Source organism: Fundulus heteroclitus, chromosome 9 (assembly GCF_011125445.2).
Source record: "Fundulus heteroclitus isolate FHET01 chromosome 9, MU-UCD_Fhet_4.1, whole genome shotgun sequence".
Lineage (NCBI taxonomy): Eukaryota > Metazoa > Chordata > Actinopteri > Cyprinodontiformes > Fundulidae > Fundulus > Fundulus heteroclitus.
The window spans coordinates 30635880-30780058 of record NC_046369.1 but is presented as its reverse complement, the minus strand read 5'-3'; the positions used below and the strand labels follow the sequence as shown (position 1 = coordinate 30780058).

At 39.8% G+C, this 144179-nt stretch overlaps 3 protein-coding genes across 8 annotated transcripts; 1 reads left to right on the top strand and 2 right to left on the bottom strand.

Annotated features, from left to right (window-relative positions):
* Nucleotides 1-35231: 35231 nt before the first annotated feature.
* On the bottom strand, nt 35232-43965 carry LOC105928845 (histamine H3 receptor). Its single transcript, XM_012866361.3, has 3 exons — nt 43392-43965; nt 42711-42877; nt 35232-38749 (listed from the first exon to the last, which is right to left on the bottom strand). Exons 1-3 carry the CDS (start codon nt 43627-43629, stop codon nt 37889-37891), a joined length of 1266 nt encoding a protein of 421 aa, XP_012721815.2. The 5' UTR covers nt 43630-43965; the 3' UTR covers nt 35232-37888.
* A 4993-nt stretch (nt 43966-48958) lies between these two features.
* impact (impact RWD domain protein) lies at nt 48959-88215 on the bottom strand. Of its 5 annotated transcripts, XM_036141463.1 has the most exons (12): nt 88031-88212; nt 83089-83217; nt 82952-83004; nt 82764-82826; nt 82520-82605; nt 72112-72231; nt 71938-72032; nt 68347-68420; nt 64449-64539; nt 55503-55637; nt 49819-50444; nt 48959-49618 (listed from the first exon to the last, which is right to left on the bottom strand). In XM_036141463.1, the coding sequence occupies exons 1-11, from the start codon at nt 88076-88078 to the stop codon at nt 50385-50387; spliced, it is 954 nt and encodes a 317-aa protein (XP_035997356.1). In that variant the 5' UTR covers nt 88079-88212; the 3' UTR covers nt 48959-49618; nt 49819-50384. The 5 variants fall into 5 exon arrangements, with proteins under 5 accessions (XP_035997356.1, XP_035997357.1, XP_035997358.1 ...); XM_036141464.1 differs by lacking the exon at nt 68347-68420 and having other exon boundaries at nt 64453-64539; nt 88031-88215; XM_036141465.1 differs by lacking the exon at nt 68347-68420 and having other exon boundaries at nt 88031-88213.
* Nucleotides 88216-88424: 209 nt separating this feature from the next.
* Nucleotides 88425-134642, top strand: osbpl1a (oxysterol binding protein-like 1A). Of its 2 annotated transcripts, XM_012866351.3 has the most exons (29): nt 88425-88699; nt 93677-93809; nt 93893-93978; nt 94070-94144; nt 94305-94416; nt 94567-94652; nt 97763-97907; nt 98438-98505; nt 98596-98640; nt 102694-102767; nt 103014-103077; nt 103183-103284; nt 108381-108512; nt 108660-108741; nt 109485-109591; nt 115549-115711; nt 118236-118425; nt 119129-119204; nt 125551-125685; nt 125829-125926; nt 127208-127390; nt 127485-127592; nt 128903-128992; nt 129809-129935; nt 132283-132396; nt 132482-132605; nt 132693-132783; nt 133055-133075; nt 133477-134642. In XM_012866351.3, exons 2-29 carry the CDS (start codon nt 93683-93685, stop codon nt 133577-133579), a joined length of 2928 nt encoding a protein of 975 aa, XP_012721805.2. In that variant the 5' UTR covers nt 88425-88699; nt 93677-93682; the 3' UTR covers nt 133580-134642. The 2 variants fall into 2 exon arrangements, with proteins under 2 accessions (XP_012721805.2, XP_012721806.2); XM_012866352.3 differs by lacking the exon at nt 133055-133075.
* The last annotated feature ends 9537 nt before the right edge of the window (nt 134643-144179 follow it).

Genomic DNA, 144179 nt, shown 5'->3' with positions numbered 1-144179 from the left:
AAACTGCCGTTACAAATCCTCATGGCTTACTTGGGGTATATATTTATTATTTTTGCATTATCTTCTGAATAAAGTGAATGTGTACTACAGCCTGGATCATAGACAGATACGCTTATTAATGATGTCAACACCAATGTTATGAGGAATGAAATAGGGAGCCAAAGACCTGGTTGTCTAGATGTATATCTGTATGATAAAAAAAAAACTCTCTTTTCATTATTTTCAAACTACAAGCCGCATTAAATATTGTCTGAAATCCAACTGGATTCCCTTTATTAACATGGATTGGGAATATGTTAGTGCTGACAGCCAGGCAGTCTGTGGGCAACATACCTTACAAGGGCTTCAAAGAGAAAGGCAATCTCCATATCATTAAGCTAAAAGCATGACTGCCGTCTGGAGGATGCAGATGCCTCCCTGTGATTTAAATGTTAGATGTTTGAAACATACAAGAACATAAAACAACTGAGTAAGAGCTATTAACAATCAGCTCAGTGCTGTGCCACCCACAGCTCAGATGAATAAACATCACAGGATTACTCAGAAATAATCTGTCTGAATGAGTCTAATGAACGTGGCTGCAGCTGCCACATTTGTGTTGTTTATCATATAAGCCATACAATCTTTAATCTCGGCCACAATTACACATTGTAAAAATAAGTAAACTCTTTATTGAGATTGAATCAAAAGCAAATTTGGCTGCAAAAAGTTAACTCACGTCAAATGCTCTTTGAAATGACACATGGGGGCGCTATCAACGGCAGAATCTGTGAGCACCGACTCGGCCCTCTTCCTAATCTCCCTGGAAGAGTCGGTGAAGTCTGTGGAGTAGCTCTTGAGACGGGCCTTTTATCCTAAGCTCTCTGGTCTGACACACATAGCTGTCTTGTGTGTCTGGGAGTCGGGCTGATGGGCCACGCGCTGATTATTGTGAGTGGCCTCTCCTGCGGTGATGCACAATCCAGTTTGGTGTTTTACATAATGAAGCACAATTCTTATAACTTGTTACTGGAATTTAATGGAGCCTAGATTTTGGTGTGCTGACAAGAGTTGTCTAATTTTGTTGTGAGGGTAATAAGGCTTCGCTTTGTGTTTTGCATTTTTCTGTTTTGCAGCTGATTATTTTTTGCTCAATTTTAAATCTCCTGATTTTTCAAAAGCAGTCGGGGATTCCAAAAAAACACGCATGAAATAGAAAATGTTTCAGAAGCTGAAGCTTTTTAAAAGCCAAATTTTATCATTTTTGCAGCTTAAGAAAAAAGGCTTGGCAGAAACATAGTGAGCATGAGGCAGCTGAGAACACAGGCAAAGTTTTCCAAAGAGTGAAGCGATGAACTGTGACATCAGTGCACGACACAATGGCCACTCAAGGTGAAGATAATGAAACAAAAGTCCCCAGATTGAATGTGAGTTCTGAAGGTTAAAATGGATATAGAGATTAATTCAGTGATGAAGAGGAAGTAGGAAGAAATGTTGCAGGGGATGAAGTAAATTGATGATCTGTCAAACTAGCACTGCATACAGGTGATTTTAAAGTGCTCTGTGTCAAAACTGATTGGCTTAATCCCTACAAAGAGTTACAGCACTGTTTCTTTGAAGCGCACAAGCCCTTGAGTGTTTTATTGTACTATATACTAATGTTGGAATAGTATTTCAAAACACATTTTGCCCTCTAATGTTTTCTCACAACACTTTGATTTTGGCAGAGAACGAAATGGCTCTGTGTGATGTCACAACAATTTTAAAGCAGCACTAAGTGATTTTTTGAGTGGGGCTCCCTCTACAGGACCTTTTAAATATAGCAGTGTCGTAAACACTGGCTGCCGTCCACGAGCCCCAGCAGGTGTATTTATAAGTCGTGTAGTCGCTTCTTCAGTAGCCCCAAATAAGCAACTTCACAATCAAAAACAAGCCACAACCTGCGACTCAAGCCAAACAAACCAAAACTTGCTTATAATAAGCTGACTTGGTAAAACTGCTATAGGTGCTAATGGCCTTACATTGGGCTGCTGTAAAGCCATTCGTCTTACCACAACAACGAGAACAGAGCTGAGAGACTGCCAACAGGTCGGAGCATAGAAAGTTGCAAGTGTGTTTTTTAAGCCAGAGACACAAGGGGGAGATGACAGAACCCTCAACCGTCTCATAAACACTTAGATTACCATCACAGGGACTTACAAGAGCATACATTATGGTAAAGAAAATGTATTTAGTGCCGCTTTAAGTAGACCTTGTGAGTCTCAAATTATTATTTCAAGGACATGTTTTACCACTAATATTTTCTCAAGTCACTTTTTGCCTAAGAGTTACTTTGACCCAATACTACACCTTTAATGGATAGGAGTCAATAAATGGATAGAATAATATCTAGTCAGTGTAATGCACTGACAAGGCAGAGAACCTGTGTGTTTAGAAAGGTTTATTTAAGGTAAATAAACCAAAATTCTAGTGAAGGCAAACACTGACGGATATGAGCAGATGCTCTCTGGCAGCTCTGTGCAGGGTCCATGGCGTGCTTGAAAGCAGATCTGAAGAACTTGGCTATGATTGTGGTCCAGAAAACAGTCCAAGAAAACAGGAAGCCAACGAAGTGTCCGATATTGGCAAGACGAAACGAGAAAATCCAAAGAACAAGAATTTTGTCATGAACTAGGCAAGACAGGCAAAGGACGCTGGACGTTTACTCACTCAAGCTTTTCAATAATATGGCAATTGCTGTCTGTGAAGCCTCGGAAAGGTGCAGAAATAAAAGTAGATGTTTCGTATTTGTATCCTCTCAAAGGCAAAGACGAAACATCTGATGAAGGAAACTTTGGTCCTTCATCACAACTCCTGACACTTGTAGTGTTTCTGGTGGATTAGTTTGTGGAGATAACAGCTTTGTCATTATGTCACAAGCATTTGTCTAAGTATTGCTGGATTTTAATTGCGTTTGCCAGCTTTTAGACAGTAAACTTATGGGACAAGTTGTCAAAAGCAAGAGGTAATAAGGGTAGGAAAAATGTCACAATACTGACACTGAGTCGAGTCGGCACAAATTGGTTCTGCCACTCCCCTTGTGGAAAAATGTTCCCCGGTTCTGGTAGAATGAGGGCTCAGCGTGGTGTCACAGCTGTTTTAAGTAGACTTTGTGCGTCACAAATTGTTACTTGCAATGACAAGAACACCACCTGCTGTAGTGAATATACAGGGACTGTTTTTGACCCTTTTTTGTTTTGTTTTTTGATAATGTCTCACTCTATCTGGGTAAGTATACGCTGGGCGAATGCTAATGACACAGATACAGTTTGAGCCTCTGTTTGGTTTTGGCTGTAGTGAGTCAGTAGTGTATTAATCTTTTGTGTGTTGGTTGATCGTGTGTGCATCCACGGTGAGAAGACGGCTCGGATTGCAGCAGGATACAAAAAGACAGATGCTCTCACTTTGATCGAGATGTGTTTTCGTTTTTTTTTACTCAACAGGGCAAATCTGTTTTCTGATGTTTCTCTCGTGCAATAAACCAATTTAGTTTTGACATACTTATTCTGTTTGCTCTAACGGGGTCACTTTGTTTGTTAACTCTACTTTATCCTATCCCCTGTGGTTTGGGAGGATTTGGATTTCCACATTTGCACTGACAGTATTGACCTTGTTTTTTATCTATGATGTTTATCAAACCAATTTCAGATAAAAGATTGGCTCCGAGCTTTGGCATAAATAGTTTGGTGCTGTTAATGAGCTGTCTGATGGTTCTCTCTGTGCTTACACGTCCAGCACACAGCCCTCCTGGAAAGTTTGGCGATTGTTTATAATTGTGAGATTTACACCAAGACATTTGATTTCAAAGTTAGCCATTCAAGTTTTCCTCGCAAAACATAGTTTATTTTATTCTTAGTTCGTATTAGAAACTGTTTGAGAATCTTTGTCACAGCGATATAGGCTCATGGCAAAACATTTTAGCCACAGCAACACATATTGCATTTTCACTGTAAGAGCTCAGAACTGTATACGTTGATCCTTGTTTGCCTTCTAGCTGAATCTAGTTCTCTAACCATAACCTCCAGTGACGTGCAGAGTAATCAGGAGGACCGGGCCATATGTGGGCCGGTATGGGGGCGGGGCAATATGCACACACACATTATTTGTTTTCTAAAGACTACAATTAAGTTATGTTTTCTTTTGTATTCACTTTAAATGCATAGATGATCTCTTATAATACCCTTTAACCTGTAGTTCTTTTTCCTAGGAAGGACAGAAAAAGGCCAGGTGGGGCTGAAAAGGCCAGAATAAAAAAGAGAAACGCCTTGGAAGAAGATGCTGCAATGTGTGCAAAGCTCACAAACGTTTTCCAGGCGACAGACAGACGTGACAAACAGTAAATGACTAGCGCTGGTGGTGCAGCTTGTTTGGGGCTAATAAACTAATATCAGACTCTGCTCTGAATTGGCAATGTGATATTTCACCGCTGTGTTGTAAGAAATAACTGTATAATTTTGGGGGGAAAAATAAATCAATATAGCTCACAGAGCACAATTTAGATTATACAGTAACCTACTAATGATGTATTTGCAGGATTGGGACTACTAGTGCATGTTTTGGGGAAATTTTTTATTGAATGAAAAGTAATTAGTCAACCTACTAACCTATCAGTTGCATAATTTTTGTAGCACCTGAGCAGTGTCAAACTCCAAATGAAATCAGACCTGCTGGTGCCATCACCACAGACGAAACAGATGTTGGGCAGAGTACTTCTGAAAGTGGTAGGTGAAGTTGTGTGCACACGTTAACTGCATACAGTTAAATGTGCATGCATCAGTAATTATTCATGCTGTGATTCATTGTATAGATGCCTGCTGACCAGCTAATCCGTTCATCATTGCACGGTTTTTGTAGCATCCGAGCAGCAGCATCAAAGCCCTATTAAAATCAGACCTGCAGATGCAACTGATGTTAGGGAGGGAACAAGTACTTCCGAAAGTGGTTGGTGAAGTTGTGTGCACAAGTTACATGTGCATGCATCAGAAATGATTAATTTTGGGATTAATTGTATAGATGATGCTTACCAACTAACCAATCAATTGCATGTTTTTTGTAGCATCCCAGCAGCATCAAAGTCAGAAATCAGACCTACAGTGGAAATAGAAGTTAGGAAGGAAATAAGTACTTCTGAGACTGGTTGGTAAGCCCGTGTTTACAATTGAAGGCTGTGTTTACCAATGGACCCCCTAGGCGCACATTGATGCTGTAGTTAGTACTGAGATCTGTTTATGGTTCTGTTTTCTGCCTGGTATAAATTACTGGAAAATTTTACTAAATTAAGTACTAGTTACTTGGTGTGATTTTGATGGCAATTTAGATCAGTCCTTTATACATAAACTATATTATAAACTCTAGAGACAGCACATAATTGATATTTTAGATAAGTTATCTCGGTTCTGGGGGCCGGTTGGATTTGAAACTCCCGGGCTGAAAGATGGTCCCTGCACGCCACTGCTAACCTCTAACCTTTTGCCTTAATTAAAAACCTAAAACAGAAAGCATATCCTAACATTATGGTTCACAAAGCATATAGCAGTATTCATACAGTGGTCCATCCCCCATCCAGTTCAGCAACTTTGAGCAGTTTGCTCTGCCTGCGACAGACTGGCGACCCGTCCAGGGTGAACCCCGCCTCTCGCCAGGTGAACGCTAGAGATGGGCACCAGCAACCCCCGTGACTCCATGAGGGATTAAGCAGGTCAGAAAATGGATGTATAGATGCTCTTCCTTTGCATCTGCTTGCTGTTAAGAATCTCAATAGGATATTGCATTATGATAGAGAAGGAATGAAATGTTACCTCACAGTGAGCAGTCTTTAAAAGAACGTCTGACTTTGAGAAGCAAATCTTTAAGAACCTTTCTCCAAGGACTGTGGATTAGATTATACTATTTTACACAGTTATTGTACATGACAGATGTGGTCCTTTAGTGAACCAATTTTCCAGATGACTAATTACATTTAAGTTTTGTTTCTTTTTCCCTTTAATTGGTTAGGATTAAATTCATGAATGTGGTAATACTAAGCCAACAACTGGGCATAAGGAACAGTTTTTTAAGACTTCTTCACAGCATCCAGAACCCTCCAGTTAATGTTCTTGGATTAGGAAAGGATGATCCCACTCTTTATTCATGGCAGTGCTCATGGGCGGAATGGTATATATGCCCACTCCTTTAAAACTAGAGTCTGCAATTCTTCCAGAAGTTTCCCCAAGTCCCATTTTGAATAACTGCGCATAGACAAGACCGTCTTATCTTGCTCTTGAAAAAAAAAAATCTTCCAAATCCACTCTGGTCTTATTTCTTTCCACTGAGGCCTTCCTCTTCTTCTCAAAAACATGAATGCGGTTCACTTCTTGCGACTCTCAGCCACGTTCAAAATATGCAATGAGAGCAGCGGAGCTACAATGAACGGTTAAACACTAACCTAGCTGCTAACATAACCGCTAACCTAACCGGATACATAAACACTAGAAGTGCGCATGTACAGCCAGCAAGCGGAAACTAGGAAGGAACGAGCACGCGCACTGAGTGCGTCAGAATGATTGGCATGAGGGACAACCAATAGATAAGGCGATTACCCCAGAATTTGAGGGACAGAGGGGGGAGAGTATATAAAGTCTATGGGTGAGAGCAGGAACAAAACTCTGACAAATCCATGCCCATCGGATTAGAGTTTTTTCAGGCCTGCAGCTCCCACATAGATAGATCTTTTTTAGCCTCCTTTTTCTGAATACATAATGTATTAACTAGTTTTAGGATGGAAGGACTATTTTACCCTGTATAACAAAAAGGGCTTCTGAACAGGATTGCCAACTATAGCTTTAATTGAGAAGCAGCCCACATCATGATGCTTTTTTTTTCCCCTAGATTTTCCAAATAATCAGAGGAAGGATTCAGTGGGGAAAACAACTTGAAATCAGTCTTCTGTTGTTAATCCGCAGAAAACCTCTTTAAGAATTTCAGTGTTTGGTGCTTGGACAGATGTGTCTTCTTGGCTTTCCTTCTTTTTTAAAGTTGATGTCCAAGTCTTGTGCCTGTGTATAATATATTAACTCTTCTTGCCAAAAATGTCATTATGGTTACATAATGACAACAAAGACTCTTAATTCTTGAGTCTTATGCAGAATCACAACCCCCTGCAGTTAGAGGATTTCTCAGGCATAAAAAGTCTTAGTATGTCCTGGATTCTTCCAGAGATTGTGTATACTGCAACTGAGCCACACATTGAACTTTTTTCATATTGGAGAAAGCTGTTCTTTCAGGTGCAATGTTCTTAGCAGCAATCTTCCTTTATATGAGGCTATTTTTGAAGAAAATCAGTCACTACTTTTGTAGGCAATCAGTGCTGACACAAGACACTGATTTCAGGCACATCTGTCTGCAATACAGGCAGCTAATTAGATTGATAGAATTATTTCCATTGAACTCTGTTAGGTATTCACCAGTGATATAATATGCTGAAGTAACAAATGCATATAATGCTGTACCAGGGTAAAAAGACAGGGGATTGTTTTTTTTCTTTTACAAAGAAAAAAAATATAAGCAAGAACATCAATTTCCAAATAGATTATGCACATCTGATTACTCTGATGTGATAAGAATGGGAAATATTAACATCAAAAAGTAAGCTTAATGTTTTAAAAAAGCACAATATTTTAGCCCCTGCCAAAAACTTTTGTCAAGGTTGTAAAATCATATCCTTGCCTTGTATGTTACATTTTTTTCTGAAGTGCTGACAGAGAACTGAACTTTCACTCGGTAGTACCTGTTGCTCAGGGATTTAATGATATGAATAACAGTGGTAAAGATTTGCAGTAAATCAGTTGCAGATTTTATGTTTTATTGCTTCGACTTCAAGCTGCTTTCAAATCTAATGAAATAAAAACCCACAATGGCAAACAACCAAAGTGATACTAACAAAAAAAAAAGCTGTCATTAACTATTCTCTTTATTCCTCCTCATTCTAAACTCCCATTGGGCAGCAGCCTCTATGAGTAATTGAAGAGGGATGCTTGCATGCTTGCCTACTGTTATAAACAAATGTGAAGGTATTAAAGTATTTCTTTACATATATTTTTATTTTTATTTTGTTTAACCCTTGTACAGGTTTTCTTATTAATATCCAGATTCTCATTTACAAAACAGACCTGTTTTGATCATATAAAACAATAACAAAAAAAAGTTACTCATACAGAGACAATACCAATATTAAAACGTTTAATTCAGATAAATAAGGTAATAAAATATGACCTGAAGAGGAAGAGTTCTCTCTTTTCTACTGATATCTGTCATAATGTGCTTTAGCCAGGAATTTCCTGTAAGAAAAAAAATAATCGTTTCCTGTTTTCATGGCAACTGAAACTGGATCATTTTTGACTCATTACTCTCCGGAACGCATTCTGAAATGTTGCTGCTGTCACTGAAAATATTTGCCATTGTCATGTAAATGAACAATACACATGTGTGTGTATTGTTTTAGTTCTTTTGTGGATTAGTTAGTGGATTTTTTTTTCTTACTTCAATCTGTGTAAATTTAGCTATACCCCTTGTTAGATGCCTCCATATGTTTAATTTCATGGCACTCCTCTTCTCAGTTCATCTGTTTTATTAGTTTCAGCTGTTTCTCATTTGACTTGATTGCACTCCCTTCACTCAGTCCTAGTTGTTCCTCATTTCTCCTAATTAGCTTTTCTCTTTGCCTATCATTTCTCCACTGTGCCTCTCTATATATTGTCCATGGTTCTGTTTGTTGCTCTGTCAACTTACCATCAGTTTATGCTCTTTAATTCTCTGTTAGAATTCCTGTTCCCTGTCACTTAATGCATTCTCCCTCATTTGCACTTTTTGTCCAGCAACAACCTTACATAGCATGACATAAAACTTACCAACGCATGAGTCTACGGATTGATTATGATGGCCAGTTGGTCTGAGAATATAAAGTACAGTGATGCTTGAGATATTTATACACTGTTTATGCACCGTAATCCTCGATGAGAGACAGCATCCAACATCTGCAGAAAGGTAGCAGATGTGTTCATAGAAACAACATCATAGTAGAAGGAAGGTCATTAAAACAAGATGCTCCCTTGGACTCAAAGAAAAGAGTGGTATACATTGGAAGAAAAACCCTAGTTAGATATTTGAACTCTTTACAACATGCTCAGTAAATTACTTAGATTAAAGTTTGTCAGTTCGTTTGCCAAAGTCCCAACAAGCTCTATTTGTGTATCGGCCATTGTTTGTATTAGAGAGTTTGTGGAACCTTCTTTTAGTTAGCAAACAGTGTGGCCTTTGTCTTATCAGTATTTAGACAAAGCATGTCAGATTGAATTAAGTCAAATGCAGACTGCAGACACCTAAGCACAGCACTATAAAGTTTTGCATGACAGTAAATTACAATGTCATCAACATTAAATATATCTAAGCATCAGTAACATTTTAACAAACGTTGTTTACATGAATTAAAAACAGGGTTGGGCCGACAATTGAACCCTGTGGAACACCTTTTTGTGATGTTAAGGCATTCTGATAACAGACCACTATGTTGAACACATTGTTGAACGCAATTTCACAGATATTTGGAAAAGCAAGATACAATGTTGTCTGATAAACCAATATGTGACAGCCTTTGACAAAGGATGGTATGATCTGCAGCTTCGAATGCTTTAGAAAAGCCAAGGCTTCAATTATGTCATTTGTGACTTTTATGGTGCGTTTAAGTTCACTATGCTGTTTCCTGAAACCAAACAGATGACATAAAAAGATGTTGACTTCACATAAATATTCTTTAAGCTGATCATTAACCAGTTTTTCCAAAAACTTTTGGCTAAAGCACAGTTATTGAATATGATGACACACTAGGATCACCACTACTTAATATGGAGAGAACAAAAGCAGCCTTCCACAATATCTGGAATGACGTTAGTGTGCACAGATTAAAAATATGAGTGCTGGTTAAGCTATATCTGCTGCCAAAAGCAGATTTATTAGGATCAAGGCTCTTCAACATCTTGGAAACTTCACAGACAGATACATGTGAAAACAAGAAAGTGTTTCTGTTAAGGGGGTAATTCATAGAGGAATATGTTGACCACCAGAGACTGCATCAGATAAGGATCCAGAGGCAATCTCTGTTAAAACAATTAAGTGTATCAGGCTTATTTTATATCACATTGGAGTTTATAGATAGAAAGTTTATCTGTAGAGATTTTAGTGTGGGGAAGTGTTTATCTTGACTCAATCTTTCTGATTTTTCACAAACATAACATGTTTTTGTCACAGTTTTTTTTTTTTAAGCTTCAAATGATAAATATCTTTGCGTGGAACTTGTAGTGTCGTGTTAGGGACGCCTCTTGTGTTTTTTGTAGCACTTTTTGTCATTAATTTCACAGTTTAGCTGACAGTAAAAATGATAGAGAAACAAATGGAAGTCATACAGTAATAGCTGACAGTCAGGCTGACAGTCAAATCTAGGAAAGCTGTGTTGAGAAGTATTACCCTCTGTTCATGGGGGACTGCTATACCCACTGCACCATACTGTACCTTGAAATCTAAAGCAGAATAGTAAATTACATTGTGAATAAAAGAAGATCACATCCATCTCCCGGCTCTGGATCCCCCACTCATAACCTTGCTTTTGGGAAACAGAATGAAAAAAATGTTACAGTAATAATGTAATGATTTGTGTATTTCTCACAAAAAGCCTTTTAACAGTAAAACTTATAAAAATGTTGCAAAATAGAGTAGATAAATGGTTTCATATCCCTCGGAAGATCTTGGTAGTGCAGACATATAAGCGATAAACATCCACCCTGTGCTTTATGGATGCAATTTTTTCACAGCTAAACATCATCATTCAAGTTGCTAAATGATTCATAATCAATACAGATCCTCCTGGGATGCAGGCTTTCCTCTCTACAGCTCTACAGCTCTATAAATGCTTTCTTTTGTTTGACATTCTCTGCTATTCAGGATTAACTATATCAGGAGCAGAGGTGGGAAGTAATTAATTACATTTACTTGAGTAACTTTTCAATTAAGTAAATTTTGGTACACCATATTTTTTAAGTTTAATTGAGTAATATTATTTTAATGTTGTTCTGCTTATCTTAGTTTAATACTTGAGTTACTTCACTGAATAAGGTACGTATTGTACATGTTTTCACCAAAATTGCACAAAACACAGTTTATGTTAAGGTCAGACTTCTTTTTTTTTTATACAAGCTTCATTGTTCCAATGGCATTTTCTATCTCCTGAGTCTGCTTCTAGTTTAAAGGTATAGTCACATAGATACATAGTTTAGATGTTATTTTATTATATACCATTATTTGCAAATAATTTTAGATTTTTGTGTCTGCTTACATGCTTTTGTACAAATTAAATCAGATGTTATCAGATGAGCATATATGCTGCTCATTACTTGTGTAGTCTTTTAGAAAATATTTTTTTTTACTCTTAGTTGTGTTATTTTTTGGGATTTTGGATTTTTTACTTCCACTTCAGTAAAAATATACCAAAGCAGTACTACTTTTACTTGCAAGTACAAGAATGCTCAAACATATCCTTGTTTAAAAGACAAAGTGAGGACCAGGCCATGGCATTCATAGCCTTCCATTCCTTTTCAAGCCTTTCTATGACCTAATCCTGACCCTACCACTGACCCTAATCTAAATCTAATTTACACTTTAGTCCTAAATCTATCCCCTAGCCCAGGAAAAAAGTAAGGACCAAAAAAAAAAATGGCCCTCACTTTAAATTAAAGTTCTCACTTTACTAGTTTAAATGAGCAAAAATGTTTTTTCTTTCTAATATATATACATATAATTACCCACAGTTTACACACACATATATGTGTGTGTGTGTGTGTGTGTAAACCGTATCTCCTCTTCGGACACAATGTGCTCGCTCCATCACTTCTAGGCAAGACACAGCAGCTGACACAACAGGAGTTTTTTTGTATTCAGGATGCTGTGCACAACATTTCCCCCTGGGTGGTTTTCCAGCAGAGTTTTTTTCTGCGAGCACACAGAGATTTGTTTGATGAGCTCACTGAACACAGTTGGAACAAAAAGCATCCTAGAGCCACTTGTTGTGGTGCCTTATTGAATTTTTATCAGATAGGAAGCCTTGGTTGATGCTGCATATGTTTTGACACGTAGGGAAGCACAAGTGTAGCTGACACAAACAGTGCTGGAACGTTGAACAAGATGGCAGAGGACTGAGGGGTTGCAATCAGTAGGGGAACCAGCTGCTCGAGAAAATCAGGTCAGAAGAGTCAGGGACTTCTTTTAAATCCGCTCTTAAAGTATATGTTTATTGAGGACTGAGCAAACAGCTGCGCCTCCAACCGTGCACCGCTTTTATCCACTTGCCCTTCTTTCCAGAAGTCAAGAGGATGTCCTAGATATTAACTAGAGTTTTGAAAAACCAAATCGGCAGAGCAGACACCTTTTTAACTTTTAGCTTTTATTCTAGAAGCAGTGATGGGACTCAGTTTAGGGTCTGTAATATTCGGATCAGGTTTACCCGTGCTTGCTGCAAAGCCAAGCCCAATCAGAGAAACATAAAGCAATTTGAAAATATGTCAAAATACAATCACAACTATTGTATTCCTACTGAAAACAGCCTTTTTCTTACAGAACATCATTATATTTTCCAATATAATCCAGTTTAGGTGAGATAAAGTCAAAGATCAGGTGCAGGAGGGAAAGCCAATACTTTCTAGGTCTAGTCAAAAAAATTTAAAGTAAGACATTCAGAAGTATCTATGCTGTATCCTTACAACTTTGAGAATGAAACAACCACACGCACAGATAGACACGCAATACTTTAAGTTAGAGAATAGAAACAGTAATCAAAGAGGAGAAGACGGGAGAGAAGACGAGAAGCCATGGAGCAAATGTCCCAAGGTTAGGAGTCAGACTGCAGATGCCTGCGGTGAGAGCCAAAGGCCTCTGCACATGGGTAGCCCACTACAGTCAGGTCATACACCACCCCCTGGTTGAAGTTATGAAAGCTGAAAATGCAAATAAAGATCCTGTTGTATTCTGCATGTGACTTAGTCTGGTGAGCTGCAGTTAAGGCTGCAGTTAAGAAACTATTCCTACCCCTGGCAGATTTAGATGTAAAATTATTTTCACTCAAACAACTTTAAAAGTGGGATAATGGATCCCACTTCTATTAAGAAACAGCACGTTGTACATTACATTACTTTTACCCACCTCAACAATAAATCTTAATCGATTCTTAATCGTTGATATTACTTCCAGCCAGAAAAAAAAAGTTAAACATAAAAAAATCGTCCAGTGAGAAATAACCTACTATTTCATTTTTTTTTTCTATTTGTCTGGACTGCCTTTGTTCGTCTCTATGTTCAAATACTTAGATCTGAACCGGATGATTCTGAGCAGACCTGTTAAAACACTGTTTGGGATTGGTGAAACCGTTTTGGGGGGGTTCCACCAACGTTAGGACAACCTTTGGAAATGCATTAAAACCAGAATGTAAGGACTTCAAATCTGGATTGTAATATTCTAGAGATCAGAGGTTCTATAAAACACAGTTTGTCAGAACTTCACGCACATCATCTACTGATGCTCTTCCGAATTGCAGTTTCCATTTGCATTCTGCATACAGTAATTCTCTCACTGAATTATAGTTTTGTGAAGAAAAAAACTGTGGATTTTTCTTTGTTTGAATAACGAAATAAATTAATAAACGTGTTTAAGGGTGCCTCAAGGAAGCATTAAAGTAGAGAAATGTTTCAAAATGTCTGTTAAAGCACAGTTTTATTTGGAAACGTTTAATGTTGCATGTAAGGTGCCTTGTATCTTTTCATTTTCAGTAAGCAGCCTCAGCACGACCAAGGCAGTGTCTGTGGAAAGGTTGTGTTTATTAGTGGTAGACACTCATCACACAGCAGTCAATAAGACCAAAGCCCGGTTCTCAGTTTGTAATGATTCAGAACCCTTCAGGCAGAGAGCCTCAGCCGGCAGAAAGCTGTATCATATAACACCGTGTGATGTGAAGCCGGAGACTCGCTGTGATGAAATTTCAGAGAATTATCAGCTGAATCTGCAACTACCCCCCCCCCCCCCCCTCCCCCTCCTCCTCCTGCTTTACGGAGCTTTAGCAGCGAGGCTCACAATTTTGATTGATTGGTTCACTCACTGGTTGCAACACTAGCGTGCCTGAATACCCCAATCGATTTGCACATGAACTAACATTCACTTCTTCTTAGGCTGGAAAGTTCTCCATTTATTCTTGCAACAAAGGCTCCACAGGACTGAGACAAGTGCTGGGGAAGGCAGCAGCAGGAAGGCAAACTGTCAATGGCTCTACAGCAGCAACTGAGACCATCATGACTTATATTTGACAAAAACCAATGTGCAGTTTTATAATTTAATGAGATTATTGTGCGTACTACAAATGGAAACTGCAATCCAAAAGAGTATGAGTACAAGATCAACCTTTTTACTCATATTATACCTCATGTTTTTGCGATTAATTATTTAAAACTGTGCAACCCTCACCAGAGTTACTTTTAAAGAATCCCCCTTGTCCAGCTGAGTTTGATTGACAGCAGCAGCCCTGTTCAGGGCATTATTGCTTAGAGAAACTAAAAGCCTATTCAGTTCTTTCATGATAACATTTTATAACATGAATCCACTGAAACACTACAACTGCAAATTTTATAAGGAATTATGACAGATGTTGATGAGGATACATTCGGCAAAACCAAACCTTCAAACTACAATATTTATACTCAGCCTTTTTTTTTTCCTCCATTGGTTCAACCATATTTGACTGCAGCCTATAATCTAGACAGAAAACCCATAGCTATTTGTGAAATGCACATTCACAGTCTGCCTGGTTCACTAGTGAAAATATAGCAAGCGCAATCAGGAGGAGCGGGCGGCTCTCTGGTCATACACTCTACAAAAATTACAGGTTGTCAAGTCACTGTGAAATATTGCTGTTCTGTTTTGTCGGAATAAAAGAAACCCTGAAAATGAAAATCGATCAAATAAATATTGTTTGAGCTGGACTTTCAGAAAGAGGCTTTGGATGAAAAAATTTACCACAGAGAAAAATTATATCTCACACCCTATTTTTGTTTTTATACGAGTGCCTCCGGATGCTTTAAAGCATCGCATCTGAGGGTTGCCATCTACAGCTCTCGTATGAAATGATCTATTTGACTTTACAACCTTGAATTGTCCTGTGACTGGAAAAATTAATTCCAATAAAGTGAAAAATCCTCATGGCTGCAACCCAGTTGATTTCATTGGACCCGAGTGGTAATAAAACTGTAAATGTCAGAATCAGATGACTCAAGGTGCATCTCATTATTGTGGAAGGAGATAGAATGGCCTTTTATCGCCCTACAACTGTTGTCTTACACCGTCTTTTATAGCTCTCTTTGTATTCTACTTTAGGTACGATTACCATGATGGGTATGTCATGACATTCTTTAATTATTCAGTGTCACTCACAACTCATTTGGCACTGAAACTGTTAAGTTTCATTAACCCTTGTAATGAAGAAAATTTAAACTATGTGAAATTGTGCTACTGTTTAACAAAAATCTGTTCCATATTTTTGGTCAATCAATCGATATAGTTGTCTATTTATTAGTCTAAAGTGTCTCTGCTCACTACTTCCTTGCAGGGTGTGACTGGCAGGAGTGGCTCCGCAGCTGCAGCTCATTCGGATCAATCAGGAGGAGCATAAAGAGGAACAGACACCCTGTAACAGTCACCAGATTTTTTATCTGACCTACCCTGGTAATCGAGACTACATTCTTTGTGGTGCTCATCAAGCTATGGTCCTCCACTGCCTGCCAAACTCAGCATCTGTGGTTGTGCTTACCTCCTCCTGGATTCCAACCTCTGTTGCCAACAGTTAGGGTCCGTCTCTACCACACAATCCATTATACATCGTCTCGTAATCAGAATAAATGGCCGATCAGAATATAAATGCATCATGTAAATCAGAATGAAATTGTAAGCCGAATGAGAGGGGTGGTTTATGCCCATTGAGAATCTGATCAACGTGCATATGCTTGTGAGGATCAAGTTATTCCGAATGTGGCAAACTGACCCAACTGCGCATGTGCACCTGATGTAAACATGACGTATTTTTGCGTTGTTAAGTGGCGGAAATACGTCGGGAAGCAAAACTGTCGTGGCTCCCGATCAACCTTTCTGTTCAAAAAAATAAAAGAACTCAAAATTGTTGCTTACTCAGTAAAGTTTCAGTAATTAGAACATTGTGCAACTCCAGCCTGGGCCCTCAGAAGACAAACAAACTTGTACAATGCTACTTGGTTCACTATTTTTTGTTGTTTAGCAAACACGGAAGTTCTTCTTATTGTTTTTTTTTTTTTTTAGGGGAATTTGATAACTGCGTATGTCAGAGTGGTTCAATTCTGAATAATGCTAGGTGCATATATACGCACATTATGATCGGATTAATTGATTGTGTGTCCATAAAACTGTACAATCCGATTATTTAATCCAAACACATTTTTATCCGATCATGATATTTTGTGCATATAAGCATAGCTATTGTCAAGTCAGTAATGCTAACCTCTCCTTTTCTGTGTCTGACCAGAATCCACTAGAGTCAAACCTGAAACAAACATGACAGATTATTAGAGATTACATTAATCTTGAGATTATGGGGAAATCACCATAAACCACTAATGCAGAGTGTTTTTTCTATTAATAATTAACCCAATTTGTATTTTAACATATTATCTGATTAATTAAATAAGTTATAAACTGGCTAACAAGAGACTAAATAACGTGTTTGAAGCTATCTCTTTTACATATGTAGCCCTTAGAATACTTCTCAGTGACTCTCATAAAGAAGAAGAGGACAACACGGTTCTGGCTGAGATTTTGGTGTTTGGTTGGTTGAGCCTCTGGGTCTTGCAGATAAAAAAAAGAGGTGATTGCTGCAAGACTTTCCCAGTAGAATTATACAGAAACATAGAAAAAGTATCTTCTTAGGCATTTGCAGACATGTACAAACATGTTCAACTTGGTGACAACCAAATAAAAGGTTTTCCAACAACAGTCTGACGGGGCTCAGGTGACCAATATGTGTCCGTAGATGGTACATCTGGCTTGGTTGGGAGTGGATCCTAATCTTAAAGTGTTGTTTGATGACCAAGTGGGAAAATGTCTCTCCCTCGCCCAGAAATCGGGAAAGAGATGTTGGTCCAATCAGGAGAAGACATGAGGAGAGGGTTAGCAGTCCGGTCAAATTAACCTAAAGTGACATTACTGAATGAAACTTGAACGAGGAGGGAACACTTTTCCACAAGGCCACAGAAAATCCTAAACCACAAAAACAGCACTTCAGAGGTAAATTTAAACCTAGATATTTTATTACTGTAGTAGGAGATTTCAAAATTTCTTTCATTTATGGAACGGGTTCACATGTCACATAAAATAACAAAAATTGTTATAGGTACATTTAATCAGAAAATTATTCAAACTGACTGGATTTAGAAAGAGCAGTGTCTGTGTCCATGACACGCAGATGTGGATGACCTGAGGAGGAAATAAACTAGATGCAACATCGCATCTTGAGGGTATATAGAAACATTAGGATCCCTTAGAGGAAAAACAATCAGGGTATTTTTTGATCATTTGTTCCTTTTCCATTGCAGAATAAAAAGGAAATTTTATTTCAAGGGTATTGTTAAAATATTAAAGAAACAAGTTTAAATACCAATTCACTATAAAAAAATATATATTGACAACCTACTAGAAGTTTTAGTGGAATGCAAAATGGATTGTGGTCTTGCAGATTTTGCTTGCATTGGGATGACCTACCTGTTCACCAAGAGGGTGCTACCATTGGACGTTTGTTTGCTAAATGGGAAAGAATTCACTTGTTATTAAATCATTTCAGTTATAAATATAAAATTAAGTTCTCATTCACACCAGGCATCACTGTTACTGAACTGTTGCACCAGTATTTGTTTGGTTTTATGATTACAATTTAATCTCAACATAAATACTTTAGCATTTTCATTTCAACAAGTTTCTTTTTGCCAGTTTAACAGTTTTTCTTGCCATTTTGACTTTAGCCTTAACATGATCCAGCAACAAAATAATTTTTTTCTCCAACCAAGCCTAACACTCTGTCGTAGTAGGATCATGTAGCCTGATATGCAAATTCATTGATCGTGCAAAGAATGTCTTTACACTATCATGTCCAAAGGCTGAATGCCTAAAAAATCAACAGGATTTTTTTTCAGTTAAACATTTAATTGTTTTCATAGAACAAATGTAAGATATGTTGCAATTTCTTTTTAATTTATTCACTTAAAATTATATCACACATAAGCTACCAACAAAAAAAAACATAATTTTGATTACCAGCGATGTAGTTCTAGACATCTAATACAGTTAGAAAAGTGACACTTTAAAATAAAAAGTATTAAACCAACACATCCTTTCAGCACGTTGCTGCTGATATGATGTATGCAATGTGTTTAAACTATGTGCTGCTAACTTCCTTGTCTGACTGACAAGTGAATAAGGTGCATAAGCACTAAAAGCACATCCATCTAACTGTGTAATCTAACTGTCAGGCCATGTTTTTTCTTTTTTTTTCTTTTTTTCTTTTTGCTATTGCTGTCTCTTTTAGAAAGGTGAGCGAGAAAAAAGCCTGGGAAATTTTCCTTTGCAAGCCAATTGGGGTGCAGGAGGTTTTGTCAGGTTGGTATGGAGGGTAGCGGCATTTGGAGGACCTGTAAAAAGCAACTAACATTCTTCTTTTAGATATAAAAACATTTTAACAAAAACACTCACAAATATGTGGTTACAATATTTACTGTTATGTCATGAAAATATTAATTTTTCTCTGACTTTCTTAATAATCAGTAAGAAGAAGTTGGCTTAATGCAAGGTTACCTTATAAAGGCACAACCAAGACATGACTTTCCACCTAAACTGGCAGGCTGAGTAAGGAGAGCAAGAGGCCCATAACTTTAGAGCCACAGCTCAGGGCAAGGAATCTGTTGAAGGGACAACTACTTGTACTGCACTCCACTAATCTGGGCTTTGTGACAGAGAGGCAGGAAGAAGGCCATTGTTGAAATAATGTCAAAATAGGTCCCGTTTCAGTTTGCCACAAGCCATGTGGGAGACACAGCCGTGTTGACCAAACAATAGTTTGGTTTGGCTATGCATAACAAATGCCGATGGCAATTATCAACCAAGTTAGTATTTTTTTTATAAAAGTCTGTGGTATTACAGAACAATAGATGGAGTGAATTTGTGCAGTAACGTCTTCAAACAGAAAGCACTGCACACATATACAGAATAAATCGAACAAGCTCTTTCCGAACTTCCAGAATTTATTAACAAAATACTTCAACTTCCAGTTAAATTACTTTAGTCAACAAACTCACTAAGCTAGCAACCTTCAGTTAAACTACTATATAGAGAAAAAAAATGAATAACCTGTGGCAAATGATAAAATTATGCAGTGCCGTAAAGTTCAGTTCAGTTGCAAAATCACTATTTAAGAACAATGGTTTGTTTTGATGAATTTGCTTTAGAACCAGTGGGATTAGGGTTGCTATTCTATGGCAGAACAGGGAAACTGAAAAATATTGATGGGATTAGGACTATAATTCAATAATAATATATATTGATCGAAAGAACTGTGGTGCAGTATTAAAAAGGGTAAATAAAAAATTAAATAGAACAGTTTTCCTTCCAATATCATTTAGGTTAATACTACAGCCATTACATCCTCCCAACCAATCCAACTCAGACCCAAAAAGCCCCGCCCCCTTTCTTCTTTTAAAACTTGCAGTTTTGGTAAAAAGTTGGTTGGATAAAGGGATTAGTTTGAATTTGGTGTTTGTGTGCTCTTTTTCTAAAAAAAAAAAATAGTTCATTAAGCAACAGCATAATATGGCTAGTGCTGCACTTAAAATATAAGTTTTGATAATTATTGATATCAATCAATATGATTTCTATTTTATTACTATGTTTTTTTATATATTGTCCAGTCTTAGATAGTATACAAAGAGTTAAATACCAGGAACTCCTAAAAGAAAATGCAGAGTGCAAAAGAATGGACCTAAACATTCAGCAGGAGTTATTTAGATTATGATGTTTTAGATCAAAGCCTTAACAAAATGGTCCAGTCAATGTCCAGACTGCAATTGGATTGCAGTTCAATGGAGAATCGATGACAGGGCTTGAAAATCAATATTCACAGATGTTCCCCAGCCAATATGACTGCTTGAGCTATCTTGCAAAAAAAAAAAAAATAAAACCAAAAATAAAATGGAATGCAGTGGTTGCAGCATGAAAAACCCTGGTTGTCATTTCAACCTTCAACTAGAGTTTGAGTATTTCTGCAAAAAACATTATAAACTGCTGCTTTTAAGATTGAACACCCATATTCGTTTTTTTTTTTCTTGGACAGATTGTGGTGTTGTCTGGCGGCACATTTGTAAAGGAACCTCCAATGCTGAGTCAATTTTCATTTTTAACATCATCTTTAAAAATAGACTATTTAGCATCTAGTAGCTAAAAATGTATCCACTCTATCTTAACATAGAAATCTGCGTCATGATCTAGCATCCTGAGGTTCCAGTTTTGGACTTTGTTTTATAAATCTCTTCAACAAAGCCAAGAGGGAAAATGGAGGAGGGTTACTCAAGCCCTTCATCCATCTCGAAGGGATGTGCCTTAAATCTTACTGAGCAGTAAACAGAAACACAAGGCTTAAGAGCTACAGAAGCAGAAAATGTCACTATCACCCATTAGTGATTGGTGAAAACCGTGAATTAAACCCTATGTTAATCTATTTCCTCAGATCTGTGTATTTTCCTTCATCCAACATTTATAATCCCTTTTTTTTTTTCAAATAATACGTAAATTCATTTTAAAAAGCAAAGGAAAACAGTAGATGAACAGCATCTTCTCTGTAGTAATGGTGGCACAGTTGGTTTGGAAATAACCATTATTTCAGGAAGTTGTTTACAGAGGAAACCATTATCCTCATAAATGGTTAATAAAATAGACTCCATCAATGATACATGAGCAAAGCCAGTTACCTTATAATAAAATCAGATTTTAAGAGGTACACACTGCTCTGTGTCCAGGAGACTCTCAAATTGGTTAGAAGCATTTTCATCTGAGCAAACACAGTTAGACTTTGTTTAATAGCAGAGCACGGCCCACTGAGTTAAATAAAAAGAAAAGGACAGTCATGTGAAAGTGAATAATTTCGCCTTAACTAAATCTAAAGCAGCATCAGCACTATTTCCAAGCCTCATTGGTGTACTATGTACCTGTTACTCTTGTTAGTCATCAGTAGTGAGAAGTATAATTGCTTAAGCACCCACCTTACTCATTCTTCATGCTCCTGTATGTTTCCAACTGTCCCCATTCGACTACATATAAATGTGCTGGTTGATGCCATCATCCCATTTATCTTTGCTCCATCCTTGTGTATCTTCTCTGTTCAGAGCTGACCCGGTGAAGACATCAGCCTGCAGCGCATATAGTCATGAAATTAAACCTGAATAGACAACACTATGATGTGATCTAATCTAGACAAAATAATAACATGTAAAACAACCCTAGGAAATACATATATTTATGCATAGTGTATGCCTCATATTTAAAGATTAAAAACTGACCTCAACCTAGGTGATTCCATCATTTAATCTCATGTTTCTGGCAGAATTCGAGGGCTCGTTTGTTTTCCTCAGGTTCAGCCTGTTGCGAATGTCTGAGTTTGGTTGATCATTGTAGGATTAGGGTTGGTGAAGCTCAGCTGAAGAACAGGAGAGTCCACATCGTAAGGGTCTTATATGCAAAGCCTTGAAGAATGATTGGTTGAGGTAAGAAGTGGACTTGGAACAGATTGGCTGGATGAATAACGAGACTGTCAAGGAACAGGTGAGTTTTCCTGTCTGAATTTTCTTCTAGGTAATTGGGGTTTAATTGGCAAAAAGACATGAAGAAAAGGAAGCCAGTGCAAACATGACTAAAAAGACAAATACAAGTATTTAATTATATAGATAATAAAGAGGGGGGGGGGGGTGTATTTGGGGTTTTGTGCATTTAAAAAAAAAAAAAAGGGGCCAAAACTTCATTAGAAAAAATACTGGATGAAAAACAAAGAGGTTTCTGAAAACATTTAGAAGCTGGCGTACAGAAACATGAATAATAAACCAAAAATAGATTATAAAGCCACATTTGATCTAATGCAAATGCCTCTCAGACTGCAAACTAACAACTAATAATGAAGGACTCTATGAACCACATTATTTTCAAAAATGTCTGACTTATCCCAAAAACGTGAGAGCAGGAAATAGAATCATTACACCATCTTAAACAAAGAATACCTGAAAAGTAAAGATCCAAGGAAGGTCTGAAAAAATAAATAAATAAATAATATATATATATATATATATATATATATATATATATATATATATATATATATATATATATATATATATATATATATATATATATATGTGTGTGTGTGTGTGTGTGTGTGTGTGTATATGTTAGTCATAAAATAGATAACTATCTTTATGACAAACCGTTAGTTAGTAATAGTGTAGTTATTTAGAAAGTAGTTTACTAATGGGTTAATGATATGGAGAAGAGTCAAATATGATTGACCTCTTCTGGTGAGAGTACTCTGGAGTTTTTTATTTTTCTCCTCCAAGTAAATTAGCTTGAGCACAGCACGAGTGTTAATTAGGTACTCAGGATGATCAGGGTTTTTTTTTTTTTTCCTACATTGAGCCAGAGCTGGAGCTTTTATCTCCACCTACACCACATTAATAGTTATCTGTGAGTCCAGGAGAGAGTTACATCCTATCATCAGCAACCGCGGCCAGAGTAACGGCTATAAATGGAAAATCAGTTCCTTACAGAGTGATTATTTAATCAGTCTCTTGTCCATTTGCAATCTCCGCTGTAATATGCCGCCAGTTTGGGTCTCCAAAAGAGGGACTTCTAATATTCATGGAGAGATGGGGTTGGGACATAATGCTTTGAAAGTGAAACACATGCTTCCTTTGTGTTCTGTAAATGACTTGCTTGTACGTGCTGCTTATCATCTCGGAAACACATGTGGTTTTGTCTGGTGTGCGACAGCTACAATTTAGGATCCCTGCGCGAACATCCCTCTCTTTTAATCATGTTCTCACAAAAAACGAAGCAGAGCAAAAAAAACGGCCAGAGGTCGCTGCATTCACTCCGCAGCCCTCAAGGATCTCTTTTGTGTTGTGGCTCTGTCAGACCTTTGTTTTATTAGCGGATCTGAATCGCAGAGTTATCCGAGCGCGATGCGCGAGAACGTTGAACCGCTTCAAATTTCCCTTTTTGAAAGCTTGTGAATTTTACTCCCCGCTGTGCACGGAAACAATGTCAACACTTTTGCTGAGCAATTTGTTTTCTATTTGCAAGTCCACCTGCGTCTCTGCACAGGTCTCCAGCGCGGCAGCCTATTCGTCTCATTCTCCGCTGACCTTTGACTAATGTGTCCTAACTGACTTTGTCACCCATTTTTCTGTTTGGCGGAGCCATTTGTGCTCCTCATCTGGTCAATTTCCCCCCACCGATGAATGGTGGATGATTTTTTTCTGAAGAACGCGTGACAATCGCGTCTCCTGTGCCTCGGGCTTTTGGGAGGCTTTGTGGGTGCGAAAGCATTTTTCACTTTTCGTCGGATGTTTTCACAAGCACAGAATGTGTATCCACGCACCGCAAGCCATGCATTCAAATTACTGTTATTAAAGGGGGTCAGTGGGAGAGCAACACCACCACAATCTACTTATCCTCGAGAGCTGCCGTCACAGAGGGCAGCTAGGACAGTCCTTTTTTTTTTTACTCTGCATGCTGGTTTAAATGAAAAAAAAAAATTAAACAAAACAGTCCTTCGGGGCATTATAATCACAAAATGAATTCATGGTGGAGAGAGTCTGCAGATGGGAGCTATTCCAAAGTTTATCACACATGTTTATTAACAGACAGAGACAGAAATAGTACACACTTGCAATCTAAACAACTTACTCATGCTGCGTTTCCAGCTGAATATACAATATTCAGCTGGAATATATAAAACCATGTTGCCCCCTTTTCAGGTCTCTTCTGTTTTTGCTTTCTTCTCAAGCTTACAGGTTCCAGATCATCAGACACATTCCAATATCTGACAAAGATAACTTGAATAAATGAATAATTTTGAATAATTGCTGCGGATACATTTTTCTCCCTCTTCTTTGGCGAAGGGTTTTAATTTGAGCATGTTTATGGCCATGGCTTGGTATTTAAGTCCATGCTTGGACCAGGCCACTTCAGGAACATCAGAATGGTTTGGTTTATTTATGTATTTTGCTTATTTGGTTATTTATATGTGTGGTTTGGCATGAATGACTGCCAATCAAAAAGAGCACAATAGTGGAACATTTTAGACAGTGCGTGTCCCGCTACATCTGACGTAAAACTTAAGGCAGCATTGATAAAAGGACACCATATGACAGTCAAACAGGCTGGAGATGGTGTGATGGCCTGGGGTTGCTTTGCTTCTTCAGGAATGACTCACTGTAACTGATGAAATCTTCTTTCTATGAAATTTTGATGGGGAACGTCTTGCCATCAGTTCATCACTGCAAGCTCAGGTACACTTGTGCAACAGGACAATGATCCACTTCTGAGTGGCTCAAAGACAAGTCAAAATTAAGCTTTTGGAATGGTCTAGATCAGGGGTGTCAAACTCCAGTCACCGAGGTCCAGTGTGCTGCAACTTTTATATGTATCCTTGGTCCAACACATGTGAGTCAAATAATCTGTGTCATCAGCAGAACTCTGGAGAACCTGACTGCATACTGAGGAAGTAATTCAGTTTGATTCAGGCATGATGGACCAGCAACACACCTAAAAGTTGCAGGACAAGGGCCCTCAAGGACAGGAATTTGACACCCTGGGTCTAGATAATGTCTCAAACTAAGATGCGCTGGTATGACATTAAAAAAGCACTTCATGATCAAAAAACCTCCAATGTGCCAGTAAAGAAGGGCAAAGAAGACAGTGCTGAAATCCCTTCATCTCTTGACAGCGGTTGTTGCCAGAGAGGGTGCCACAGTGATTAGGTTCAGGGGGCAATTACTTCTTCACATAGGGTTAGGTTGTTTTGGAAAGCTTTTTTTCCCTTAATACGTGAAATCACCGTTTGAAAACTGCAGCTTCTGTTAATGCAGTTCATGATGTAAATACGTGTTTGCAATCTAAAACATTTAGGTGTGACACGAAAGAAAAAAGGAGATCCGTCAGGGGACCAGTACCTTTTCACGCCTTTCCACATGTACCTTTCCACAGGTGTACCTGAAACATTTTGTTGAATTTATGTCGAACAGAAAAATACGTTCAACAGCAGCAAAAAAATCTTTTCCTTTGCCGGTACCACGGAATGTACTTTTCCCTCGACTCAGCTATCCCTGAACATTTTTCCTCGCAAGGGAAATATCCCGCTTACTGTTCTTCCCGCAGGTGGGATGACACCATAGTTTTTCTTGCTGTTTTGAATCTCCAAGGATGGTCTTTTGGAGACATTTCGATTCTGTCACTCTTTGCTGGAAATATGAAATGAAGCCACGTCTGAGATCTCTCAGTAGTGATATCAGATGAAAGTTTCACAGCATGCTTCAGAACCAAAACCTTCAGTGAGTTGGGCTTTTCAGGATGTGTGTGTGTGTGGGTGTTTTTAAACAACATTCGTTTTTTTTTTGTAAAACTTCCTCCTCTTTTGGAGGCCTGCCTGCTGGATAGGTTTTTTGTCTTCTTTTGTTAAAGAAACCAGAAAATGTGTAAATCTAAGCAGAAGGATTAGGTGATGTGCATAAACCTGGCCAGGATTAAATGAAAGGGTGAGTCAGTATGTTTCATTGCTTAGCAGCCAGTTGAATAATCTGCTAGGAAAATGAACTGGATAATTGTCTCCTTTCATGCGAACACCCAACATTAATTGGAGGATGTTTTTAACCATGTCGACATTGTTTTTAATTCATCATTAAAAAGTACAAAGCACTACATCAACTACATCTGCTGTAGGTTTTATTGGGGGGGGGGGGGGGGGGGAGTTCCACAAAATTACCCAGAAAATGTAACATTTGTAACACATTATTAAAACTGTAAAGAAAACAATAATTGTATCTAAAAAAAAAAAAACATTTGCAAGTTTTTTTCTCCAATCTGCCAACTTGCCTTTTTCTTTCATTTTGCATCACACCCATCTGACTTATCAAAAACTGCCTGACAAAGATCCATATTTCTTGTTTGTCTGAGAAGAATAGAAAGTAACACATAGAATCCTAATACTGAAAACTCTTAATGAACAAATACATTGGATGTTTGATCAACAATGGCTGATCTGGTGTGCTACTTAATTATAATATTCAGCTCCGCTTGTTAAGTATTTTACAGTTGTGTTTCTGATTTGAGTTTTTTTAACATCATGTTTCATTTTGTGAACTTATTTCCTATCTTATTGGGTAAGGACTCTTTAGCCAAAGCAAAAATGCGTCAATGGTCGCCATAAGTGCTGTCCGAATAGTGCAGTCAGCAAAAGCCTCCTTTGGACTGGTGTTGAAAATTAGCACATGTGCTAACGGCCTCAAGCATTGGATCTGGTTTGTCCAATGTATATGTGATGTCTATATTAAATCAATAATTTTTTTTTAAAGAAAAAAGGAGGTAGGAAAAGGAGCCTGTATACTTCCTCTCGTAGCTAATTTAGCATAGGAGGTTTGCAATATCCCTCACTGGTGCTAAGCATTTCCGTCACGTGATGACATCCGAGTTAAAGAGTGTCCGAAGCTCATTTCCTACCCAAAATATAATTCTTACTGTTGACTTCATAAAAGGCCAAGGAACAGGAGCAAGGAGCAGGAGCTAGGAGCTATAATTAGATAGATTCGGATGGAGCCTTAGCTTCAGAGTTTTTAGCTTTAATCAGCCTCTGACATACCCCAATAGTATCCACCTGTGTCTCATTTTTGTCCTTTGTTTGTTCTTCTATTCATAGCTCACCCTGTGCACCTTTACCTCTTCAGTTTATCTTGGTCTCTTGTGTCAAATGTTCCAGTCTAAACTCTTGTCCTACTGAGGTGCCTTTTGGGCACCTCAACAGGGGGGTTTGTTAAGGCTATTTAAATTGGGAAACTTTTTTGCAAAAATTTAAAGCTAGTCTAATTAGAAACAGGCTGTTTGGAGTTATTGCTGGAGCAGCTCTCCTTGTGTATTAGCACGTGTGCTAACAGCCTCAAGCATTGGATCTGGTGTGTGGATCTGGTGTGTGATGAGAATCAAAATGCATTGGATCAATTGTTTACATAAATCGCTGCTGCATCTGTATCTTGAAAGTTGCTGCAATTAACTGATTTTTTTCAAGCTGTATGCCAATGAAATTTCGTTCTGTATACACTTTGTGCATACAAAATGACAATAAAGTTGTCTAAATCTAAGTCTGAGTCTAAGTATTAGATGCATGCCTACACTTGAGCTGCTTACAGGAAATATTTGACCTGGAGGGGATGATAATGCATCTGCACATGGTGTGAGTGTGTGCTGAACACTACCTACCAGTGATTTTGGCCCTGCTTGTAGTTTTTGGTCCTGCCTCTGGTTGGCTTGGATGTTTGTCTGCTGTCCTTGGACTGTATTACAGGACTGTTGACTTTTTTTGCCACTGTGTTGGGCCTTGCATTAGAATCCTTTATTCTTGTGCCTCATGCTTACTAACTAATGCTAATAGTCGGAGCAAACAGGCTTAAATCGGAGGCAACCAGACTTTTGTTCAGTTCTTTCTGAAAATGTTTTGAACACCTATCCAGGAGTCTCCTCCTCATCGCATTCTAAGTCAGATGCAAATCAGTGACCCACCCGCCACTGTCATGGGTCATTTGAAGCTATTGCTTGGTGTAAGTGGAGTATTTGGTCACCTGCATCATGATGAGATGCTGATGTAATCTCTTTGGGATATGTTGGAGGACTGGCCGGTAAACACTGGGGAGCTGGAAACACAGTCCTCTCCCTCCGTTTAGTGATGATTTTTATCTTGTTCTTGAGGTGCAGGTGGACAGCTGAAACTCTGAGCTGCTTGTCGTCTTGTGCCGTACCATTCGTTTATGTAGCTGTTGATTAGTTTCTCCAGTATAGGCGTCTGAGCAGTCCTCGCTGCATTGGACCGCTTCTGGTAAATGTCAGTTTAGAGAGTCCCATCTTCTGAGGTTTGCCGGAAGCCCCCACACACAGACCAATGTCTGCATTTTGATTCACATCACCCACTGGAGCACAAACTCACTGTTATCAGGACTCTGAGTTACTGGGCTGAGAACCCTCCTAGACAGGGCTGGGAGAACAACATTATGTCATTTGCTGCTGGAGCAAGACAAATTGTCTCAGTTCTCTTGGAGTATGTAGCAGCCTTTACACTTCTTACACATTACAAGAAACCAGTGGCACCTTGTCAGTAGGGGGCGCTAGGGTTGAAAATTACAGGAAAAAGTATAGACACAGTAAACATAAATTACAAAATAAAAAGTAATTATCATTTCTGTTCAACCCTAAAATGTGGCCGACGTTTGACTTTTCAGCATTCCCATTCTATTTTGGGTTTATATAATCTACATATGTTTCAATGGGGCACCAGACCAATGAGTGTGTAGGTTATATGTAACCTTTTGGCTTACATTTTACTTAATGCTGGTCTCTAATTGGCAGCGGAACCTTTACTTGTAGTTGAGTAAGATTTAGGTTCTTTACTTATTTACATTTTTAATCACATGATACTAAGTAAAAATTATAATAAAAGAAACAAACAAAAAATGCTATTGTTGCTGCGCAGCCACTTTTATGCCCCTGTTCTGAGGTTTGGCCATATTTGTAGTATGCTGGGGGACAGTGTATTTTCACTTATCCACTTGTAGCTTTGACATCCTTGAGCTTGGACTACAAAATCGTGGTAGAAGAATAATTCAATATTAAACAAATAAATAAATAATTTTGCAGATTTGTGAAACTAATGAGCTGGAAGTCCGTGACCTTGTTTAGCAGTTCTGTAGCAAATACTGTTACATAATTGTTTAATAAACGTAATGAGGAATAGAGAAAATCAAACGAACTTGAAAAATGTGACCCAGACAGAATATAAAGACATATACAGAGCTCATGGACATACTACATTCAACTTTTCAGGATTCATAGAGACTCCTAGTACATAACAGAATGTATTTGAAGGCTAATAAAGTGGATTTTGCATATTTCCCCTTTAAAAATACAGAAGCAAGCAAGTGGAGGGATTTATTTTTTAGTTGAGTTTATGTCATAATCAACATCTGTGTCTTCAGATGAATAATGTAGGCCTATGTGCTAATACAATAAATTACACTGGATGAGGCTGCAGGCTCTGTCAATCCTGATCAACTGTGACAGTTTCGCAACAACAATGTATGTGTTGAATATCTGAGAACATACCTTTTCTTTTCCAGGTATGAACATTTCAGTTTAAGATCTTTTAAAATGAGAAAATTAGCTTAAACCAAGGATGTCGTGTCATGTTCCATGTTTCCATGCAGTGTTTGCCTCACCTCCTCTTTCCTCAGGGTGTGACAGGCAGGTTTGATCCCCAGCTGTGCCGCATCAGATCATTGGAGAGGGTTTAAAAGAAGAGTCGGATCCTGAAGCAGACGCCAGATAGTTAAATCACATCCTGTGGTAATCAGGCCCCAACGTTTGTTCTCTGGTCGAGAATCAAGCTGCTCTAAGAACTAACCTTCTGACTCTGTCCTCCTCTCACAGTTCTTCCTTGTGGATCCTACCCAGGCCCGTGGCTTTTCCTGGACCGCACCTGGACCGCACGCTGGAACAAGCGGATTGCTCCGTCTTCCCTCCTCCGTCTGCCCCGCTCGCTGATGTTTACCTGAAGGCTCCTCGGACCCGTCACCTGTCTGTCTACCCTCCAACGTTTTTTCTCACTACCGAAACCGTAAGCAGCCGCACCTGAACCACCTATCATCCGATCCTGCTGTGCACTAACAACTCTTCCCTCTCCTAGTGCGGAACTGGACTCTCTTTCCCTGTGATCGCCCGCTTATTATTGTTTTCAATAAATCCCCTTTTGAACCCACACTGGTCTGTAACTGCTGCCTGAATCTGAGTCTCAGCACAAATCATGGACTAGCCTGCCACAACTCTAAAGATTTCTTCACTTTTCTAAAAGCTCATTGCAGAATGACATCTTCCTACTACAAGCAAGGGAACTACTGCTGTTTAGAACATCACAGAACACGGTTTTAAAATAAATCTGAATCATGAATAGGATATATGATCATACTATAAATCATGAACTTATTTCAAAGGGTTTGGCCAAGTGGCATAAAGCTGTTCTAAAAGAAAATTTGATTAGTTTATACTAGTTTTGGTTTTGCATTTAATTATTTTAGAGTTTTCAGTTTTCTAATTCAGTTTCTTCAATCTGCAATGAGTGTTTGTGCAGCCAAACCGACAATCTGAACAGAGATTTGGCTAACAGTAAGGCTGAGTTTGTATGTTAAATAACATTTCTGTGAAGCCTTTTTTTTTCCTCCGTGGGTTTTGGCAGCAATGAAGAAGCACAGGTGTAGCACAAATATTTGGTTTGCATACGTAGATTTGTCTTTGTTTGAGAGAGCTAATGCAACATCCTGTCTGGTCTTTCCATTTCTTTTATATTCTTCCTCTATGTGAACAAATTTTATTTGCTTAGTTTTTTATTTCTCCTTTTTAAGTAGCTCAGCTTTTTGTTCTTTTTGAGACAAAGTAAACAAGTTAATGTGCATATTCAGGCATCGTGACAATCCATGCTGAGCTTTTAGCTTTTTAAGTGCTATGCTGACAAAGTTGTCTCAGATTTTGTAATCAACTATACAATTCAAAATGCATCTTAAATATACTTCTTCTGCCCCATGTTTTACTTCAAATACATGCAAATATCCTTTTCTTGCCTATTTATACCGGCACAACTCCTAATCCAAATTCAGACAAGTAAAAAAAAGAGTATTTTTCATACAAGCATGCAGAAACTTGGATGTCTCTCTGGCCATTTCCCTAATATTTAGTAGATCTCTCCATTGCAGTACAAACAGTTGTGACAGGTATGTGCTGCAAACATCCGGAGTGGTCCTAGAGTGTCTAGCACCACAACATTAACATTACATCCTTTGGTCCCCAGGAATTTATTTATTTATTTATTTTTATTTTTATTTATTTTTTATTTTTTATTTTTTATTAGATTGTACCTCCATCACACATATACTATCTCATCCAATCAAGACTGTATCTGCAGAGTTTGGGGGCCAAAAGTTCCTTCAGCCACTTCTCACCAATTTATGTGATTTTTCACTGCTGTCCTGCTGGGTGGTGTGAGCTGCCACTGTCACGTCGCCATGTGGGGATTTGGTTGGTCTACAAATATTTTTAGGACATAAGTGTGAGAGCAACAATGAGACCTGTATCTTGTAAATGTCATGGAAAAGATTGTGCTGTATGTAGACCAGCAGCATTATGTCAGTGATCATAAAGTTATGGCTGTCTGGTGTATGGCAGACACAGGGATATGGCTCTGTGCGTCTGCCATGTGTGGGCAGAGATTTTTTTTTATTTTTGTTAAAAGATTTAAAAATACTTTAAACATTTAATATTAAAAGAAATAGGAATAAGATAATAATCTAGACATAATATTTCAACCCCCACCTAAACTCAGTTCTTTGTGGCTTTGGGTAGTCTCTATGAGCTCGCCACATTTGCCTCTTGGATTTTTGCCCATTCCTCAGGGAGAAACTGCTCCAGTTCCTTCGTGTTGGATGGTTTTCTCTTGTGAACAGCGATCTGCCAGCCAGTGGCGGCTGGTGAAAAAAAATCTTGGTGGGGCTGGCCAATAGATTTCCCTGCCTAACCCAGTACATGCATTTAAATTAAAAGTCGGAAAATTACTACGATTCCACAATAAGCATTTAGTTAATAAAAAACATTGTTCACAAAGGATTATTTTGGTGGTTTTGTCTTATTAATCAATTTTACAGACTAATGCTAGAGGGTTTGCATACATTGTACATGTACGTATATTATTACAAAACGAACGTTTACGTCTTGACTTAAATATATATCCTATTTTTTTATTTATATAATGATTTAAATAGAACAATGACTAGTGCAAAATTAAGTTGTATTTACCGGAGATGAAGAGTAGACTGCAAATTCTGTTATGGTATGAGGGCTCCCACAGTCAATTTGGGATTGTCTGCCTGCATCCTCTTCACTGAAATTATCCATTTCTTTCTCCTTTCTTCGTCCTTCGGTAAACGACAGAAACGTACATCCGACGATTTGGAATGCCTCTGTGTGCAACCGGGAGCACAACAAGTCGTAGGCATTGTTTAGATTCCAAAAATAAACTAAAAGTACGCTGTAATTCACCCGTTTTGTCACGGTGGTCAGCGAAAACAGTACTGTTTTTGCTGACCACCGTGACCCGGATGTAGCGCGGATGTAGCTCGTGACGTCACGCGTGAAGTGCACCTATCACTGTGCAGCTAGGGCTACGACTCCAGGAGCCCCAAACCCATTCATTTTGGCGATGCTGATTGGCCAAATATTTATAAATCTTCCCTAGCAACAGTATACGATTGGTTATTTCGCTACACTTGTAGGGCTCCTTGAGTCACAGCCCCACAAGTGTAGAAGAAGAGAAATGATACGTTCTGTTGGTGGAAATGCACTGTTAAATGATAGAGTCAGTCAGTAGAAGTGTTTTAATAATTCTTATTACATGTAGCCACGTACTATAAAGTAAAAACTGACATTGATAATACTTTTAAAATCTATATTTATTTTGACTTTTCCCCTCCACATCTAGGGAGGGCAGCGCCCGAGCGCCCCCTATGGGCCAGCCGCCACTGCTGCCAGCCTAGCCACAGATTCTCAATTGGACTGAGGTCTGGACTTTGACTAGTCCACTCTGGCACATTTAAATGTCCCCCCTTAAACCTCTTGAGTGTTGTTTTAGCAGTATGCTCTGGGTCATTGTCCTGCTGGAAGGTGAACGTCCGTCCCAGCCTCAAATCACAGACAGACAGGTTCTGCTCAAGAATATTGCTGTATTTAGCCCTTTTTATCTTTACCGTGACTGAAATCAGTTTCTCATTCCCTGCTGCTCAAAATCACCCCCACAACATGATGCTGGCGCCACCATGATTCACAGTGGGGATGGTGTTCTTAGGGTGATGTGATGTATTGGGCTTGCAGAGGACATAGTGCTTTCCTTGGCCCCGAAAGTGTCAGTGATAATCTGATCTGACCAGAGCACCTTTCTTCATTCATTTGGGGAGTTGCCCAAAACGCGCCTTCTCAAAAAGCACCTTCTTTGGTTTAACACTTTTGTTATGTACATTTTCTGGCAGCTCTTTCATGAAGCCCAGCTCCATGGAGTGTACAGCTTATTTGGGGCCTATGGACAGATCTTCTAGTCTCTGCTGTGGAGCTCCTTCAGGGTTACCTCTGGTCTCTGTGCTGCCTCTCTGATTAATGCCCTCCTTGCCCGGTGTGTGAGTTCTGGTAGGCAGCCCTCTCTGGGCAGGTTTGTTGTGGTACCATGTGCTTTCCATTTGAAGATGATGGATCTGATGATGCTCTGGGGAAACATCAAAGATTTGGATTTTAATATCCCCATCCTGATTTGTACTTCTCAACAACTAAGTCCCTGACTTGTTTGGAAAGCTCCTTGGTCTTCATAGAGTGATGCTTCTTGCTCAGTGGTGCTGCAGCCTCCGAGGTTTTTCAGAAAAGGTGTGTTTATACTGACAGATCATGTGGAACTGTAATACTTCTGCAGCCATGTGCTTTCGTGTCTTGTTTCACTGGCTGTCAGCTGCCCTCCTGTGCTCTGCTCAACTGATTAATCAAGCAGCTCCACCTGCACTGAGCTCATTACCTCTGTATGAGTTTCACCTGCCATGCTGACTATTTAAGCCTGTTGTTAATAGTCAGTCCTCACCAGATTCTTGAAAGTTATAGTCTGAGTAAACCATCCTGTGGTTTCTTGATTGGTAGAAACAGGTGTAGAGCCAAATCCACACGTTGTCAATGGGTTTGCTGTCTGGACAGTGAAAAAGCCATCGTAAAGTTTAATATCAGCCTAGTTTACCCATTCTAAAACTAGATGTAGAGTATATTTAGGATCATTGTCCTGTTGGAATGTCTAAATGTGTCCAAGTTTAAACCAAAATGTGATCATCAGATAAAATAGATTGTAAAAACTATGAGAAAAGGTTAGGGCACCACAAAGCTTCAAGTCTGCCATAATATGGAAACACGTGAAAGACGACAAGCGTGAAGCAAGTTCTATGTTACAATTGGCTGAGAAGGTATTGACCAAAAACGAACCCCCTGCTCAAAAGCTTGATGGAAAGGTTCTTCTGTGGAAAAGTTTTATGAGCAGACAGACAAAAGCTCAACTACTGGCCATAGGAGTGAATGCTGCTTGTCGGGACTTTGATGCAATGAACTGGTTCCCTTTTATAGGAAATTTTTGACCAATCTGTATAATTTGATTGATTCTGACTTTGTAAAGTGCCTCGAGATGACATGTTTCATGAATTGGCGCTATATAAATAAAATCGAATTGAATTGAAGAAAAAATAGCAACACCTGCAGGACTCAATTTGAGGTTTGTCCTAACACGTCACTAATGGTCAAGCACAACGCAGGCAGCATCATGTTGTTAAAACTTTGTTTGAAATCAAGACTAGATATTAGAAACTTGGACAAAGTAGGGTGTTCCAATAGCACAATGATCCCAAACAGACATCACAATTGGTTTAGGAATAGATAAAACAGGTCACCTTAACTAACTCTAAAGCTCGTACCTGAGCCTGTGGGAAATTTGAATAAATAAAAGCTCAGGGAAGCAACTCGATTATAGAATTGCTACCATAAATGCAAAAAGCCACGGTCAGATATCCAGTCAGAACCATAAAAGTAGTTTGTTGATGACTATAAAAAGCATGTGGATGAGGTGCAGCTTCCTAAGGGAAAGTTAACCAAATATTACTGGGAGTGAATGTAACTACATTCAACTCCAAATTATTCCAAATTATTTGTACCCATGGACAAGCTGGATTAAGATTTTTTTATTCAAGATGTTTGTTTATGATGGAATATGATGGACAGCTCTAAAAAGATAAAACAATGTTAGCGTATCACAAAAATATCTGCTTTATGTCGCATGTAATTAAAAATGTTGTATAGTCTTCTCAATACTCGATGGAAAAATCTTTATAGGCACTCAGCCCCTTCTGATAGATGCTGAGAAGCTTTCTGAATGTTTCCACTCATATGTTGACCGTTTATCTTTGGCAGTGAGTTGCAAGTGTCTGTGATTGGAAGGCCTCCTTGCCATCACCCTAATATTTAATTCCCTCCAAAGATTCTGTATGAGATTGAAGTTTGAAGTCCTCCTGGGTCGTTCCAAAATTCAAAATTTGCTTCCAGAAAGAAGACATATTGGTCATATTAAAAGATTAACTTGAACCTAAATCGGGTTTGGTGTAAAAAAAAAAAAAAAAAATTGCAGACTTGACTGTATGAATAAATTTGACCGTGTGTGGATCAGATATCCCTTCTTGTTTTTAAGAAATTATCAAAGTTCTGTGTCGTTATATTCAGTCCAGCCTGAGAAACAGAATAGTTTCAATGAATTGCTAAAAGCTCAGAATTAAGATATTTACACCCGTCATGATTGTCTGTAAACTTCAAAACAGGTCACACCTCCAGATGAGTCCTGGCCTAGCAGGCAGAGAGACCCACATGTCTGGGTGCTCGTCCTATCAGTGCTAAACCCCCCCGCACTCCCCACACACAAGTCACCAAGCTGTATTTGACATTTAGCTTTTTGTATTTGCTGTATGAAGAGGCAAAGTCTTGTTTTGTTCAGATATGAGTGAACAGAGGTTTTAATCTTGTTTTTCATTTCATGACATTAACATCAACAACAGCGCCACTTAAATATAAACTCTGTGTAGGCAACATAAGATGATTGATAAAAAGACAGCCAGTAGTCGGTTCTTCTTGTGCTTTGATGTTTGAGGACTTAGCATCATTAATTCTATTGCTGCATGATGAAAAGCTTCAATTGACTTTTTGAAGGCATATGCAAGGGGTTTTCTTCTCCTCAGATTAAGAGCGATGGATTTGAAAAGGTAAAGCAAAAGGACTTCTTGTGCAGAGAGAATTTGAAATGATTAAAAAGCCATTAAATCCTTATTTCTTATTAGACTGACGTAAATGGGATTTAAGAGGGTTTTCATCTTGAAAAAAAAACTGAATGTTGTTTTCAATGGGCTTCTATTCGGACAGAGACTAATGTATAATTTTTATATGCTGTACAGGAGGCCTAATACAATAACCTGGACTAAATTATGATATTCACTCACCTTCAGCACATTAAGACCTCAAAGTCTAAACCACATTAATCCATCTTGATCTAGTTACAGTGAAGGTTTACATACATTTTCAAACCAACGGTAACAGCATTTAAAGAAATAAAAAAAATCTGAAACTGGCTCTTGATGGCATTTTCCTCAAGAGAAATTAGACCTACTGATACAAATTCAGCGGGACTCCACTGCACTACTCTATTGTTACGAACACTTTCAAGACTATTTTGCATTGTTGTATTGCTGTCAAAATGCCTCCTGACAATTCTCACTTAAAGGGATAGCTTGGGTGTCTTGAAGCGCAGGTAGGATCTGTAACAGTTTATTTCCTTGTTGAACTAAGACGTGTCACAGTGACTTTGTAGGGACATTAGGAAATGCTCAGAGCGGTGAGAGGCTAAGCGATAGACAAACCTGCTCGCTCAGCGGATTTTTAGTGACAATTTTAAAAAACGTGGCAACTAAAAAAATGTTTTACATGCAAACTGAAGACGGTTACATGTGAAATACTCTATCATGGCAGATACGACTGGTGTAGCAGTTTCAGAAGAAAAGCCAGGAATTATACTCATACAAATGAGATCAAAATCACAATAAAGCAGTCATGTCACCACGACTTTAAAAGAACACAATTAAAACTAGTTCTATCTGTGGAAAATAGCACATTAGCCGATACTAACTATACTGTTTTCTCAGCCATCTAATGTTGTTGTTACTTGGGAGAAGTGAAATAAGGTTGAGGCTGTTGTGATATGAATCCACCAGATCCCCCTGGGATATTTTTCAAACAAAAGTGAGATACTGAATAGCCCAGGTATGTACCATCTTAAATGAAGTTGCACAAAACATCCTGTGAGAAAATCCAACAGTTTCTCCATCCTTGGTAGAAAACAAAGCAAACGGACAACAGGCAGCTGGCGAGGTGGCGTGATTTCTGCCACTGAAGCTGCTCCGCTGACAGCAACCATGTGTACAAAAGCATACATATATATCCCCTTGATATGACATTTTTGGTTTGAGTTGTTTTAAATTGGTAATGACAGCTTAAATGGGAAGGCAGTCACATTAGCTGTTAGCCTACCTTTGCTCTGAGGGTTTGTTCACTTTTCTACAAACCTACTGGGACATGACGTCTACCTTCCCAATGGTAACCAACTGTCAATGATAACGACCTCACAGAGCCTCCCTTTGGAATATCCAAGCTATCCCTTTAAATGCAAACACCTCTAGGTTTGAAACCTTTTGTTTTTCATGGAAGAACATTGTATGGGTTTTTACAGCGTATGACCATCAACACTTACTGCATTCATAAAATATGGCTGTGCAGCTGAGTTCATCTAGCAGGACTGAACCTCAATTTGAGGCTGCACCGACTGTCTCTTAGGACACAGTATCTTTGAGAAAGCTCTTCGGAAGCTGCTGTGACACAAAGGGTACAGGAATGGGTTAATGGCCGAGTTCAGCCACAGAAGCCAGAATGTGATCTCATACCAGTAGTTCGCCACACATTCGCCGCCACAGGCGGCGCGGATGATCATAAGCAGAGTGTACGGAGCCCAGCATATCCCAAAAATACAGACGATAATAGCCAGCGATTTGGCTATCTTTTTGTCCCGGGAAAGGCGCGATCCAGGAGTTCTCCGGCCGGGCGCCATGCAGGAAGCTGTGTGCTGAAAGAGCCGGGAGTTTTTTCTGTGCGGAGAGAACCTCTCTCGCTGCACGAAAATCTGACTGGTGTCAGGGCACCCGCTAGAGGAGGGGGACAGAATGTCATCGTCCTCTATGACCGCCGAGATAGCGGCGGGCTCGCTGGAGGTAACCTTCCGGGTCTTCACGAAAAACACAGACCACGCCCCTCCGCCGTCCCTGTGGTTCTTAGGCTTCCTCTGCGGCTTAGCCTCGTCCTCCCCACCGGCGTTCCCGCTCTTGTTCCTCCGATGGATGTTAAGGTAGATGCTGAGGTTGAAGAAGGCCACCGACACGAACGGGGTGAAGAACTCAAAGGTCGACGCGCTGAGCAGAAAATACCAGGTGAAATAAAACTCTGCGTAGCACTCGTGGGCCGGGACTATGCTCTGGCCCACAATCGTTTCCCAGAAGATGATGGCGGGGCCGTAGAGGAGGAAGGCCAGCACCCACACCGCCACCATCTTCAGCATCGCCTGGCGGGTGATGTTCCTTTGAGCTCTGTATTTAACCTGCAAAGGGAAAAGGGAAATGCACGAGTGTGACTCAGAGCGGGGCTCTCTGAACATAAACTCTGCTCCACAACGCATCTGTTTGTGACTAACAAACAGGCACAGCTGCTTTAGCACAAACAGTTTGAAAAACCCACTGGTGTCTTCTCGAGACGAAGCCCTTATTGTGTTCTATCACCGCGGCGGGGAGACGCTGCGAATAAAACCCACTCATGACGCACTCACTCCACGGTGTGTCACTGAAGCCAAAGAGAGCAGGGGAATGTTGGGCTGAGAGCCACATTCACTGATGCAACACGGCTTTGAAAGAGACATCTGGTTTCCCCCTCGCTCCTTCTCTCTGCATTTAACTTCACCTCCTCTCAGTCTGCGCTATCGTTTAGAAGGGTTCCTCTATTCACTATTCTTTGCGGGTTGTTTTTTTTTGTCGTTGTTGTTGTTGTTCCCCTGTCCTTTCTCTTCTTAAATCAAAGTGCCTCTGCGCATTGCCGCAGCTGGGCATGTTGCTGATGCCGCCGTTGCCGCCGCCGCCGCCGCTGTGGCTAAAGACCAAGTGGAGAAAAAGACAAGAGAAAAAAGTGATAATGACATGGCGCCTCTTTGTGATCGCCCCCCTAATTGGAGCTGGCCTCGATCTTGAGTGTTGCCAGCAAAAGCAAAGACACTTCAGAGGTAAATGAAAGAGATAATGCTCCCCGCAGATTTGAAATGAACACTGAGGAGATACGATTTCATCGCGGCCTATTGAGAACTGTCAGTCAACACGAGATCAAAATAGCTGAAGCAAGAGGCAGGGTTTAATTATTTATCTCCAAGCACAGCAGCGGTTAAACTAAGAAATAATAGATTGTGGAAATATGTATATTATAGGACCAGATTCAAACATCAAAACGTTCTCTTCATTCTGAAAAACACCACCAATAATTGGGTCATTTAACAGCCTCCTTGATAGCAATGTGTTATTTTGCTTCAATTAACCTTACAAGAGGCAGGTTTTTAAAAGAGCGAACGAGCAGGGAGAACCAGCCGACATCATGGACTTTCATTTGTTTTGGTTCCAGATCACACCGTTTTTCTACCGGCCCCGGAAAACTGACTTCCACCATCCCTCTCTGCTTCCTCTCCTACGAAGTTTCACACCCACTAACGATCAACGAAATGCTTCCTGACCCCTGCATTACATACCTGCAGCATCTGGATTACCGAATGCTGCGTTCAGAATACCAGTGAACCGGTGGGTCTGAAATCACATCTATGTCACTTTCTCACAGAGAGTGCGAAACACACATTGTGTCGTTTCAAAGGTTTTACTGTATCAAAAATCGTTGAGGGCAATCCAAGAGTCGGAGATGGGAAATCAAACCCAGGTTCCAGAAAAGAGAATCTGACTTTTTGTCATGTTTTTTTTTTTTTTACTTTGATTGATTGGTTACTAGTGTTCTCAAGGCTAAATGAACCACTTAAAGATTCAGGAATTTTGAGTTGAGTTTCTGGTGAAATGTTGATAAGCAGGAAACATTCCTAGCCGGAGTAGATAGCTCTCTTGGTGTTTTCATATGGGAGAAATCTACATAGGGTAGTTCAAAATGGCCGAAGCTAACAACTAGTCTGAGAAGGGCCAACAATGAAAATCCGTCCAACAGCGCCTGTGTTTTAATTCTTAAATCGTTACTGTTGTAAATGTTAAATTGTAACCGTAAACCGTAAACTCCTACATTTTATTTGTCAAATTGCTCGTAGCTCATATACTTTTTACAGTTGTTTTGTTACGGCCGCCTTTCTTGGCCTTATGAAAGAGGTCCTGATCTCAATGGGTCTTTTATCTGCTTAAATAAAGGTTTTATGAAAAGACTAATGTGGACCATTTTAAACAACTCCAATATCAAAACATCACAGCGGTTTATGAACATTATCTGAATTACCATTTAAGCCCTTTGACATCTTCGCGTTGGCCTGTAATTTGTAGAGAAAATAGTAGATTACTCATGAAATGGGGGTAGGAGGCGACGTGCCACTATTCATCTTCCTGTTTCAAACTCTTACTGAGAAGGGAAGGTAAAACATTTCTGATCCTGTCATGAAAGTAAAGCAGAGTAAAAAGCTAAAACATTACAGCTGTTTAAATAAACTAATCTTTGTAGACTCTTACGCTGTTTCACTTTCTATGACCTGGTTATTCTGACCGGAAACACGTTTTCCTTCCCCGGGATGTGTTTCACACAGGAAGATCATTGATTGGGCACCACCCCCGTCTCCATTTCATGTGCAAATAACACATAATATTCAGTTAAATGCAATCAATGCCAATGCAACAACAATTTAAGCAAATAATAAAATAGCATTCTTATCAACTACTGTGATGTTTTTCATATTGGAGTTGGTTTAAGTTGCTGTACAACGCTAAAGTCTTTGGTCTGTGATCCACTTGGATTAGCCAAAGGTTCATCCTTCCAAACCAGCAAATCTGGATTTATAAAAAAAAAATTAAAAAGAGAGTAATCCAATCCAGGAAGGAAATTGACTGCTTACAACATTTTGACAGACCCTTACTTCAGAATCACTAACAAGTCTTTAATGTGTCACCACTTCTAACACATCCACAGACATAAAGATACGTCTAATTACACAGGCTTTGTAGCGCTGCTAAGTGGCAAGCAAGACAAACTTCATCGGCAAAAACATATTTAAGTGGTACATATTCATGAGTCATAAACTGGTCAGAAAATATGGAAATTCAAATGGTGGATGCCTACCGATACAGGATTCCTTGTGCATACAATTCAAATATTGATAATCATGAAAAATATGTTGCTTTTTACTCCCTCTGGGGAAAAAAAAGGCATTTACATATATAGGCATTTTAGGGATTTTAGGGACAGTCCCTAGGAAGCTAAGGGAGCTGAAAAAAGTGTTTTATTTCTTTCCTAGTAAAGTGGAAAACCTATTTTGAACCTGCATTTTCAAAACCTTAATATAAGTCAACCTTTCCTGCAGACCATTGTGCATTTTTTTTGTTTTACAGAATGAGAAATGTTATAAGATTCTTTAGTAGCAGTCCAGTGAATTTACCTAAGGGATATTGGCTGCTACAAGTTATTTTCTGCTGTGATAGGTTTAGGTAAAACAAAAACACAATTTCAGTATTTACACCAAGGTTTTAAAATAAAAACTATTATTCATATGAGAGTAATGGGTAATATTCATATAGTTTCTATAAAATGACTGTTACTGTTTACCACAGCTAGAAATACTCCTAAATAGTCAAATTTATTCACTCCTACAAGTAGAAAGCAGGAGCCAGTGCCGGCCGAGCATCCGTGTGGAGCAACAGATGTCGAAGGTGCAGAGCTATTTAATGCGCCAAACTGATTATTCTTTCTTGTAAGCTTGGGAAAAGTGTAGAAGGCTCCTTTAAGCCATCTGACCAGCGGTCCACAGCAACAGGTGGGTTAACTGCAACGCCACTTAATGCTCACAATCAGCCAAAGGAATATCTGATCCTTCCGGTATGATAATGAAAACCCTTTGAGTCTAGAAGCCGGCATCTTGGAGAGATTTCGCCGTTTTGAAACAATTATGTTTTCAAACAATTACGTTTTCAAACCTTGGTATACTTTGGCACCAGCAACCAGCCCGTGCCTACATGTCTGTCTTCAGTACAGGTGTAAGCCTAACACTCATTATGCTTTGTTAAAAGGTCACTGAAATGAGTTGATCGACGACGTTTAATTATCAATCTGATTAATCCGATTATTACAGAGCTAATATGTGCCCTGATAATGAGACATGATATCATCCCGAAAGAAAAAAAAAAAAAAACTTGAGAGAAACTGTGGAAGTCAGCGACGTCTCCTTGCACCAAAATCTGCCATGGGGTGTGACACCTTCTTTGAAGTGACTGGGCTCCTATATGTGCCTCTCGTGTGTGCGTGTATGTGCGGTAATGAGCATCTTCACTCACTGCCCTAGTGACTGACAGGAAGCGGTCATAACTAATGAGGACAATGTTGAAGACAGAGGCGGAGCAGAGCAGGTAGTCCATGACCAGCCAGACTTTGCAGAGCCCCTTCCCCAGCATCCACCTGCCGGTCAGATTGTAGGGGATGTACACTGGGATGCAGAAGGCACCTGGGACACACACACATGGACAGAGAGAGAGAGAGAGAGAGAGATAAAGAGCAAGAGAGAGAGAGTGAGAGAGAGAGAAAGAGAGATACTGCATGATGATTCAACACCTCCAAATCATTAATATTCACACCTCTCCACAGTCTGAATGCCAGCCCTTCACATGTGACAAACCCAATTTTAAAAAGATTATCTTGGCTCAAAAAGAGTATATATATATTTAGGAAACAGTTTTTCTTTTTCATTAAATTTATTTTAATTACCCTCAGCTAAAGTAACGACGTAAAGGGGCGCGACTGCCCAGCTACTATAATTTAAAAATGTTACAATATTGAGCTCATTAGTGCGTAAATTGCACAAAATGCTGAAGAACAGATTTAGACGAGAACACTGCCAATCAACAGCTTACATGTTAGTATCTGTATTGGATCGTGCGTAATAAGCACTCCTACGGATAAATTAAATAAGTAACACCTTAGGAGAAAAAAAAGATAAGCTCATGTGAACACCAACTTACCCACGAGAAAATCGGAGATGGCGAGGTTCAGAAAGAAGTAGTTGCTCTGATTCCTCAGGGTTTTATCCACGATAAAAGCCATGATGACCAGCGCGTTCCCTGCCACCACCACGATCACCAGAGTCACCATGAGGACCGATAAGATCACCCCCAGGTAGACCGGGAGCACGATCCCAGCCTCGGACACGGCAGGCGTCAGGTTGGCGCTGGAGTTGGACTCCAGGATGTGCGCGCCCATAGTTAAAGCGGAGCCGCTATCATTGTAGGCTTGATAACGTGTCACTGGGCGCACGGAGACGCAGCAAAGGTCCGGCAGCGCGTCCGAGAGTTCCGCCCCACTTTAATAATATGGAGCTGACTGGAGACCAGAGGCTGGATAAATTCCCCAAATGTCCCATTTTCCCCCCTCAGTGGAATACAAAACTCTCCTTTCCTAAAAGGTCTTTTTCCTTTCTTTTTCAATTAAACTATATTTTAACGACTGTATATCCACAGGCTGTTCTCTCCCTCCTTGACTTCCAGTTAACAATGGGATGTGCTGCTGGATGTGCTGGTGCCACAGAGCGCGCACAGCTGATTTTGTCACTAGTGTCAAGTCAGACAGCAAGAGAAGCCAGCATCCGCTCACATTGTTCAAATAAAGCTCCCACGGGCGTAATGGCGTTAAACCGACCATGGTGAGACCAAATTAATGTGGAAAGCTACCACAAGCCTTCTATTACACACGACTATATGGGTTATAAAAAGACAGAGATACATTCATGTGGATAGAGGTGGTGCGAGAAAGCTGGGCCTTTATTTTGAAGACAAGGCAACTTCCGGTGTTTCTCTGTCCACCTCCATTAGTCTAGTGCGATTAAAAACACTTGTTCCTTCGGGTTTCTTTGGAGCGCGAAAATTGTCACAATTCCCAGAATACAAACACATTAAATCAACATTTATTTGTATTTAAATCATTTTATGGAGTAAATCTCAATAAACTTTTATTTGCGCAAAATGTTAATAACGATTTTAAGGGTGAGACAGCCCTCCTCATCTTGGCATTAAGTTATCAAACTAGCAAATCTTTATATAATGCTGCTAAGCAGCACAAATTAACCTTTTTAGAAATTTAGATTGTACCGTGTTGCCCAACCAGTAACCATTTAGACTGGAGACAAATGTTGAAATGCTCGTTCTTGAATGTTACGGAGTTTTCAAAGACATTATTTTAGTTGTCAGCCTTTAACAACCTTGGATTTATTAAATGGGTTTTAGAACTCCCGAGCATAACAGACACAGGTTGAACTTGATCATATCAACAGAGTCTATAGTTTCATTTAAATGAATTTCTAATGTTTTACTTGGAGAAAAGGTAATTTTATATTTTTTGGATTTTAATTCAATAGACCAATTTACAAGGGTGCACGACTGCCTGTGTTGAAAGAAAGTTACAAGAAATTCTAATTGCAATAGGAAACACAACAAACAGAGTAGGCGAAAAATGCTACTTTTTGGCTTCATCAGACGGTAGCACATTTTTCCTTAGCCAGGATAGGGGAAGTACAGAGCTACATTGCAGGGCAACCAAGAAAGAAAACCTGTAAGAGGGTGCAAAAGAGTTGCGGCAGGGGTGGCGGTTCACCCTCCCGGAGGAAAACAACAGTAAACATACAGCCAGAGCTACAGTGGGATTAAAGAATAGCCACGTGTTAGGATAGCCCAGTCAAAGCCCAGGCCGAAATCTAGCAAATAATCTGAGGCAAGAATCAACCATTGATATCCTAAAATATATTTAATCCACTCTGAATTACTCTAATCTGTGTTGTGCAAAAGATAACTGAGGCACAACCCAAAAGAATCGCAACTGTCGGCCCACCTGCAAAGCATCAAGCACAAATGCCTGCCACACTTTTCAGATTGTGATTTGTAAAAAAGAAAAAAGAAAAAAAAAAAGCAGTTTGAAAATCACGTGACAGCTTTACTATCATGCACTCATTTGTGCTGCTCTACCACATACAGTTCCAGTTAAACGCGTATTAGTTTATGGTTGTACCATTAAAGAGAGCTCGTAGGGTACGAATAGTTTTTATAGACAATAAGTGTCAAGAGGAAATGAGTGGATGTGGACTACAAAATACAACACCAGTATAATGCAATCTATGTGACAAAAAGAAATAGCCACATGAGGTTCATCAACTTAATTGAGGCAATCACATGCTGAGCAATCAAACGGGGGGTAAGTCAGACTGTATGCATCACAGTTTACTCTCTATCGGGTTAACACAAACACCCACCCCTGAACTTGCCGTTAGATTGTATGGAAAGCAATCTGCGAATGAAGAAAATGTCAAATTCATCAAATAGTCATAAGGAGAAGAAGACATCTAAAAAAGCCTCCATCAGAATGTCAGACGGCAGAATCATTGTGGCTCGGTGATGACAAAGTGGCTGTGTCTGACGCAAAGTGCTCGACAGGCAGGTGGCAACTGTCACAGCACACGACAAATCAAAAAGAAGAGAGCCAAAACGATCTTCTGGAGAAAAAAAATAACTTCAGATGGTCGAACGTTGACAGAATTTCTATTTCTTTTCTCCCCAAACTGCACTGCTGTCAGATATTTGTCTTTTTTAAAACCGACCCCAGGTTCTCAGCAGAAGTACGACGTAGGGAGATTTTTGGCCATTGTGCCTGAAATGTTAATGTTTTAATACAGGAGCGCTCAGTTATCCCTTTGCCTTGTGATCAGTGCTCCATCCCATTCATCGTCGAATGGCTGCTCGAATCATTGGGCAAAGTTGCTGGGGATTTTTTAATCGCAATTATTTTTTTCATGCCAGTGTTTTTTGCCAAAAAAAAACACTGCTGTGTTTCACTGATTCGTGGGTGGAAACAGTGTAGTGGCCAGCTCTTCTTCTTTTCTGGACCTATTCTTGTACTTCCTGCAGAATGCCAGTCGGACATCGATGCTTTTCTTGGACTGAAGTGGTTTCTTTGCTGCTTTTCTTGACATCAGACTGAGGTCCAAATCTTTTTGCCTCACTGTCTGGGCAGAAACACGTCTACCTGCAGCTATTTCTGAGCAAGCTCTGCACTCAACCTGCATCTTCAGGAAACAATCCTTCTGCACTTGCCAGGTTTTCTTTAGCTACCTGATAATTTGATAAATGGTTGATTAGCTGTCGTGATAACCTCCCCTGTGACACCGATTTGCTGCTAAGAGGGGATGGCAGCAAGTGTTTCCTTGTGTGTGCCAATGGTTGACAAAAGAACAACAATTTAAAGCCCCATGCATTTTCATAACAACCACTCTGTTCCTCTAATTCATGCATATGCGGAGTGAAATCAGCTGCCCGGTCCTCTGTGCCCGTCGTAGCTAAACATAAGAGGACTGAAATGATTCAGCAGGTTCATTTTCATATTTATGAACTTTTCTATTAAATGTCTCCTTTGATTTCTCCTGAAAGATATCTGGAATCAACACAAACTGCCACCATATTATTAGTGTAACGTTTCTTTCTGTCTCCCGACTTTTAGCAACAACTTCATATTTCTGAAATAAGGAAAAATACTGTTATCACACTAACATCCGGTCTATAGTAACACCCGGCGATTATTCAAAACCGAGTTGTTGTTGTTTTTCTTTTTTTATAAATTTGCATGCGCGTGCGCGCACACACACACACACACACTCAACTCACAGCTAAGAACAATCTGGAGAGATCAATCAGCCTACCAGTCATGTTTTTGGACTGTGGGAGAAAACTAGAGTACAACCCTGCGTGCACAGGGAGAACATGCAAACTCTGTGCTACAGTTCTACCAACTGCACTAGCATACAGCTACACTTTGTTTAAGTTAAGATTCAAAAGTAAGCTGACAAAACATATGGTTGGGAGCAAATGATTCGCAGTGTCAGAAAAAGACTGCCTCCACAACCGCCTTTATGCTCAGGAACGTCTACGTCTGAATTCTGTCTGTAGGTTTAAAGCTGGCATAGTTTAGGTACTGTATCATTTTTGACTAAAATCAGGAAAACCAAATAGATGTGGACTTTTTTTTCAAAGATGAAAGGAAAATATGCATTTCAATAGTATATTGAGGGACCTCATATGAGACCGAGAGCGTTATACAGATTCCTGTTTTAACAGCAGAACTCATAATTAGCTGGTGATCTATCTTTACAGTAGAGACGATGAGAAGTGCGCCTGTGCAGCCGGCAAGCGTAAACTAAAAAGGAACGTGCACACACACGCGCGTCAGAACGATTGGCACGTGGGACAACTAACAGCAAAGGCAATATCCCCAGAACTTGAGGCAGAGAGAGGGATGAGGGCAGGACCAAACCTCTGACCAATCCCTGCCATTCGGACCAAAGGACAGTGATTGGTCAGAGTTTTACAGGCCTGCAGCTCTCACAGGGATCATTTTTTTTTCTTTTCTGAATATATAATATATTGACTTCTTTCTGGATGGAAGGAACATTTCCCCCAGCATAACAAAAATTGTTTCCTAACAGGATTACTATAGTTTTAATATATTTATTAGTTTTGGAACGTTCTTGTAAACATTTTGGCATTATGGGCTTCCATACTTGCAGATTTTAACATCTACAGTATCTGCGCATTACTGCAGAAAAAAAGTCCCAATCTGTCTTCCAGGATGTCACAGTTCTTCCAATGAGTGTCACCCCAATCAGCAGCAGGAAGTGTACGGGTGAAGTGTGTAACCCTAAGACAGCTAATTATTCTCCTCAGTCTTGAATATGAATATTAGATCCATACAAGTCCAAAAAAAAAAAAAAAAAAAGATTATGGATTGAGATGATTGGGTTCAGTGTGATGACAGCTTGTCAGAGAGATAGAAATCTCTGCTAAGTGAATTAGCTGTTATTACCCCTTATAGCCGGCATGCGCAGAAATCCAGTGCATCTTGTGTGCGCTATCATTTAAATGAAATGTCAGTCTGCAGCACGCTGCCCGCTTTATCTCCCCAGGTTACAGAACACACATGGCGCCGCACGTTTCTGCGGCGACAGCTGTTGCGCCCGTCAGATGGAAACCCATCTGCCGAACTCCAAGGTATCTTTGGGAAACTTGCCGTGCCTTAATATGCAGGCAGTGTCCAGGATAGGATGGAGTGACACCAACACAGAGAGCTGAGGAGGACAGGAGATGAGGAGAAGTCCCCGGAGAGGAGCCTAAGTGAAGTAAACGCTCGGAGAGGACGGGAAACTGTTAACAAGTTGAATATTTAACAGGCTTCATGCGGATGTCAGATACGGATGGGGAAATTGGGCATGTGAATAATGTGTGTGTGTGTGTGTGTGTGTGTGTGTGTGTGTGTGTGTGTGTGTGTGTGTGTGTGTGTGTGTGTGTGTGTGTGTGTGTGTGTGTGTGTGTGTGTGTGTGTGTGAGGGGGGGGTGAAATTTCATTTTGTTGAGCAGTGATGTGGATCAGCATATTTCTGTGAACTCTGGACACTGTGTGTGAAATTTAGTTCAGCTCCAGATTTGGGATGAAAGATGAACTAGGTGAAATTTTTTCTGCTTTCAGATGGTGCACCGGTAAAGAAAACCCCACAGTCTGTAAATGGCAAAGTCTCTTTTAATGAAACACGTTCAGCTGTAAAGACTTCATTGAAGACTTCTCAGATAAACAAATATACGCTTCGATGTATTGTAGACTTAGAGGCTAAAGCGCCATACAAATATAGGATCTTTTTTTACGTCGTCACATTACAACCAGAAACTTCCGCCTATTTTACCGGGATTTCATGTGATCGACCAGCATGAAGTCATGCACAGCTGTGAAGTGGAAGGAAGATGTTGGATGGTTCTCAATTTTTGTAAAAGGCAAATAAAAATGTAAAAACTTGCCACAACCCTCTTTACTCTGATACCCTTAAATAAAATCAATTACAACCAACGACCCTTAAAAATCAACAGAAATAACTGCTTTCCTCCTTCTTGCCACCTCGAGTGAAAGATATATATTCTTTCCTGTTCCTCTTGAGTTTGCATAGGACAACTCTTGCAAGTTTCATGTTCAAATAAGAAAAAAAAAACTACATTTTCTGGCCTGCATGGAAAACAAAAAACGTTTTGTGCTGCAGAAAATACTTCATATACCCCAGAACATCCACGCCATTCCCACCATGAAATACATCTGTGGAAGCATCATGCTGTGGGGATATGCATCTATGGCCAGGACAGGGAAGCAGGTTAGAAGTGATGGGACTTCTAACCTGTCGGGACTTTGATGCAATCAACTGGTTTCCTTATATAGGACATTTTTGACCAATCTGTATAATCTGACCCAATCTGTATAATATGATTGAACTTGACTTTGTAAAGTGCCTTGAGATGACATGTTTCATGATTTGGCGCTATATAAATAAAATTGAATTGAATTGAATTGAATTGAATTAAATTGAATTGAATTAACCTGTGCAGGGGTGGGTAATCCAGGTTCAGTTAATAAAAACTCTATACAGAGATTAGTCGTAAACTCTGTATAGAGTTTTCAGCACTTCATTTCCACTGTCTACAGCGTAGACAGGGACGAGTGCTTAAACCAGCGGTCCCAAGCTCACGGCTGAACGGAGATTCGATTCAGCTGTGCAGGGCGAGGGACACATGTAGTAAAACTGGCAGGACACTCGAGGATTTGAGTTTGAGACCACTGATTTCAAATGCTGTGGTTAAGGGAACAGGAAGCAGGAAATCTAGGCAGGGTCTTTACTTTCTGAAGCATAATTAACCCACCTCTGCTGCTCTAACATATGCATCTCCAATCCAAACCATTGAAGTTTAGGTTGTAATGTGAAAATGTGTGACATTCAAGGCTATTCAAACACCTTTGAAAGGCACTCTAAATAAATTATCTGGAATAGAAATAAAACATATCAAGGTGACGATTTTTTTTGACAAGGCCAAGTCACCTAAAACGAGGCGTTTCATTTATTTAAGAAACAAACAAATCCTTCCTCTGGATCCTTATCCTGCCGAACTTCACTTCGCCTTCTTGCCTTTTGGTCTCTTGGTCTTTGCTCCCGACTTGCAGGCCTCATCCTGTGAAACAAGAGGACGGGATTAGAGAATGAGCAGACTGATGATTATTTTGCCTCGGTGCTCCATTTAAACTGTGCCAAAGCCTTTCTCTCGCAAAAATATTTGAGTGCCGCTTTGTAGCTCGTGACAGACTCTCTAGCCGAAACTCCCGCTGTGTGTGCAAATATGCAAATTACAATGTGGTGATTGACACGCACCATACTGTTCTAATGTATTCCAATAATTGCATCAAACTAAACATTGCATTCCTAAGTACTCTTATCAAATGTCCCCCGCCTTGCTACAACGCCGTCGACCCAGCCTCCCGGGCTGCAGGCCTCTGAAAGCTTTGTTACGCACGGCAAAGTGACGAATGTTTTCCAACAAAAAAATAATAATAATCAGATTCTTTAACACCCAGGCACTGTTTCACAGCTCAAAAAGCCTTTGCAACAGTTTTAAATACTCCCCTGTATATTTTGCGCCCCTAGACTGATTTAGTGCAGGTTCTCCCTCTGAGTTTTGGCTAACAGCTAATAAATGACTTGAATGCTGCAAAATAACTGGCAGCAATCTTTTGCTATTCAGGTGTAAAAAAAAAGGCAGTCTAGCTTGCATTCACAAAGCTTTTTTTTTTTTTCCTTTTTCTTTTTACCTCCTTGCTCCAAGTTCAGGTGCCAAGAGATTTCATCCAATTTTGGCTTCAACTTTGGCAAAGCTCTTGAACGAGAGGAGGAGTAAAAAGACGGCGTTAATAAGATTTCGATCAGCAGCATCTCTTTGGAGATTAAACTGTTGTAGCTTCAGGGTTAATTACGTGTTCTGCTCCTTTTCTCGCATAAACTCGTTGCCAAGAGTCTTGGCTAGCCGTATTTTATCAGTCATACCCTGCGCACGATGAAAAAAAAAAAAAACTTTACTCTGGGGATGTCAGGATGGCCAAGGGGGTCAGGATACAAAAAAAAAAAAAAAAAACACGTTTGTATTCTGCTTGGAGCATTGGCTGCTATGTGTTTCATTGTTTCATGCCTCCTTTTAGCGCGTATAAACTGCCTGGAACTTAAACCATATCACAAATGTCCATGTACTGCATAGATTATCCCCCAGAGAAGGGGCTTCACCTTTGCAATCTGTGCGGCCATTAGGAAGGGGAACTGAAAGCTCTCCACGTCCGACTGAAAATATTGGAACTAAACATATTCGAGACGATCGTATTTCCCTCATAATAATTTGCAACCACTTAAATAATCAAAGGACATTTTTCCCTTTCGCCACCATCAAAATTGTAACGCAAGAACATAAAAGAGAAACAAATACATCCAAATCAGCCTCATGTTGGATGTGATTGTATTGCAGTCCCAGCCTCACAGCTTCATCGTTACTGGCAGAGATTCATCGCCTCAGCAATCAAAAATATGGGATTTCTCCTATAATGTCATGTTAGAGACACACATTTCAATGTATTTTAATTAAGTTTTACGTGACAATCCATCACAAAGCAACTCATTACAAAGTGGGTTCAATCTCATTATAAATCCTGCTGCTTTAGAAAGCTTCAGAGGTTTGTTAGAGAACATTGGTGAAAAGAAAAAAAAAAAAAGCCTTTCACTAAACAGCAGAAAGGTCAGGGTAAATTATTTAAACGTTCAAGGCAGGGTTAATATCCCAAGCTTTAAACATCTTACCGTTTAAACCATCATTTGAAAATGGGAGTATGGCACAAAGGCAAGCCATGTCCTAAGTGACGGTCCATTTGCAGTTGGCCACAAGCCATATAGCAGGCACAGCAAGGCAAGAACGCTCCGCTCAGATGATCATTTTTCAAAATCAAAATTTTGGGCAGCATAACACAAATACCACATCTGGCAGAAAACTGCCACAGCAGATAAACCTGAACAACCCCCTCTTGACAATAAAAAATGGGGTGTGGCAGCACTGGAGAAGAGCTTCTTCAGCAGGGACTGGAGGGAAACTGATCATAGTTGATGTGAAGCTGGATGGAGCAGAATACTAAGCAATTCTGAACGAAACCCTTTTCTAGGCTGCCTCCTTCAGGAAGTTTCACCTTCCAGAAGGAGGTCTCGAAACAAGCAGCCAAAGCTACAGCGGAACGGTTTGGATCAAAGCACATTTATGTGTGAGATTGGCCCAGTCAAGGCCCAGACCTCAAGAGACTTGAGAATCAATGGAAAGACGTGAAAACTGAGGTCCACAGATGCATTCCATCAAATTAGACAGTTTGGGCTATTCTTGAAAGAAATGTGGCCACAAGCTTTATTCTCTAGGCTGGCAAAGCTGCTACAGACGTACCCCAAAGAACCAGCAGCAAAAACGGAGTGGGAGTAGGATGCTATATTTAACATTACTTAAATATAGTATTACTGCACACCTTTTAGATTTAAATTCTAAAAAAAAAAAAAAATGGGTCACTATCATTTTTCCTCCACTTCACAGTTATGCACAGCTCTGCAGCATGATCTTTCACATAAAAACCCCAACGAAAATAATAATAAACGTTAACAAAATGGGGAAAGAGTTGAAGGTTTATGGATACTTTGGCAATGCAAGTGAAAGCCTGTTGGCTGCTGGTCTTTTGAGAGACTTGGCTGTTACTGTCCGTCAGAGCCCTGACGCGGCACCTCGTCGGGAAAGCTGTTCTATTTTGACAAAATCTGTGTTTGCTTTTGCATTGACTAAAAAAAATACCCTGTGGAACAACGTTATTGATCATTAGTAAGTCAGACATTTTTTTATGCTTGGAATATAGACTGCAACAGATCTACTTAGCAAACAAGGAAAGCATTAAACATAATAGTGGTAATTAGTGCTGGAACTATTATTAATGTATTGTAGCTCGTGCTGTGCTCTGAAATGTTCACAGCACAGTTTTTTTTTTTACAAGTTTCCTCTCATTGGGCCCTCATTAACTCTGACATTGTTAAATAGCTGAAACTGTCTTTTATCAAGATATGCATCAGGATAATTGAGCTGCCCCTCTGCCCCCAACAAAAGCTTCTGACAGGCTTCTGATGGCCCGAGCCAGCTACAATTAGGAGTATCATTTTGGAAGAACAATTACTTTAAATCTCTTATGAGTTCTCCGCACAGAGCCAGCAAGCGTGAATCGGTTGTCACAGAGTCTGGGTTTTATGTCCGAGGGGGACTAAACTTTGGCTTCAAAGAAGAGGGCTGAAATCAAGCGCTCATTTGTAAAATATGTTAACAAGGTTTTCAAGAAAGACACTTTTAGAGCAGCTTCGCTGTACATGTATGGTCCTACTTGTACTGGACCCCTCAACAAACTACAATGTCAAAGTGAAACTGATCTAACTTTAGGTGTGAATGGTGTAGGAAGCAGGAGAAACCCCAACACGGCTTTCAAATCAATGCCTGTAATCTGTCCTCCTCTGAGTATTTACTGTGTGAAATAAGGCACTACGGTTAAAATAGTAGAAAAGCCTCAACAATCTATCTTTTACTGTAGTAGCAGACTGCAAAGAATGTTCAGAAAACCTTCATATGACTGTATTTGTTCAGTTACAAAATCCCCTGTTAAAGAAAATTGCAGATGGGATCCCCATTTGCATCCCTGATGTTAACAGGCTAATAGGACTTAGTCTTTTCACCAGGCTTAAGCAGACAGAGAAACCATTCCTCTCCACATTTAGAGCTCTGGGTCCTTTTTTCAGCTCAGCCCATAGATTCTACCCAGGATGCAGGTCTAGAAAGGGATTTGGCCATGGGAGAAGGTTGGTTCTGTGCTGGTTTCGCTACTTCTATGTTGATTTAGCCATTTGTTTCAGTTCATTATTCTGCTGAAAGATGAAATGACAAATCATTTTCAGTTTTCTGAAATATTTTATCTATCTTTGTATTTTATAGAATTTATGATGCCATGGACGTTTTTCCTGGTATGCTTCCAAAACAACCATTTGGCACGTAGATAGCTTCTCATGGATGTTATGGAGACTCTGTGATGCAACTCTTTACAGTAATTTCCTAAAAGGGAGCTCTGGAGATCGTCTTTCTCTTCCATACCATTCTGCTAAATTTTTCATGATGTATGAAAATTATATTTTCTTGTTCAGCTTTGTTTGTCCCAGTTCCAATTGTTAAGAAATAAATATATAATTACTCTCTATACTGATAAACTAAAATACATTTTCAAAGTTGTAGATGTGTTCTGTAAGTGAATTGGTACAAGCTCTCCACGTTGTGAGGCAGCATAACAAGGAAATACCAAGGGAGAAAATAGTTTTGCAAGGTTCTGTAAGCAAGTGTAAGCTAGTAGCTATTTTAGACTTATTAAGATCAAGAAAGTTCTTCCTTTGTTGAAGAGAATGTTCTCATGTCTTTTAAAGAAAGGCTAAGAGAAACTGATCTCTGCATTATGTTATGTTATGTTTATACCCTAGCCAACAGCTAAAAAGGTATAAATCATCCAGCAATAAATTGTAAAAGGTCCCAATAAACTAAGAATGGGGATTTTGTAAAAAAATAAATAAAAAATAAATAAATAATAGGAATAATAAAAAATTCTCAAAGTTTGGATTTTAATGCAACTTTCTGTTTGACATCACTGCAACAAAAAAAAAATAGCCTGGCCAGCATACAGTCAAAGGCGGGATTAGCAGGGTCGGCGGAAACAGGTTTGATCCAATCAGAGAACCACGGATGTGACGCAAACTCCGAGCAACAAGCTCTGTTTTAGTTCGTAGAGCAGCCAGTTGTTGAGTTTTTAAAGATATATCCATCTCATTCAGGGAATCATTTAAACATTGCTCCGTCGAGGCTGCTATCTGCGGCCGCTGTGATTGGTCCGGTAAGTTGAGGTTGGAGAGTCTAGGCCTGCCCAGACTGACAAGCGATGTATTGAACACAAGACGTAAGCCAGTCCGGCTAGCAGGCTGGTAAAAAACAACCTGTTTTCATAGGAATGTGGCAAAATAAAGTTGCCAGTGAACATACTGTAATTGCTTGCAGATAATAAGTAGTATATAATACGGTAAAGTAAAGGTACATTAAATCAAACAAAACTAGCACTAAAGATGGTGAAAAAACGCCCATTGAGTGTCTCACCGTGGAGGTAAGATATCCCTCCTCCATCAGGATGTTTCTGGCGCAGTTGTTGATGTGCTTGAAACGGTCGGGACCCAACAAAATGCCTCCGTACCACCGGGACACGACCACCATGACATTCCTCACATCCAGGATCTGCAGTGAGACGAACACAGGAGCAAAATGACTGCCAATTTCAGATAAACCGACATGTCACCTCTCCCTGGCAGCTGAATATTTCACACCAGATGTGTTATAGTGGTTAAATTAGAAAGAAATGCCTCAGTCACGGCTGCCAATCTAAAGCTGGGGGTCTGACAATCAAAACTGAGGGAAATTTCAACGTCTGCTTTCATAGATGATAAAATATTGAAATTTGCCCGGTATCTGAGTTCAGCTCGAGGCTCTGGGGGAAATGTTTATTTCAGAATAGAGGATTTAGAACAAAAAGCTCACACTTTTCATTGTATTCTTCCGTTCGCTCCTATAGTCGATCTGATCTGCCATTATCTTCAACGGCAAATTGATCCAGACCAGTTTTCCTTTCATTGTCATCATTTTTTTACAGCACAGAAAGGCAACGCTGTCACCAGGGAGCACTGCTGACAAAACGGTGTGCAAAAACTCGCCCTCTCAGTGACAACTAGGTAAACGTTCCCAAAAACGAAAAAAAAAAAAAAAAAAAAACCGTGCCTGAATTTTCCCCGCTACAAAAGAGGAACATTTGACTCTGCGCGGCGACACAAACAAAAAGTGCAATCTGTGACTCGTGGAGGACCCATTCATATCTGGCTGAAAGCACGCCCGCCTGAATCGGATCCATCTTTATTCATCGCTGAACACGTCCACATGCACTTGGCACAAATCTAAAGGTGGAAACGGGTGGAAGAGCTCGAAAGAGAGCTGTGAGACCGGAGAAAACAAGCCTAAGAAGAGAGCTCTTCTAGTAAATGCCTCGATACCTCAAGAGTGCTACAAGAACAACATTAACCAACGTGTCATAAAATATGAGCTTGTAGATCTGATGATATCAGGCCGTTACAGCAGAAAGGTCGGACGCTGATACAGACAAGATAGTTCATGTTATATCCTGGTTTTATATGTGCTAGTGTTAAAAAAAAAAGGGAAAAAAAGCCCTGGAGGGGAACGAGATTATGAAAGGAAGAGGAGAGATGTCAGTCACCGGCTTGGAAAAAAGCTGTTTTTGAATCCCTTAGCAGTAGGAATTGCTGTTTTAATCGCCTACGACTCAAAGGACTACATTTGGGAAATGGGGCCAAGCTTTGAGACACCAAAACAGTGATCACACAACAACGATCAACATACCAATCATAAACACTGATGAGAAAAATGTATTGAATTTCCCTTTTAATGACAGACAATTATGCTGTTTAAATGCAGGTCGGTTTTAGACCCAGCAGCGAAGGGTGGTTCTTCCTCATTGCCATATGTTTCTGCATATTTCCATTTTTCTCTTTAAAAGATTTTCATGATTAGCTGTCTAGTCAGCAAAATATTCAGCTTTGACATTGATTTTCACTTTAAAAGTGAGATCGTGTGGGCTGCTGCAGCTCCCCGTCAGTCCCTGTCAAAGCGAAACACCAGGTCTATGTAGCCTGGCATCGATTTTCTCTCTAGGTGGTGACCACATGCAATTATATGGACCCTAAAGCATGTTATGAACCAAATTATCAATCGGTCATGTCAAAACAGCATGCATGCTAATGCTAGCCTTACATTTCAGCAAACTGCCCTGCATGAAGACATTATCGGCACGAACAAGATGTGGGTTTATTGAAGACTCTGGTTCAGAATCAGGCTCCCGAGCCGTATGCAGCCCTTTGAATACTAGATTGGCCTGCAGTAGCAATAGAAAATACAAATTAAATGACTCTGATGTTTTAATTATGCTCACAGCCCTCTTAGCATGCTTTTTAAATTAAGAAAATAACTTTATTTTGAAGGCGACTATTGGTGTTTCTTTGTGCAGATACATTTGAACTTTTGCATGCTCATCAATGTCTTTTCTTTTCTCCCTTCCTGAAGAATAAAAAAAAATATTTAAACCAACCTGTCTCAATGTGAAAATATGTCCTTTAAAATGTTGAACCACTGTAACCGTCATATTTTTATGGTTCAATCTCCCTCCCTCCTCACAAGGCAGGGGCTGACCCCCAACCCAGAGGGGGGCAAGCCTCCTTTTTCCGGTGGAGGACCATGGCCTCAGACTTAGAGGAGCTGACTCTCATCCTTATCAGAACTGGGTAAATGTCCCATCTGCAAAATGGGATTTTTTTTTTATGCATTGGAGAAAGCTCACCATAAGGGACATCTGATATGAAGTGTATGCAGTCAAACAAACATCCACATTCCCCTAGAGTACCGTCTGTGTTTGCCAATAATCCATAAAACTCAGTAAACTCCTTCATTTTGCTCAGTTTGCACTCCCTGCCAACCTCTAATTTCTACTCTTTTGCAAAGGAAATGCTCCGCTGACTCTATCATCACGTCGCTAAGTCTACCTGCCGTTTATTGAGGGGTTTGGCAGGAGGCAGCGTGCAGCAGGTCTTCTGAGCTTATGTATGATAATGAGGCACACGAGAGCAGCGAACGTGAGATGAAACATTGAATCAAAAACAGTGTGGAAAGAGATACTGGACTGCCCAATAAAAGCACAGGTTTGGTGTCTTTGCTATTAATTCCTGCATTTTCAGCATTACGTGTGAGCGGTGGAGGGAGAATATCAGACAGGGTTGTACAAACAGAGTAACATCCTTGTGGATTTTTATCTTCTTCCTGCAGTTTTCCGAGATCGTTTCAGAATATTGGATCTAAATCTTCTGAAACATCTCTTACTGTTTTTTGGAGGTGAACAGCTTGATTCATCTGAATTCAGTGCAGCAGATCACATTCTCTGCACCAACAAGCCAGCGCATTATTTCACAGGGATTTATATCTATCGCAGGGTCCCACTGGCGCAGGCGGCTGCCGTCACCTCCAGAATGAGTATGAACTTTAACGAGAGTCATGGACCTCATCTGGAAGAGCTCTGACACCACGCAGCACCTGCTGGTAATGAGTATGACAGAACCGCTCCGAGTCACCGCCGGGCCTTCGTTACGGCAGAACTTTTTTTGTTTTGTCACAAACCTCACACTGGCTTTCATTCAACGTTACAGGGAAACAAAAAGTGTGAGGACAATTGGACGTTTTGGTGTGATGTGGGAGTGCGTGTGTGAATCACGGTGCCATCTGACAGCATAGCCCTGGGACAAGCGCTTGTTTGATATCAGAAATAAAAAGGGTTTATTAACAGAGACACAAAGTGAAGTGAACAAAGTTGTTAGCAAAGCAAACTTTGGTCGATGCGTCTGCGTTGGTGTTTAAAAGTCTTTTCGTTCCATTCCAGCACAAAGCTGCGCCTGGAGTCGGTTAACAAAATCAGTTGTAATTTGAAACGCAAAACACTGGATATCCCTTAATGATAGGATATACCAGAACCAATGCCAAATATATACCAAATCTGATAGATTTTATAGGTACATGAGTGTTTGACTTCATTGCGTTTAATTTGACTTCTGTAAAAATTCTGTATGGGAGAAAATCAGTAGGTAAAATATAGATCTTTGTTATTTTCAGACATTTATTGAATCCATCCTGAAAACATGGGGACCTGCTCCTCTTATTCTTTCTACATTTCAACCTCCTTTGGACACAAGAAAATGTGAAAACAGTGCCTTGCTAAAGTATTCATCCCTCTTGGTTTTTAAGAATAAAAATAAAAAATCACTTTATAGAAAGGAAATTTGTCACTGTGTTTAACCCATCCCCAAGGGAACAGTGTGCCACCACACTGAGTGGCGAATGGTGAGCGATCTGTGGTCGAGAGTCTGGCTCAGGGACCCCGGAGGGATGGACCGAGTTTCAAACCGGCAATCTTTGTGGCATCTGCAAGATGCAAACGCCCAGTTCCCTAACCATTAGGCCACCCTAGGTGTTAGTCTGCTTTGTCACATTTCGACCTGTATTCTACATGTTTCTATTTTTATTTTATCTATTGTAATGGATCGGCATAAAATAATCCAAGTTGGTGTAGTAGAAAAGGAAAACATTTGAGCGCGCCACTGACACATGCAACCCACATGCGGAGGCCTAAGTCCTCGATGTGTCTGTCCCTGGTTCGACCCATAGACCTTCCCCTCTCTCTCTCTCTCAGGCCCTTTTCCTGTCAGCCTACTTGCATTAAAGGCCACTAGAGCCACACAAAAAATAGAATTCCGAAAAGAGAAAAATATTTGTATAAAGAAAATACAAAACTGAAAATTTACCTTTGCATATGTATCCAGCCCATTTTCTATGTAGCCCCTAAAAACTTCTGGTCCAACCAATCACCTTCAAAAGTCACATAATTAGTGAAATAAAGCCTACTCGTTTGCAATCTAAGTGTCACGTGATATGTCAGTATAAACACACCTTCTCTGAACAGCCCTAGGTTTTCTATTATTTTGTCCTATTTGTTGTTTACTTTACAATAAAGTGAATAATACATCTTCAAAGATGAATGTATGTTCTGTAAATTTAACTGTGTAAACTGGCAAACAATCCATTTTAATTCCATGTTGTGAAGCTTTGGCTCTTATTTCAAAAAGGTGAGACAGTGGCAAAAACACCAGACAAGGTGGGAAATGCTACAACAGATGAAATGTCAAAACTAATAGGAAAGTATGGCAACATACATTTTTGGGTAAATTTCAAGGCAAGATTTGTGGAAAAAGAATGTGTCAGTAAGGCTGAGTCTTTTAGAAATGAAGAGAAGGAGGGATTATTTGCTCTGTCAACACAGCACACGCAGGAAGAACAGTATTTTTATATATATATATATATATATATATATATATATATATATATATATATATATATATATATATATATATATATATATATATATATAAAATCATAATCTATAGTAGATTTCATAAACAATTGACTGTATTGTAAACTCTGAGTGTTAAAATTCCTCAATCTTCTCATATTCTTATAACTAAAGAGATGCCAATATTTTTCATTGATGAAATGAAAGACAATTTCCACTTCCAAAGCCTTCAGCTGATCCAAAATGCTGCTGCAAGAGTTCTGATGAAAATCAACAAGGGGGATCATATTTCTTCAATTTTAGCTTCCCTTCAGTGGCTTCCTGTTAAATCAAGAATAGAATTTAAAATTCTCCTTGTAATGTATAAAGCCCTTAATAATCAAGCTCCACCATATATCAGAGCTCTGATTACCCCGTATGTTCCTAACAGAGCACTTCACTCTCAGACTGCAGGTCTGCTGGTGGTTCCTAGAGTCTCTAAAAGTAGAATGGGAGGCAGATCCTTTAGCTATCAGGCTCCTTTCCTGTAGAACCAACTCCCAGTTTTGGTCCGTGAGGCAAACACCCCGTCTACTTTTAAGACTAATCTTTAAACTTTCCTTTATGACAAAGCTTATAGTTAGAGTGGCTCATGTTACCCTGAGCTACCTCTATAGTTATGCTGCTATAGGCTTAGGCTGCTGGAGGACGTTAGGGTCCATTTTTCTCACTCTACTGATTTCTACTGTTCTCCAATTTGCATTGTTTGTTGTTATTTCAATTTTTAACTTTATGTTTTTTCTGTCTTCTTCTCTCCATAGTAGCTACATCTGGTCTGGCGATCTGTCAATTGTGAAATCAAGGAAGAAAGATCATCCAATATTATTATATAACATAGAAAGGATTCCTGGATCAAAGTCTGCTTCTGTGCTTTTACGTGTCTCTGCTCTGTCTTCTCTGTTTTTATTTCAGCTTTTAACTTCTTGTTCTCTGTCATTTTTTTTCTTCATAGAAGGTACACCTGGTCTGGCATTCTGTTAACTGTGAATTCATCCAGGAGAGACAGATCATCCGCCATCACCATATAACATAGAAAGGATTCCTAGATCAACCTGTGCTTCTGTGCTTTTTTGTGTCTCTGCTCTGTCTTCTGTAACCCACAGTTGGTCGAGGCAGATGACCGTTCACTCTGAACCTGGTTCTGTTGGAGGTTCTCCTCCCTGTTAAAGGGGAGTTTTCCTCTCCACTGTCGCTTCATGCATGCTCAGTTTGAGGGATTGCTGCAAAGCCATCATCAATGCAGACGACTGTCCACTGTGGCTCTACGCTCTTTCAGGAGGAGTGAATGCTGCTTGGAGAGACTTGATGTAATCTGCTGGGTTACCAATCTGTATAATCTGATTGAATTTGACTTTGTAAAGTGCCTTGAGATGACATGTATCATGAATTGGCGCTTTATAAATAAAATTAATTTTTATTGAATTCCAATGCAAACTAAGGAAGGACCACTCAATTATGGAAAATAAATATCAATGATATTATTGTGGTGACTGTTGAAATCACAATTATTTCATATATATCTAATTATTATTTTAAAATACTGAATGAGTCCAGGCAAACAGTGTATCTATTTATGCTCAAAGCCTTGACCACAAAGTTCTTCCTTTGTTTGGACGGATTTTTTTATTTCCGTCTCGTTGCAGTTTGTCTACGCGTTCCAGGTGGAGGAGGGGTTGGGGTGAGCCATGTGGTATTTGTTTGGGCATGTGACAGTGATGCAGTGCAGGATTGGGGGGGATGTTTAACTGAAACAGAAGATGTAATGGCAGCAGTCTGGTTGGTTTTCACGGTGTCGAAAGGGTAGCAAAATATATACAATATATTTATTATCTGTCAACATTGGCTATCTGCCATAACATCAATGAATATAAATATGGGGCCAAAATGTGATATTGGTGCTTCCCTAATGGTTTTAAATTTTTTGAAAATAATCTAAAAAGTGATGCTTAGAGATCAAGTTATTATTATTATTATTATTATTATTATTATTATTATTATTATTAGTAGTAGTAGTAGTAGTAGTAGTAGTATTGACATTAGTATTATTATTTTGGTCCAACTTATTTATGAACAGATTTGCCCCATACTAAGTACAAAGCTGTACTTTGGGCCACTTAAACACATGAGAATGCTTTGATTTTAACAGTTTTTTTTCCCCTAGACTCTCGGTCCATCCATCTCCTCATTAACTGGGATTAGCTTCCCTCTGGCTGCTGAAAGAGGATTGCCACAGCATGATGCTGCCACCACCACGTTTCACAATGGGATGGTGTGTAATGTGTGGTGTTAGTTTTCAACTACAAAGTGTTTTACTTGAAGGCCAAAGTGTTACTTTTGGGTCTCATCTAACAAGAGCACCTTATTCCACAGGTTTCCTGTGTCTCCCATGTGTCTCATGAATCCAGGAAACATGACTTCTAATGGCTTTCTTAATAACACTTTTACTTAAAGGCAAAATCTGTGAAGCACAATAATAGTTGTCCTATCAACAGACTTCCTGGCTGCCTAATCTCAGTTTAGATGCCATGTCTTGGTAGGTTTGCAGCTGTGCCATACTCTTTTTATTTTCAGATGATGGATTGAAAAGTGCTCTGTGAGATGTTCAAAGCTTGGGATATTGTTTTATAACCTAACCCTACTTTAAACCTCTCCAAAACTTACCCTCTGATCTGTCTGCTGTGTTTCTGGATGCTGTTGGTTCTCTAAAGTTCTCTAACAAACTTCTGAGCCCTTCAAAGAACAGCTGAGTTTGTACTGAGATTAAATCCCACACCGGTGGACTTCTGATTAGCGCACTTCTGAAGACAAATGTCTGCACTGGATTTTATCTAGGGGTATCAGGTTAGACAGCGTGAATACAAATGCACGCCACACTTTTCTGTTTTTCATTTCATAAAACGTTTTTCAAGGCCATGTATTAGTTCATATATACTTTATAATCATGAGCTACTTTGTGATTAACAGCTATACAAAACTACTATAAATTATATAAAAGTTTGTAGAATGAATCGGACGAAATTGTAGCGGTGTACAGACTTGTGCGCAGTCTGGAGATGTTTCCTTTAGAAGGCTTTTATGTATTTATGACTGTCATCGTGATAAAATTGTAGCAAATGATTAACTATGCTTAAGTCCGTGAGCTCATCATCACTGTGGTTTTATTACCCAGTGGGTAATAACACACAGAGACACATTATCAAGTGGATTATTTGACTACTATCATTTTGTTGCACGTTTGATGGATGGCTTCTTTAAATAAGTGGGCTCCTCAGGTTTGCTTTGACCTAAATAAACAAAATGTACCAATTATCTTTTGTACTTGGGACGCATCTGCGCGTGTGCTTCTGAAGAAGAAGCAGCGCTTTCCAACAGCACAGCCTTGAAAAAGTGGAGCAACTAAATTTAATTCTGTCATTACATTAATTATTCCCACCGTATGTTTCCTGCTGTCACGTGTATTGACAGCGAAAAGTGGTACCTAATGTACTTTTATTTTAACAGTGTGCCCTAATGTATGTTTTTTTTTGGAATAAATTCATGTTGGAAATTTAATCTGGGAATGAAATTTAAGAGAAATAGATTCTCATACTGAAGTAGAACAAGGAGAAAAAAAAGATCCTACAGCTCTGCTAAAATACGTAACAATTATCTGTCGTTTAAAACCTCATATGTATTCCTTATTCAAAAGATGTCTTGAGAGGCCTAAAACAGAAGGGAAATTACACCACAACCAGAAGCGTTTCTATTGCAGCAGTCCCTGGAGAGGTGCTTACTGATAACAATCGCTGAGTAAAAGTCACAGCAGATGCCAAATTATGCAGGCTGTGAAAATTACCAGGGCAGCTCAGAACACACACCAATTAAACATGCAAAAGCCACAAGAAAGCCGAATGCGGCCGACAGTTTTAACAATGTGAATGTGATATCGACACTGAGCACAAGCTTCGTGCCTTCTGCTCTGAATTATCTCGGCCGGTTCTTTTGGGAGCTTCGCCCAAAGAGCGCGCCGTTTAGTATGCGGCTGAAAGCGGACATTGACTCAACGGAGTGATAACCTGCAGCAAATGAAGCAATCTCCCCCCCGCGGCTGTCTCGCCGTCGTCCTCGCAGTCCTGCAGGAAGCTGTGCTTGTCCTCGCAGTAGATCCTGCAAACGAGACAGAGATCCCCACAGCTTGGCGTTAGGGCGGCGGAGCACTCGGGACGTTCTGGTCGGAGCGTGACGCCGCGACACCGGCAGCCTCTTCACAGGAAGAAGTTTGTTAGGCGGTCTAAATGTCAACATCTCTTCCCTGTGAGTAATGACCGCCCGGGCAGTGCCACGGCAGCTCCGCGCTGACCTCATTAGTCCATGTTAACACGGGGAGGGGGGGGGATGTTAAAAAAAATGTGCACGGACACATGCGTCAGAGGACACAAAAACACACTCGGCGCCCACATTTTGGCAGGATGTGTTAAGAAGTTCACATTCACTGGTGCTTTTGTGACCTTTTAAAGCAACAGTGCTCCCTTTAACGTAGTAACCCATCTCATTTTCCTCCCCACTAATGAGACACACTGTAACGCTAACTCAAGGACGAAGGCCTGACTTAAATACTCACCACTAACGCTCTGTACAGTGTGAACATTGGTTCAGGAGGTAATTTGGCCCCCCCCTCGTGTGAGGAGACTCTGAGGCTTCGGCGTTGCCATGGGGGCAACATGTCCGTATGCAACAGCTCCAGCGGCAGGGAAAATATTGTATGATTGATGACATCAGACAGACTGTACACAAAGTATAACGAGCCCTGACGTGAGCTGACAAGTTTCTGCGAGGAGCGGTGGCATTGTGGCACACAATCAAATCCCTTTCTGCCAGTGGCTGGGCCGGCATTGTTACAGAAGTATATTTATAAAGGATAAACATGCACAGTGCAGTGAGCAAGCATTTGACCTTTTACAGATTTGTTTTGTTTTTTTTTTGCTTTTTTTTTTTCGTAACAGTCATACGGTTCAAATTAATATCAAATAGCAAATTAATATCAGCCAATACTGACCGGGGGTAAATACTAGAAGCATCTGACAAATGTAATTATATAAAAATCCTATTCAAACCACGGCTGGCTTAATTTAGCCACACTGAAGGGTTGTCATTCCAAAAAGCGAACTAAGAGTAAGTCAAATTTGTCCTTGCTCGTAGCAGGTAAATATGATTACCTGCCAACGCAACGAGTATTTTTACATCTTAAAATAAGATCATTAGATATGCTGCACTTGAAATAAGATGCTGGAGAAGAGTTGTTCCTATTTTAAGTGCAAAAATCTTATTGCATTGGCAGAACATTTAAACTTGCCTGCTCAAATCAAGGACAAATACACACATTTCAAGAAAATGTTACTTACTTTTAGTTCCCTTGTTGCAGTGGATCATGCACTGCAAAAACGGATCTAAAAATAAGGAAAATGTTCTTAAAGTTAGTGTATTTGTCCCTGGTTTGAGCAGATAGATAAGATTATTTGCCAATGGAATGAGTATTTTGACCCCTAAAATAAGATAAATAGACATCCTGCACTTGAAATAAGATGGAGATGAGTTGTTCATATTTTAAGTGCAAAAATCTTATTCCATTGGCAAATCATCTTATTGACCTGCTCAAATCAAGCACAAATACACACATTTTAAAGAACATTTTACTTATTTTAAACTCATGACTCTAACCCTTATGGCAATTCTTCCAGGAGCATCGAGTCTCCCTGTGGTGCATGGCATTCAAAAACCGTTAGCTTTTTCTTCTTGTTGGACTGATATCGCTCTGTTTCTTTTCAAATGTCCCAAAAATGTCCTTTTTGGGACATTTTTGGCCTACTTCTTGTTGTCAGACAGGCTGAGACTAAGCGATCTATCGATTTCACCACTGCGGCAGTAATCAGAGCTGAGTGCTGCCCGTGAAATTAAACCAAAACATTCTGCAATCAAAATGGACTTTGAACACAGCTTATCAACAATTATTTCATGATTAAACAAGAGGGGACGGATACCGTCACAAAGGGCCATGCTGGTTTAAGCGCAGAATTTCTCCACATGGGTCAAAAAGTCTTCAGCAGCCTGGCTTAGCGGGAAATCACATCACGTATGCAAAGCAGGACAAGGCTGGAGCGTTTCACGTCCAAAACTATGCACCTCATACACCATAGAAGCACAAGGCAGATAAGCGACAGGCTATACCAGGTGTCCTGCACCACAACGTAACTGCTGAACAGATGGGATGGCCAACAAAGTAGCATTTGTGGGAGCCAGTTGACAGTATCAGGTAAATACAGTCATGGACTAAATTGTTTATTACTCCTCTGTTGGTCAAAGAAAATAGCACAATGGTCACTGCAATAAAATTAAGATTTAGTGAAAATCAGACATTGCTTTTGAATTGTGGTTCCACAGAATAATCTCAAAAAAACAAACTACTGAAACAAACCTGGACAAAAACGATGACACCTGTAACTTGCGCAAGCTTTCGAGGCGATCACTGCAGCCACACAATTTCTGCAGCTGTCAATGAGACGTCTGCAACCTGTCAGCTGGTCTGTCGGCCCATTCCTCGTGAGCAAACGGCTCCAGTTGTGTCAGGCTTGAAGGGAGCCTTCTCCGGATGGCGTGTTATTTGATTTCCCTTTGGGATCAAGAAAGTATATTTGAATTTGAATTCTGTTTCAGCTCCTTCTATAGATGTTCAACAGGATTTAGGTCAGGGCTCATAGGAGGCCATTTCAGAATAGTCGTATAGCCGTTCTTGGGTGGTTCTAGCTGTGTGTTTTGGGTCATTATTCTGTTGGAAGACCCACGACCTACAACTGAGACCAAGCGTTCTGACACTAGGCTGCACATTTCTCTCCAGAATGTCTTGATAGTCTTGAGATTTCATTGAACCCTGCACAGATCTGAGACACCTAACGGCAGATGCAGCAACGCAGTCCCAGAACATAACCAAGCCTTTGAACATGTTTTGCAGTAGGGACATTGTTCTTTTCTAGATGTACTTTATTTTTGTGTCTGTGAACATGGAGCTGATGTGGGATTGTGGCAAATTCCAGCCTTTCTAATGATTTGTTTTCAACAATGGTGTCTCCAAAGTCCAGTTTGGCTCAAACAGTGGCGGATGGTGCGATCTGACATTGATGTACCTTGACCTTGGAGTTCACCTTTAATTTATTTGGTGTTTATTCTGGGCTCTATAGTATTATGTTTCTCTTCAATTTCTCATCCATTTTCCTCCAGCAGCCAAGTCCAGGGAGGCTGGCTACAGTCCTGTGGACCTTAAACTTTTGAATAATATGTGGAACTGTGGTCACAGGAGCATGAAGCTGCTAGGAGATGGTCTTTAAAGCATTTAACTTTAACATTGTTGTCTCTCCTGTTTCCTGTTATCCATGTTCAGCGTGGTACACATCATGTCACTCAACAGCACAGTGACTACTTGGAACCCTTTAAATATACAGGCTACAAGCCTGAAGGCGTCTGTAATGCTAATTAGAGGACACACCTCAGTTTAACATGTCCCTACAGTCAAATTATTTTCAATCTTGTCCAAGGGTACCATAATTTTTTGTCCAGGCCTGTTTCTATAGTTTATTTTTCTTTTTTTTGTGTGATTCTGTTAAACCACAATTCAAAAGCAATGTCTGATTATCATTGTTTAATTTTCTGTATTTAATTTATTCATTATTACTTTTGCCAGTTTCAAGTCATTTCAGTGACCATTGTGTTTTTTTTTTTTTTTTGATTAACGAAAGGGTGCCAACAGTTTTGCCCATGACTGTAAATATCTGCATAAAACCACTGAGACGTTTAGCTTCAGGTACCGCACAGACAACATGGATGCTATAGCTGCATGCCTTATGAAGTCCGGCTCAAGCTGTGGGTTCTTTGTTCACACAAAAAATTTGATTTTTATAGCATGTGTGTGCATACACTACCAACCTGTAGGCATAAATATTATGAGTGGCACTGGCAATCTTCTTGTTTTCATAAAGTTTCTCCAGCACCATTTTGACCTGAAACACACGAGAAGAACAACGATGAGCGTCACAATGAGTGATAGCTGCTGGCATAAGGCTTCACGCTCTATTAGCTCAGTTTGTAACACATCGTGCTGAAGCCAGGAGTGTTTGTGAAACTGGTTTTTATTTTCAATACTTGCTATGCTGTATTAATGACCACCTCTGAGGTCAAACGCTAGAGTTTGGGAGGATAACAAATACTGTTGCCCGTTTTTTTTTTTTTTTTAATCCTGTCTAATGATGACACAGCATCACATGTTCAGAAATGGCCATTCCTGCACGAGCTTAAAAACAAAAATAAAAAAAAAACGCAGAGCAAGCATTTCCTGAAGTAACGTCAAAATCAAGTCATGTGAGCGTTCATGTAGAAACAAAATGTTTCAATACATTACATAACTGATATAAAAAAGAAAAGCTCTGAAATTAAATGTTACATTACTTTCCTTTCGCTTTTTTTTTATCTATTTATATGAAGGCGCCACCTAAAGCAGCAGCGTCGTCTGACTCCATCCAAGGATCGTCACCACACAATAGTAAAATAAGTATTTTTTTTATGTCTGCAATTTTGTCATGTAGTTTTTCAGCAGAGAATAAAAAGGAGAGCATGGAGCACAGAATGCTGGGGGAAAAAACTTTTGCAGAGGACGTGGACTTGTTGGACAGCAGGGAGCTGATGGGGAAAATAACCTCGACACAACTCTGAGTAGAAAGGCTCCACTGCTATTTTATGTTCTAGGGCAGAGACCATTATCGAGCTTTCTGAAAGAAGCCGTGTGTCACTGCCTGTAAAAATCTGTATTTACTGCACCAAAGAGAACATTTTATATTTAAAAAAAAGAGAAAAAGAGCTCCATTTAGACACAAGGTACAACTGGAAAAATACCTTTGCACACCGTCATTAACAGTATGTGAACATTGTGTCACAGAGTTTGAGAGGCATAAGCAGCCTCGACCTTAAAATCTAAACACTCTGCCGCTCCACGGTGCTAAACTGTGGTTGTGACAGATGATACAATGTCTGTAAATACAAAATACAGCAAATTCTAGTGTTTGAAACTCATTGTGCAAATGAGAGCTTTCCTGGTTGGGAAGAACAACAGTAAAGCTAATAATACTCATACTGGGACCAAGTCATTGTTTTCCATGTCAGAAGTTAGTGCCAGCCGTTCCACTCAAGTCCAAAGACCCAGATAATCAGAAGAAAGTCCTGAGTAAAATCCTAAGTCAGGACACGCAAGTCCCGAACTAAGGCCAAGTCCTAAACTTTTCATTTTTGGCTGTAAATGAGTCCTTTGATCAAGAACGCCATGAATGAATAATTTCTAGACGGTAAACGCTCTCTTTAAAACATGTATTTGTTTGCTAGTACAAGCAAACGAAAATTAAATTTGTAAGCTTCAGGAAAATCTGTGCATATGTAGCTTTTTACAGTAAACATTTTCCAAAACGAATTAAACATCTTGTAAAGCGAGAAAATAATAAGGAAATAAAATTATATGAAACTTGATTGTTCTTTAATTACTTCAATGTTAACACACTGCTATGGTGCAAAATGCTTTTAGCAGTTTACAATAATAACATAACTAACCTCAGACCAGTAAAAAATACCAAATTTAATTATGTATTCTACTCTACAAAAATTGTGATCAAGTAGGTTTTATTGGACATGATTAAAGTGCTGCTACCTGCCCAAAGCACAGATACTTCAATTATTTAAGCTGAATGAGGGAAATACTGGTGATGTTAGCATGTAACTTTAAAAATTTAAAGGATAGTAGATTGCAGCTCACATATGATTTAAAAGCCAATTTGTAATAATCTTTGGGTTTACAGCTAAATTAGAACGTTTCCAACTCCATGACTAAATTAGTTCACAAAAAAAACAACTTAATCATTAAGATAACATTGACCAGACATTAATCTCTTTATAAGCTTTGATTTATCATTATTATTTCGAATGGCAGTTGCATGTTTTTAGCTCTTTACAACAGTTTACGCCCTAAATGTTTTAAAGATTCAGATTTAATATTTAGGATTTTTGCAGCGTCCTGTTAAGAGCTTTTTATGCTGGGTTCAACACGCGACTCTGTGCCCAAACAGCTCCCCGTAGGTGCTGTCGGATAAAGCCGCTGGCAGCGCTCGCTACTGTCTCCAGGCTGGCGGTCAGAACAGATTTCTGTCTGCATTTAAAATGTCACTAAATGTGCTGACATTACTTTGCAGGGCTGTGCTGCTGCAGAGTCCTCGCTTTGTTTGGGTGATGCTAACTTTTTATCTTCTTTTTCCCAACTGTGTGCACACCTCCCTGATTGCACTGGATGGCAGCAGAAGGTACTGGTGTAAAAGTCCGAGTCCCAAGTCTGCTGTGATTCTATCAACTCGATTCTAACGTCATTCAACTGGTGACTTCAGTCTAATGACCACAGACCACGCCTCTGATCTAATTATTTTTTACCAACATTACTATCACCCTTCAGACAGCTTAAGTCAATGTGAAGCCAGAGCCGCCCTAACAGCTAAACTATTCTGCAGAACCCATCATTTTCAACGGCATCTGTTGTCTGCGGGGACAATGAGATAAACAATGCCATGTGTGTAGTTAAACTGTCTCTCTGCACTGTGAGGCTCTATAAAAAAAACTAAAAAAAAAAAAAAAAAAAGAAAAAAAAGAAATCAGAGTTGTGGGATCAAACATCCACGTGGTGAGACGTTTGCAGTGGCATCTTTGCCAGCTGGCACAAAGGGGGATCAGGAAAGAGATGTAAAGGGGTTTTACTGTAACCCTCAGACCAATAAAGCACAAATTATCCAGCCATCCATTTTCTAACACGTCTATCCCTGTTGGGGTCATGAGGGGTGTTGGTGCCTATTTTTTATCAAAAATACCCAAATACAGATTTTATTTCCCCAACGTCACCCACTGGCTTGAAAGAAAAAGTTAATTTCCACCGACTGAAACTGAGCCCCATTGGCTCCAATCACCGTCTACAGCATTTAAACACCTTACTGCTCCTAATAAAGTGGGTGTGATTTTTCTTGATAATTACTTGAGCGGTTGTACTTTGTAGCAGTTTAAGAACATTGCACGAAACCTGCTTGAGTTTCCATCATTTCTGTTCCCGACGCCCCTGCAGACAGCTGCATCTGTTAATATTTTTGCCCAATTAGCACTTTACAGCAGGTGGAAGCTTTTAAGATGAGCCCAAGAGTGATTTTAATATGCAGGAAGAGGAAAACAGATTTTACGTTTCAGTCTGGTGTAAAAATCTGCAGATTTATATATTTCCCACCTAGACAAAGCTCATAAGTTCCCCCTGCATCTTTATTTAAGATTCTGGCTAACTTGTTGTCTCCCGAGCGAAACAACCGAGCTACTTGTGGACTTTATTTCAGAAAATCCTTTTTTGTGTGTGTGTGTGTGTGTGTGTGTGTGTGTGTGTGTGTTTGTGTGTGTAAATGGCCCATATGTAATTTATTCAATGTCATTAACATGAATGTGCATGTCTTGTACCTGCCGTGGAGTGACCACAGGTGCCAAATGGGGCTGGAAGGTACTGCGTCGGTCTGTGATGGGGCTTCCGTGTTTTACCGGAGGCATCTCTTCGTCTACAGGTGGACAGTGTCGTGAATAATCAAGCAGGATTTCATAAGAAATGGAGCAGGTGCCGATTTAAGCGAGCCGTACCGTTTGGCTGATCCACGAAGAGGTGCGCCTTTTCTACCCCGAGAATGCTGAAATCAGGCGCATCTTCATCATCTTCCACTTCCTCCTCGGCGGTTCTGTTCACTTCTTCTTGTTGGACGACTGGAATGGGTTAAAAATAAAAATAGGGTTTTAATAATAGCATGGGTGACAATAAAAAATAAAAAATAAATCACATTTCAATTAGCAATCTTTGATCATTAGGAGCCTTGAGGTGAATAAATATCTTCCAACAACTGAATGTAATTTAAATGTTTGCATCTAAAGTGAACTTTAGGCGACAGAAACGACGTGTGGCTAAAATCAGCAGACGAGCTCTTCCAGGATTATCTCCAGGATTACACATACAGTGTCATCAAAGGTCCTTACAGTTAAAAATCTGAAATATTTAGCCTGCTTTTTACTGCGGCCCCCTTTCCTCTGATATCCCCAAATAAAATCCAATAAAACTAATTTGCTTTTAGGCATCCAGCTGATTAGTCAACACGGTCAACATGTATGTAATGTAATCTCAGAATAAACACATCTGTTCTCTCAAGGCCTCAGGGTTTTGTTAGAGAATCTGCCCAGACAAGAAGAGCATTAATCAGAGAAGGCTAACCTAATTCTGGAGGAGCTGCAGAGACCCACAGCTCAGGTAGGAGAGTCTGTTGGTACAACCCATGTTAGTCATGCACTCCCCAAATCAGCTCTTCGTGGGACAGATAAGGTTAACGTGTCACAAAAGCCAAGCAGGGAACGCAGCAAACATGTTGAAAAAGGAGCTCTGGTCCGATGCGGCTAAAACTGAAGGCAAAGCGTCACATGTTTTGGAGATCTACCACCACACATCACCCTGAACGCACCATCCTCACAATGAAAGCTAATGGTGTGCTGCTGATGTTGTTCTCCAGCAGATACTGGGGAGCTGGTTAGAAGTAACTGGAAGATGGATGGAGCTGAATACAGGCCTATCCTGGCAGAAAGCTGAAGCTGAAAGGATTACGACTGCAGCAGAGAAAGAGACAAACCCCAATAGACTTGAATGGTAAATGGCTTGTACTGGTATAGCGCTTTAACTAGTCAGTCGACCTCAAATCGCTTCAAACTACAGTCAGTCATTCACACATTCACACCCTGATGGTGGTGAGCTATGTTAGTAGCCACAGCTGACCTGGGGCAGACTGACAGAGGTAAGGCTGCCATACATTGGCACCACCGGGCCATCTGACCACCGCCTGCAGGCAACACTGGTGAAGTGTCTTGCTCAAGGACAGGACGACTGAGACAGTCGGAGCGGGAGATCAAATCGGCAACCTGCCAATTGCAGGACAAACTCCCTAATTCCTGCGCCGCTGTCGCCCAAGTGCCGCAGGAATTAGGGGAATGTGAGTCTATAAAGCATCGACTGAGCAGGACTAAATGCATCCCACACTTTTCAGATTTAACAACTTTCTGAAAATCAGGCGTCCTTTTCCTTCCAAATTACAATTATACTCCACTTTGTGTTGTTCTGATCCCTTAAATTCCCAATAAAATAGTTTGTGGTACCAGCAAGATAATGTTCAAGTAGTGTGGACATTTCTGATATAGATATATATATATATATATATATATATATATATATATATATATATATATATATATATATATATATATATATATATATATATATATATAAGCCAGCACAATCATAAAGACATAAGCAGTGCAAGCATGAACTATCTACATGTTTTCTTTAAAGACTGAACTGCTGAGAGCTACTATTACATTGATCATGCACCTTGTCTTCATGGAGAATGCATGAAGAAAAGGTCTAGATGTTGGAAAATAAGTCCATTTCTTAGACATGTGTTTATTCCCATCAAATCCCCTATAACATCAAATCTGACATTTAATTAGTCCCTACCCATTGTTTCCCGACTAAGCTTTTAGCCACAGATCTGCTTCCCATTACTGAAGGTGTAAATGTTGGATAACATGTTCTTATAATGAACATCCATCCCTCTCTTTTCTACACCCACTTAGCTGTGCAGGGTTTCTGATGAACACCTATAAGAGGAAGAATTGATTGTAGACCTGAGTAGAAATAAATTGTAACGCATTTAGTTATCTGGAGTATTTTTCTGATTATGAAACACTGCAAATGTGTGGCTCGCCGACATGTTATTAACACATTTTTTGGGAGATAATCAAGGGCGTTGAGGAAGGATGCAAACAGAACATTATCATAAAAAGCATGCACCTTTCAGGAAAAAGAAAACTCCCTGTTGACAAAAACAGAGGTCAAAATAACAAGGCTGCACCTGGCTCCGCATGCATAATAGGATGCATTAGGCTACGACCATCATGACTGGAAAACAAAGAAAATACAGACGCATGCATTAACGTCCTTCATCGGTCTTTTTAAGTAAATGCTGCTAAAGCTTACACGAGAACAGTAAATGACCAGGCACCACTGCAGATCTTCCATGTTTGGTCTCATAATGAAAAGCTTTGGCTAAGTAGGTTTCACGTTTAGTTGAACAAATATCTGGTTTGTAATGTTTTTTTTTTTTCTTTCTTCTGCTGCTCATCATTTTTGCTTCAGTGTGGTCTCATTCAGCCAAACTTCATCATCAGAGCCTTTATACTTCTCCCCACTTTTAATGGGCCCTGACATCTCTTCTGCTTTTTTCATTTCCTTTTTGATTTTTTTGGCGAAATGTGCATCTTCGGCCTTATCGCGCCTCCTTCCTCTCGCTGCCTCGCCATGTGCCCGTCAAGTGAATGAATAAGCCGTCAGTGGCACTCCCGGGCTGAAGGGCTGTGACCAGTTACACTTATTACCACATGAATCACCGAGAGAGGACTTATGACACACCACAATGGGGAGGCGGGTTATTACTTTTTCTGGCCTGTTGCTAAAAAGGTATAATGTTCTGCAAGAGTCCGGTTCTAGATAAGCGAGACAGGAGAAGAGTCTGACACCCCCAAAAAAAAAAAAACGCCTCATTTGCCGTGACGCTGGGTGAGGCTGCAATTGAGGTGCCTTTTAGTCTTGTTTTATGCTTGAAAAGGCTCTACCAAGGCAACGAGGTGCATTATAAAGATACAGATCTTAATTCAGTGCAGTCACTCAGAGCCTGGAGTGTTTTTTTTTTTTTTTTTTTGAAGGGCTTTTGTGTTCATCTTATCACACCGTTAGATCCTCGGCGGAAAGTTGGGCTGGTGAAGAAGGAGCAGAATGCAGAAGGGAGATGAATTCAGATGAGGTTTCCCCTGCTGGCGGACATTTGGCTTGATCCGATCCGATGATTATTTAACTACTAATGAACGGTGCGATTCATTATGGCTAAGCTGATGATCTTGAACCAGATGTTTACATGTAAAATGACACAACCGTTTTTTTTTTTTTTTCTCAAAGTCTAACTAAACTTTCCCTGTTTTAGGTCAGTTAGGATCACCAAAATGATATATGCCTGCTGAATGATGAGAGAGATCTTATTTTCAATGCTTTCTTCAAACTGAAAAGCTTACTTACCTCATGATTGCCTGATAGGGCAATTCACAACATTTGAGTTAACTGGAGTCACGTCCATTGATGTATTTTAAGGCAACAGCTCTTCCTTGTCTGATATCGTTTGAAAATTAAAAGAAACAAGCTAAGGAGGAGGAACGTGAATTTAGGATTAAGGAAGGAGACAAGTTCTGTGTCTCGGAGGTGGGTGTGTTTCGGTGGGAAAAGTGTAAATCTACCCCAGAACTAAAGGAAAAAGGCCGTGTGAAGAGGCTGGCTGGAGCTGGTAAATGAGTGTCATTTTCCACAGTGGAGCAAGACCTTTACTGACCTGGGCTGAAAGGCCTCTTAGCTAGGGAGAAGATGTCACTCTAAAAGCAACATCAAAGGCCAGATTACAGTTCATAAAAGACCCTATTCTTTGGAGACATGTCCAGTGGTCTGATTAAGGTAAAACCAAAGTGTTGGGTCATAATTCTACATTTGAAAGACAAATTGGGTGAAACTGAGAAGAGCATCCCAACTGTCAATTATGGGAATGGCAGCATCCTGGTGTGTGAGGGTTTTGCATGAAGATGGACTAGTGCGTTTCAAAACATCAAGAAAGGACATTTTCAGAAAATACTGATCATCAGCCAGGAAGTTAAAGCTTTAGCTTTAGGGTCTTACTCTGGAGGAACCACAGTGCTGGTATTATTGGACCTGAGTGCAGCATTCAACACAGCTGATTACTTCATTCTATTAGAGCGCCTGGACAACTGGGTCAGCCTTTCTGGTAAAGTACTTGACTGGTTTAAATTGTACATAAAGGACAGAGACTTTGTGTCAGTAGGTAACTTTACATCAGAGACCACAGAAATCTCATGTGGGGTTCCCCAAGGGTCCATCCTGGGTCCCCTCCTATTCAATATAGATTTCTCCCTCTAGCTCAGATTATAAAAAACAACAACATAAGTCACCATAACTATGCAGACGACACACAGTTCTACATCACCATGTCACCAGATGACGACAAACCTATTCAAGCACTGAGTAAATGCTTAGAAGAAAACAATGCATAGATGTGCAAAAATTTTCTTCAACTGAATAAAAACAAAACTGAAGTTGGAATGTTTGGGCCAATAGAGAAGAGATTAAGAGTTAGCACACAGCTTGAGCTGCTTCAGCTAGTAACCACTGATCAGGCCCTTAATAGTGAACCTTCAAAGGCATCTAAAGACAATGACAAAGTTGGTCTTCTATCATCTGAAGAACATCACTAGTGTTAGAGGACTAATGTCTCAGCAGGATCTTAAGATATGAATACATACGTTACTGCATTAGCGTCTTTATAGGTCTGCCAATAAAGTCGATCAGCCTTTTTACACTGTGCAGTTTTAGCAGTCTTATAAGACAACTCCATGACACAATGTGCGACGTGGATTTAATAATCTTTGGTAAGACATAAAGTATAATCTGTGCACACTGTACGATCACCTTTTAGTACTAAACTGCTTGTGACGTACGACAGTACGCAACTTTATCTGCATGCGCCACATCAGTGTGTATGGAGGACCAAGTCTTCCATATCTAAAAATAAATACAGAAATACATGAATGCTCAATAAATAAATAAGCATACAATTAATTGCCACCAAATTAATAAATGTAGGTAGAAATTAAATTATACAGTGAGACATAAATGTATATATCTCTTTTAATTAGCTTATTTATTTATTTGCCTTTGTAATAATTACCTTATTTATTTATTGTGCGTTATAATCTTCAACTTTATTTATTAATTACTTATATTTTTTAAGTATTTATTTATGTGCATGTTATAATATTTTTGTCTGTTTTATTCTTCCTTTGTATTTTTTTACCCTATATATTTCTGTGATGCTATTTATTTCTGCCTGTCCTTTTTACATTTCTGCCTGTCCTTTTTACATTTCTGTATGCATTTCTGCCTCATTATGCAAATGAGGAGGGGCTGTGTCTTAAGGGCTCAACTTCTTCCCATTGGTTGGTTAGCATTTTACTGCATCGGTCAAATCTACATGGCTTTTCCCCGCACTAAAGCATTGTTAAGTAATGTCAAACTTAGCAGTCAGACGTTCAGTGTCAGACCTCTTAAGGAAAGCTGCTAATAGACTGGAAGAATTAGAACGCTGTACATTTGGGATCTGAATTTTTTTTATGGTTTCAGATTCGGCTTTTCCAGATCAATAACTCATCGGCGGATGATTTATTCTACAAAACAGACACCTCTCCGCAACCACAGCAAGGCAGACAGTGAGCTACAACCGTAGTTTCCTCAAAACGAGTCTCCCATCGCGCTGGGTGAATTACATTGGACCCTATGCAGAGCTCGCTTGATAAGAAAATACTGTAGTTGATTATAAAAGTCCCGTTGATTCCACGGAGTCAACAGGATCTAGCTCATGGTTGATCCGGTTGAGGGACTCCGATTTCGGCCAGCGTCTCTCAGCTGCTCCCTCCTCCCACACGCGGTGGTGCATTTAGGGACCGTCAAAAAACCTTTGAATCAAGCACTCTTGAGAAACAAAAATCAATAAATTCCGTATTTTGTGACCACCTATGACAAAACTAATATAAAATCAAGCCACTAAAAAACATCTGTAAGGAAAAGTCCCAATTTTTGTCTTGAAAATTTAAAATAGCTTAAAAATGAATAAAAACAAATGTGCCTTACAGATTTTATCTATTGACATCAATTTATATTAGTTTATCTTAGCTGGTCACAAGATAATACATTTATTGGTTTTCTCAAGAGTGCTTGGTTCTAAAGTTTTTTGACAGTCTCTAACTGCACCACCGCGTGTGGGAGGAGGGAGCAGCTGAGAGACGCTGGCCGAAATCGGAGTCCCTCAATCGGATTAACCATGAGCTAGATCCCGTTGACTCCGTGGAGCTTGAATGTCCAATATCCAAATTCAAACCAACTTCACTGCGGTGCTGGATCATGCGTAAAGACGCAGCGTGAACCCCAAGTGTTGCAGCTGAGGGAAATGTTGGATCGGCTTGATGAAACTCCGCCTCCTTCACAAATTAGACCAACATGGATAGAATAATGATAATCTGTAGTGCTTTTTATTGTCTGGATGTGAATCTGATAATTCATATTGTGCCTTTTATAATCAACTACAGTATTTTCTTATCAAGCGAGCTCTGCATAGGGTCCAATGTAATTCACCCAGCACGATGGGAGACTCGTTTTGAGGAAACTACGGTTGTAGCTCACTGTCTGCCTTGCTGTGGTTGCGGAGAGGTGTCTGTTTTGTAGAATAAATCATCCGCCGATGAGTTATTGATCTGGAAAAGCCGAATCTGAAACCATAAAAAAACATTCAGATCCCAAATGTACAGCGTTCTAATTCTTCCAGTCTATTAGCAGCTTTCCTTAAGAGGTCTGACACTGAACGTCTGACTGCTAAGTTTGACATTACTTAACAATGCTTTAGTGCGGGGAAAAGCAGTGTAGATTTGACCGATGCAGTAAAATGCTAACCAACCAATGGGAAGAAGTTGAGCCCTTAAGACACAGCCCCTCCTCATTTGCATAATGAGGCAGAAATGCATACAGAAATGTTAAAAGGACAGGCAGAAATGTAAAAAGGACAGGCAGAAATAAATAGCATCACAGAAATATATAGGGTAAAAAAATACAAAGGAAGAATAAAACAGACAAAAATATTATAACATGCACATAAATAAATACTTAAAAAATATAAGTAATTAATAAATAAAGTTGAAGATTATAACGCACAATAAATAAATAAGGTAATTATTACAAAGGCAAATAAATAAATAAGCTAATTAAAAGAGATATATACATTTATGTCTCACTGTATAATTTAATTTCTACCTACATATATTAATTTGGTGGCAATTAATTGTATGCTTATTTATTTATTGAGCATTTATTTATTTCTGTATTTATTTTTAGATATGGAAGACTTGGTCCTCCATACAGTGTGTGCCTACAGCACCGGCTGGATTTAATATAAACAAACAAAATCATCAGGTTAGCTGCATGCTCTACTCTTCAATCCCAAATCCATTCGAAACAAAAATCAAAATCAAATAAGTTTGTTAAAATAGTCCAGTGATGTTTTAAAGATTTCGGCAAAATATTTACTAGTTCAGCGCATCAAAGTCCGCAGCAGGCGCAAAAAAAATAAATAAATGAGTAAAAAAAAACAAAAGAAAATTCCAATAGGAAGAAAAATTTATTATTTATCAGTCTTGGTCTTCGCTGCCACAATAAGAGAACAATAATGAAAGGTGTCACCGGCTTGCGTCAGCCGTGCGATCCGACATGCACTCAGAGGAAGATGCAGCTGTTCACAGCCCTCGATGCTCCATGTGGCAATGTGTTTGCTCTGATTAAACTTGTCTGATCAGAGCAAACAGGACAGGTTATCCCTGACAAAAACTTGATTCTGAAATCCAAAACGTATTAATTTTTTTCCTTTCTGATTAGACACAGGTTGTAGTGGCTGTCACACTGTGAGATATTCTTTCTAAATATCTGAGACTGACAGATTTTGACTGGAAGTTATCTTTGGCCGCAAGGCGCTATAACACAGCCATCCTTGAACCTGTCTCACTGTGTGACCACAGATTTAGAGCCACGACCAAAGACTCCTCCATGATTTTCCCACAGTCCTCGTCTGCAACGGCCGGGAATCACACTGTGTGTGTACTGGGGATAGAACGGAGAAAGTAGGGCACATCCCCCCAGTTCTAAAGTTCCCTGTATCTCAGAGAATACATATTTTAGTCTATAAATCCCAGAATAGCTTAACAGCAAAATACATCACATACCTGTCTTCAGCATATCAACCACCCAGACCACTCAGGTCTTCTGGCTCCAATCTACTCTGCACACCCAAAACCAGAACCATGGAGAAGCAGCATTTAGTTCTTATGCTCCACTTTTTTGGGACAAATTCCCAGAAATGTGTAAAAGTGTAAAAGGATAAACCCTGAGTTCATTTAAATCAAGGAAAGTTAAAAACCTGTTTGTTTCAACGTTTTGTCTGATTTAATGTTTGGATGGAGAGAAAAATGTTATGAGTCTCTTTATTCAGTTTAGGTAATTATTTTGTTTCAGCTGTACGTTTTTGGACATGTGCTAAATACTGCAGAATAAATACCAGTTGTGCGGTCACAACAAGTTAGTTTTTTTTGGCCGAGGATTCCTTACAAATATCTGGGTTCAGCACAAGCAGTACCAACCAATCCTTTATTAAAACTAATATAGCAGCACCTTTAAGCTAGTATCAATGAACAGATAGGTAGGGAGTAGATTTATAAGATTGGTTTGCCTGGTAGGTTCTATCAGAGCTTTTGGGTGAAATCAGACCAAACTGAATGGCTGAAGCATTGCTTTGAACCAACAGTGACTGTTATTTCATTGCCATATGTCAGCAAAAGACAAAAGCTTAGCCAACGGTTGACTCTGGCTTGATCCGAAAGTAAAACAGGTAGCATTTGGGTGACACTTATTTATCCTTGCTGAGCTATTATAACACTCCACAATCAAAGCTAAACACAAATTTTAATGGAGTGCCTTGGTAATATTATTCACATTCAAACTTTTTCCAATTTTCCCACATTATGACCTGAAGCTTTAATTTGTTTTATTGTAATTAAACTGGCACAAGGCTCATAAATGTACGAGTGCAATGAATCTGATGCATGGTTTCAATTATCTGCAAATAAAAACAGAAAACTATTGCAATCATTTTGTTGAAAATACTGAGAAAATTGTTTGTAGAACCACTTTTCACTAGAGTTACAGCTGCAGTCTGTGGAGGTATGTCTCTTCCAGCTTCACATATTTACTACAATTTATGTCCCTTCTTTTTAGAAAAATAGAGAACAATGCTGAAGCTCAGTCTGAAGGTTTTCCCTCTTATTCTCAATTGGCTTAGGTCTGGACTTTGACTAGGCCATTCTAACACTTGAATATGCTTTATCGAAACCACTACAGTAGTTCTACTGTATGTTCAGGGTTGTTGTCCTGCTGGAAGATGAACCTCCAGCCCAGGCTCTAGTCTTTTGCAGCCTCTAACAGGTTTTCTTCTAGGATTGCTACGGGTTTCTTCTTGCCAGTGTTTTAATAAGGCTAGATTTGTGCAGTCTACTGCAATTAGGACGATGCCCTCTGAGCTGCAGGTCCTCCAGAGTTACCCTTGGCCTTTCAGTTGCGTCTCTTATTCATCCTTGCCTAGCATGTCAGTTCATGTCATTAGGCACTGTTTTATAGGTCTGCACTCATCCTCTTGCTCTTTCCCAGTTTCTGGTAGTGGATTGAACAGAGCAGTTTGTTTACAAATGTTCTCCAACAGACCTCTGAGGCCTTCACAGAACGGCTGGATTTAAAGTGAGAATCAAATACACACGGGGGGGGGGACTTTATTTACTCACTTCAGTTCTGAAGGCAAGTATTTGCATTGGATTTTATGTGGGTGTATCAGACTAGAAGATATTTGCTGAACAAATAAAGAGCAAAATGAAAAGTACTTTTCTTCAGCATCAACATGATGCACTACTACTTGCTGGTCTATGAAATTCCCAATGAGACAGACTGAAGTTTAAGGTTAAAATGCGACAAAAATTGGAAAAAAAGGTTATGAATTATTTATGCAAGCTGCTGTACGTCTTCGCCAGTGGCGCCGATGTAGTTTCAGTTTTTTTGGGTTTCCTTCGTCAAACCATCAGCTATTTTGTTTCCACCTGAAGGAGTGGCTGCTCAGCAAACAGTCAACTGACACTAATGGATGCAACCAGAAGGTGGGCGCCAAGAGTAGCATGAAACAAGCTCTGCCATGCAGGAGAACATCAAGTCATTTCGAGTCATTATAAGGGCTTTAAAGCACCAAACTCATCTCTCACACCTCACCTGATTCTGAACAGTGGGACTTCTCCACCAGAAAGTCTCTGATTCTCTCCACCCACAGGTAGAGGATGCTCTCCCCCGCATGCTCCCTGTTGAAAATGAAATAGTCGCATGTGAGGGTGGAAGCTCTAAATCACACTCAGAACAGAGATGACGTCCTGCGGAAGGAATAATGAAAGCTTTTGTTGAGGCTAATATCGACGCACAGCATCTCCTTGTGAAGTCAGAAATTATGAGAAGCACTCACACGTAGATGTCTTCCAGGCTGTTTGCCAATTTGGCCCTCTCGGAGCCTCGCAACCACGCTGCACTACAAAAGCACAGAACAAACACAGGGTTATTGAGTGGGACGCCGAGTGGGTTTTTGAGTGGGACGTTGTTCTTTCAAATCAGCAGATCTCGTCCTTATTAAATCTGAAAGGCAAATAGACTTACTTGATCTGATAGATGGGCGGGGCTGCGCTTGGATAATCAGGTGGAAGAATAATCTGATCAACGAGGAAAAAGAATTGGTTTTAGAAAGTTAAAGGAGCGACACTTGAAAGTTATATGAATTTTTTCCCATTTTGCACCTGCAAGCATGCAGTCAGTTTCTGCTCCTCTGCGTCGCTGGATATTTTGATGCAAAATATTCTGGACGCTTCGTCTATCACACACCACTCATCTCCATAGATAGAAGACAAAGCCTCGACCTCTTCGATCTGGATGAGAAAACTCCAATTAGAAAGCAAAAAAGACGATTCTGCAGAATCGCCCATAATGCAGCAGTGCTTTACTGCTATAACAGTCAAGATACATATGGAGATTTTTGCTGCTTGGTGTTTTTGAACAAAAGCGGCAAAAAAAAAAAAAAATCACTGGAGAGTTTGCTTGATGGCATGACATGTTTAAGGGACAACAAAACGAAAAATAAAAACAGTTTTTTTTGCGCCACATCCGTAGTTATCCAATCGATTCTAACCTGATGATGCTGACTGACCCTGTTAGTCCCGCCTTTGAAATCGGGCTCTACCAGCTCCTCACCAGACTGATACGCAGTATATACGACGTAAGTCAGTCTGGCTGGCCAGGCTAGGCTAGGAACAACCAGCATCAACATTGGGTTTTGTTGTTCGTTAAATTGGTAAATAGCTTGTACTTGCGCTTCAACTAGGTCCGACAACCCCAAAGCGCTTTACATTACCATTGGTCATTCACACCCTGACGGCGGTGAGCTATAACATACATAACACCGACGCTCTGTATAAGAAGGGCCAGAGCCGGCTCCACCTCCTGAGGAGGCTGAGGTCGTTTGGAGTGAGCCGGCCTCTGCTAAAAACTTTCTATGACTCTGTGGTGGCCTCAGCCCTCCTCTACGCTGTTGTCTGCTGGGCTCCTGGCAGTGCAGACCGGGACAGAAAGAGACTGAACAAGCTGGTGAGGAAGGCCACTTCTGTCCTAGGCTGCACTCTGGACTCAGTGGAGGAAGTGGCTGAGAGGAGGGTGTTGTCCAAGTTCACATCCATCATGGACAACACCTTCCACCCGCTGCACCAGACTGTAGAGGAGCTGAGCAGCTCCTTCAGTGCAAGACTTAGACATCCTGTCTGTAAAAAGGAGCGCTACCGCAGGTCATTTATTCCTGCTGCTATCAGATTTTACAATGCTGCACTGTAACTGCAACTGTGACCATAACTGTAATAAGTAATGTGCAATAACCAAGGTGCAATAATCTATTTAATACACTGTCCTACAACCCGTGCAATAATCCTGATGTAGTGACTTCTGCTGCTATCACCACCTGAACATAAGTCAGCCCACATGTATGTATGTATGTATGTATGTACAAATGTATATGCACGTACATACGCGTAGGTGCATATGTAAGTAGGCGCATAGATATATCTATATATTTAAGTATATAGATATGTTTATATATATATATATATATATATATATATATATAGACCACTAAGAATGTAAATGAGACATCAGATGCCCATTCCTATTTCCTTTTTTGTATTTTTTGGTATTCTTTCTGATCCATTGTATATATGAAGATTCACTGTATATAATTGAATGCACCTTTCCCACTCTTGTATGAGCCGATGTGACGAGTGAATTTCTCCATTGTGAGATCAATAAAGACTATCTTATCTTATCTTATCTTATGCTAGTAGCCACAACTGCCCTGGGGCAGGCTGACAGAGGTGAGGCTGCCAGACATCGGCGCCACCGCCAGCAGGAAAATCGGGTGAAGTGTTTTGCCCAAGGATGCAATGACTGCGACGGTCAGAACGGAGGAGTGAACCGGCAACTCCAGGACGAACTCCCTAACTCCTGCACCGCTGTCGCCCTATTCACTTTAATGTGTTCAAAATAGCAGATTTTATAAAAATGTAAAATGTTTGACGAGTCAAACGATCTTTTTTCATAACGCTTAAATTTCATTTAAAATCTAAAAGAAATTCATTTTCCATATGTGCACAGCGCAATGCATGTTTTAGACGTGTCCCTGCTCCAAGTGGCGTTACCTCCTGAATATGTACTGAACATGGTGTCTGGACGCCGTCCCACGAGTGGGGAAAAGAACTACATTAGGCCACCACCCTAAAAGTACAGGTCCGCTTACCTAATACATATGAAAACGGCAACCTGGGACAGTTTAAGTGTCTTGTTCCCTTTTTATGTCAGTTGCACTTTGTGCTGATGTTCGACTTCTGTGGCTATTGCTGCACCTCCTAGGTTTCAAAATAGGACACCGATTCTAAAAACACAGCTGGGTAGAGAGGTGTGGATTTTCATAGCTGGATTTTACCAGATATAACATTATCTCACCCCCCCCCCACCCCACACACACAAAAAAAAAAAATCACAAAAGGTACAACAATTGAGCGAATCAGCTGACATTAGTGAACACTAGAAGGCATTTCCCCTGCTTACAGGACAGTCACAATCAACCACCTGGAAAGATTTCTGGTCACAGAAAACAGACAGTTATATTGTGCAAAGTGAAGGAGTGCCATCTATGACTCCTATTATGGTAGCACTGCTTTAAAACTAGAGTTGGAGAGCTGCAAGCAGGATGCCTGTCAAGAGGCCAACTGCAGTCTTTATCCAAGCAATTAACCTGCTGAGGTTCATTTTCGACCCACTTATTTCACTTGAGTTACTCTACAAAGAGCGAAACAGCTAAAAAAGATAATATTGTGTGAGATATGGACTTTACTACTAAACATTATTACCAAATTTGGTGATTGTTTATGCTATAATCTTGCTTAAACCTAAATATCAAAATGAAGAAATGCTATAACACATTAACTGTAATAATGGTCTTGTTGTTTTAGTAATAGCAGTAATAATAGCTGATTTTCTGTTTTAAATTAAATATATTTGAGAATATTATACATTTTTGTTTTTAAATATTGCATAACTACCACACTACAGAGATATTTTTACTCAATGTTATTACTGGGCCCAGCCATGGGAGGGGTGGGGGGGCGGACTGAACTACATACAGAGAACAAAAGAAGCTAGTAACAACTCTGAATGCTAGAATGAACAGGGAGGAGGGGTCCGAGGTGAAATCCTCGTGATGTCATAGAGAAAATCTAGGCACGGCACCTCTCTTCTTCTTTGCCCGCAGCTTTCCAAAGGCTGCACTGAGGAAGAAACGTTTGTAAATGTCTTGATCTCGCTAGACAAACAACAGACTGCATCTTCAAACATACCTTGGATCCAAAGAGAGAATCTGAGAATACGTAGTGGCTCTGATTACTCTGACAACATGTTTTTTCCCCCCACTGCCTGAAGAAGACCGTTTTGAAACCACAACTGCATGCGCTGAACGAGTGTACCAGTACCGGGTAATCACCTGCTCCAGCCTCTAGACAGAGAGCGGCTGTCACTGTTGTCAACTGGATTTTATTAATTACTTAGTTTTTAAATCAAATGCTGCAGCAAGAGTTCTGATGAAAATCAACAAGAGGGATCACATTTCTCCAATTTTAGCTTCCCTTCATTGGCTTCCTGTTAAATCAAGAATAGAATTAAAAATTCTCCTTCTAACGTATAAAGCCCTTAATAATCAAGCTCCATCATATATCAGAGCTCTGATTACCCCGTATGTTCCTAACAGAGCACTTCACTCTCAGACTGCAGGTCTGCTGGTGGTTCCTAGAGTCTCTAAAAGTAGAATGGGAGGCAGATCCTTTAGCTATCAGGCTCCTCTCCTGTGGAACCAACTCCCAGTTTTGGTCCGTGAGGCAGACACCCTGTCTACTTTTAAGACTAATCTTAAAACTTTAAGCTTAGCTAAAACGGTCGAGGCAGATGATCGGTCACACTGAGCCTGGTTCTGATGGAGGTTTTCCTCCCTGTTAAAGGGGAGTTTTCCTCTCCACTGTCACTTAAGCTTGCTCAGTATCAGGGATTGCCGCAAAAAGCCATGAACAATGCAGACCACTGTCCACTTTGGCTCTACACTCTTTCAGGAGCTCTTTTCGCTCACTGACCCATTGTGACTGCGGCTGGTAGCAGCAGCCATTGATGGCAGCAAGGTGTTGATTCCAGCTATGGAATTCTGATGCTAACCAATTACAGTGTACCAACATCACCTGTTGGGTACACTGATTATAATAACAATCATAACAACACCATGATCCCTACTATAACAACCAGCAGTTGTTGCCTTAAGACCCACCCCTTCTCGTTTGCATAATGAGGCTGAGATGCATGCAGAAATGGAAAAAGGACAGGCACAAATAAATAGGGTTGAAGAAATAATTGGGGTAAAGATATAGAAAGGAAGAATAAAACGGACAAAAATATACAAGTAATTAATAAATGAAGTTGACAATCATGATGAAAAATACATAAATTAAGTGATTATTTAAAAGAGGAAGAAATAAATAAGCTAATTTAAAAAGCTTTACATTTATTTCGCATTGTATAATTTAATTACTGTTTACAAAACTTAAGATAATTAATGTGTTAACTATAATGTTTCATTCAAAATGTAATGTAAACTGAATATCTATGTGTAGAGGGCAGAATAGTGTCTATTGCTTATTTAATGAAAACATACTCTACAGTGACAAATGGAACTATTGACTGGATAAAAACTAGATGTACCTATCAGTGACCTTATGTAGCGTCACCAGGGGCATCTGGAATCTTGGGATGCCAAATTTTTACTTTCTTCATTAAATAACCATCACCGACAAAACAGCACACAAGACAATAAAACTGGCCGCGATATGTTGTTCTACACGTGGTGAACTATATCTGGAGGACTTTGAGGGATTTCATAGAGAAATCTGTCATGGAACTTGAATCGTTCATTGGATTATTTCATACCATGAATGCACCGAGTCCATCTGCCTTTCTGCTTACTAACTCTGCATCCTATCACAGTGATTATCGCTATTTACTATTTAACTTACGCTCTCCACCTACCACACTACGGAGAACACAAGGTGTCAAACAAAGTGTCTTCACTTTGAGAGGATACCAAAGCAATAAATATAAGCTTACTTGAGCCTGTAGATCTTCTTCATTCTCTGGGTTTATAATATCCGCCATGAATTCATTTATTAAACATCACCTGTTGGGCACACTGATTATAATAACGATCATAACAACACCATAATCCCTACTATAAGTGAGGCTGACGGTCCATGTAGAACTGCTTCCAGGGTGACGTGACTCCCCTCCATAGGGTGCATGCGTCCTGACTTCCGGCTTCTACTATCACCTTTCGGGCCAAAATAAAACAATTAAACTACGCACAACACGCGAAGAGTTTGCATTTATATGTGTCGCAAAAAACAATTTGTGTTTCCACCCTTCGGTTTACGTTTTAATAGTTCGTCTTTAAAGGACTGGTCTTTTGTTTTGAAGGGACGTGCCAGCTGACTTCCGCTGAGCGCAGATCAGCTGATCTCGTTGTAAACAGTCAGCAGTGACAGAGGTATGTGTGTGCAGGGCGAGTCACCGCCGTCATACATATTTCCCCGCGTGTTTCGTCAGAGGACGCCAAATGAGAAGTGAGCGTTTGTCAGCGAGTGAGAGCGGGATGTGTCGGAGGATCTACGCCGGGCTGTGTGCGCTGCAGTAGGGCAGCAGGAAGCGCACCGGAGGGGCTCCACGGTGGGCCCCTGTGAGGGAAAGAAGCTGGATTTTAACTCACGAGACGTGGAAACTGTAAGTCTGACCCTTTCTGTGCATTTGATTGAATTACAGTCATCGGATCACAAATCCCTTTAAAAGGGACATTAACACCAAATGACTACTGCTGGGTAAGCTGTGGTGTGTTTAGAATAGATTAGAAATACCACTTCAAAGCAAATAGACTGAGTACTAGCACCTAAATGTGCCGTTTTATCATTTGGTCATTGTGAAATGAATTACTTTTTAGGCATAAGCAGGTTTTAAATTCTTAAAGGGCTCTGCGCTTATATGGTTAAAATAGCCATTTAATTTATTTCTGTTTCATTGTGGATTTAATATCCGATTTAGTTGATATTATATGCAGTCATGCAGTACTTTACAAGAAAACAAGTCCAATTCACATCCAGTTCTGTAAAAATCTTTAGTAAAATCCAGAGATGGGACCAAGTCACTGTTTTGCAAGTCCCAAGTAAATCTCAAGTATATCCTCAAGTCCCAAGTCAAGTCTGAAGTACAAACAGTCAAGTCCGAGTCAGGCCTCAAATTAAAACAGGTTTTAGAAGTCTGAACCTTCTAATTTCAAGTTGTTTTCGAGTCTTTAACAATATTGAAATACATGTTAAATGTAAATAACAGAGCATGTGTTCTTAAATCCGTATTTATCTCAAAACTTGATGAAAGCAGTGCATCTGGCCTTACAAAACAGTAAAATTAAACTTAGCTTCAATAACAGTCCTCCTTTGAACCATATTTTTCCAGAATATTAAGTGAAAAATGCAACAGCAGAACTTCATATTCAGACCCAAACAAAATTACTCTAGGGAGCATTTTTGTCCTTAGCTTCTTTCTTTTCCGTTTTTTTTTTTTTTTTTTGGTTAATTTGATTAGCTGTGCTTTATCTTATGCACACATACGTACAGAGTGGGTAAAGAGAGAAACTGTGTTTGTTGATACTGATTTTTGTGAAATGAAATAATGGTGCACACTTTTTTAATCATAGATGTCTTAAGCTTTAGATTTTGGGCAAAATATCAGGTCTTTTCAAGCAAACAGGTTCAAGTCCAATATAAGTCTTGAGTCACTGTTATTAAAGGTCAAGTCACAAGTCTCTTAACACTTTTACAACTCAAATTTAAAGTTATAAAATCAAGGACTCGAGTCCAAGTCATGTGACCCGAGTCACCACCTCTGGTAAAATTAATAGAATATAATGCAGTCATATAGACAGATTCAAATTCAGTTTCATATATTTGACCCAAGTTACAGTTCAGTCAATCAATTTTATTTTAAAATGGTAACTGTTAAAACTTTTGTAATCTGAGGAAACTCAGCCGGTGGCACTGAGCCATTGACTAAGACTTTGCATATTATAAAGCAGATTGTCATGTCCTTTTAAGTCTTTAAAGTAGGTGTTTTGCTTTTGATGCATTCACAGTTTGAATCGTGTGTGTACATTGGGATCAAAGCAGTTAAATTCAAAGTGTTCCACGGCGTAAGGAAGGGATACATTACTTTTGCCGTGATGTCTCCATCTCGTTTACTTTCCATATTTAAGGAGTCACTGACTGCCCATAAATGAAATTGCGATGCATAATGACAGCTCTCAAGTGGTCAGATAATTATTAGCCAAATGAATCAGAAAATAGCTAACGCCATCAGGTTCCGTTTGAAGCATTCGGGATGCCAAGCTGACAGACTCTTCCTCAGTGCAGACTGAGCATCTGCACTGGTTAGCATGAGGTCAGTGCGGCAACACCTCTTCCACCAATGAAAATGACAGGCAGATACACAATTGTGTGACTAGGTATAGTAATTGTTCTTATCTCTTCTAATTAGACACAAGTTGTTTAAAGGCATCAAGCAGGGGGGGAAATCTGTAATACTGTCTTTTTAATGAGGGAGTAGAGAAAGTGATCTTTGGCTGAATTTTTCAAATTATTATTAACTGTTAATTTCTACAGGTAGTCTCATTGAGACGCAAGGTTTCATTTACAAGAGACACCTGTTAGCACATATTTAAGAACTCATATAGAACAACTAAGCAAGACATAGAAAAATACAGGGTCACAAAATACAGTGTTTGAAATAATAAATGATGAAGAAGGAAAAAAAATTATGAACAAGAGAAGGAACTTTCGAACATTGTTGCAAGAATTTTTTTCAACTTAGTAATGTAATCACCAAGAGAAATTTGATCTGACACTTTCTGTTCAAATAGAGCACAGACTAACACAGAGCTGTGCACTGCCGGTCAGCTGATTGAAAGAAAGCTGCATGAGTTTCCTGAGGCTACAGGAAAGACCAATTCGGCTGTTGGGAAATATATTAGGTCACAAGAAACAGACAGTCATGTGGTAAAGCTAAAGCGGCACCACCCATCAGTCTCATTGAGGTAACAGGTTTGTAAAACTGAAGCTGGCAAGCTGTTTTAAAGAGAAAACAAACATGTTGTACATGTTTGTTTTCAGTCTTAGTGTTAATATACTCACACAGTGTTATTTTTGTAGAGGCTTATGACACAATATGAGTTGGTTGTTGTTTCTCTTTTAGTTTACTAGAGTGTTTGTAGTATTTTTTTTTTCATTCGGCTTCTTTGCTCAATTTTATTAATATTATTTGCATCTTGTTTATTCCGTTTTAGTTTTTTTAAATGTGCTTTATAAATAAAATGGACTTGGATTTTTTTACTCGGGTTATTGTGCTGCGAGAATCTTGAACCGTCCCTGTGTCTATTTCTGTACAGTTCTAGCATAAGTATGCTTCACATTTTAATGTTATTTTCTACTGGGATAATTACTGAAAATGCCATTGAGTAAGAATAAAAGGTAACATTACCCTAAAGTGTCAGTAAAACCCTGAGAAAATGTGCTTTCTTATTTACTTTACCCAGACACAATAGAGGTGAGCAGAATAAGAGTTTGATTTATTCACTTTGTCTATAATTTCAAGACAAAACAAAACTACATTCTCCACATTCCTTTGAGCAACAGCTTAAGTGTCCAATTTGCTTGCTTTGCACAGCCAAACACTAAAAATACAAAACATCATAAGATCTTACCAGTCAGTTAAGTAGGTTTCTTTTTATTAGAACATTAATAGAACATTGTATAGTAGATTTGCAATTAAAGCAAAAGATTGTTGAAAAATAAACTGTGGAGAACAAATTAAATGTTGCTATTCATCTAATAGAATACGAAAAAAGGCTTCCTGATCCAGTGTAAACACTCATTTATCCATTAATGCAAATCCAATTACAACAGGGTGGGAGGATTTTAAGTTGTTGTTTTTTTTCTAACAATGCTGCTCTGTAAAGATAGAGAGGCAGACAACCGTCTCCGGTCACCTGCTCCTCAGTCCCAGGTAAACCTGTTTCTGAGCCACGTGTTTGTTTCCCGCATGTCTCGAGATGCAGGGACCTAATTGTCTTCTGTTGTCTGTGTGATTTATTGATCTCTCCTTAATACCACATGACATACCATAGCATTGCCTTGTGAGCACTTCCCATTTTCCTTTTGTCTTTTATCGCCAATCACTTGATCACAGCCATAGGGTGTCATGTGCACATGTTTTTAGTCAAGTTAAAGGGGAGCGGAAGATTATTTTTTTTTTTTCTCCTTCCTGTTGGGCTGGGTTAGAGTCAGACTCCTTTAAAAAAAAATCCACATTCACTTCTCCTTGCTTTCTTCATTTCTGAGAAAACAGAAGCCCTTGTGACACGTTGTCACATGACCTCTTGCTGACTGGCTAAGTAATGTAAACAATAAGGCAGGCTGTGCAGCAGTTTTAAATGCGCTGTCTGCTGGTTTTAAAGCATACATTTCATTTTATTTCTGTGAGAATTTACTGCAGTGTCTGAATGTTTATGCCTATTAAAGTCTCTTGGGCATTTCCGTTTCTGCTACAGATTCGCTAATCAATCGACCAGAGATCAGGAAGTCAAAAACTTTAAACTGATTTCATTCCTAGTCATTAGATGTATCAAAACTAAGAACTCCCACCATTTTCACTCCATAAATGCATCAACCAAAGACCACTTCTTTGAAGCACTTTGATGCGTTTTTTTGTGTCTTTTTTTCTTTTTTGAGTTTCAGAAAAATCTGATCAAAGTGAGGGGCATATGCTTTGAAGCGCAAATGGGGATATCTTCTAGAACCTGCAGCACACACTTTTCTCTTTTCTTTTTTCTTTTTTTTTTTTAAAAAAAACACCAGAATAAGTCTGAAATCTCAATTAGCAGGTCAGACCTCAAAGAAAACAGAAAATTGGTACTGGGAAAGAAAAGCCTGATTTGTGCGTCTGTAATTTTAGCCAAGCTTTAGCACCCTTTCAAACAGTGCTTAAGTGGTTGTGATGCCTCCATATTTGACTGTTTGGTCCCTTTGCTGTCTGCCCACCCATTCTCAGTACAGTTGTTTTTCCATGCAGTCATACATGCAGTTGGGCTTGTTCTGACATCACTTAGCCTGAATAGTCACTGGATACGTTGTGAATTACCAAAGTACTTCAAAGTCTAGTATAAGGGCATTTTTTTCTCTAGCAGCTAAAGCTTTGTCAGAATTGGGTCTCGTAATACGACTTTGATCCTCAAACACAACGACTGAGAAAGAAGGGAGGCGATGGGTGGCGGTCGCACGGTCTCAGATTAAAGCCAGTCTGGTAGAAATGCCGTGGCTGCATTGTTAAAGAGCTTAGCGGAAACAAAAAAACAGCTAACTTTAGTCAATTAAAGGTACTTTTTAATACAGAGTTATTAAATTGCCACTCAGACAGATATGAGAGACTGATACATTTACACAGATCATTGTTGGGTCCTAAAGCTGTTGAATTATGGGGTTGGTCTGTTTTTGAGACACTGCTTCTTTTTTTTTTTGTTATTATTGTGCTGTTACGTAATATTATATTGTCAGAGTCTGACAGTCTTTTAACATTTCACTCTCCATACTCTTTTTCATGTAGCTACAGCTTCCCACGTTGTATCTGTTATGTTATTGTTTTTTTTTTCCCCTGCAGGGTTGCATGGAGGAGCTGGAACCAGAAGAGCAGCTCCTGCAACACGCCCGCAACGGAGATTTGCTCGGGGTTCAGGGACTCCTCAAGCCAAAGGCGGCCGGGGTGGAGTGGCGGATTAATATCAACTGTAAAGGTGTGTGTGACTAACACACGGGTGTAGTGTCGGTTATGGCCTGCTGTCGTAATGGATTCAAATAAGTCCTGCTGTGTTTGCAGGTAAAAGCAAGTCTAACTTGGGATGGACACCTCTTCACCTGGCTTGTTACTTTGGTCACAGAGACGTAGCAGAGGAACTCCTTAAGGTAGCGTTTTTTGTTTTTTTGTTTTTTCATTTCAAAGGTGAAACGTTAAATGACAGCCAAGATGACGTGGGTTTTACCTCACGTCCTGCAGGCCGGAGCGAATGTGAACCTGCCCAATAATCTCGGAGACACGGCGCTGCACAAAGCTGCATTCACAGGAAGAAAGGTGTGTTCACGTGTGAACATATTCACCCCCAGATTTCAAATCAAATCTACTCTCTGCATCACTGTGTTGATTGAAAGATTTATTTATTTTTTGCATGCATGTATTCATTCATTTCTATCAACCAATCGATCAATCAATCCATCCGTCACAAATTGATCAGGAGGTTGTCATGCTGCTGCTGCACTATGATGCATGTGCTACTGTCATCAATGGGACGGCGCAAATTCCCAAAGATGTCACTCAAAACGCAGAGATCAGAAGCATGTTGGAAGGTGAGCGCTCCATCTTGTCATCTAAGAGTTACCATGGAGACGCGCTTTCAATCAATTTCTCCCGCTGGCTTGTTTATCGTCCATTCATACAAAGTGTTTATGCTGCTTATATCCTCCCACGTTTTTCTCCCGTCGCGTGGCGGATGCCAGCTGCTGAAAGGACAGAAGAGAGGAAACTGGAGGAGAAACTTCTGGAAGCGGCAAGAGAAGGAGACCTCTCGACACTAACGCAGCTGGTTAGTGGCCGATCGTCCTAGTCGACAGGATCCGCCCAAACGTACAGCGCTGACGGCTGAGTCCTGCATTCAAGATGCTGCATTGTTAGCGATGAGGGTGAAAACTGAATGCATCCGATTACTAATCAGAAAATACCATAAAATAAATGATTGACTCAATTTTTGCATCTCAATTTTTATAGTTTTTTACTGACATTTTTTACTTTATCTTGGGTGGAATCCAAGTTAAAGTCCACACATAATGTGCACACATCAGACAAAGCTCCTGGAGCAGAACTTCATTAATGTGCTACGGTACGGTAACCGCCAGACGTGATAAATACATTTAGGAGCAGTATCTCGTTTAAAACGAGAAAGTTAAAAGGCTAAAGGGTGATATAAAACCGGAAGCTTTTTATCACTCTAACTATTTACACTATTTAAATTGAGTACATAATGAAATAAACTAGGACAGATCACCTATTCGCCTGGCAGCACTCCCACTAATAGCTTTGTGCATCTGCTATATGTGTCTGAGATATTTGTGCAGCTTCTCTGCACCTGGCACTGCCTACTTCTTTGAGCTTGCTGCATGACTGCGTCCTGATGGCTTTGATGACCCTCTTGTTTCACCTGCCTTCATGGCTGTCTCCCCAAACTCTCCCCAAACTCTCCCAGCTTCTGCAAACGTCCGTTGCGGGATCTTGGTGCCAGTGCACTTCTGGAAGACAACATGGGCATTTATGAACCCAGCAGTGGACCATCTCTGCGTACCACCAGCCCTTCTCTTGCCATCTGAGCAACGATGTCTACCGCATTTCGTGTTGTCATAAAAGGCTGCTGCGGGACTCTTGATTGGCCTTCGGCCCATCAGTAATGTTTACACCTGAGGGAAAAGCGCTGACAACGCAAACTTTTTTGCAGGACTTTCATTGATAAATTGTAGGCTAAGCATTGCGCCTCCGCATTTTAGCACGCTTGTGAAGAACAGCTCTTCTTGCTGTTTGGCGGGGGGCTTCACTTGCTCTTTGTTTTGAGGATAGTTTAATTTTCAATCTGTCGTCTCCCTGGAGGTCCAGCAGACTGAACAACTGTCCATAAAAGTCCCATACTTCCCCGTTTCCACCACAGAGGAGGATGCCAGGGTCGCTTCCCTCTTGAGGTTCAGCAGGTGGTTCACTAAGTCCTACATGATAATAAAATGGAAATAATGTCGTCATGTGATAATTCAGCCTCTACTATAATATTATTATTTTGCAACCTGCTTATACAGCCTACAGACCGCCTATAGTCAGACCAGCGAAAAGCTCACCTGACTTTTTGACAGCGGGTGGCTGTCAGAAGACATCAGGCGTCTCCTTTTCCTCAGGATGTCCTACTTTTCCTGCGACCAGACTCCTTTTCTGGGCCGATTGAACACACGTCCACCATTAAGTGACTTACTTTCATCACTTCTCTGTTTTGAAATACCTATCCTCTTGCAGATCTCTCCTTTGTAACATAAACTGCCTCGATGTGTTTCCCGTCACACTTCATTCAAACGTGGTATGCGATGTCTTGCCATAAAACACCATCTCGTTTTAACGAGAAAACCATCCCGTTATAATGAGAAAGTTTCTTGTTCTTATGAGATAACTATCTAATGTGATGCTGCTCCTAAATTTATCTATCACGTCCGGCAGTTAAATGCTGCCGTAGTTTGGCACACCCTCCCCCCTCACACTAACAACCCAACCCAGCAGGTTTTTGGATCTCCGTGTTTTTGTTAAACATGTCTCTGCAGCCTGTATGTTTGAGAAAGTATTTCTCAATTGGATATGTTGGATATGTTACCTTTTTTTTAAAAGTCTTGCACTTGTGTTCAGTTATACCAGCATGCGGTGTGGTTTTACTGTAAAACATGTGTACCGGATGCAAAAACTGCCCTCACTACATCCGAACTAAAACAGAACCCTACAGAGGAATTGACACCCCTTGTAAAGAGCTCTGAAATAAATGAAACATTTACAGTATGGTGGCATAATCTCACTGTTAAAATTTTAGGAAAAATCCAACCTTTAATTTCAGCACATTTATTCTGTGAGGGAAGAAAACACTAAGATATGTACCTTTACATGAAACAAAGTGTCGCAATTATTGAAACAAGACAACACTTAGTTTTCAAGAGAACATCCAGAGTCATGAGCTCTCTCCTATAGTCACCTCTCTTCATTTCACCCTGCAGATTTTTTTAGTGAATGTACATCTTGGAAGTGAGATGCTCATGGGGAAAAGGCAGATTTATGCGTTTGGTGAACCACTTTAGTGTTGATTTGCCTCTATGTGTTAAATAATTATTTGTTAAAAGACAATGACCCATTGACCCATTTTTATTTTACTGGTGTAGACACTTAGACATTAAAATGTTCTGGAATTCAAAGAGTTCAGGATGCCATTTACTTCAGGAAGGTTCCCAGTGCCTTGGAAACAACGGGCCCACAGCATCACAGATCTTCCACTGTATTTAATGGTGGACATGAGGTGCTTCTCTACCTATTCATCCTCTAGGAGCGTTATGACACTGAAAAACACAAACTTCGTTGCATGTGACTAAAGTCCCAGTATAGTTTAGCAAACTCCACATGTTTGTGTTTGTTTTGGTTTTACTGAAAAATAGCTTTTTTTTCTTGGACGTCTACTAAAACACCTAGATAAGAAATACCTTTATGGAGAAATTATCCAATAATAGAGATAGGCACCAGCTCCCCTGTGACCCTGCAAGGAGAAGCAGGTATAGATGGATGGATGTTCTCTTGTCTTTCCCTTGTTGTAGATTGGCAAAAATAAAAGCCTCTATGTCACAGCATGTCCAGACCCCAGGGAAGCACAAAATCGTTACACGAGTATTTCCTTTCACTTTAAACAAGTGCAGACAAGTTGACAAGGCCCTTTTAAACACAATAATTCCCAACAACTTTTTTTAAAGGTGAAACTTCTCAAAAATGGGGAAATTTACTTTTAGAGATTGTGCCAAAAAGGTCTGCAGACACCTGAGGAAACAACAAGCAGAAGAATACAGCCATACAGCAGTTCTGAATGGCCGTGTAAGAAAAATGAAAGCGTCTGTTCCTGTCCTGCGCTTTTGTCTGCAGCTCAGCAGGAAGAAGCCTCCAGATATCAACTGCACAGATCTGCTGGGCAACAGTCCGCTGCACTGTGCCGCCTACCGAGGCCAGAGGCTGTGTGCCCTGAAGCTGCTCAGGAGTGGCGCCAACCCCAACTTGACAAACAAAAACGGTAAAGTGCCAAAATGAAAGACGGCTGATTTCATTTCGCCCTTATTTCTTCTGCTAGAAAACACCATGAAAGGATCAAAACCAGCAATAAACCAAACCTTTTGTGTCCCTTTCATGTAATGTCACGTCTTTGAAATCACTCAAAGTACTACCATCTATTTGTTTAAGCTTTGATCCTAGTACTTTTAAAAATGTTCCTTTAGGTATTTTTTTTTTTGACTGTTTTATCTGCTCCTGTCTCTATTTTCACATCCAGAAGAAAGAAAAAAAAAATGGCGACCAGCTTAGCATGCATTTCTGCAAGTTTAAAGTCTTCATTTTCTCTTCCCAAACGGCTCCGTCGCTCAACATCCATCATCAGAGAAACAACAAAATATACAAGCTAGGGTTTTACCGGATATTTCACACAATACCATGACATTTACAACTGCTGGCAGAGGCGTTTGAACCTCGCTCCGTCTAACGGTATTTCCCTCTCTATCTCTACACGTGTCCTGTCGTGATAAAACTCTCCGATTCCCTAATTCACAGGGCAGACGGTGTTTGACCTGGCCAGCGACGCGGCGATGAAGCAGTGTCTCGAAGGCAACGTTCATCGAGTGAGTGATCAGCGGATGGTCAGCCTTCCGTCGCGTCAGTGATTTGTTCTGTGATTCGCTTTCGACGCCTTTTATGTTTCTCATCTGCAGGGTTTGACCCGTCACGTCAAAAAGTACGAAGGACTCCTCTGGAAGGTAAAGTCTGGGAATGTTCTTTTTCCTTTTTGTTGTCGTTGTAGTTTTTTAGTGGATTAAAGAAGCCAGTCGCTCTCTGTCTTGTAGGCACGTTGCTGTGCCAGAGTGCTCATGTGTAAACACTGCGTCATAGTTCCTGGTTTGTCTTTTTAAGGTCCCAGTTCTAACTGATAACAAGCAGCTTTGAAAATTACGCAAGAAGTCAAACTCACATTTATAGACAAAAATAAATGCATTTCAAAAGCTTCTTTTTTTTAAATTCTGTTTTAATTTAAAAAAAATAGTGATTTTAAAAGAGAAAAATGTAGATCACGGGGAACACAAAAGTATATTAATCTATTGCTGCACGGCAGCACAGTTGGTAGCATTATAGCCTCATAGCCAGAAGGTCTTGGGTTCAAATCCTGGTTGGGTCATTGTTATTTGTAGTTTGCATGTTTCCCCGCCTTGCATGCGTTGGGTTTGCCTATTCTGGCTTTTTCTCATCATCTATAAGATGCCTGTTTGTTTAATCGGGTGCTCTAAATTGAGTGTGTGCCTGCATCAGTACCATGCGTCACCGTGATGGACTGGTGACTCGCCCAGGGTGTACCTCACCTCTAGCCTATTCACCTCTGTATGTAGGTGCAAGCTACCCGCTATCCTGCAAGGGTTGAACCGGTACACAGTCATGGGAAAAGCTCCGGACATCCTACGACATCCCTTTGTGTTTTACATTGGGCGAATGGTTATCGAATGTCCATTTAGACGTGGACCTCTAGAATGGTGCGCTTTGGTGGCTAAAGAGGAACGACATGGAAACCAGAACAGAGGACATGTTTGACATAAACCAAATGGATTATTCCAGGAAAAGAACCTGTGAAACATGGAGGGGGATATGTCTTGGTTATGGGATGCCTTGTTGCAGAAGGACCTGTAGGAAACATCTGAATACTTGGGGCTTATTTTTGCTTCTTACCTCTGTCCTTCTAAATAACAATGCAACAATCCACAAAAAAAAAAGTTTAGACACACATAATTAGCCAGTTCTTGGCTGCTGTTTATGCATAGTTACTGTTTAAGTAAGTTTCCAAGTCCTTTTGCCGCTGCATAACCTCCACATCCAGTGCAATTCTCAGTATTTAGCAGCAATATGAAACAAGAAAAAACATTCCTCAGCCCTTTATTTTAATCCAAAGACCAACCGGTCTCTCTTGGGATTAGTTTTTGGGTCTGAAAACACCTGTATAAATTAAGTTTAAATATAAAAATACAGCAAATGACATTGATAAAGTACAAAAGTTAAACTTTCAGAGCAAATTGTTTCTGAATTTAGGTTTCTTTTCAGCTGCTGCTTTATCGTATTTGGACCAGTTTGCACATCCGCAGAATGAACCTGAAGAGTCCGTTTAATGCTCCGGGAGTCCCGTCTTTCCAACTTGAATAGTTTCAAATGAAAAGCTGCTCTGGTTTATGTCGCAGAGCTTCTTCTATGAGATACGTGGGTGCTGCACATGACACTGCTGTTTCCAGCCCATATAGCATTTACATTACAATCCGTCAAGCCAAAGAAAGCACGGCCGACAAATTCTGACGGGTCGCACCGTGAGACGCTGTCGGTTTCAGACGTCCCTGCCTCTCTGGGCTTGACGTGACTCACTTGGTGCAATTCTAAAGATGGATATGAAAAGGTTATTTTGCAGGTGTTGCTGACATGTAAGCAAGCCCCCTCTCTCCTGCAGTGATTGTGTGTGGTTGGAAAAAGATCTGCCGAGTCACGTGTGCAGTGCATGATGAAAGCAGCGGCGGTAATGTGGTTAGAATGGGGACAAATTGCCACCCGACCCTGTACTGTTCCTGGTGGCTTGGAGCAGACAATCAAATAGTATAAAAGACTTTCTGAGCTGTCGACTTTTGCTTTGAAAGTCGTCTTTTTATCTCTGTTCGTCTTCCCTCCGTTTCCACTGCCGGTCAGAGGTTTACATACTGGTTCAGGTATATTCATTCACCCCCACTAACATTTGGATAACATTTCCCTTAGCACGCTGCAGAGAAGTCACACGTTTTAGTAGCCATAAACGAGGTCCACACATATTTAGCTCTGAAATGGTGGAACTCATTCAGATTATTGAGTTTCGTGGCAAAGACCCTTCTTCCATCCAAAGAGCTCTTGAACTTTAATCGATATATGTTGATAGCAGCACAAACAAATTTTAGATTTGTGTTGATTTTAGAGCAGCCGTTTATTTCTTGTTGCCACAATAACGTTAAACTTGCATCACTGTGATTATTGGCAACGGTGTTTGCACAGTTTCCTCTCTTCTTAAGGTAATATCCTGGGCCGGAGGGATCAAACGTTGACACATTTGTATGTTCCAGAAGAGCAATCACCCCAAAAACACATCAAAACTGGTTTTAGGGTGGATTTAAACAGTAATCAATAAGGCCTATTTTATAAACATTTACTTCAGATGTAAATATGGGATTTTAATATTAAAGCTACTCTACACATTTAGTTTCTATAGGTTAAAAGGTTGCCATTGTTTCTGCTTCCTGCGGTATGACGTCACTCAGCTGCTGGCTCCGCTCGGCTGTATGTACCGCCAGCTATGTTAGCACAACGTCTTCCATTCAACCTTTTCAATTTGAACCGGAGCAGACTGAGATCAAGAGGAACGATATAGGCGCACGAATGAGAATGAAGAAAACATAGTGGATGAAGAGGAGAGAGTTGGAGAAAACGGCTGGTGACTGTACGGCCGCTGCTGCACGTCGGTAACGGTTCAGAGGGAGAGCCGTTTGCTGTCAAGTTCAGCTTGGGTTAGAAATTACGACCAAAACCAGCACATTGAGACATTGTAAAGTCAGTTTAGGTCAAGTAACTACAACGCAGATTCAACTTCATTGAATAGATGGAGTCAAAAGAAGTTTTCGTCCTTCAACAATTTTGTGTGTAATGTGGAAACAACACAAAAAGGGTTTATTGGAAGCTGTTGGAGCAGCATCGACCAAAGACCTCATGGATGTTTGTGGACTTTGCTAAAGGTTCTGTGACAGAAAACCAGCCATTATCAGTATGAAGAGTGGCTCAGATCGGCATTCAGAGGGCTACAAAAAACACATGTATTCTCGGCAACTCGCTATGGGATATTTACCCAGATATTACTAGAGGTGTATATTTTGATTTTGTATGAATAATTTTGACCTTGTGAGAAATCAAAATAAATGCCAATCAATTTAAACCGATATACCAGATTGTTGCTTTTAAAATGCACTTTTCAATTCAGACTCAGTTCAACTTTCCAGTCCTAGAATCAGTCCAGCCTGGGAAAAGAAGGATTTAATGCTTCTGTTAAAAGCCCACAATTAGGACAACATCGATGCCAAATCTGAGATTATGCAAACTTCTGACTAGCATTGTACCTATATTACCACAACTGTGACAAAGTTTGTCATGGGCTACATTAATAGCAGTTGTTTTTAACAGAGTAAAAAAAAAAACTGGATGGAGGACCAATCTGATAACTTGAAATATGCTATAAACAGACCCTGTAGAGCTGCAGCTGTCAGGTGTCACTACAAGCAGCATCCCTGTGCACAGACAGGTACTCATAAGATCCAGAAATAAATTAATTATAGCAGCTTAAGGAATCAACAGGAAATGTATCCCGCTAACACGATAAAAAGGCAAAATTAACAGAAGACATCCGACCCACGTTGTTCCAGTGGATGACATGCCATCATTACTGTCAAGACAGGCCTGTTGTTTCCTTTCAGTGATTTCCATAGAAGCAGATGTCTGGTGTTCCACCGCTGAAAATAAACCCGGTTGTAATTACCTCTTAGATGTTCATGTGAGGGCTGTTTAGCAGTTGGAAAACACTGATTTCTGTTACCGCAGTAATGGGGAACCCTCTGAAATGACTTTATTCCCATTACCGTCTAAGTTAATTAGTCGGGAAAACAAAGCGATTCTTCCCCCCCAGTGTTTGGAGAGATTTTTTTATTTTTTTTTTTTTGACTGACTACTGAGAATACAAATGCATGTTCTGTTTTTATTTTCTCCACCCACAGAGCTCCAGGTTTTTTGGCTGGCGCTCCTACTGGGTTGTTCTGCAGGATGGGGTTATATCCTGGTACTCCAAACAGTAGGTTCACCTCTCTCCTTGGCTATGTGCTCTGAATCAGGCAACCACAAAGAGAAAATCTCAGGATCTGATTTTTAGGCGGGGTGGCGGGGAGACTTCCTTGACGTGTCAGATAAATGTGTGGAGATCTTAGTATTCTGGCTTTTCCACTAAGAATCATGTTTTCTTGTTTTTTTTTTCTTTTTGCAATTTCCTTGAAGAGACTTCACTTCTCTCTCTTTCTCTCTCTCTCTCCGTCAAACACAGGTCTGATGCAGAAGCAAATGTCAGGAGGCAAGGCTGCAAGTCACTCACAAACGCTCACTGCTTGGTAAGCCCGCTTCCAAGTATTTGCCTTTCATTTTTTGACCTTTTGTTCAATCTGCATGTATGCAGCTTTGACTCGAGCAAATATTTATGCTGCTGCCCCCTCCAGATACGAGCCAGAGATAACTGCTTTTTTACCCTCAAGTGCTTTGATGACAGCGTGCATCAGTTCAAAGTTTGCCCTAAGAGTGAGCCGGAGGCAGCCAGAAAAGTAAGTTTACATCTCCTCTACTCGCCGTGGTCAGGAACAGAAACGTATCATTAATCGCAGTTGGAAACAAAAGCTAAATTATATAATGTACGCGAAGGTCTCTCATGAGTAATGAGAGTTTTTGTCAGGGAATTACTTACAGAAATCACATGAATGGTTTCACCGTATTGAAGCAGTCGTGTTCTGCTGCTCACACTCTTCTTCATCCATTTGCAGATGTACATGAATGCTTATTTGTAGCCTTGATGTGTAAGAAATTATCATTTGCTTTTTTTTAAAAAAATACCATCTGCTTTTTACCAATCATTATGAATAACTTTTATTTTATTTGCTGCTCAAGGTTGACAGGATCAACTAAAGTCTTGGTGGAAACATTCCCCAGGAAATTGAATGATATTATAAGGAAAAACGTTTCTCATAGCCTCACGCTGGCAGTTGTTGTTTGCATAAAATGAAACGCATTTCTGGGTGGGTGGATCGATGCGTGCATGCATCTATGGATGGACGGATGGGTGGACCTATGGATACGTGCCGTAGATGAATCAGTCTTTGCAGGCATGAATCCATGCATGCATCTCTGACAGGTCGATTGGTTCTACCATCACGTCTTCCATCCGGCAGATAAAGCTGGCCTGCCTTGCCTCGGTTGTGTTATGTTCTACCGTACTCTAAAATCGGGGTAATTAAACTGCTGTTTGTTTGAAACAATAAGCCCATGCCAAGAGGAAACTATATTAAAAAGGGTTTTTCAGTTAACTTGAGGAATCCTCGTTCTGCTGCCAATTTGAGGCCTTGCAGGTCTAAAAAGGAGAATCTGTTGCTGTCTCTGCCCCCGGCGGCCAATCATCTGCTGCTGATACAGCTGGGGCTTGTGCTCACCACTCTCTAGAAACAGAGTTTTTTTCATCATCTCCATTTGGTTTTCTTTGTTCTTCCTTTTAGTAATTATTAAACATTTGCTGCCTTACTACCACAAACTTCAACACATTTTATTGAGATGGTATGTGCTAGACCAAAACAAAGTATAAAATAGTTGTGAAGTCAAACAAAAAGGTGTGCATGTTTTTTTTTTAAATAAACACCTGGAATTTATGAAAAGTTGTTGTTGAAAGAAGTAGATTAATAAACCTGTTCACTGTTTGCTTTAATTCATGTTGGAAACACTGCAAACGGATAGATTTATCAGTGGATAAGAGGAGGTGTGGTTAGATCAGACCAAAATTTACCCTTGAGGCCAACATTCAAATCACTATCCAATGCACCATTCCTACCATGAAACATGGTGGTGACAGCATCATGATGTGGAGATTCTTATCTTCAGCAAGGACAGGAAAGATGGTCAAAGTCGATGGAGCTAATTGTGGGATGATCCTGGAAGAAGAAGTGAAAGACTTGAAACTGGGACATGGTCATGTTCCATTGGAACAGCTTCCCTAGATATTCAGCCAAAGATGCAATGGACTGGTGTAGATAAGGAGTCACCAACATGCTGCCTGCAGCACCAGGTAGCCCTCAAGGACAACATGTGGTGCCCTTAAGCCCGTTCTAAAACTAGCAAAACCTCCAGTGAGCTGCATCTAAAATGTTATTTTAGTCTGTTGCTCTGCTTTTGTAATCACATTTGCATTTATATACATTTAAAAATGACAACATATATACAAATAAAAGACCATTGCAAAAATGTTTATTGGTGAGCTCTGACTCTTCTAGTTCAAAGCTCAGTACTGGTAGCCCTTCGTGTGACACAGTACCGATGAAGTAGCTCTCAATTTCAAAAAGGTCGGTGACCCCTGGTGTTGATTAAAGTCTAGTCAAAGTCCATTTGAATGGGACATTCAAATTTGTATTCATCAAAAAATAAATAAATGTGTATCACTTTCCTTCCATTCCCTATGTTTCTGTCACAAAAAATCCCTCCCAATTACTTTTGAGGTTTGTAGTTGCAAGAAGATGTGGAAAGTTAAAGGGGAGTGAAAACCAAATATCTTGGTTGTGCTCAGTCAACATGAGATGTAAAAGTTCAGCATTGTTTTAATTTAACTTGACCCAAATCAGAGCCCAGAACAGAATTACCATTATGATGCAGCTGTGGACTTTTACCATGATCAATAAATTAGTTGTGCATTTTGAAGTTCATATTAACACCTAAGTTATAACTAGGATGGTAAGCTCTGAATATTTAGTAGCTTTTTGTTGACGCAAAATACTTCTCAAATGAGCAATAAGTAATACTGACACTGTTGCAGGTCGGAACAACAGATACACGACCTCTTCACAGAGACTAGCCATTTCTCAACGGTCTGTTGCTGGTGTGAAAATCCCCACAATTTCTAATTCTATAGGATAGGTATATGATTATTTTATATTTTGTTCTATTTCTGATCTGCTTCTCCTACTGGCTTTCATGTTTGCAGACTGCTGCTCCTTTACCAAGATAAAATACCAAATGCTGTGCTCTGTTTTGAGAAGTCTGGGAACTCGCGTATGATTGGCTCAGGAACCAGGAAGTAAATATGGGCTACACATTGCACACTAATTCCAGACCGTACCTCTAGGTTTGAAGGGAGAAAGGCGCCATGACATGACTGTATAAACCATTTCATGTAGTTGATATTGCTGCGTACGTACGTTTTCCAAAGAATAGAATTTCATTTAAAAAAACAACACCAGCTTGTTGTTTTGTCAGGCCAAATGTACCGCCTTAGTAAAAGGGTTGGTTGCGGTAATGATATGCAGCTACAACCATATTTGGAAAACCGGTCAAAGGTGGTCGGCAGTTAGACGGATTTTTCAGTTACAAACTCAGCTTTCTTACACTAGAGAGTATTTAGAAATGAAATAAACTCATGGGTGATGACACCGTTGTGGTCGCCACCTTACATGTTGGAGCAGAATTAATATTTTTTAACCTTATTGTTCAAAAACCATCATTGAATCTCTCCACAGGAAACCGTATTCAGCAAAGTTCTCATAAACTCTTCTGTGATTCTCTCATCTTTCACGAGTTAGTGAAATCTTCATGCATTTTAGAGCACCCTCGGACATATCAGCTCTCCTTTTTAGTAACCGCTGTGAAGTTAGTTTCAGGTGTAATATGGGATACTTGCGCTCTGCTGCTTCTGCAGCATCTGCCTCCTGTTTGAGCCGATACAGGGAGGCTGATCTGGGGCTGTCATCTGCTCGCTGCTCCGCCTTCCTCCTTTCAAGTCAGACTGGGGAAGGAAGGGGGAATGGGAGGGGGGAAGGTTATTTACTTGATGGTGTGCTCTGATTGGAGAATATGAATTACGTAGAAAGACAACCCGTTTTCTGATCTGACTGTTTTTGAGCAAATCAATTAAGCTGGCTGCCCCTGAGCAGGTCGTTCAGTATTCAGTTTTGATATTAACGCTGCCTCATCCGTGCAAAGTGGACCATTTTATACCCCCAAAACCTCAGACAAGTTAAATTTGTTGTCATGTTCCGTTAACAAACCAAAAAAAGGGACAGCTTCCGTCAGGAGTCACTCCACTCATTAAAAGGTCAACATACATGAGATCACATATCAAGTTTAGGACCTTCTACCATAAATAGTATGAAACAAAACAAAATAACTACAGGTTTTTGGAAATGAGCACAAGAGAACCATCTTTTCATCTGTTCCAAAATAATATCCGTTCACTGTTGTTGAGCAATTTTGATTGTTATCTGTGGCTGATGTGGTAGCAGCTTGCTTTGTCAGATGATTACAGCTTCCTGTTGCTTCTCAAAGCGACCAACGCCTCATCATTTTATACGTGTCTAAAACTCTGCAACCAAGCTTTTTCAACCTAGGAAAAATGTTATGTTAAAAGTGATTGATTGATACAAATAATGTGGCTGCAACACAGAAAAACATGTGATTGTTTTTGTGCCGACATAATAACCGTCCAGATTGAGAAAGTATACAAGTATGTGGTCTTTTTATACAATATAAATCTTTTAGAAAGAGTTGGTCATCGAGCAAGCTGCCGTGCCCTGCAAATTGATTCTTAACCCTCGAACAGTTTCACATTTTATCTTTAATTACAATCACAACCCTTTTCAGTTTTTCATTTGAAAAAGAAATTGAAAAGTATATGTCATTGTTCTTCCACTTCATAATTATGTCCTGCTATGTGTTGCTCTATCATGTAGACACCCAATGAAAAGCGTTGTATTTTGCAATGTGAAAAATACCAGTGGAAATGTGCATCAAGCTGCTCAGCAATTATTTTTGTTGTTGTAGTCTTTTCTGTCTTTTATTTATACAGGCATTCCCATTGAGATCCAAGATTTCATTTTCAAGGGAGACCTGTGTGATATAACAAAACAACAAAAACTATAAAACTTTACAAATACAGTAACTATACAAGTAATTAAAACATTTGACGCAATTAAATAATCTAATAAAATATGAGAAGGATTTGATTGCTGTAATCCCAATATTATGTTTTCACTAATTCATGAGAAGTGCATAAATCATTTTCAACATGACATCTTTTAATAAAATTTAAATAAAATGTGTGTTGTTTTTTTTAATTGATACTCCTTTTACATAACTTGGAGGCTCTCTTACACTGTCAGAAACAAACTTTTGGGTTTTAAGAACACCGTTTTAAATATAGATCTGCCTGGGGTATGAATCATTTTTGGCTTAACTGCAGGTGTAAAAGAATGATTTTCCTTCAAGATATAAGCGGCTCTAAGAAAACCCTTTTATGACTTCCTTTGTTTTTGTGAACGTAAGTTTCAGCAAATTTTTTAGACAAAAGTGTGAATTATTTGATAAGGTGATTAAAATCAGACTCAAAGTAAAATGACATCAGCGGGCTAAATGTTGACTGAAACTGAATCACATTATAGTCAAAAGACTGGCTGACTAAAAATGAATTAAAATGTGCCGTCAAAGGGAACACTGATACACCTGTAGGTGCTTTTGCAAAGCACTGTAACAGCCCGTTTCATTTTCTCAGACTTTCAAAAATATTTCAGATGTTAATTTAAGTCTCCGCATTTTCCAATAGTTGTTAGATACATTTATTGCATGCAGCTTGTCATCGCGATTCAAGGTAAAAATGCGTTATGTTTTCCTCCAGGCATGGCTGAGTGCGCTGGAGGAGCACACGGCTTACAGCACACACTACTGCTCCCAGGAGCAGGGCAGCGAGGAGGAGGAGGAGGACGAAGAGAAAGGCATGTCGCTAGGGGAACTGACGGACTCGCTACAGGTGGTTGTAAACAAAGAAATGCATAATGAGCCTGTTGACACAACGGTCCGGAGTGTTTTCTGTGAGCGAGAGGACCGAGCGGGATTTCTCCCGACACGCGCCGCCGCAGCTCATCTGCATCTTTCTTGCCTCTCTCTGAATCACCAGGCAGCCGAGGTCAGCCAGAAGAAGCTGGAACAGGAGGTGGCGGCGTTCCTGTCCTTCCTGAAAAATGACGGGCTGTCAAAACGTAAAACCTGCTATTTCGCCGTCATTCCTGTTTCTTTAATCCCTCTCTTTACTGTATTATTAGCAGATGGGCGACAAATTAAAATGCAAACCAATGGAAATGGTTTGCGCAGTTAAAACCGCATGTGCATCAGGATCATTTCACAATAATCTCACTAATCTCTGAAACTCCTCTGCCGCAATTAGGTTTTAATTAATCTCCGTATTTGTAAGTGTTTTATGATTTCTTGTCCCAGAGCCGTGAAAGGGGGTTAAAAGAGGTGACTGCTAAAGCCGTAGCATATCATTTAGATGATTTCCGTGAAATCGGTCATTGATGGGGTCAGATTTAATAGCAAGAACCCACTCCCATCAGGGTAAAGGTGTTTCATCATGGGATGGAAGTGGGTGCATCTCTATCAAAGCAATGTTGTATTTCTCTTTTCATTTCTTACTTTTTGTTCTTTAATTTGGCACCCGTCCAAATGTAAGAAGAAAAAACCTAAATCGCTTTCAACCATTTAAGAGCAGAAATGAAAGGCTTGTGATTAAAACTGAAAGCATCATCAAACAGATTATATGGAGTGATAAAAATGTCTGAATTACTACTAATTAAGACCGTTCCATCTGTTTTGGTTGTCAGGGATTTTAGCAATTTGCATACTTCTTGAAGCTTTTTTGAAAGTTTCAAAAACAAACTTGAACTTTTCTTTTGGATTCTTTTTTTTTTTTTTAATCGCCTGGTTTTCTGTTTGATCCTCTCAGGATTTCCTTCGGCAGTGCTACAGATGATGCAGGAAATCTGTGACTTGTCCAATGAGACCACCTCCAGTCTTGCTGTCTGCCTCAGCCTCTTCTCCAGACAGGAAGGGGTGAGTGTCCAGGAAATGAAGCAACTAAACGCATCTTCTACACTGTTGGAGGATTTTCTTTGTTTATAGTCGCTCAGAAATAGTGAAAGGGGATTATGTAAAGTGCTGTGAAAAAGAATTTTGACCTCTTTTTCTGTTCCTGGTATTTTTGTCACACTCAAATGTTTTCTATAACAAAATTCATATCATAACAAATTTTAATATCAGGCGACGATAACAAGAACACATACAAGAAGTGACATAGGCAATTTTATTTATCAAAGGACAATTTGTTCAGGATTTTCTGCCGGAGAGCAGATTTTCATGGTTGCATTAATTATGGGAGGTCCCCCAAGTTCTGAAGAAGCAAAGCAGAGCCAGACCATCACAATACCACCGCCATGTTTGACTGGCAACATGTTTAGCTTTTTCTGAAATGCTGTCAGTTTTACACTAGATATTTCTCACCTTTTTTAAGAAGTTTCGTGTTTGTCTCTTCAGTCCACAAAATATTTTCCATAAAGTCTTGGATCCTTTAATTTATTGATTTTATAAACCACTTTAAAACAAACAAAAATAAAAAAGGAAGACCAAAGCGCAAAACAATAAAATGCTAAAACTCAAAATGATCACAGAAAAACAAAATAATACATTTAAAAATGGATATGCTCAGGAAAGTTAAAAGCCTTTCTGAGCAAATGCTTGCTTTTAACAAGACCCAGTTTGGTGATGGCACAAAGGTCCAAAAGAAGCTGTTTCCAGAGGAAGGGTGCCACCAGCGAAAAGGTTCATTCACCCCAGCGTTTAGGCTTTGTCCTTGGAACATCCAGTAGAAGCTGACTGAATGATTTCCACACCAACACTTATTTTCAGATAAATAAGGAGGTGCGAGGCTGTTAGAGATTTAGAAATGAATAGTAATAGTTTAACATAAATTCTAAAGCAAACAGGAGCCCAGTGTAGAGAATATAAAACAGGGGTGATGTGCACACGCCGGGAGGTGTTAATTAAAATATGGGGCAGCTGCATTCTGGACAAGCTGAAGGAGATTTTGGCTCGACTGGGTGACACCGACACAGAGATCATCACAATAGTTGAGTCAGGAGCTAATAAAAGCATGGATGGCCTTCTCCGGATCATGACAATTTAAAAAAGGCTTAATTTTGGCCAAAAGAACCAGCTGAAAAAAGCCTCAACACAAAGTCCATTTGATTTTTAAAAAATCCTCATGAAAAACGACTCCTACGTTTTTTACAGTGTTCATTAGATTAAAAGTCAAAGCACTGACATCTGAAGTGCCATTACTGCCAAATAAAATATGTTTACAATTATTATTTTTTTCATTTAAAAGAAAAAAATTCTGGGTAAACCACTGTTTGACAGCAGTAATGAAATCCAGTAGAGAACGGAGAGCATTACTGCAATCTGGCCTCAATGGCCAGTATATCTGTAGGTCATCTGCTTTGCAGTTGAGGAAAACCTGGTGCTGAGTTGTTATGGCTTTGAATGGCAGCATGTAAAATGAAAATAGAAGAGGGCCAAGAATAGAGCCTGGTGGGATCCCACATGAAATAGCACTAGAGGAGGGAAAATGATTAATCAGGACAGAGAAAGTTTTGTCAGATACCAGGTGAATCACTTCTGTGCTGTGCCAACGATCCTGACATCTTGGTGGATCATTATGTTCTCTTTACTCGATTGAACCGAGTCAAAGGCTGCTGGGAGGTCCAACAAAAACTAGAACCACAGGGGACATTTGATCAGACGTATTTCATTAGGTAATTTTAATAAAAGATCATATGGCAAATATGAGACTGGCTTTTTGGTCAGCAGTGGTTTTGTCTTTGGATATCGTCTAAGGCCTTTATACCCCATTATTTTTGCTCTGTTTTAAGTGGCTTCTTGGTTCTACAGGTCTGGCAGTAGTCGGGCAAGGTAAAGCTAATGAGACCTAACCAATAAATTTTGGTTAATCAAACTTAATTGATATGTTAGCAAAGAGAGGACATCCTTTTTCATACAGGGCTTGAATAGATTTCCCCTTTTAATAAATAAAATACATTTTGCAAAACTGTATTTTGTATTTGCTTGAGATATTAAAGTTTGTTGGATAATCTAAAACATCTAAGTGTGACAAAAGAAAAACAAAAAAAACTGGATCATTCTTTAAGGGAGGCAAATAATTTGTCCGCACCGCCATAACCTGCATGTTGTTTCAGTGAATGAATAACATCTTTGACGTTGCTGAGGCTACAGTGTGGGCTTAGTTTTTTTTTTTTTGTGCAAACTTACACTTAAAAAAACAAAGAGCGGCCACTCAGCGCTGTAATCAGCAGGATTCTGACCCTCGGTTCTGCTCTGGTACTTTTCCTCCGATTTAAAATGCGAGAACAAGATATGCTTCGTGAGAACGTGCCAAAACAGTTCACACCTTGCTGTGAAATTAGCTCTGAGAACTGCTGTGATTATAGACTGACAGACAAGTTTTTTTTTTTTTTCTTTTTTCTTTCAAGGACTTAGTAAGTTTGAATATATCATCCCTCACAATCCTCAAAGGGACAAATACTACATGTGATTTACAACAAGCACCAACAGCAGACATCAGTGTTGCAACGGCCGTAGTGGATAAACAGAACTTACTCACTGAAATAAACCAGTTTCTGGAAGCTTTTTTTTTTGTATTGTGTGGCTTCCAAGTGTGGAATGATTTTGTTTTCATGGTTTTTACTCTCTATTTATACTGAGCTGAAGGCAGTATGTTGTGAATCATCAGTGGTACACTGAGACAAGCAGTGTTGATGCAGTTAATGACTGAGCCCTGCAACAAGGGCTAGTTTGTTTGTAGAATATTTAGTTCCAGCATATTCCAAGTCATATGTTGTAATTCTGATCTTTTCATGTTACGTTTTTCTGGAAAACCCAATGGTAAACTATTGTGGCCGCACCATGGAGGAACAGAAGAAACGATATATAACATCTGTCGTGTTGTTAGATTTCTTTAAAGACTCTCTCCTGGTAGCAATCACAAGACTTTGAAGTGCCGTTCATACAGTTCAACAGAACATCGTGTCCATGTGTGTTTATATACTTAACTGTAAGCAATATCCCTTCTGTTTTCATGATCAAGCCCAGATGTGAAGAGATTAGACAGGCTAGACTAGATTATGGGGCCGTTTGTGCAAAGAAATTATTCGCTAAGAACTGAAATGAAGAGTTATTTTGTTTGAGTTGAAGCAAATTGAATACTATGAGTAATTGATGGAAACGCAGACTGTGAATCCTTTCTTCATCGCAGCTTAAGGTTTCATCAGTTCTGTGATGCTGGCAGTAACATTTGAAGTTAGTGGATTGGTGGATTTTCATTTTTTTTTCTTTTTTTTTTTTGTTTATTCCTGCTCTTTGCAGTTGGTGATAGTTTCTGATTCTGAACAAGGTTTAAATCTGAACGTGACGGCGGAATGAGAATTAGTCACTGCTGGCGCCGCTCTGCTTGTTAAAACCGGTGCGTGCTGCAGTCGTGCCATTGGTTTTCACGGGCCGCTGTGCGAATGCGCTCATGAACTGGTGGATATGTAAACCATGCAGCCTCGCCTTTAGATCATAATGCACAGATTCAGTCCCATTTTGCAAAAGTTTTTTTTTTTAGTCTTCTGTGAAACACGGACAAAAGCATGAAAAAAGCGAGAGTAAGCCAAATTCTAAATTAAGAGCATCATTAGAGGAGAGAAAAAATTTGCATCATTGTGTGAATGAAGGGTTTTACTTTTTTTTTTTTCTCATTCATCCCCACTGAAATGGCTTCATCTTTCAAACAAGATACCGAATTCCCGAGAGATCTTTAGCGTAGATGTCTTTGCTGCCGGTGAAGCGGTGGCTGCCGGGAGCCGTTTGAATGTCTCTGCTTCAGCAGCCGGGAGGCCGCAGAGTTCACTGCTTACACCTACCCTAGGCCTTGATCGCTCAGCTGTGCTGCCTTTTGAACCGCGGCCGCCAGCTGCAGAGCGCAAAATGACAGGCTCATAAACTCTTACAGCTCACCGTTCAATAGACCTGCCATGAATGGCGCAGTTTGCACATGGCTGGTTATAGTGCGAACGGCACGGTAAGACTCACACACACGACAGAGGCTGAATCACTTCTAGCTCATGTAGTCATGCATTATGGCGCCACCTGTGGAGAGGTTGACTGCCAAAATATCCCTGATGAACTTGTAAATGGCGACATCAAGCCCCGCTGCAGCTTGTTCTCGTTTGTCTTCTAGTCAGTCAGTTGTTTTGTCTCTCTGACAGCAGAGTCGCGGATCTCTAACTTGGTTAATACAGCGCCAGCACATCATTGGCAGCAGTACAAATGGATTTCTGTAAAGTGGCAGCTCAAATTCAAACCCTTCTTCTTCTTGTCAACAGTAATCAAACTGTACTTGTATAATATTCTGATACCCCGAAATAAAAGCTGGTGCATGTAATTCCTTTTAGAAGTCGCCTAATTAGTAAAATGTATGTAATTTGATTCCTAAAAATCAATATTCCAAGCTCCACAGATCGTTATCTCAGGTGGGACAATATATCAGCAGGAGAAATCTGTAGATTATGGAAGACCAGCAAGAAGAAAGTGGTTGTTGAAAGAAAGTCACAAGATGCCCTGTTTGCAGTTTTCTACAACAGAACGGGACAAATGTGAAACGTGAGACCAAAATGTAACTTTTTTTTTCCACCTATGAAAAAATATATATATTTGATGTAAAAACACTTTACCTAATCCTCAGCACACCATCCCTGCAGAGAGACACAGTGGTGGCAGCATCATTCCCCGAGGCTGGTTTTCTTTAGCAGGGGCAGGAAAGCTGTTAATAACCTAAATTTGAAGAGTTCAGTCAATAATCAATGACAGCCTTTTAGAGGTTGGACAGCAACTGAGACGGGTGCAAAAGTTTACCTGCCAGCAGGACATTGACCCTGAACATACAACCAGAGCTTCAGTGGAAGGGTTTAGATCAGGATGTCCAACTACGGCCCTTAAGCGCCAGTGTCCCGCAAGTTTTAGATGTCTCCCTGGTCTAGTACACCTGAAAACAGCTTAAGTGTTAAAATGGCCCAATCAAAGTTCACACCCAAATCCTATTGAGAACCTGACGAGACTTAAACTTGTCCTTCCCGTGCACTCTCTCCATACAATTTGAATAAGCTTGAGCTATTCTGCAATGAATGGGTAAACTTCCACTGTCTAGATGTGCTAAGTTGGCAGAGACATACCCAAAAAGCTTTGCATTTGTAATTGTAACACAAACTGGGTCTAAAAGAATTGTTGATTGGGGATACAAAAGCATGCCAAACCTTTTGGATCTTTACCTGTTAATGATTTTGGGAACCATGTATTGTTTGTCCCCTTTGCGTTGATCTGTTGCAAACAATCCCATGGAAACAGGTCGACGTTTGTAGTTGCAATGCGACAAAACGGGAAAAGGTTCGAAAAGTTTGAATACTTTTGCAAGGCACCGTATTTGGTGTTGAGGAGTTTGGCTAATGGTTTATTCAGCATCCAGCGGCTGTCATCCGATCACTCCTGCCTGCACAGGAATCATGTTCTCCGGCAGGCCATTTGAGACCGCAACATCAAGGCAGCTGTCCTCTGTTACAGAAAAGCATGGCTCGTCCTTCTCAGCTCCCTCACCGTCTTGTTCTCCGCGGCTCCGGTAAAAGAGAGGAGAATCAATCAGTGGACGTGCTGATTATTTGCAGACCAGCTGCCATCGCAGCCCATCTGATGGTCATGAGTGTCCGCCTTCTGTTTGCGTTGAGAATGAAAACAGGAATTAAACGTGGCTCACCATGAGAACCCCGCGTTGTCAGACAGTGGTTGCTAAAAGTGCAAAACAGAATCCCCCTTTTTTTTTTTTTTTTTCGTCCTTGATTAATCTGTCCCCCTTTTGTCTGCGTTCGTGCGTGTGTTTTTTGCCGACGTGTGTGTGGCGAGCTCAGGTGCGCTGTGTGAAATTGGAGCAGGAGGTGGAGAAGAACAAGATCCTCTCCGAAGCGCTGCAGACTCTGGCCACAGAGCACCACGAACTTGAGCAATCCGTCGTCAAGGGATCGTCACCGCGCAGCGCCCTCAGCGAGGATGAGTTCCACGACGCCGTGTCTGGTGAGTTGACAAGTTCTCGGACACTCCTGGGACTCGGAGGGGATTCTGTGACAGGCCGCCGTTCACGCTCCCTGCACTCTCATTCACCCGTGGGACACTGGAATACTTTTTTTTGCTGCCAGTGAATTCCTTTGGTAGGTTTTGAGACTCAAGTGTTGCCCAGTTTTGTTAGATTTCCAGGTCGGACTGATGCTTGGTGACTTTTGCTCAACGTGTAGGAGTCTGCAGGAACTCTACCTCTCTATTAAAGCAGTTTATCTAATTCGGTGCAGTTTTGATGACACCTGCTGTAACACGTTTTATAGCTGAAGGAGTGTGGATGCATCACAGCTGAGTGATCTGTACTCGAGATTTGCATCAATTACAGGAAAACATGCATATTTTAATATATTGTAATAATAACGAAAATTGGGACAAAATTCTGTTTATTTTGCTTCCTTGATTTAGGCTTTTCCATGATTAGACCTTATCATGTTAACAACACAAATGCATGATTGTTATTATTTGGTCTGACCTCAATAATTTAGCTTAAAATTATCCCCTTTTTACATGCGAAAAGCCAGGATGAAATCACCATTTTCACACTTTTATGATGTTGATTTTATTGATTGTGCCATTTGTGACGTTTGTGTCTGCTTCATGTTAATCACTCCAGCTGTTTCTTAGGTTTAACATTGGATTAACCAAACTTTTCTATGCACCTTCTTTCATTATTAGGGTAAATTTGGATGTGAAGCCCAACAAATAGCTTGGGTGCAGTTAGATTTGGCTTTAGGCCAAACAGACACAGAACCGTGTGACGTAAAAAGGTGTTCTGTTGGTTTTGTATTAAAAGGCAATGATCTAAGTCTTCAGATGGATTAGAAAAGAGTAAATTCCTGCTGGTACTGCTATTCAGGACAGGGATATCAGAATTTGGGGCATTCTGCAAGTGTTGTATTTAATAGAAAAAACAAAAAACATTTTTGACCAGTAGGAAGACCAATCAGAACATTTTGTCTCACTCTTCTGCTGAGCATGATCATTAATACTTTCCAGTAGGGTCAGCATTGACGTCACTCAGTGCGTATGAGAGAGCAGTCACTGTAAAACAGTGTATAAAATTAGGGCTGCATGATATTAGGAAAATCTGTGATATGCAATAATATTGGTAGATATTGCGGTAACGATATAGCTTGTGAAACATAGACAAAAAAACAACAGTCTTTCTGCTTTAGGATCATAGCAAACAAACACCCCAGATAATGAGTAGTCCATTCAGCTACTAAGAAACAAAAAACAATTAATCATTTCCACTTCAAATACAAGGTTCTAATGAAAAGATTGCATCTTTTTGACTCGTGACGCGTTGGCAATGAAACAGTTTGGCTCCAGTTTCCTATCAACTTTACCATTTCTTTACCTTCTCAAACTTTTTATATTGCATTAAACAACAAATGTCACCAAAGTAATGGGGACACTGAGAGCCTGAATGCAGGGTGCTTAAATGATAGCCAACACTTATTTCACTCCAGGCGGTCCTTCGCAACAAGTACATATCTGTGATATTGCGATGATGATAAAATTGCAATATGTTGTGCAGCCCTATTGTAAATCCGGCATGTTACATGACAAACATAGGTTCAAAACTCAAAAGGACAAAGCAGAGGGACCTTGCTGTACTGTATTCAGCCTGAGTCTTGCTCTTTCACAGGCCGAATGAAGGAGTTGTAAGCCCCGCCCCTTTAGTTCCATAATTCCAGCTGCGCTATCTGAACGTGCACAGGGCCTGTGATCTCAGCAGTCTGACTTGTGTCATGTGAGGAGAAAATTGTCTGTATTGGATGTTCATGGTTGTGTGTTTGCAAAGCTATTGTTTAGCTCTAAGGGGCAACCGCTGGGGGTTCATGCATTAATTGCGTCCTTTGGTTTCCCGCTCTAACCAAAACATGCTCTCCCACAATGAAGCCCATTCTGCAAAAAAAACCAAAAAAAAAAAAAAAACAGCAACTTTTTATTAGCTACCCTTCATGTAGCATTGTATTTTCTCACAGTGCTTAGAGTGGCACTACTTAGAGCTACTTCCCCTCATGATTAAATGGACATACAAAAAAAGCAATAGAAAACTTAGTTGGTCGCAACTGACAGATCTTTTTCGTGAATACTTGTGTCACCCTTTTTGCCTTTCTGCCTCTGGGAGCAATAAATAGAAATTCATTGGATATGTCTTGAAAGGGAAACATGAATGGACACCATTCACCATTTAAATGATCAATTATTGCATGAGGAACAAAGACATTTTTAAAGTGAATACAGTCTTACACACACATGTCCTAGAAGATCAAAACGGTTTCTAAAAAAGTTTTCAATTTTTAAACTATTCTGTTTGCAATGGCCTGTCAGTCAGACTTGAAGAAACATCTTTTTTTTTCCCCTTTTATTAATTAGAGTAGGCTTTATGCTCTTCAGCAGCCCTCGATATCAGCCTCTATAACCCCCTGTGTGAACACAGTGAATCATCACCATGTGTCCTTGTCTCTAACAGAGTCAGGCTCTGAGCTCTCCCTGAGCGGCTTTGAGACGGTGGCCAGCCATTCCTTTGAAGAGGACGAGGAGGAGGACGAAGGCTCTATCATGCTAAGCAGCCCATGCAGCAGCCCCACCACCAGCATGTTGCAGGAGGATCACCATGGAGACAGAGATGAGACTCAGCCCAACGGGATAACAAAGCACAGGTCAGAAGTGCAATATGCCCCCACAGTTTACCAAATTGGCCACACTCCCCCTGTGCCTTTCATCTCTGGCTTAAGGATGAACAAACTCAGCAAAGGGGCTATTTTTCTCTTATAAGAGCGTTATTGTTGCAGATACTCTACCTGCTCTGAGAGGTTGGTTAGTTCTTTCCCTGCTCTTTTTTTGCCCTTATCCTCCCTCAGGTCTTTCCACTTCGTAGTGTGAATAATTTAGAGTGAGAGCCTGTCTGGTAAAGCCACGGGGAAGGGTGGCATTGAGTGGGCCTAGCTCCTTGTCACCGTGTTAAATATTGATATGGTCACAATGTAATGCGACAATCAGGAGTGTATCTCACTATTTCACATGTTTCAGGTCTCCTTTAAATTGGCAATACTGGCCCTTGCTTTTATTTGACTAACATACTAAAAACATATTTGGTTCTGCAAATGTCTTATGAGAACTAAGTGCTACAGATGACTGATTCTTTATTTTATGACGTTTGCTTGTCTGGATTTTGCTCCGATTTTGCACACCTTCACTGCCGCTTGGTTCTCATATTTTTAATATATCAACTTGGATTGATACCTGCAACTATTCTATCTTTGATACTTTGTGAAATGCACCGGCTTCTGAAGCACTTGCTGAAAGAAAATCAATTATACACGCCTCATAGAGGACATATAATTATGCAAGCAATTTTTTCAGGGCGAGCTTACCTGCGCCGATGTTCTCGAGAAATGACTTCAGCATTTGGAGCATTCTGAGGAACTGCATTGGGATGGTAAGCATGATGATAAGCTGGAGTCACACACGTGGCAGCCAGACTGCCTCTACACTTCTTGCACACTTCCCACTACAATTAGAGAGCTGTCACCAACTGCCTTTGAGTAAAAACCAGTGTTTTTGATTGTTGTGTATCTTATTCCTAAAGGCAGAAGCTGTAACAGACAATGTGAAACATCCGGTCCTGTTCTTTCTTTTAAGTACTTAAGTTGCACCCCCATTTGATACCTTGTGTGTATTGGGATGTGGGGCAACAGTGGTGCAGGAGCTTTGTCCTGTAACTGGTGGGTTGCCGGTTCAACCACCCCATTTTACATCTTACAACAGTTGGGTTTCCTATACAAATGGTTAGAGGGTTTGTTAACTATCTTAAATATAGAACCCAGGCTGTCTTTATTCTGAGGTTAAGTTTATCCACAAGGGTCTTTGCTAAACCCTTTATTTATCTTGTATATATTATAGTGTGTATGTATGTATGTATGTATGTATGTATGTATGTATGTATGTATGTATATATATATATATATATATATATATATATATATATATATATATATATATATATATATTGAGAGAGAGAGATTCAAATGCAGTCCTTCGTTTCTATGCAGATGACCGTGATATTTTGCTTTGCATCTGCACCCACAGAAATGTTTGCATATCTGAAGAATGTGTTTAATATAGAATAGGAACAATTCTGTCAGCTTCAACTTGTCTTAAATGCTGATAGATCAAAGCTTTTGTTTTTCAATTATTCAAATTAAGCCAGGTCAAACCAGTCAGGCATCATCACTTGTAGTGGTCAACAAGTAGAACTTGTCTCTACTTTAAAATGTTTGGGTTCTGGATTGATCATAAATTGACTTTTGTAGTACACTTTCAATTTACCACAAAGAAGCTGAAACTTTTACTTTGATTTTATCTTAATATTGTTTTTCTTTTGGGGTTAAACTAAAATTAGTGGAGTCAACTTTTCTTCCAATTATTGATTATGGCAATGTTATATATATTAAAACCGCTGCTCAATGCCTTAACATGCTGGATAGTGTGTAACATGGCACTTTGAGGTTTATCACTAACTGTGGAGCTCTAACTAATCACAGTGTCTTATATGCCACCTTATTTATCATCATTTATCATTTATATTATTTCAAATAATAGGACATCTCCAATCTCAGGACTTTCAATTGTACTGTTCCTCGAGTCGGAAGAGAAAGTGGGAAGAACGGTTTTAGCTTTTCTGCTCCAACTTCATGGAACAGTTTTCAGTCAAACTTAACACTCTGGTTCCTCTGAATGTATTTAAGGCCATGATAGACCATATCCAAGTTACATAAGTGCACTTTATTTGAGTGTTAATAGCTTTATTTTTAATTGTTCTTTTTTAATTATTGTATTCACGTCTATTTCTAACATGCTTATGTGTTGTAACTGTATTTTTAACTGTATGTTGCCTCTCTTGGCCAGGTCTCTTTTGCAAAATAATTTTTTTTTATATCAACTGGACAAACCTGGTTAAACAAAGGTTATGATTACTATTATTATTCAGTCTTACTAATGCTGTGATGTAACAGTTGTGCTTTCTCCCCCACATATTTAAGGATCGCCTGACCATCCAGGGATAAAACTCCAATGCTGTATGCACAGTTGAGTGGCCACAAATGTTTAGATGATTATCATCTGAATTAACTGGAAAGTAGACTGGACTGATCTGCCGTTAGTCACTGAATCATTTGACATCATGAATGACTCTTCATCAGTGCAGACAGAGCATCTGCATAGTGTATAGGACTGCTAACAATACTATCTGATAATTTTTATAAAATTAAAAAGCCCTAGCGCCTCAAAACCTAATGTTTTAATACTGTTTTTTGGCCTATTTGGCTTACCCATAATGTTCAACTCAGAGATTTAAAGTGTTTCACTACAGCTACGTAGGTGGCAATAATGTGCTGGTTTGTAGAGTGTTTACTCAAGAGAGAAGAATTTAAAAAAAAAGAACGGAAAAGAAAGAATAAAGTAAACCAGGACACCAATGCAGTGTTTGTCTCTGTGTGGTTCCTGAGAGATAAAACACCCTTTTAGGGATAAGGGCAGATCTCACCACAAGTGTCGTTGTTTTTCTTCTTCTGCTCATGATCTGGTTTTCTTCATCTACTGTGTGTTTGGTACCACCTCCTGAATAGAGGTATTATTGTAGCTGCCAAGGTACCTCATTGTCGCAACAACCTTAGTTGCAAGTAAACGCTTACGGAGAGTACTAGCTGACCCTTGGGGGCAGGTACAGAGGACGCAAATTTACATCGCACAGACCAAGTGGAGTTAAGTGGACAGTAGGGCAAATATCTATCTATATATCTATCTATCTATCTATATATATATATATATATATATATATATATATATATATATATATATATATATATTCATTGAAACAAAAAGCAGTGTGTTGGGGTATAAGAATCACATCCTGTTCTTGATTTGTAATGTTTTAATGAACCCTTGATAACATTCTTTTACAACCTAATTGTAAAATGGATGAAATTATAAAACTGATTAATAAGACACTTGCAGGTTGTACAATGACAAAATGTAAAAAGAAGTAAAATAAAAATAAAAGAGTTCTGAAAAGAGCTCTGGTCGGCACTTTACTAAAAAAAAATAATTTGTGGCTATGACTGTTGCTTAATAAAGGTTGCATACATATTAATTGTATCGGGATAAAATCTTTTGAAATGAAAATACACTAATCATTTCTGTGATTAATAACTTCCATTTGGCTATAATATCAGTGATTTCTCCAAAAAATATATATATTTAAAACATACTCAAACTTGAATCTTTAAAAATGGAAAAGTTTGGCAAAAAAAGAAGAGGAAAAAAATTCCCCACATGCAGCTCATATGAGCTTTGCAGTGAGCTTTAGTTGGCTTGCCTCTGCTCTTCAACCCTTATCACTTTTTAGTTTCAGCTCCACCCTCCCTTTAATGATGAGCGCAACCTCTTCACATCGCATTACATGGAGCAGGCATGTAATCTGTTCAAATTAAATGTCTGCGCTGCGGTCTGAAACAGGTTCATGACACTGCTTGTGTGAAAACGCTGGAAAATCTAAAAGCCTTGCTTCATTCAGGGGGAAAAACAACCCCGCTCTTATCCATTTGTTGTGCTTAGTCGGGTCAGCTAACAGAACTATCTTTTGCTAGATCTGTTTAAACACCACTTGTAAACAAAACAAACTTTTTTCCTGATAAATATGAATAGAAAAATCATGATACGACCTTGATAAAGCCGCTAGCTGACCTTGTAGTGGAATGGTGTCCACCGTAATAAGTTAGCTCTTTACATGCTACCTGATGATGCAGAGCTATAAAGGTTTTAGTACGTTTTCACACATTTCTGTCAGATTGTTTTAACACCAGCAGTTACCAGGAAAAAATAAATACTCCACTAGTTCATTTTTACCAAAGGTAAACATTGAGTGGAATACACTGATAGCATTTAACTGCAAAAAAACAAATGGTACATTCTGGAGAGTAGACGGAGACAAGAAGAGAAAACAAAAGGAAGGAGAAGACGAGGGAAATGGATGCTTCAAAAGAACTGATGCATTTGTTCTCTCTCCCCGTCCTGCAAGCACTAAATTGCATCGTTCATGTCTTACAGCATTGGTTTGGGAGTTCTTGCTTCTTGATCTTGACGCATGCTCTGGGGAAAATGCTTTTCTTGTGGCGTCTGAAAAGATGTCTTGCAGTGGGAAAGACTTATAAAGAATGTCTGGGAGATCTGCACATTAGTTCTTGTGAACTATGAAGTGTCCTTGCCAGCAAGAACTTTCTTCTTGCTCTTGAACTACAAAACACATTTCTTACAGTGTATGTACAGGCCTTTAAAGTTGTCTTTTGTACAATATGAATGATGTAACAATGTCAAATGCATGCTAGGAGAGCCGACACTGCTCCAGTATTATGAAAAGATATTATAGTAGTTTTTTTTGTGTGTGTGTCCTGTCTGCTTTAACAATTGTCTTAATGCCAAAGAGAGCCCAAGAGATTTTACTTTCTTAAGTGGAGCCTTACTGCTTTCACTGTAGTGCTCCGCTTGATTTTATATATACAAAAAGCTAGTTGCTCTGTCGTCTTCTGTATGGGACCTAAGCCAGATGCCAAAACAAAATTACAGACATTTATGTCAGAGCTGGGCTCACAGATTAGCAAAAACTCTTAAGGGTCAGTTTGAATATGGATAAAAATTCATCGAACCTCAGCCTGTTGATATTGTCATGACTTAATGCTCACCAATATACCCTATTAATCAATTTTAGTTTAACTTTTTTCATTCAGCACAGGGAAAACTCCATAGCATGGCTAGAATTCCCAAATAAAATTAAATTAAATTATATAAATGAATAAAAATACAAGTAAACGCATTCAATTTCACAGTTTCTATGAAGTTTCATTTAGACATCAAGGTACAAGTGAGCATCTTTAAAAGTCTTAATCTATACAACTGTGCAGTGTTCAAAACGTTTCAATGTTCATTCAAACACCATCATCAGTCATCAGTGCAAACAGGAAATGTCTCAGGCATTTAGCACACAAACAAGGAAGTCACATGATCTCATACAGTCACATGACTACCTCAAATCTTTTTTTTTCTTTTTCTTTTTTTATTTTTCTACCAGAGAAAGCTGATGTCTGAGGTCATCTCGGGGTTAGACAAAAAAATAATATCAGCAAAAAGTACAGAGCAGAAAGAGCAGCTGACAAATCATTTATAAAAATAAGGAACATGAGTGGTTCCAAAATAGATCCCTGAGGAACTCTGCATCTTAGAGTAGCATAGTCTGATGTTAATCCTTTAATCTGAACAAGCTGTTGTCAATTGTTAAGATAAAGCTATTTATAAAGGTTTCCATCAAAGCTGTGGGGTAATAATAACTACAATATTATGGAATACACTCTCAAATAATTTTCTAGATTTATGTAAAGAGTATTCATTGTTTCTTATTGCTGAATAAATAGTTTAAACCAACGAAAGCACATTCACTTTTGTGGAGTAAATTTCCTTTTCAAATCCATGTTGATGTTTGTACAATAGATTAAATTCCTGACGATCATTTGCCTATAAACTAGCAGTGGGACAACAATTATGACATAATTCACCACCTCCAGATACAAAGATAAGTTATACTGGATAAATTCTATGATCACCAGATAATATTCCCATTTCTAGTGATTTCAAAAATGTAACATTCAAACATTTGATTATTAAAGTGCCAGATCTTTTATTTAGATAGAATTTCATGCTATTGTAACCAGCTTCAGAATCTTTTAAATTGGGGTTAATATAAATAGCATTTTCATTGCAGGAGGCTAACAGATCTGCAGGAAATTAGATACATATCCTTCAGCAGAGTCTAAACTTTCATATATATATATATATATATATATATATATATATATATATATATATATATATATATATATATATATATATATATATATATATAATTTACAGCGTTAGCAATGTTTGGGAGTTCTGAGGGGTCTCCAGTTTTATCATAAAAATTTGTTAGGAAAGTGTCTGCTCCTTTTTTTTTTTTATTCAGAAGCTGGATAATTACCCTTTGAGTAGTTTTGATATTAAGTGAAGCCTCTGTTAAACGTAATGGTAAATTATTGCATTTTGCCAGAGTAATGATATAATTAAATTTGGGGAAATTGGTTTTAGAAGGATTTCTAGGAAAGTCTAGTCTTTGCTATTGTAGATTTATGAAAATCAGGCATAAAGAAGGGGTTTTTAATATTATTTCTGTAAATTAAATTAATCAAGGGAAAACATGATTAGTTTATCATGATTAGAGAAGTGCCCAAAGGCACTGATATGCTTGTTTAACATAAGTGTGGGAATATACCCACTTATGTTAAACAAAGTGCTCTCGTTCAATAGCGTTTTGAATTATATCTAGACAATATATGTAGTGTTTTGTGGGGGGGGATTTCTGTAATTCCAGATTAAACTCAGGAGGAGCTCAGGGCCCCATAATCCCAGCATGGAATGTGAAAATCCTATAATTCCTGTTAATCTCATACATTCTCTGTGTATTTTTTTTTTTTGTTAGTTTGTTTTATTTTCATTAAGCCTTCTGGTTGTTACCACCACACCAGGACGTTGTAGATAAAGAAATAACATGCTTATTACAGCATGCTTGGTCAAATATCTCTCACGTCTTTTGAAAACGCTGCATGAATATTTCATTTTCTGAGAATGGCCACGTGAAGGAACTCTGTTCCCGTTTTGATGAAACCTCGTCTCCCCCCCCCCCCTCGCGTTTCTTTCAGGAGCTCTCCAAGATCACCATGCCGGTTATTTTCAACGAGCCGCTCAGCTTCCTGCAGCGTTTAACGGAGTACATGGAGCACACGTACCTCATCCATCAGGCCAACGCATCCTCCGAGTCTATTGAGAGGATGAAGGTGGAACGATTTGAAACATCCTTGAGTTACAATGAACAAATTGCCTTCCACTCCCCCATTATGTTCCCTTTAATGAGCAGAGCTTTTACTTTAGAGCGCGGTGTGTTCGACTCAGTGTGTGTTTGTGTGTCTCTCGGCTGCAGTGTGTGGCTGCGTTTGCCGTGTCCGCCGTGGCCTCCCAGTGGGAGCGGACAGGTAAACCCTTCAACCCACTCCTGGGGGAAACCTACGAGCTGGTCAGGTGGGTGGAATAACGCCACATTGCTCCACGCTGACACCGAGGTTCTTAGACACTTGTTTTCGGGTCTTGTGTTCCGAATAACTTTTTAAAAGAGATGCATTTTTTTTTTCAAGCATCAATAGGCTTCTGTCATAATTCTGGCTAAATAGTTTAATTCTCCTCTTTTCAAAGATGAAAGCTCATTTAAATTCATTGATTTCTTGCCAAGAACCCAGTGTTCAAGCATAATGTGAGTCCATTCCAGGAAGCTGCATGTCAGCCTTCTTTCTCTATTTTAACACCAGTCTGGATGTGTGTCTGGGAGGACCGTCCAGTGGGAACACCAAACTGTGTCAAAATGTCTTTCAATCTGAATCAAACTGTCATCTCCCCTCATCGGTTTAAGATGTTTTGGTGCAACCATGAACCAAGCCAGTAATAAGATGGTGGGACAACAGTGTTACTGTCCACAGCACGGCATGTTTTAGATGAACTTGAATTAAGAGGTCTGCCTGCCAGAAATGAAGCCCCTGCTCCAAAATCAGCACCTCCAGTCTTCAGAATGTAGCTGCCCCCACACAGACAAGCCAAATGCCATCTGGAGAGAAAAGATCAATGATCGCAAACATGTATCAAAACTGGTTTTGTAATGGATAAAGCAGGCTGACCAGGTCTCTGGAATGAGCCCAACGAATGCTGAAATGAAAATCTATTAGCTGTGCTCAAAAAGGTTGTCTGTTCCAGGTAAGCAACAAATGTATTTCTGCCATTTCTCATAAGAGGAGTGTTCGCATAGCCAGACACAATGACACTGCAAATAGGGAACTAAAAGTAAGTAAAATTTTCTTGAAATAAATGTATTTCTCCTTGATTTGAGCAGCTAAATGAGACTATTTGCCAATGGAATGAGTATTTTTATCCCCTAAAATAAGATAATTAGATATCCTGCACTTGAAATAAGATGATGGAGATGAACTGTTCTTATTTTAACTGCAAAAATCTTATTCCATTGGCAAATAATCTTATCTACCTGCTCAAATTAAGGAAAAATGCACTCATTTCAAGAACATTTTACTTACTTTTAGTTCAGTTTTGCAGTGTAGGCCAGGACCTTGTCGATGGTCACAGAAAAATATGTTTTTTTTTCTTCAGACATTAATGCAGATGATGAGTAAATGCAAAAGTCTGACATCTTTATTACCTCTCAGGATTTTTTTTTTTTTCCCACATCCTTTGCCTTATAAAGCTCAGCAGTATGCAGCGTGCAGCCTGATCTTTGGGAACTCTTTGTTCTTTCCTCAGAGATGACCTGGGCTTCAGGCTCATCTCAGAGCAGGTGAGCCACCACCCTCCCGTCAGCGCCTTCCACGCTGAAGGTCTGAAGCAGGACTTTGTGTTTCACGGATCCATCTACCCTAAGCTTAAGTTCTGGGGCAAGAGTGTGGAAGCTGAGCCGAAAGGCATCATCACACTGGAGCTGCCCAAGTGAGCGCAAACAAAACCTAGGCAGCCACCTTTGTTTCTATGTTCGGGCAATGAAAACGTTGTTGGTGGTGGTGGTGTTTTTTTCTTTCTGCAGGCACAATGAAGCCTATACGTGGACAAATCCTACCTGTTGTGTTCATAACATCATTGTGGGTCAGCTGTGGATTGAGCAGTATGGAAATATGGAGGTGATCAACCACAGGTACGAGATCCGCAGATGTCTGTACGTCTTTATAGACATCTGTAAGGAGCAGCTGAATGAGAAAGTTAAGAGATCAGAGCAAAGAAACAACGAGATGTTACCCAAGTTTTATTATACGCTGATCAGCCATAACATTATGATTATTTGAATATGGTTGCTGAATCTTATAGTACAACGTTTTGGTGGGAAAATGATGCCTCTTGGCATTCCCATAGATTTTACTTTCACTCTTGGCGCCCAGCAGAGAATTTCTGTCCACACGTGGCAGCATTTGTTTGAAACGGCAGTCACAGAAAAAACAGCCGTGCTTCTGGCTCAAAACACCTTTTGGAAAAGAAAGTGCCGGAGGTGTTTAACTGTCTTCCAGACTCCAACAGATGTCTGTCTTGTGGGATCTGATTGAAGGGAGTCTAGAACAAGGAGACTACCCCCCTCCTGGTTCCGCATTCATGCCCCGGCTGGTCGGAGCTGTTTTAGTAACAAAAGAGAAACCGACTGAATATTAGGCAGGCAGTCATAATGTTACGTCTCGGGGATGAATATGGATTTGCAGCTCCGCGATTAAATGGAAAACAGCTTCTTGCTCTTAAGAACTAAATTGTTTCTTATTATGCCACATCACATTGAAATTTAAATCCCAAACAACAAAGTGAGGAGGTGTGTTGCATATTTCATCGTCGCTTTGTAAACAGACATAGAGTTTCCATCAATAAAGACAAAGCATAGTCATTTTCAAAGGAAGGCGCTGTAGGACTTAGTCTTTTCAGAGATGGGGACCAATCCCTAATTACAATCGGAAATTTTAAAAAAGAAACGTTTCAAAACTCATTTGGGAATTTTACCGTCAATGTGATGGACAGTAATTCAGGTTAAAACAGTTTGTGAGGCAGTTGGTAAGCTTACTATTAATTCAGTTCAGTTTATTGGTAGAGTTGATGCAGTTTACTATAGCAGTTGTCATAGTGATACAATTTACAAAACAAGCTGTTCCAAGTCACCCCCCTTTACCTAGAATCCAGATTGGGTCCAAATGAGTTCAAATCAATCAGTTTTATTCCAGTACATTCCAATTATATATTTAGATTCCATTAAATGCAGTACAATGCAATCAAAATCTGTTGATCATTAAGCTGAAATGGTTAAAAGCTGTTTGTATAGAGAAGCCAAGCCAATTGCATCAAGTGGCGTTGCATCAATGTATGTATCCTAAGCCAGCATGTGGTGGTGTATAGATAAAGATGTTTAGCGTGATTCAACTAGTAGAGAGGATCCTGATTTGGTGTTTTGTTTCTGCTTTTTTTTCTACCCAGAACTGGGGAAAAGTGCTGTCTCAATTTCAAACCATGTGGACTTTTTGGAAAGGAACTGCACAAAGTTGAAGGTTACATTCTTGATAAGAGGTACGGCACTGAGAAAACGTTAAATTGTTTTGCCTGGTCGTTGTTTTAGTTTGCATTTATTCTTCTAAAAATGTAATGTATAGCTCACATCATAGCTCTAAATGCAGTTTGATAATTGCAAAGTACTCTTGAATGTTTGGAAAATACTTGTTTTTCTGTCTCTTGGCCATATGGACTGTATCCATTTTCAAATGACTAATTCACCTAACTTACATTTTAGATTCCTGCTTTTGCTAAACTATTGCCGTGCAGCTTGGGTTTAAAAGGATGTGTATAGTGAGATGAAGTTCTGTTTTTACAGCGGGCCCTAAATGTGGCACAGACCGCAATGGAGGTCTAATGTCCTATTTCTGAGTTTTATACATTCTTAACTGTTTTATAAAATGCACCCGAGTATTTAGTTGGTTTGTTTAGTTTATCGAACAGGGACCGCGAATAGTAGTATTAATCCCAAAGGTAAAATTATGCTTTATGCCTGTCTAAAATGAAGATATGCTTAAAATATGCACAGCTTGGATGCTCTGGCCCAATGAAGATTTTAAATATATGAAATAAAAAATGCAAATAACGGAAGATGCGCAAAAAAGCCTCACAAAAGTAACAACTTGGAGCAGCCTGGTTAACTCCTTTTTAGCTGAAATTGTCAGAAACTGTCTAGTCATCAAAGCCCTTCTATTGAATTTTGGGGCTTTGTTTCCCTAGAGGTTTTTTTTTTTTTTTTATCCACTGCCACCATAAAGCTGACTGAAATCCTCCGCGGTGTGTTTGAGCCTGAGGACATGTGCATGACTGTCGGTATATCTGTGTGGTTCACAGCAAAAAGAAGCTGTGCGCTCTATACGGGAAGTGGACCGAGTGCCTGTACGTCGTCGACCCGGCCGCCTTTGAAGCTCACAAGAAGAACGACAAAAAAGGAGCAGAGGAGAAGAAAGCCAGCAAAGCGGTATGAATTGCTCAGCAGGAGGCGGCCGCAAAGTGAAGTTAATTGCAAAGTTAAGCAGTCGAAGTTGCGACTCCCTCCCTTTCCGGGACAGAGAAAATGAACCATTGTTTGAGTTTTGACTGAGATAAAAACAGGCGAGTGTTGATAGCTCGGCTCATGGCGTGGCGTGTAAAAGGTCTGCAAATCTAAACCGATGGATGAATGAGGTGTTTCAGGACGTAGGCGCTTTCAAACGAGACGAAAAAGCAGTGCGATCGTCTTTCATTGTCGGTCGCGTCAAATTCTGAAACGTATACTCCTGCAGTACATTCTTCTTTGATGGAAGAAAACAGCCTCGTGAAATCCAGGCTACGTCGCAACCAAAATCTTCAGTGTATCTCATTTTCCTATAGAACGACACAAAGTGGCGCATAATTATGAAGTGGAACAAAAATTATCCCCGGTCTTCAAAACCGAATAAAACCCACTGCAACAAAGTGCTTTCAGGAGTCACGGAGTTCAGGAAATTTTACCTCCATAAACTTTGTAAAATGATAGGCAGGGCAGTTACAGAAGTACTTATCAGAAAAGGAGCTTAGAAGCCCGTGGTAACTCTGGAGGAGATGCAGAGATCCACAGCTCAGGTGTTAGTGGACAACTGTTAGGGGTGCTGTTCACAAGACTGGCCAAGTTCACTCGTAATTTGGCAACAAGCTATTTGGAGGACAACATGTGCTGCACCAGCTAAATGACACGGATCTTTTGTCCTGCGTGCAAAACAGCGTTTGTAGCAAAACTCTAGCACTGCCCATCACCCTGAAACTTTACTCTCACAGTCAAACATGCATCGCCTCAGTAGAGACGGGGAAGCCGGTCAGGCACTGATGAGAAGATGGATGTAGCTGAACACGGGGCTAATCTTGAGGGAGGGCCTGTTGGAGGCTGTGAAATACTTAAAGTAGGAGGGAGGTTGACCTTCCAGCAGGACGATGACCCTAAACATACAGATAGACCTGCATTGTGAGAGCTAAGCTCAAAGCCTGTTTATGTCTAAGAAAGGTCCAGTCAGTTCAGACCTAAATTCACTTGGGAATCTCTGGCTAGACTAAAAAAAAAAATTGCTGCTCACAGATGCTGCTTCAACCCCTTCTGCCTGAGCTTGAATGGGCAAAACTTTTCTTCTGTAAATGTGGAAAGCTGGTAGAGAATATCTCAAAAGACTTTCAGCCAAAATTGCAGTGAAAGGTGGTTATACAGCATATTGACTGAGGCGGGCTGAAAACAAACACCACATCGTTCAGATTTTTGTTTGACTTGATTTTTACTAACAACTGCTTTTGTGTTGGTTCATCACTTAAAATTAATTAAGTATATCACCGTTTGGAGCTTTGACATAAGGAAATGTAAAAGAAAAAGTGTGTGTTCTACAATATAGGGAAGTCCTGAAAGTCAAGTAGGAGTCTGGCCAAATTATCTTTTTCACACAACTTTAGACGTTATGTGCAAGTGAAAAAAATCTAGATTCAAATATTAATTTTTTTATTTTAGGGAAAGTTTAATTTAAATTTGTTGTACTGCCCTGAAAGGCAAGATAAAATAGGAGGCTTTGTTCTTGTAATACTTACATTCCCTAACCATTGGAAAGTAAGCATGGATAGTCAAAGGGCTGGTTAAGGGGCCCAATGTTACATGTTCAAAAGAGTAAGAGTAAGTAAAAGTAAGAGTAAAACAGAAAGTAAAAAAGTAAGATATAATAAATGGCTCTTAAACTGTGTATTTATTGATCATTCTATGTTGTTATCATACCAAGCATGTGCGATTAATTACAGTGATCAAAGATATTTGTAGGACAAATGACAATTGCTCAGCATGACTGCTCTCTTCTTTGATCCAGACCTTATTTTGCAAATGCCTTAAAACTTGCTGACATGCTTATCATGCCTTGTCACACGAAACTAGAAACGGGTATAACAACCAGCCAAATATTTAATATTAATTCTTTAATTACTTATGTATGTATTCGTTTATTCGTTTATTTATATTTTAGTGACGACGACCGATTAAAAACTCATTGGGAAAAATAAACTTTTTTTATCTTGGGAAAAGAGTCTTGATTTATTTTTCAAAGTCTATTTTTTTTTTCCTCTTTGTCATTCGTGTAAAAAAGATTGACTTTTTTAATGAAACAGACCTTATTTTCCTCCCGGCTCTGTTGGTTGATGTAAAAGTACAGTTTCTTTCTCCCAATGAGTTTTTCTTCAGCTGTCAAAATGAGTCTGAGGAGGAGAAAAAAAAGTGCCTCTCATGGTTTCCGTGACATCGTGCTGAGAGCTCTGTTGTCAGTGGAGCATTTCTCTTGCTTGCCTAGGGTAATATTGGGGATCAGGAGGGTGTACCCTCACCCGCTGCAGACACTGTGGAGATGATTCCTGGAAGCCAGCTGCTGTGGAGAATTGCACCCAGGCCAGCAAACTCCACCCAGGTCTCACTGACTCCTATATAATCTAAGATCTGTTGGTCTTAATAGGAATATGCTGGTCTAACGTGAAATGGTTCTTTGAAACCAGATGTACAGCTTCACATCCTTCGCGATGCAGCTGAACGAGCTGCGTAAGGACATGGAGGGAGTCATTCCGCAGACCGACTGCAGGCTCAGGCCGGACATAAGAGCCATGGAGAACGGCGACATCGGTAATTACTTCTCTTTTTTTTTTTTTTTTACTTTAGTCGAATCCTCTCTGTTGTGACCTAATAGCATGACTGTAACGTCTCAAACAGACTTTGCAAGCGAGGAAAAGAAGAGGCTGGAGGAGAAGCAGAGAGCCGCTCGTAAAAACCGCTCTAAATCTGACGAGGAGTGCAAGACCAGGTTAGGGTTATTCTCTTTGTTTCTGTTTTTTGTTTTTTCTCTTTTGGAAAAATCTCTCAGCAGGCTTTCATGCTGGCAGTTCACGCTCAGAGAAAGCAGACGATCCTGAACAAATGTCATCAGTGTGAATATCATAACCATGTGACCACGTGTCCAAGGGGAAACCTCTCGGTGCCGTTCTGTGCGCCCATGTTCTGAAACGTTCCGGCTTTAACTCCATTGTATCTCCGTTTCTTGCATTTCACGGCTGCGCCCTGGCTTTGATGCTAAGGAGCCCTCCCCTCGGCCCGAGGTTAGAGCCGCTTGCCGTTTTGACTCGCTCACTTTGACGTGTGTTGTGTGCTCACGTGATCCTCTGTGTTCTCCAAAAACCGCCTGATCCCTCTGTGTGAATGCTCATCCGTACGGCGGGGAGCCGCTGATGGTAGAATCACAGTCGGAAGATATTTAATACCCCTTTTTCCTGCATCCCAGCTTCTCTCACTGGTGCTATAATCTTTCTTTCTTTTTTTTTTTTTTACTGGAGTTAATGTCAGCTCAAAGCAAACAGCCTGATCTCCTCACACCCAAATAATGATCTATACGCTGAAGATAAAGCACGCCCGCTTTTCATTCCCCCTTTTTCTCTGATTTGTTTGAGTTTCATTTGCACGTGGCGGCTCTGCTCTCTAAACGCCGATGCTCTCTTCTCAGGTGGTTTCAGCAGGGACCAAATCCTCACACCCGTTCTCAGGACTGGCTCTTCTCCGGCGGATATTGGGACAGGAACTACAGCCAGCTGCCGGATATATATTAATACCTTTTGTGCACAGAAGGAGAAAGGAAGAAAAAAAGAAATCACGTCCTGTTGTTTAAATTTCAACAATAAATGTTTGGTTTTCTTGACTTTCTTTTTTTTAAATGAACAGCTACACTCATAAGCACTTTGGGAAGTGTGAGCACCTGAACATTGTGGCCTTAGTGAAAATTATGATGGGAGGAAAAAAAAGTCACTCGTTACTTATAGTTTGATGATGCTTTGAGATGCATTGTTTATATTTATACTGAAATACTTTATTTCCTGACTTTTAGCACAGTTGACTGGGGGTTTATAGCTTTTTTTTAGGATCTATCTTCTTTTAAATGTTGATTGTAAATCTGTATATACATTCTCCACATCTTCAACCTTCATTGACCTCATCGTAGTATTCTCCACTACTCTGGACCTCCCTCTTTTTTTCCCCCTAACTTTTTTTTGCCTTGTACAGTTAAAGGATGCTTTTAAAACCTTCTTACATACGACACTGTGTATTTTCTGGCTTATCGGCCCCCTCAAGAATAAGTTTAGCATTATTTTTTTTTAAATCATCTGGTTTTTGTGCTCTGTTTTTATTGAAGCACGTGTAAAAATTGAGCTCTAAAAAAGAGCCAAAGTTGGATCGGATTTCCGCTGTAAATTAAAAAAAAAAAAAAAGTGAATTCTGTACAAACTGAGAGATTTTTTTTGTGATGGAAATAATTTGTATAAACAGAAAAACTATGATTTGAGTTCACCTGTGAAAAGAAAATCACTATTTACTAGATTTTTCTACATTTTCTTTCTGCATTTATAAGGAGCATTGACATTGTAAATTGCTTATCTAAATAAAAAACACTTCAGTGCATTCCTGTATGTTTTCCATGTTGCTGTTTAGTGCTATTAATAAATCATTTAAGGAGTTATTTACTCTCGTGTAGTAATGTGTTTTAAAGTTATGCTTATTTGCTATTCCTTTTGTCCATCATCTATGCATAGCTGTGTATAAGCATTCACACATACTGTATTTTACCACCCAGTAAAATTGATCTATTTTCAGTAATAAAGATATAATGTACACATACCATTTTCCTCTCATAATTATCTGTCTACGGTACCATCTGAAGAGGTTAAATACACATTTTAGTGGTTGTTCAAGTAATTCAATACACACAGAAGAGCAGACAGCTGGGACTCCAGATGAGCTTTTAAGGCTAGATCTGTTGTTATTTTCATGATGAACCCAAATTTGTAATTTATGAGCCTTCTGCTGTCATGTTGAGATCAGACCGAGTCAAACTGGTCATGTTACGTAAAGCGAAGCACTCCATCTGATGGCCAAATGTAGAGCAGCAGGCTGACGTTCTGCTGGATGATGAGCCCAACAGGTTTTATGTGTGAGTTTGTGGATGTTACGTTCATGACACAAAGCACAACTTTACTTAAGATTCAGGTTAAAAAAAAAAGAAACAATTTTACATTCACCAGCAGAAGGCAACACTTATACCCTGATCTCCACTATACTGTAGAGCTTGAAAGTCATTTTAGATTATATTAACAGACGACCCGTAATTGAAGAATCATTCATTCATTTGTCTGCCTAATAGGCTGTGCTACAATGGAAACAGACTAGGGTGTCATTTGCAACCTTTTAAGCAAGCATCTGTTGGTGCAGTTTTGACTTTGCATTATTTATTTGGTGTAAGTGGTCTGTTAAAGTCAGTCTCTGCACAAAGCAGAGGAGTTAAGGTATCTAGCAGTCTTGTCCATGGGTTATGGTAGGAAAGATGGAAGGATTGGAGCCTCATCTGCAGGAGAGCTGAGCCAAAAAGCAAAGCTCTCAATTCATCAGTCCATCTAGAATGGATTTACTGTTCCAGTCTGGAAACTTGCCACAGTGGGTGAACACATGATTTTCTTCTTTTGTGTCACTTTAAAAGGAGAATCAAACTATGCATATCCAAAAAAAAATGATAGAAAACCACATATTTTATATAATCATTGATCACTTGGGAGAGTCTGTCTAAAAATAGTCTGTAGAGGCATCGTCTCAACATAGACTGTTTATAGGGGGTCATAGATACTGGTTTTTATGGACTATAGTAGTAAAATTTCAAGTTCAGTCAGTTTGATGGGGGCTTGCCCAGCCGGTGTGTCCTAAAATCCACCAACAATCCCACCAAGTCATTAATTTCAATCTGTCCATGTCTTCTTTTGATTAGACAGACACATCCCTGTTTGGACAAGACCTCGAAGCATGCATTAATTCATCTATGCATTCAAAGATTTCTTAACCTAACCCAAAAGGAATATAAAGGGCAGGAAACAATGCTGGTAGGACTTGTCAGAAGTTATTAAATTTACCATATTAATTTTTGTGAAATTAAAACGTGAATTATACAGAATTTTCTACATACTTTCAGACAGCTCTGTGTTTTGACTTAAAGTCTGCGAAGCATCTGTTCATCCTCATGCTCCTCGGATCGAGTCTCAAATACAAGAGGCTTTCAATTCAGCTTTAGGTGATGCAAGCAGCCCACGTACGGGGACAAGACCGGGTCTCTGTGTTGATGTCGAGTTAATTTTGTTATCATGTCAGCTGTTTGACAGCTGTTTGCAGTGGCTTGCAAAATGATCCATACCCCTTGAACATTTACACATTTTGTCCCATTATAACCACAATCATAAATATATTTCCCAAACTTTGAACATTTCAAGGAGCTCTGTTCAATCCATCATCTGGAAATGGAAAGAGTACGGCACAACTGTAAACCTACCAAGACAAGGCTGTCCACCTAAGCTTACAGCCCGAACAAGGAGAGCATGGAACAGAGATGCAGCCAAGATGTCCATGGTGACTCTGGAGGAACTGCAGAGATCCACAGCTCAGGTGGGGGGGATCTGTCCACAGGACAACTATTAGTTGTGCTCTGCATAAATGTGGCAAGACCAAAATGTAACTTTGGGCGACTTTGGCGCAAGAGTTATGGAGGTAGTCCTGGAACCGACAGGATGTTGGTTCAATCCCCTGCTCTGACCGTCTCAGTCCTTGGGCAAGACATTTCACCCACATTGCCTGCTGGTGCCGATGTACGGCAGCCTTGTTTCTGTCAGTCTGCCCCAGGGCAGCTGTGGCTTCTAACATAGCTCACCACCGTCAGGGTGTGAATGAGTGAATGACTGTAGTGTAAAGCACTTTGGGGTTGTTGGACTCGATAAAGTGCTCTACCATTTTTTGCCCAAAATGCTAAATGCTGTGTGTGACAGAGAACTAGCACTGCATATCACTGAACACACCATCGCTACTGTCAAATATGGTGGTGGCAGCATCATCCTCAGAATCGCTTCTCTTCAGCATGGACAGCGAAGATGATCAGAGTTTATGGGAAGATGGATGGAGCCAAATAGAGGCCATTCTTGGAAGAAAACCTGTTAGAGTCTGCAAAGGACTTGAGACTGCGGCAGAGGTTCACCTTCCATCTAGTGACACTAAACACAAAGCCAGGGCTACAATGGGATGGTTTAAAACAAAACACACAGTATTCATCTGTTGCAATGGCCCAGTCAAAGTCCAGATCTCAGTCCAATCGAGATTCTGTGGCAAGATCTGAAAACCACTGTTCATAAACGCTCTCCATCTGATCTGACTAAGCTTGAGCTGTTCTTCACAGAAAAGTGGGCAGAAATTTCAGTCACTAGATGTGCAAAGTTGGTAGAGACATACCCTAAAGTAGGTGGTTCCACAAAGTATTAACTCAGGGGAGCTAAATACTTTTGCACAATATCATTTTCAGTTTATTATTTGTAAAAAAAAGAAGAAGAAAAAAGAAATCCTATATAATTGTCACACATACCTATACTTCACAATTGTATACCAATTTGTGTTGGTCTTTAATGCAAAATTCCAATAAAACGTATTTACGTTTTTAGTTATAATGTGAGAATATGTGGAACGGTTCAAGGGGTATGAATACTTGTGTAAGCCAGTGTATATGTCCAATGTAAAGGGAACGTGTTCACCATGCACTAGTCACTGTACACGGACAGGATCTGTAGCATCATTCAGCCTGATACCCAGGTTCTACATGTGTGTATCGCCTTTTTTGCTTTTATGCAAATTAGTTATGAGAGTGAGCAGTTTTTACCTTGTACTCCATTAAGTACACAATAAGGCTGCTTGTACTGTCTCTGAAAATGAAAGAGAAGACCTGTCGATAGCTGAGGGTGCATCCCAAAGGGCAGCACAAACAGAGAACCATCAGTAAAAAAATATCTAGACAAGAGAGATTTAAAAAAAAAATAAGATGTTGTGGAAGCAAAGCAGCACAAGAGGAATAATAAAACAGAGGGGCAAACCTGGGAGGATATGACCCCTAGCAAAGTAGGTTCCTATTTCTGTGAACCCACCAAAGCAGGATGGGATTTTGTGGCTGGAATCAGGTGCAGGAGCAGCAACATTATTCATTTTTAAATCCTACATATAGCCAATGAAACCCTCTGCAAGAATGTTGCGTTCCTCTGAAGCCAGAAAGGGAAAATCACAGTGCTGAGCTTCTACAAAATGTTTGAACTCTTGCGTGAAGATTTTTCTGGGGTCTTTGTCGCAGACAGTGGTCAGTATGTGAACGACTGAATGGAAGATTGTGGATTATCTTAATTGAATGCCCTCCGAGATACACAGGGTTGCGGAGCTGTAAAGACGATCCCTCTTGTTAGCCAACCAGCAGGTGAAAAGTGCTGTTCTCCACTCTGTAATCACACACACACACTAAAGGTCACGCAACAGCATCTCAGTTAAATCTTACACCACCTTTCTCAAAGGACCTGGGAGGGAGGGGGGGGGGGTCATTTGGCTCTAATATAGCAAAGGTGAGAAGGAGTAGTGTGTTCCTTCAGATTAGCAGTAATTTTGATCTTTAGCTTGCAGTACTTTTCTGGCTTCTTTTGCATCCTCCAGGATGAGCCGTTGTTTCAATATTAAAATAATCTTTGCCTTGGGTTAAATTCAGCCCAAAAACCTTAAGAATTGCAGATCGATAGATCAATCAAGTAGAATCAAGAATCTTTACTGTCACCATATGTTGCCATTGTTTATTACATATTTACAGTTTTTCCGGGTTTTTTTTTTTTTTTTTACATTAAAGCATCCAAGTTTGTAACAAAGTCCAAGAAGTTTGATATCAGTCCCTTTGCGAATGAAGTGCACTGCTCTGATGTTGTGAGTGAGTGAATTAATCACTCCTTCAATTAATTTGAAGTAATGAAGCAAATGATGAAAGTGGGTCAAACAGTGCATTGCCCTGGTGGGTGAGATGAGTGGAGATGCGTCTGGCACTTCTCTGGACTTGTGCCGCATAAACTGCATCCGAATCCTGCAGAAGGCATCCCACAATCCCCCGTGCTGGTCTCACCACCCGTGCTAGGTCCTTCCTCTCCTGTATTGTATGGCTCACACAGTGGCGCCAGTATCTACTTTCCTCTAGTAATTTTTTTGTTTTTCAATAAATGTACACCTTATTTCTATTATAATTACACAATAAACAGGAATTCTGTTCAGCTCAAAATGTTAACCAAACAATAAATTAAAACATGTTATAGGTGTTTACTGAAGTCTTTTTGATAGTTTTCTACAGGAAGGTTTACTACAACAATAGAAAAAAATCCTGAAATTATGGCTTTTAGTTTCAGTGTGCCACCCCAAAAGTTTAAGTGGCCCCATCTAGCCACCCCTATGAAACATTTCTGGAGGCGCCACTGGGCTCGCTTACCACATAGTTATGCTGAGACATAAAATACTTTCTATTGTAGCTCTGTAAAAGTTTTTTAGTAGTTTAGATGAAAATCCTGTCCATTTCAGTTTCCTGAGAAAGAAGAGCCGTTGGTGGACCTTCTTCACCAGGTGGGGGGTGTTTACGGACCAGGAGAGGTCGGAGGAGATGTAAATGCCCGGGAACTTAATGCTGTCCACACACTACTCCACCTCCACCAGTATGTAGAGAGGAGCATGTTCAGTCCTCCTGGACATCCTGCAGTCTATTATTACCTCTTTGGTTTTGCTAGTGTCCAGGATCAGGTTGTTCCTGGAGCACCGCTGTGTCAGATTGTGGACCTCCTCTCTGTAATGGGTCTCATGATTTTTGGAGATGAGACTTGCCACAGTGGTGTCGTTCTCAAACTTCACAACAATGTTTGTGGAGTGGATAGCAGAACAGTCATGAGTGAAAAGGTTTAAGAGAGCAGGGCTAAGGACACACCCCTGCGGCATGCCAGTGTTGAAGATCAGTAGGGCAGATGTGTGTTTCCCTATCATCACCACCTGGGGTCTGTTGGTGAGGAAGTCACTGATCCAGGAGCAGAGCGGTAGAGATAATACCAGGTTGTGGAGCTTCGGAGCCAGCATGTCTGGGAGCATGGTGTTGAAGGCTGAGCTGAAGTCCACAAATATCATCTTAACATGAGTGTTAGGATGCTGCAGATGAGTCAGAGCTGTGTGAAGTGCTAGCGAGACAGCATCCTTCGTGGAACGATTCTCCCTGTAGGCGAACTGCAGGCTGTCCAGGCCAGCAGGGACGGTGTCCTTGACGTGTTGCAGGAGGATCCTCTCAAAACGCTTCATGATGACGGGGGTCAGAGCAACTGGACAATATTAGTTGAGGCACAGGTAGAATGACTTAGGATTTCAGGCAGGCAGGAATCATGGAGAGCTGTGGGGAGAGGTTGAAGATGTCCAGTTGGTCAGCACATGATTTTAGCATCCGACCTGACACCATCTCTGGACCTGCAGCCTTGTTGATGTTTAACTTCCTTAAGGAGGAGGTCGCTTGGTGCAGCTGCAGGACGAGGGGCTGATGCTGCATCTCTGTCAACGGCGCCGTTCCTCATCTGTTGTCGAAACTCTTTAGATTAGGGCATGGTGTGCTTTCTAAGACCCTGTTTTATGTCATCAGAAAGCTTTAAGCTTTAAGTGATTTTAGTATTTCACAGGTCTGGCAGTAATCAGGTTGACACCAACCTGGAACAACATGGATTACATCCATGATTAAGCTAGGCGAGCCATCACAGGGATTCATTGCCTAATTCTAGGCATGTTTGATTGCGCCTTCATGCCAATTAACGCTGCTTCTTCTCTGGAACAGAAATACTTTATCTCACATGAGTTTAATCGATACCTATTTTGGAGAGCCTGTTTCCATCTTCCAGCTTGCTCTCTCACATGAGAAATCTTTTGCTTGATTTAGTGAGCTGAAAAGTTTTTTTAATTTTCTAAAAAAAAAAATATAATCTGGGTGAGTTAACCTTTATATGAAGAGAGAAATGAAGCCTGACATGCAGACATTGCAATAGTAAAAACCCTTGGTGCCTGTGGATGAATGAATCAATGGATACACAGTTGGTTACTATACACAATGATGATGGAGACTGGTTATACCTGTGGTTAGTTTCTTTTTGAGTGAATGTATAACTGAGCCACCTAGCTACTAGCTTTAGAGAACTGGTTTTCATACTGAGCTTGTTGATGTCTGCACTGGATGCCCGCTGCACTCTGAAACTAACACTGAAAACAACCAGTACTATGGTTAAAATGGAAGTAGCTAGAGATGCAGAGGAAAGAATAAGTTGTGCTCATTTTCCATAGTTCTGGTAAAAAAAAAAAAAACATTGTAGCTCATGTGAATGACGTGTTTCTGATTTTTACTCACAGGAACCCATTATTGTTTCTTCCATCACATGTTTCCACTACGGTGAGTTTCCACTGGGTACACAAACTCTGCTGATATGTGCAATGACGACATTCTTTGATATCCAAAAAAAATGTGGCTTTGATGGAAGCATGTGCTCTGGGTTTTTTTTTTTTTGTTGGTGACATTTGTTATCACAAAACATTTTCACGCCGTTTGAAGTGATTTGTTTTTTATTTATAAGACTATAACCACTTTCTAACCAATCAGAAATGTTCCTTGAGAAGCTTGTATTTTACATTTGCCAAGAATACTAGACATGTCTGTTTTGCAATTTAAAGTGGACCTTAAGTTTATACATCTTTGAAAACATTTAAATATAACTATAAGGCATTAACATAATGTGGGTTGTTCGTGTGATGGTTTCTGACATTTTTCAAGCTTCTTGCATTAAAGTTGCAAATTGCCTTCAGATTTCTCTTCTTGTGGTGTGATATGTGGAGCTTGTTTCTGAATCACATTCACAGAATCCATGCTGAGACCCAGCCTAAGAAAAAAATAATAAGTGTCAAAAGTAACATTTAATTTGCATTAAGTCTAAGATAATAACAAGAGCATGACATAGCTTACCCTGTTGGCCTCCCCTCTGCAGAAAGGTAGTGTCAGGCTCCATCATTGTACCTTTCACCCAGACATTACCGTATAATTATAACTCTGTAATATTATAAAGCCATCAGCAAGGGAGAGATGGAAGTTACCACCAGAGGTGAAGCCCTGTGGAGCGAGACAATTACAAACACCCTGATTTTTTTTTTTATTTTTTTTTTTTGCGTTATGCTGAAAAGCTAAACGCTGGAAATGGGGTCTTTACCAGTGAGCTGCAATTAAGACGAACCACATGCCTGGATGTGCTCCTAAAGCCCAAAGAAAGTCTTCATTGTCTGTTCTCGACAAACAAGTAGGAACTGTGGCCGCACGTACACCCTACAGAAGTGCAGCCACAGCTGAGGTGTCTGGGAAAAAATGAGCATAAGCTATTTTTAATTATAAAAATACACAATATATATATACTTATGAAATATTAATGCTAACAAATGAATGGTGGTGTTGCGCATAAACATGTTAAATCACTAAATTGTTTTTGGTGATGTAACTGAAATAAAAGAGCATGTTAAGATATATAGATAAATATACAGTCAAAACCTCAGACTTTGAGGGGGGGTGGTGCTAGATGTGTTCATGCTGCATCCTTAGTGTAAAACTATGAAATGACTGAGACCTTATTTGCTATATCTTCCCTTGATGGCACAAACTGGTTACCTGTGTCCGGCTGCTCTGCGAGCAACACCGTCAGGACTGTTTCACCCTCATCTTTGCAGTTGGTGCTGACTTTACTCAGGTTATTGTGGGAAGTTTTGACTTGATTTCATCCAAAATCTCCAGATATGTAAAAATCTTGACATCCCTACCAGACTACAGTATTACATGTTGACCTTGCATTTCAATGATGTACACTGGAGGACACATTCCTCCAGTGTACGTACACCATTGTGCATCTTTGGAACAGTGGCAATTTGATCTCCAATTTAGCCAGGATGCTGCCAATGTTGTCATGGAGGTACCGTAACCGTCTGTTACGTTGTGCTGTGCTTCTTAGACAACGTAAATGTTGCACCAGGAGGACCGCCGCTTAAATAATGTTGTAAATACGACATGAATGTTGTGATAATAACACAAAAATGCATAATACACATAATCTTTTTCATGTTTAGACCCATGTAAATAGGTTTTTAGATACGCTAACACATGTGGGGTTATAAACACAGTGAGAGCAGCTTGAGTTACAGTTTTAACCTGACTTGTTGATAGAATTATTTTTACTATTTACTATTATTTACTAAGTTCATTGCATATATTACGTATATACTCTTTACTACTAAGACGTTTTAAGGTTTTATTAAAGTGTATTCTATATGGCCGATCTCTCATTACTTTAGTTTATTGTTCATTAGTTTATTGTGTTAATCATATATTTGCTGGAATATATAGATCAGTGGTTATTATTTCATTTTACTATGTATGTGCATTGATTTACTCCCTCTCTCATCGTTGCAGAAAGCAGAGAAATATGTTGTGACGATAATAGGTGTTTTTCTAAATATGTCTGAAACTGTTATGAACTGTATTCAGCCATCTGGAGTGCTTATGTATAAATGTACTGTGTGGACTGCTTAGTATTATCTCTGTGTTCCTAAGGTCACAGAGTGTTTTGCTTATCCCTACCCCTTAGCTTGAAAAATGTAACCAGGGTTTCCCTAATAAAAGCAAGGAGGGTACGGAGTGGCTTCAGATCGAGTTTGGAGATCTGTATTAAGCATCTCAGCTCCTCTTCTTGCAAGATTTATGAAAACTAACCTCACTGTTGTCTCTCCTTCTTGTGTTGTTAATGAATGTTTTAGGTGTTTGGACCTGACACTTGTCCTGCCTCAGTCCATATGTAGCCAGCAGGAAATTAGTGCTGCTAAAAACTAATATTAATGAGACAGTATTGCTCTTTTAGATACTACATAATACTAACTAATGGCTGCTAAATCAAATGCTATTGATCGCACTAATTGTTGTTAAAACACATTCAGCTGTGCTTTACCAGTAAAGAAACTGAGCATCCACCATTGACACCGACATCGTTGTGGTACTCGGCAGTTTCTGCATCCACTGTCAGCTGATCCACACATCCTCTCAGTGGTGTGCTGCCGTGATGTTGTGTCTGATGATTAGAGGATCGAGCAGGCAAAAAAAAAAAAAAAACACCAAAAAGCCAGTCTGATGAGCTGGTGCTTTGAATGCTGTGGATGTCTGCTGTCCTACCTCCGTCTGAGCCATTACTGGCCGGCCTCCGATGTAATGCCATGTTTGGTTTGTCTGAATGTGATCCGTATGGA

Bases quoted from the DNA above. Each gene is read 5' to 3' on its own strand.
- LOC105928845 (XM_012866361.3), bottom strand. From the start codon at position 43,629: ATGGGCGCGCACATCCTGGAGTCCAACTCCAGCGCCAACCTGACGCCT. The intron at 42,878-43,391 runs GTAAGTTGGTGT...TGTGTGTCCCAG, and splicing joins CATCTCCGATTTTCTCGTGG to GTGCCTTCTGCATCCCAGTG. The intron at 38,750-42,710 runs GTGAGTGAAGAT...TTCCCTTTGCAG, and splicing joins TCCTGTCAGTCACTAGGGCA to GTTAAATACAGAGCTCAAAG.
- impact (XM_036141463.1), bottom strand. From the start codon at position 88,078: ATGGCGGATATTATAAACCCAGAGAATGAAGAAGATCTACAGGCTCAA. The intron at 82,606-82,763 runs GTGAGTGCTTCT...CATTTTCAACAG, and splicing joins AGCCTGGAAGACATCTACGT to GGAGCATGCGGGGGAGAGCA. The intron at 72,033-72,111 runs GTACGGCTCGCT...GTCCACCTGTAG, and splicing joins CTTCGTGGATCAGCCAAACG to ACGAAGAGATGCCTCCGGTA.
- osbpl1a (XM_012866351.3), top strand. From the start codon at position 93,683: ATGGAGGAGCTGGAACCAGAAGAGCAGCTCCTGCAACACGCCCGCAAC. The intron at 94,653-97,762 runs GTTAGTGGCCGA...TTTTGTCTGCAG, and splicing joins TCTCGACACTAACGCAGCTG to CTCAGCAGGAAGAAGCCTCC. The intron at 132,606-132,692 runs GTAATTACTTCT...CGTCTCAAACAG, and splicing joins CATGGAGAACGGCGACATCG to ACTTTGCAAGCGAGGAAAAG.